The sequence below is a fragment of the Megascapheus bottae genome, chromosome 16, assembly GCF_031878675.1.
Source record: "Megascapheus bottae isolate mThoBot1 chromosome 16, mThoBot2.hap1, whole genome shotgun sequence".
In the NCBI taxonomy this organism is placed as follows: domain Eukaryota; kingdom Metazoa; phylum Chordata; class Mammalia; order Rodentia; family Geomyidae; genus Megascapheus; species Megascapheus bottae.
Genome location: NC_143524.1, coordinates 43438435 through 43578120, shown reverse-complemented (window position 1 = coordinate 43578120; position 139686 = coordinate 43438435). Strand labels below are relative to the sequence as shown.

Genomic DNA, 139686 nt, shown 5'->3' with positions numbered 1-139686 from the left:
AAACAGACAGACAGAGAGAGACCTAACTTTTCTACTTAACAATGAGTCTTTATTTTAGTTTATAATAACTCTAGAGCCTGTCAGTCTTTTTAATTAAATAATTTATTAACACTGATTTTTATATCACATTTCAACTGTCATGTTTAACAAACAAGTATTCAAGAAGGGAATCTCTATATACAATCACTGGCATATAGATTTTAGAACAACTAACATTAAGCTGAGGCTGTTTGTATGTCATAGATACATATTAATATATGTAATAAAACATTATGTCTGTAGAGTATATAGAGCCTGTCAGTCTTAAACCAATTCCAATCATTGGTTTCAATTGGGAAATGACGTTAGAATTTTAGTTCTTTTGTGGAAGAGCTGATAGTTTATAGTGTTGAGGACTACCACATGCAGATCTTTGAATGTGTTTTTATTTCTATTTTTCCTTTGGCTCCCTCCAGTAACTCTGTTGTTGTTATTATTTTTAATTTGCATAGTTTAAAATTTGATAGTGGAAAAACAAAGTGAACATCATTCTCTCTCCCTGCCAGGGGCGGATTTCTTGGGAAACTGGAAATTACTCAATATGCTTGAGTTCCTTTAGGGTCCAAAGAGGGGCTCTAGCAATGTGCATGTGCTCATGTGGTTTTTGTTTTGTTTTATTTTTGTCATGTGTTTTTTGAATTTTTCAAAAGTAATAGTCTTGTGATCTGGTTTACCAAAAATGGCATGTAAATTGTTTAAGCTTCAGGTCCCATGAACTTAGTGGTTAAGAGCAAGACAGTTGGTGTGGCCTGACCTCCCGTCCCTTTTCAGATGTGCATACCAATCTGAATTCTCTTGCCCCTCTTCAGATGTACTGTTTATATTTTACATTGCATACTGGTCTGTACTCTTAGTTGTTTTTTTCCTACACAAAAGACAGACTGTGAGAATATTGTTCTGTATTTTTCCTTATTACCAGTATGTCATTCCAAACTAGTATGTCCAAACTAGCTTCTTCCTTTTTTTTACGACTACCTGGTAATTTAGTTAAACATACTTCAGTGGACAGACATTTCGGTTATTTCCAATTCTTTATTATTCTTGGCAGTACAGTAGCTGATAACTTCCTATATTTGTTACTTCAGGTACAGGCCAATAAAACTGCAAGATAATTGCCCACAATCAACCCAGAGGGGCTGGGCCAAAAAGTAGCAGCTTGTGAGGCTCACCTTGTTTCTGGGTATTGTATTCCCTGGAGCTGTCCTGACTCCTAGTTAGGGAGGGGGACAGCCCGCTTGCTGACCAGTGCTATGTATTTTCAGACTTTTTGAAGTGTGACAGTCTGATAAGTGGAAAGAAGTGTTTTGTCTTTGTGTTTCATTAATTTCCTTGTCATATGTTTAAAGACCATCTGTAGCTGAACACTGGCGGCTCACACCTGTAATCCCATCTACTTAGGAGGCTGAGATCTAAGGATCATGTTCAAAGGTAGCCAGGGCAGGAAAGTCCATAAGAAGATTTTTTTTTTTTGCAGGGGGGGAGGGGGAAGAGGGGGGCAGTCATGGGAATTGAACTCAGGGCTTGGGTACAGACCTAAGCTCTTTTGCTCAAGGCTAGTACTCTACCACTCTGAGCTACAGTACTACTTTCAATTTTCCAGTGGTTAATTGGAGATAAGAATCTCACAGACTCTCCTACCTAGGTTGGCTTTGAATCTCAGTCCTCAGACCTCATCTTCCTGAGTAGCTAGGATTGCAGGCATGAGCCACCAGTGTTCTGGCTCATGAAACTCTTATCTCCAATTAACCAAAGGAAAACCAGAAGTATATCCAAGTGGTGGAGCACTAGCCTTGAGCAAAAGAGCTCAGAGACATTGCCCAGGCCCTGAATTCAAGCCCCATGACCACCATCACCACCAACAAAAACAGACTATCAGTATTTTCCTTCCTGTGAATTTCACTGCTCATACTCTTTGCTCATTTTTCTGTTCGATTATTATTTAAATCTAATTTCTAGGTGCTTTCTAGCTTTTAGGATTTCCCCCGGCTATTCTTTACCCTTTGCTTGGCCTGTGGTATTTCCAGCCACATAGGATGCTTGAATTTTATGGACATGTGTGTTTCATGATGGGGACACAGTCTGAGAAATGTGTCATTTGGGCATTTTGTCATGTGTGAATCTCAGATGCCCACTTACACATACATGATAAGTCATTCCACGGGGCTTATTTGTGTGTGTGTGTTTGGGCTTGAACTTAGGGCCTTGCATTCTCACTTCTTTATCACTTGAGCCACGCCTCCAGTTCTAGCTTTTTAATTGATGATAAGGGTCCCACAGATTTGTCTTTTGAGAATGGCTTCACATCTCAATTTTCAGATCTCTGCCTCCTGCATAGGCAGGATTATAGGCCCTTTTGATACACCATCAAGAGGTTGGGTAAAACATGGGATGTATGTAGCTCCTGTGATCTGGCTTTTTGTTTTACAATAAACTTCTTTATAAGTAGAAGATCATTCTAAAATAAGAATAAAAGTGTCTTATGAAAATGCATGAAGTGGCCAGGTGCTGGTGGCTCCTGTCTGAAATCCTAGCTACTCAGGAGACTGAGATCTCAGGATCATGATTCGAAGCCAGAGGCAGAAAAGTCTATGAGACTCTTATCTTCAGTTTAACACCAGAAAACCAGGCGTGGAGCTGTAGCTCAAAGTAGAACACTAATCTTGAGTATAAAAGCCCAGGGACAGGCGGCCAGGAGTTTGGCCTAGTGGTTAAAGTGCTTGCCTAGCATGCACGAAGACCTGGGTTCAATTCCTTGGTACCACATCCATAGAAAAAAAAAGAAAAAGCCGGAAGTGGTGCGGAGGCTCAAGTGATAGAGCTCTAGCCTTGAGAAAGTCCACGGACAGTGCTCAGGCCCTGAGCTCAAGCCCAGGACTGGGGGGAAAAAAAAAAAAGTCCAGGGACAGCATCCAGGCCCTGAATTCAAGCCCCAGGACTGACAAAAATAAAATTAAAAATAAATATATAAAGCATAGCAGACATGTATTATCATGATTAAGTATCATTTCATAAAATAGGTAATGAGTACATTTTTTGACAGTCATTCATTCCTTCTAGTGAATAAATTTTGAACCCAATTATCTTGTTAAATTCTTCTATTATTTCTAATACTTTTTCAATTGAGCCACTTGGATATCCAACTCATATTGATAGTTAATGAATATTTTATCTCTCTTTATTTTTAAAATTTATTTTTTTTCTATGGTGCTGGGTTTCAGTTCAGGATTTTGCATTGTTAGGCAGGTGTTTGTTCTACTACTTGATTCTGCTATTAGGATCACACTTCCTCACCTTCTGGAGCATTCTGCTTCCTCCAAGGCCTTGGAAGGGGGAGGTGGGGTGAATTGAAGCTCTTTCTCCAGACTGAGTACACAGAAGGGCAATATATCATTCGATTCCACACATGCTTGCTGAACCCTAGACTGGGAACTGCCCCTGGAGAGTTGGCTCCTGTGTCTGCTGAGGGCAATGGGGAGAGTGGGCTTGATGCCTTCAGCCACACCACTCACTAATCTTAGAGCAGTGGCCAAGGCTGTGGGGTTTGGGGTAAGGCCCATCCTGGAGGTCATGTAAAATTCCCTAGCGTAGGAGCCATGCAGAGGGAGATGACTGTGCAGAACTTGGCCTTGCTTGGCACATGAATGACAGGGTGGTGGCTCAGGAACAGAACTGTGAACCTACGGCATGAGAGGGATTCAGGATTTCAACATTTGGAGTTCAGATCTTTTAGGGTTGTCATTTTTGGGATTGTAGTCAGGGATTTTGGTTGTTTGGGATTTGATCATGCAGGGTTATGGTTGACATGGCCAGGAAGGGCTGCAGAGGGATGCTGATCAGGGGAACTTGTTCTGGGCGGCCTGCCTCTGACCGCTACTCCTCTCTCCTAGGTCTGGACTGACGTTGCTAGCTGGGCTTCCACTGGTGAGTAGTATGGCGGAGGGTGGCGATGCTGCCCTGTCCGTGGCGGAGTGGCTGCGAGCGCTGCATCTGGAGCAGTATACTGGACTTTTCGAGCAGCATGGACTGGTGTGGGCCACTGAGTGCCAAGGTCTCAGTGATGCCCGCTTGGTGGATATGGGTTTACTTCTCCCTGGCCACCGCCGCCGCATCCTGGCTGGTCTGCTACGGGGCCATGCGCCTCCAACTCCTGTACCTCGTCCTGCCCCACGGCCCGTGCCCATGAAACGCCACATCTTCCGCTCAGTGCCCACCCCAACCATGCCACCTGAGCCATGGCCCACTGCTGGAGAGGATGAGGGGCTCCCTGCTGCCCCACCCATCCCACCCCGCAGGAGCTGCCTTCCGCCTACCTGCTTTGCCACCCCACCCACAGCTGCCCCAGAGCCTGTACTGCCGCCATTGCCAGCTAAGCGACATCCGGTGGAGCCAAGTGTTCCACCTGTGCCTCCTCGCACTGGACCTTCGCACCTGCTGGTGAGGTGAGCAGTGCCACCTGTGGCAGGGCAGAAACCCTTAGAGAGTCGAGGGGGAGTTTGCAGCCTTGGCACAGGGTAAGAAGGGCACTCAGTGAAAGCACACTCATGTGCAAGACTCAGAGGAGTGAGCATTTTGGGGTCCCACAGTACCAATGTGGCTGAGACTCGGAGAGGGCTCTGGTCATGCTCTGCAGGCCAGGCTGCGGTGCCAGGCAGGATTCCAGTGGAGACAAGGGGTGAAACCTGGCAGTGGATAGAATGACTTTGGCTGCTGGTAAGGGCGGTGGAAGCAGGCTCAAGTAGAGCCAGGTGGGGATCTTCCTGTCTGTGCCAATGTTCCTAGGGGCAAGTGGGCAGACTGAGGCTGGATGTATCCTCTAGAATGTCCATGATTTCAGTGAGGCTGTGTAGACATGGACAGAGAGGCTAGAGGGACCCACAGCAACCTACAGGTTTGTCTTGGGTGGGTGGCTGAGTGGGTAATCGTGCCATCACAAATCTAGGACCCAGTGACAGAAATGACTAGAAAGTGTGTGGCACTGTGAGGACCTGGGATGATGGCATGTTGGAGGTTATACTCTGTCACACTGCCTAACAAGTGTTACACTATCTCCCGAAGCTTCACTCAGCATGCCCTCCCTCCTCTTCTGAAGTGCCTTCTCTGTTCCTATCCATCTGTGTTCTTTACCTCCTCCCTGCCATTTGCTCCAGTTCCCAGCCAGGAAGGAGTGCCTGCAGACAGGGCTGGATGTGGGCTTGTCACAATAGGGATTTATTGGTTTCTTGGAAGAGGAAGTAGTGTTCAGAGAGACGACTCTTGGTCTCTGATTATTTAGGGCCTCAACAATCCCTGTAATTTTTGTTGTTGTTGTTGGTCATGAGACTTGAACTCTGGTCTAGGTGCCGCCCCTAGGTTCTTCAGCTCAAGGCTATTGCTGTACACTTTGAGCCACAGCACCTCCTCCTCCTCCTCCTCCTTCTCTTCTTCTTCTTCTTTTTTTTTTTTGCTTGTTTGTTTGGTACTGGTCCTGGGGCTTGAACTCATGGCCTGGGCACTGTCCCTGAACTTTTGTTCTAGAGGTTAACGTTCTACCACGTAAGCCACAGTTTCACTTCTGGCATTTTTTTTTCTTTTTCTTTCTGGTGGTTAATTGCAGATGCAAGTCTCACAGACTTTCCTGCCCAGTCTGGTTTTGAACTGTAATCTTTAGATCAGCCTCCTGAATGGCTAGGATTACAGATATGAGCCACCAGTCCCCTGATTGGTCCTTATTTTTGTTGGGCACAATACAGGACACTTGATTCATGATTTCATGGACCTCTGCAGAAAGCCTTCTGAGGATTGCTGTCCCGTGTCCTTGTTTCAAACGAGGTGGGGGCGGGGAGTAACGCAAAACTAAGGCACAGAAGAGGGAGGGGAGTGGAACAGTAAGAGAGGAACAGTAAGCCTGGAAGGCCAAGCCAACTGTGTTGGCGTGAGATTTGATTGATGAAAACACAAAAATTATTCTTCTTTTTCTGTGTCTGTACAACTTGGGGACAGGTACTAGGGTTCCTCAGGAGCCTGGTCACAGCCTAGATTGGAGTTTCCTAGTGCTATTCCGCCCTCTGGTGTCCATTCTCCTGCATAAAAGAATAATTTCTATTTCTTTCAACTGCATCACCCAGGCCAGGGAGTCGGGAAAGGAAAGGGAAACGAGAGGAAAGAACTGCCAGTTAGAGTTGAGAGTTTCCTGAGCTCTCTATTCCCAATCTTTTTCCTCAGCTAGCATCACTATAGATGTTTTGGCAAGGGGAGGCCCTCAGAGGAGGCTGGCAGGAACGATGAGGCTGAGATAGAATCTTATACACATCAGAGATGAGGTTCCCTCTTTTCATTCCTCTGGGGCCACTTTCCCCCATCAGGTGTCCTCCACAGTCTTTCTCACACTGACATTGTTTTCAGGAATCTTGTAAGTTAGGACAAGAGTCTTTTCCACACCCCTAGCCCTCAGAGCCTCAGTGTAAACAGTGCCACTTGGCCAATAGGCTATAGACTCCTGTAGTCAAAAGCCTGACCCTATGAAGATAGAAGACTCCATATCCATTGTTTGCTGAGGCAATTTGTAGAAAATTATAGCAGTTTCTCTGTATTCAAGATTGGTTCCTGGGGCTGGGAGTTTGGCCTAGTGGTTAAAGTGCTTGCCTAGCATGCATGAAGACCCGGGTTCGATTCCTTGGTACCACATACATAGAAAAAAGCCAGAAGTGGTGCTGAGGCTCAAGTGGTACAGTTCTAGCCTTGAGAAAGTCCAAGGACAGTGCTCAGACCCTGAGCTCAAGCCCAGGACTGGCAAAAAAAAAAAAGATTGATTCCTTCATGCCCTCCAATGTACTTTAAATGACTTCTATATTGTTTATAACACCAAATACCGAGTAAATGCTAGGTGATTAGCTGCAATATTATATTGTTTAGGAAGTAGTGACAAGAAAGAAAATCTGTGTAGGTTCAGTAAAGATACAATTTTTTTTCCTCTGGTATTTTCAGTTTTCAGTTCATTGAATCAATGGAAGTGGAAACCCTGAGATTCTGAGGGCCAACTATGTCTCCCCTGCAAGTTGAGAGCATTCTTGGGGAAAGAGTGGGTAGAGAAGCTGCCAGGCCTGGCTTCCTATGTCATGGGGTATTTGGCGTCATAGACATTTCTAGTCCTCACTAAAGTGAGATGTGACTCAAATGGTAGAGTGCCAGCATTGAGCAGAAACTCAAGTGAAAGCATGAGGTCCAAAAAAAAAAAAAGATAAAAGTTAGAGGCATGGCTCAGTTGATGGATCACTAGCCAATGAGTAAAAAAGTGTAGGTACCAAATTCAAGTCCTAAACTGGACAAAAAAGAAAAGAAAAACAATCATAGTAGATAGAGCCTCACAGGTTTGATCAGACTGAGATGGAGCCTCCCATCTGGTGGCTTTCTCCCCTTCTTCAACTTCCTGGGTTTCCCAGGCTTTTGATACATGGTGGAAGACTGCTTGTGCCTGCTTTGCATGCCTCTGTATCCCTATCTCTTCACATGACCTTTCTGCCCCTGCTTACATTGCAATTTTTTCGTGTGGCCTCTCACACAGATCAGGTGGTAACTGTTGAACCTTTCTGTATGGCTCAGATCTATCACCAGGCTTCCTGTACAATCTGGGGATCATCCTGTGTGCACCCATGTTTTCTGCGTGTTGACTCAATGGGAGGCATGCACCCCTAGGCTAGTTTGGGTGCTTGTATAGGATGTGAATGTGTGTTTGTGCAAGCTGATGAGGTGGTATCATGTCTGTGTCCTTGCACATTTGTACAGGTTCTGAGGGTAGCCATGTGTGATCCTCCTAGGTACAGGTGTAGCAGAGTCTGTGCTGTTTCAGCGGTGACAGAAAGTGTGTGCAGACATACTGCTGCTGTGGGGACCCTAATAGCATATGGGTGCATTTGTGAGCAGTGTACATATGCCGAGCAGTGCCAGCTGCCTGACACGCCCTCAGTATGTATCATGGGAAGAAATGGGGGCTGCTGCGAGCATTTACCCTGCAGCTGCTGAACTTGGTACACATAGTGTGTACACAGATGACATAGCACCCAAAGAGGCATTTAAGCACACATTGGCCGTAGGGTTCAATGGCCCTGAGTCCATCCAAAGTCCCTCCTGATCCCTTTTCCCAACCCATACATCCAGGTGTCTGGGAAGGGAGAAGCCCTCACAGGAGGCAGGCAGGAAGCACAAGGCTAGGCTACAATCCCTCACCTCAGACCAAGTTGTAAGGCAAACCAGAAAACATGCAGGGATGGAGTTCCCTCCCTCTCAGAGTCAGGCCTCCATTCTCCCTGACCTGGAGTGACCTCCCTTTCTGTCATTATTAAATTTAGGACTTCAGAAATACCAAGAAGGCTTACCCACAGTCATTGAACCCCTCCAGGAGAAGCTAGTGTTCAGAACTTACCTCCTGACCATAGCTTTGTCTACTCAACTTTGCTATACACATGAACCCTCTTATTTCCTTGTGTCAAAGAGGGTCATATCTGATCCAGGCTTTCAGAGGCACTCCATGTAGCCCCTCCCTTCTTGTTCTGGGCCTCAGTTTCTTCCTCTGATGTTGGGACACCTGAAGTATTTGCTTGGAGTAGGCTGTTGCCAGCAGGAGTGGCACTGCAAGGCCTCGTTCCTGTGCCCTGACTGCAGCCCAGCCAATCCCCAGTCCTTCTGAAGGCTGATCACTTGTTGCTGGGGTAGAGCCTGCTCCCTTCAGAGAGTCTATTTTCCAGTCACTGTGTTTCCTCAAGGGTTACAGAAGGGAGAGGCCACTGTCAGGGCTTCCTGGGCATCTACCCGGCAAGGCCTCATGAGACCAGCATCTGCTGGCTGTGTCCCAGTTTGGCTTTGGTGGGTAGGAGGGGTGCAGCTCAGGGGCGGGGAGGAAGTGTCTGCCCCAGGGGATTCTGGGTGACTTTTCTTTCTCAGTCAGTGTTTTCAGGAAGTGTGTGTGTTGGCCAGCTTGCAGTGGGTGGAGAAGGCAGAAAGCAGGAAGCAGGAGGGATAAGAGCTGAATACACACATACACACACACACACACACACACACACACACACACATGTCACTATTATACTCAGAAACCCACACACATACACACAGAAATGACTTACAAATACTCTGAGAAAACAATCACAGGCATACAGAGACATACCTGGGCTCCAGCATGTCCCAGGGAGCAAGGACCCAGCACTCGGTGAGATCAGCCCAGGCCAGGCCAACACAGGCTTGCATAGGCAGGCACAGAACTGTCTGCGCCTGCCTGGCAGGAGCCTCAGGAGGCTTTCAGCCCAGGACCCCACCAGCCTGTGAGGGTAAGCGAGGGGAAGACCAGGTTGGGCTGATGAGCAGGCGGGAGGGAAGCTGGGGACCCAGGAGGCTCCTAGAATTTTCTGTCTTCTCTCACTTTCTCTACTTCTGTTTCCCTAGCCTTTTTTCTTTTTTCTCCTCTCCTCTTCTTTTTTTTTCTCCCCTGGGCTTTCTCTGTCTGCCCATAAGCCCCTCTCCTAAGTACCCCCCAAACCTCATAGTGCTTGTTTTCTGAGCCTTTGTTAGACTTTCCCAGAGACAATCCTCCATCAGGGAGGAGGTCTCTGCTCCTTAGGGCCCCAATCTCCATATTCTTGGTTCTGACATTCTAATTCTCTACCTCTCTGACATTTCTCTTGGGGGAGGCTTAGGTTTGGCTTCTATCCACAAGTTCAAGGTGCTATGGCTCTGACTCTCCCCTCCCTTCCCCCCCACCCAGGGTGATAAGGGGCTAGCACTTTGTCAGGGTAGTGTCTTCTTCCTGTCCAGGGCTGGTAGAATGCTGGGTGCCTGTGGAGTGTGGGTAGGTCTCTCTTCTCCCAATAATCCCTAACGAACCCAGTAACCTACACGTCACTAGGGACAGAGTAGCTTCTACTCAGAGTTGGCACCTGAAATTGGAAGGGGGGCTTAACAATCTGAGCTCCTGAGCACTAATCTTTCTCCCCTGCTGTCCTTAGGAGCCAGTGAGAGACATACAGAGATCTACAGAGCTGCCTTGGGAGATGTAGTCCTCCTGCCTCCTGCCTACAACAGCAGGATGGCCTATGGGCAGTTCAAAGAGATTTGGCCTATGGAGGCCTGGGAGCCTGGAGGAGGGAGCAGTTAGGTGGGCTTCATGCAGGAGATGTGTTCTGTGCACACAGATGTTGACAGCCTTAGAGCAATAGGTGTGGAAAAGCCCCCAGCAGAAGCCTGGCCCATAGTAGGTCCTAAACAAGGTAGCACCTGTTGAAGGGAGAAGGGGAGCATGTGTGTAAGGCTCACCTTGAGTAAACCTGCACCTGGTCCAGGTAGAAAAGAGTTTATTAGAAAGCACACTGCTGGCCTGTCTGCAGTGAGGGTCCACGGAGAAGGCTGACCCCTCCAAGTTTAAGAAGGGAAAGGACAGGAGGAGGTGTGACCAGGGTGGTCAGAAAAGGGAAGGTGCCTGCCTCCAGGTGTGCCAGTTACCTAGGTAACACAGCTATTGGGTGGAGACTTAAGAGGAGGGAGTTTCTGCACCAGGGGCTAGAGGGGGGAGGTTATGGGTCTGTATAGGGCCTTCCTGGGTGGACCCTACATCTCAGCCTTCTGATTATGAAAAAGGATGCAGATTATCTTTGGCTACTTCCTGCTGGCTAGAGGTGTCGACCTTAGGAGTAAAAGGTGGAAGAGAAGGCAGCAAGTAGCAACTGCTCCTTGGTGGTGAACAGGTCTGTATACTTGGATAGAATCTGAAAGAAATCTGCAGGGTAGCAGTTGAGCAAAGAGAAACAATATTAGAGAACACACACACGTAGCAGAAAGAAGGGTTCAGGAAAAAAAATTAAAAATTGGTTGATTTGGCATGTTTCTATTTGCATTCTAGGCAGTCCTGGAGTTGGTGGGAAATGTTCCTAGCTACTTCTGACATCTGGCAACTGGGCAGGGGAGAGCATGGTAGATTGGTTAAGAAAAAGCAATGCGAAGCTAGAGCTGGATTGGAGTGGTAAGGGCCCATGGGAGGCCTTGGTAGACGACTTGATTATAGAGTATGTATGAGAGACCCAGGAAGCAGCTAAGGCTAACTGTCCTGAGTCTAGGCCTCACTATAAATACAGACAGCAATTAGAAGGTAGACAGGTATGGATATAAGATGGGCAAGATTACTAACTTATTTCTCTTGATCTCCTTCCCTCTCTCATATCTATGTTACCTAGGTAACTGGCACACTCGGGTCTCAGCACCAGATGTAAGGTTCACCTTGAGTAAACGGCCGCAAGGTCCAGTTAGAAGAGTTTATTAGAGAACAAATTGCCGGTCCATCCACAGTGAGGGTCCATGGAGAAGGGCCAACTCCTGGCAGGGTCCAAGTTTAAGTAGGGAGGGGGCTGGAGGAGGTGTGACCAGGGTGGTCCAGGATGTGACCTCAGAAAAGGGAAGGTGCCTGCCTCCAGGTGTGCCAGTTACCTAGGTAACACAGATATTGGGTGGAGACTTAAACAGGAGGGGGGAGTTTTGGGGGAGGGTCTGCGTAGGGGGCCTTCCTGGATGGACCTTACATCGTGGAATGTGGCCATGGGTCAACAGGCTCTGCTGTAGCTGCTGTCCATCAGGGTGAGGAGCTTGTTACCTTTCCAGACCAGGATGTAGGCATTCACTTCCTGGAGCCCCTCTGTGTTGGATCATGTTGATGCACGGAGGGGACTGGGTTCTATGAGAGACAGGCTACACACATCCATTCTAACAGGAAAGGTTTGTTCTGAGGCTGGAGCAGAAGTGAGCGGGGCAGAGCTGGGGTGTGCTGGAGGGCCTGCCTGCAGCTTCATGGAAGAGGAAGAAAGGCAGCAGCAGGTGAAGGAAGCAGGAGGCATAGGATAAAGGCCTACATGCTGAGAAGGAGCATGAAGGAGGAAGTGGGCAGGTGGGAAATTTTCCTTGTAGAAAGGGACAATTGAGAAAGTGACAGATGATCCCAGATCTCTGGCCTGGCCTCACAAGATTATGCTAGTGAGAGTCTCAGGCCTAGGTCCTTCCAAGGCCTGTGTGACATCTTATGGGGAAGGTCTTGTATCTAGCCTGGGTCCTTGGTCATCTGAGCTCACCACAGAATGCCACACATTGGCGAACCCAGCACTTAGAAGTGTGGGGGAATTCCCAGGCAGCCTGCAGCATGAGGGGAGGCTCATGGGAGACAGGAAAGATGTATGATCTATGCTTTTTGTAGAAAATGGGAGTTTGGCTGGTCAGGGAGGGCATTGCAGGTGGAAGGAATGGTGTATGTGAGGCTCTGGAGTATGCTTTTATAGAGTTTAGCTCAGTTGATCAAAGAGGCTAGAGTATGGGTGGGAGTGGGATTAGACCAAAGCCCACCTAACCTATTCAGATGCCCCTTCCCACTACCTGCCTGCCGTAAAGGTGAGCTCAGATCCTGTTTGTACTTGGTACTTGTTTGTACTTGGTACCAGTTATTAACAGTGCCTGTTACAATCCAGAAATGTTTCTGCTTCTATGATAAATGAAAGAGTCACTCTACTCTTAAGCCATTTTGGCTTGCACTCAAGCCATTTTGGCTTGTGCCTTAGTCCCCATGTATAAGGTTTTCTGTCTATTTTCCCTAATGTGTAAATCAGGTTCTTTAAATTATTATTATTATTATTATTATTATTATTAGCAGTATTCAGGAATTGAACTCAGGACCTTGCTAAACAAGTACTTTGTCACTTGAGTTTGTGTTGATTTTTTTTAAATTACAATTATAGAGGTGATGTACAGATGGGTTACAGTTACATAAGTTAGAGTACATTTCTTTTGGGACAATGTCACTTCTTCCCTTCATATCTCCCACTTTTTCCCTCCCTCCCCCTCAGATTGTGTAGTTCATTTTCAACAGGTGTTGATTATTATTATTCTTTTTTTGCCGGTCCTGGGGCTTGAGCTCAGGGCTGGGGCACTGTCCTTGGACTTTCTCAAGACTAGTGCTCTACCACTTGAGCCTCAGCACCATTTCCAGCTTTTTCTGTGTATGTGGTACTGAGGAATCAAACTCAGAGCTTCATGCATGGTAGGCAAGCACTCTACCATTAGGTCTGCTCCCAGCCCTATGTGTCGATTATCATTATTATTATTTATTTATTATTATTTTTGTGGATCATGGGGCTTGAACTTGGCCTGGGCACTGTCCCTGAGTTCTTCAGCTCAAGGCTACTACTCTGCCTACGGGCCTGGGCATTGTTCTGAGCTCTTCAGCTCAAGACTACCACTGTACCCATGAGCCAAGCTCCACTTCCCATGTTCTAGAGGTTAATTGGAGATAAGAGTCTCAGGTTCTTTTGTGCCAAGGCTGGCTTTGAACCTTGATCCTCACATCTCAGCCTCTTAAGTAGCTAGAATTACAGGCATGAGACACCTGCACTGGCTTGTGTTGATTATTTTTAAGATAGAATTTTGGCTAGGAATTTGGTTTAGTGGTAGAGTGCTTGCCTAGCATGCATGAAGCCTTGGGTTCAATTCCTCAGTATCACATACACAGAAAAAGCTGGAAGTGGTGCTGTGGCTCAAGTGGCAGAGTGCTGGCCTTGAGCACAGAGAGGCTCAGTGACAGTGCACAGGCCCTGAGTTCAAGCCTCAGGACTAGCAAAGAAAAAGAGAAAAAAGCCAGGTGTGGTTCAAGCACCACGACCCACAAAAAAATAAATAAATAAATAAATAAAAAATAAAAGAAGATAGCCTCTCACTATTTCATTTATTTATATTTTTTGCCAGTCCTGGAGCTTGAGCTCAGGGCCTGAGGACTGCCCCTAAGACTCTCTGTGCTCAAGGCCAACACTCTACCACTTGAGCCAAATTGCCACTTGTAGCTTTTCTGTTTATTTGGTACTGAGGAATCGAACCCAAGGCTTCATGCATGCCAAGAAAGCACTCAACCACTAAGCCACATTCCCAGCCTTAGAGTCTCACTTTATGCCTAGGCTAGTATGGACTGTGGTCCTCCTGTTTATTTATGTTTCTCCACATTGCTGGGATGATAGGTAGGTGTCATCTTGCCTAGCCTTTATGATACCCCTGAATACACTATATACCTATCCATTAGTTGAGATGTAGTTTCTCGAACTTTTATGCTTAAGCTGGCTGAGATTTTCAATCCACAAATCTCTGCCTCCCAAGTGGTGAGGATTATAGGTTTGAGCCCTCACACCCAGTCATAAATCAGATGTCTTACTTAGCCTTTGGGTCCAGGATGGGATGGATTGTTCCCTGTGTAGATCCCAGTTTTGCACAGGGAGAGCTAGAGGAGGATAGGCTGATAGAGATCATGGAGGCCAAGATCTACTGAGATGCATTTTGAGGTTCAGGCAGATTTCCCCGGGTACAGTGACAAGCAGCATGAGCAAAGGCTTAGAGGAGGTATCATGCCTGTGCTAGCACATTCTAGCAGGGGACAGATGCCAATGGGAAGCACTGGATTGGGGACAGGGATGCTTCTGAGGCCCTCTTCTCAGAAGGGGCACTGCCCCTTCCCCTGGGGATTTCCCACATTCTGTGCCTTCCTGACCCTACTTCTCCTTCTCTGGGTCCAGTCCTGACTCAGCATGCACTAGCACTGCACTGTGTGGCTACCAGGGTCAGCCAGGAGACTTCCTGGAGGAGATGGCTAGAGTAGAACATTGAGAACCACAATACCCTTGCCCACTTCTGGGAACATGGTTCTCTTCCTATAAAACTCTTCTGGGAAAGTAGTCCTTTGATTGTGTCTTATCAAGGTGACAGTGACTGGCTGTGAGAGCTGTACTTTGTCCTCTAAAGAGAAAGCTACTCCCAAGCTGGCTGTACCCAGAGTTTGAGAGGCTAGCTCTTGGCTGGCCTTCTTTGTAAGCTGTTGTGCTGGATGTTTGTATTCAAATCCCAGCAGTAGGATCAAGAACCAGTGACTTAGCCTCTCAGTCCCTCAGTTACCTCATCTGTAAAGTGGGACCATAAGCCTCATCTTATAGAGCTTTCATAATAAGTTAAACCAACCTGTGTAAAGCACTTAAAAGATAACTGGGAATACACCAACACACACACACGCACATACACTCACGCACGCACACACATGCATACTGCATGCATATATACCCATGGCTAGTGACAATTCATTCAGGTATTTATAACTTCCTTCTTAGTGCTGGAAATACAGAAATGAAAGGATGGAGTGCACAGTTGGGTGGCAGAACTGGTACAGATGCTGAGGACAATGGTAGGGATGTTTCACATGCAGATAAGGGAGGGCTAATGCTGCTTGAGCCCTTATTACTATCCTCTCTATTGCTGGGAGGGCTTTGGGAACCAGGCCCCCTCAGGCCTGCTTCCATTGGAGGAAGCAGCCTGTCCTGCCTCCTCTGGACTACAGTCTGGCTGGCCCTGGCCCTGCTGAATTCTTCCCTCAGCTGATCACAGGCTGGGGCTCCGCAGGCTGCCTCGCCTTGACCTCTGGGAGGCAGCAGTTCAGCATTCACATGCCTGTCAGGAAGTCTCCAAGTATATTAGCTGAGCGGCTCCCCCCCCCAGCTTTCCCAGCTGGTACTCTGGGCATGTGGGTACCCACTCAGTTGTTTGGTTCACCATTCCATTTTTATTCCTAATGACCTGCTGTCCACCTACCCACAAACTGTTATACCTGTCCACCCACCTATCTGTCCACCTACTGGTATGTCCTTACTAGCTACTCAGCCAGGCCCTGAACTGATGTGGGAGTGTCAAGTCAGAGACTTCCCCTGTCCTCGAGGGACTCAGTGTTAAGTGGGACAGACAGCCTGATGCAGAGCCCACTGAGCAATCTTGTTAGGCTCAGTTGAACACTGAAACTCTTAAGAGACTGCCATCAAAGAGGAAGACAAGGGAAGAACAGCTTGCCACCAGGGCAGTGCAACTTTGCCTCTGCTGTGGGAGTTCTCATGGCAATCTGTGCCACCTCTGTGGCTCTCCAGATGACATTTCAGGGGCAAGGGCCTGCCTCTGAAGGATCAGAATAGACAGGTGACTCACAGGGGCCAGCCTGGCTTGAAACCTCTTGCTCCATGGGGCCAGTGTGCCTTTGAGCATGTTCTAGCACCCCTGCCCTTGTGGCCTCAGGTCACTGTCTAGATGTGCCTGGTTGCAAGTCACCACAAGCCCTGGCTTGTTCCCCACGTAAAGTGTCCGCCCACAGTCTCTCCTGTCCCATGCAGGCTGCTGTTGCCAAGGTAGCACCACTTAGGAACTTGGCTGCCCTGCTAGACTCTGGTGGGACTACACAGGAGAAGAGAGGAGCAGATTCCTTCCTATCTTCACCCAGAGAAAGGGCAGCTTTAGTACTGGTGATGCAGAAGAAGTACTGGTGGGTCCTAAGATGCACCCACACACAGTGGTGGAGCTGGATTCAGATCTTGCCTTAGATGCCAGCAGAGCATCTGGCACACAGGGCATTCTTTGAAAACTGTCATTTGGAATAGCAAGTCTGCAGCTCACAGAGGAGGGAAATGGGGCCGGGGGAGCAGAATCAAGGAGAGAAGAAAGATTCAGAGGAGGAATTGGTTCTACAGGCAAGAACAAGGGGGTGCTCTTGAGACTGGAAGCTGGGAAGAGGGATCTGGATCTGGGGCAGCCACAGTGGAGGTGGACATGTCACATCCTTTTGTGGCCATCCTCTGGGAACCTGAGGACAGAGCAGAAATAACCCAAGGGAAGTAGTCATTTCTGCTGTTTGTTGTCAGCCTCTAGGGGATACACATACACAGACAGCTGGCTGGGCCAGGCCTGCAGAGCTCAGACTAGTTCTAGAGGATGGGCCTGGAGCATTCCGAGTTCTGCCATGTGACACACCCTGCCCATTGAAATAGTCTCTACTTGACAGAAGAGAAAACCAAGGCTCAGAGCGGCTGAGCACTTACCCTAGGACACAGGAACTAAGGGACTGAGCTGAGGTTCAAACCCTAGTTGTTAGTGACATACCCATTTAGGAGACAATGGCAAAGAGCAGTGGTGACAGTTGCACTGTGGGAGGAAATCCCAGGGGGCCTGAAGCTGGCCCTGGGGGGGTGACAGCAGAGAGATGAAAATGGTATGGTGAGGGGAGTGAAAAAGGCCCATGGGTAATAGGAGGTAGTAAATATCCAAGTTTGGGCAGGACAGGAGGGGGGCCTGCGTCTACACATCCAGTTTAGGGCCTCAAGAGTTGGCTTCTAAAACCGGTCTGTGCTTCTGTCTCTTCCCATTTCAATCCCTTCTTGCCTCTTTGCCAATGCAGATCATGCCTCACCTCCCCTAGAAGCCTTCCCTAATTTCCCATCTGGTCTTCACCCTCTCCTCCAGCATGGAGATCCTGAGGGTACTTGTGGCTAAAAGCTAGAGCCTGAGGACAGGTGATCTGCTCAGTTAGGCAAAGAGGTGCTTGCCTCCCACAGGCATTGGGGTACCAGGAGGGCTTGGTCAGGAAGGTGAAGCAAGGGGCTGTGTGTGGAGGATTCCTTTCTGCAGAAGTATCTGTAGGAAAGGTGTTTGCTGTAGCCCAAGTGAACATGGGCTCAGTGGTATTGAGCCCTGGCTCTGTTGCTTAGTGACGCCTGACTTTTGTTCTGACCCCAGTCTTCCCTCCAAGGAGGAGGAGTTATTGGTGTCCTCACTGTCCATCGGTCCCCAGCCAGAGCCTGTGGAGCTCCTGTCTACCCTCCCGCCCACCCTTGTCCAGAGGCCTTCCCAGCCTCCATCGCCACCTCTTTGTCCTCCTGAGATACCTCCCAAACCTCCCCGCCTGCCCCCGGAATTCGGTGAGTGCTGCAGCCAGCCAGGGTTCCTTGTGGGCTGGCTTGGACTCTGGGTGTTGGCTCTGGACTGGCCTTGGAGCATGCAGTGGTCACACTTGCTGTCTGTCCAGCAGTCACTAGTTCCATGTGGCCTGGGCTAGCCCTGGGCCCTCTAGAGCATCAGTCTCTAAATTTCTACCTGCCATCCTGACTGGTAGGCTTGACCCTGAAGTGGACTGCTGAAGTGGCGGTGTTAGAGTCTTGAGTTTACTCTCTATGGAGTGATCTGAGTTCTTGCTAGTCTTTAGTGGATAGTCCCTGTCCCTTTCCCCAAGTTTGTTGCCTGGTCAGCACTGCTTTTTGGTGGCTTTGCCTTAGGTATGACTTGCACTTCCTTTCTCCAATGCCTTTCTTTTGAAAACCAGGCTGGGGTGGGGCTGGGGGTGGGACCTTCCTGGCTAGAGCTTGCCTTTTGTGAAGCTAAGAATGGTTCTTAGGAGAGGTGACCAGGCCAGACTCTTTGTTCTGAGTGTCTCTTTCTTTCCAGATGACTCTGACTACGATGAGGCCCCAGAGGAGGGGCTGGGGGCCCCTGCTAGCGTGATGACCAAGAAGGTGCGACAGGGCAGTGGTTGAGGGTAGGCTGTATATCCATGGAATGGAGGGAGGATCCCCAGACACCCTCCTAGACAGTGTGGGCAGACATTTCCCAGGAGGGCTCCTCTCCCTGCTCCATCAATGTGCCTTAGAGGAATTGGGGTCAGGTGCAGAGCCAGAATCTTAAGCCAGGTTTTGGCTGGGTATGTGTGGTCTCCTCTGGTGTTCCTGTCACAGAATAGCTGTCCCTTTCTTTTTTCTTTCTTTTTTTTTTTTTTCCCTTTCTGTGTTCCCACAGTGTCTTCTTTCTGCGTTGTTTCTCTACTTCTGAAACTTTGTGTGTGTGTGTGTGTGTGTGTGTGTGTGTGTGCGTGTGCGTGTGTGCACACACACACACACACACACACCAGTGACAGTACTGAGGCTTGAACTCAGGGCCTAGGTTGTCTTTTAGCTTTTTTTGCTTCAGGTTAGCACTCTGCCACTTGAGCCATAGCTCCACTTTTGGCTTTTTGGTGGTGAATTGGAGAGAAGAGTCTCACAGACTTTCCTGCCTGGTCTGACTTTGAACTGTGATCTTCAGATCTCAGCCTCTTGAGTAGCTAGGATTATAAGCACGAGCCAGCTTTGTCTTTGTGTCTTCTGTAAGTCTGTGTCTCTGGTACTGCTTTTTCTCTCTCTGTGACGTTGGGCCCCTGGGTCTCAGCTGGTGGGGGGTGTGAAGAAACAGAAGTGAAAGTGCTGAGTTGTGAGTTGTGGATCAGGGACAGAGTGGCAGCGGGCATGGCAGTTGGGGGTGAGGGTTGTGTGTGACGTGGGGCTTGAGGGGAAGTTTGACACTGAATGGATCTGTGAGGACAGGAGGAGCCCCCTCTGATCCGAGTCCCGAGGGCTGTGCGCGTAGCCAGTCTGCTGAGTGAGGGGGAGGAACTGTCTGGGGATGAAGAAGATGAGGATGACCACGCCTACGAGGGCATCTCCAAGTGAGTGTCCATCCCACCAAGTTGCCCTCCCTCCCAACCCCAGCACTCCCATCTCCTCACCCCAGCATGAGGGACCCCAGCCTGGCTCTCCTCCTTCCCTACTCTTGTCCTAGCAGTGGATGGCCCACCAGCAGCCTAAACCCATCCTTGCCCAGCCTGATCCAGGAGCTCCTGCCGTACCCCATGGATGAGCTGCCTGGGGGCTCTACCCCCACCACACCAGTCATTAAAGCTGGTTGGCTGGATAAGAACCCACCACAGGGGTGAGTGGGGCTTACTGGCCCCTGCTGATTGTCTGCATGGGGAAGGTATGCCAGAACATAAATGTCATAAAACTAAAATCTAGACACATCTTATAACCATTGACTCTACCTGATTTTTTGGCCTTAACATTGGGAAGACCTATTATGAGTTTGACTTGAATCATTTTGGCTGTCGGTTTGGTCTCTCTTCCTCTGAGAGGCTGATCCTAAAATTTTGGGAAGCTTCTGGGGGGAAGGGGAGCTGGGGGTAATGTGGGAACCCATCTTCTGAGCCCCAGTTCTTTGCTCCTCCGTTCCTCTGCCTGTCCAGATCTTATATCTATCAGAAGCGGTGGGTGAGACTGGATGCTGAGTACCTACGATACTTTGACAGTACTAAGGTGAGGTCACCGCCTGTCCCCGACTTAACCTTTCCCTGCTTCTGCCTAGGCCTTGGCTGATGATCCCTAGCACTTGGTTCTAGCTGAGCCTCACCAGGGCTGTGGGTAGTGGGCTGGGAGAGCCCAAGGCCAGCTTGGCCACAGTCAGGCCTGCAACCTGCATTTTGGCTAAGGCCAGGGGAGTGGAGACTCCTACCCACACTGCCTAAAACGCAGCCCTTGTCCTTTTCCCAGGATGCCTACTCAAAGCGCTTTATCCCAGTAGCCTGCATCTCCCGGGTGGCTGCCATTGGAGACCTGAAGTTTGAAGTGATTACAAACAACCGGACCTTTGCCTTCCGAGCAGAGAGTGATGGTGGGGAATTCTGGGTTGTCTGTGTGTGTGTGTGTGTGTGTGTGTGTGTGTACTGAAAAGACTGGAAGTCTGGCCAAATATGGGGAAGAAGACTATTTGGTCCCCCCCCACACACTGAGGAAGCAATGCCTTTTGTGGGTGGGAAGACACACCTTTATGGCTGGCTGTGATCCACACAGACCCTGACCATATAGGGGAAACAAGCTTCAGCAGGTACAGTGACTGGCCCAGAGTAAGTGGCACAAGCTGAGCTTCTGTAGGTTGGAGATATGGCAGAGTGACAGGCCATCTGGGTGGGCTTTCTAGTAGAGGTGTTGGGGGTGGCTCTGGTCAGGTCGAGCTCAAGTAACCTTTGCCCATCTGCAGTGGAGCGGAAGGAATGGATGCAGGCCCTGCAGCAAGCCGTGGCTGAGCAGCATGCCTGTGTCCAGCTATCTAGTGGTTATCCCATGGGAGCAGGAGGCTCCGAGCAGCCTGACAAAGCTGGCAGCCTGGAGCTTCGAGGCTTTAAGAACAAGCTGTACGTGGCTGTGGTCGGAGACAAAGTGCAGCTCTATAAGAATCTGGAGGTAGGAAGTTTGGCCAGGTCACTGAACCTACCCTGTTCCATATCTGCCTACTGGTTTCTTTCCTTGCCCAATGCCCACCCATCCTGATCTCTGTGCTTGGCCATACCCACCTACCTGGGCCCTCTTTCTACCCCATACCTGCTAGGTTCATGCCCACCCTGTCTGCCTTTCCTGCACTGAGTCCTGCTCTTTGACCCCCTCTGGTTCTTATCTTACCACTGTCCTCGTAGGAGTACTACTCTCCATCCTAGCCTGGAGTTCTGTGACCCCCACAGCTTTTCACCCTACTCCAATTCCTTAGTGCTCCCTAAACTCCTTCCTAGGGTTTTTCTAGTCCCTTGGTGTCATATTTCTCTCCTCCCCACTTCTGAGTCATAAGCCTGTGCTAAAACCCTGCCTTTGATTCCCCCCCCCGCCCCCGACACCTGTCAGGAATACAACCTGGGCATCGGCATCACCTTCATCGACATGAGTGTGGGCAATGTGAAGGAGGTAGACAGGCGCAGCTTTGACCTTACCACACCCTACCGCATCTTCAGGTGAGTTCCTCCTCTGGGCCCCCTGGTATCCTCCCTCTTTACCACACTTTGTTTTTGAATAACAGGGAAAGCCCCTCCTCTTTCTAGATTGGGTCTACCCCCTTTTCAGCCTTGCTTTGTAACACCAGCCTTATTACCACCAACCCCTGAGCCCATCTGGCTGTCTAGCAGGACCTCCAGAGCTCTAGGCCTGCCTATCTGAGGCCTCTGTGGGCATCACCTCTGTGAGCACCTTGCCTGGGAATCCCTGCCTCCCCTCAGCCCTATGTAGTCTGTCACCATCTCTGTCTGCTCCTGTTACTTCTGAATCTCCTGTCTTGCCCCTTGCCCACTTAGCAGAGCCCTGTAGGCCTCCTGACCCCTGGCATGTACCTGTCTGAGCTCTTCACTGCCCACAGTGACCACAGTGCAGAGATCTTTTTTTTTTTTTTTTTAATCATCAGTCCGTTTGAACTCAGGGCCTAGGCATTGTCCCTAAGCTTGTTTTTGTTCAAGGCTAACACTGTACCACTTTGAGCCACAGTGCCACTTCCAGTTTCAGTATAGTTAATTAGAGATACGAATTTCATGGATTCTCTTGCTCAGTCTGGCTTTGAACTAAGATCTTCAGATCTCAGCCTCCTGATACCTCTAGCTAGGATTATAAGCATGAGCCACCAGCACCCGGCTTCTCTTTGTGTGGTTCTGAGGCTGTCTCATTCCCCTGGTTAGTGTCTGAATGAGGCTGATATGGTCAGCACAGAGGGCTTCTTTGCTGTGCTTAGTTGAAGTGGGCTGGTGCTTGTTTTGAGCACGAATAGCTTTGTGGTTTGACAACATTCTGCTTGTGAAGGATGAGATGTCTTCAGCCCCACTCTTAAAGTACTTGGTACCACCACTGTATCTCTAGCCAGGTAGTACATCCTTTCTAGCATCACATGGGCTTAGAGGTAGTGGTGGCCTCAGGGAACTAGCCACAAGGGATCTTTTTTTTCAGGGGAGGGGGGCAGGGGAGATAATCATCTATTCATTGTCCAGTGGGGTCTTCTCACCCTGAAGAGCAGCAGACAGGTGATAGGGCTCCAGGTACCTGTGTGTTGAGTCATTGGAGCTCGGGGTGGTATGGGGTCACAGTTGGGGCTGGGGTAGGAAAGAGGTTGAAGGTAAGGATAGCAGACACTTCTGTGTCTTCCCTTCCTTTCCATTTACACCATCAACAGATTGGTCATTGTTCTCAGGGTGCACTCTGACCTCCTGCCTGTTACAGGTTGTTCCTGTTCATCTTCCAGTCTCTTATTTGCCAACCAGCAGAAGTTCTGAGAGGCCACTGTGCCATCTTGTTCCTTGGCACATGGTGCCACTTCTCCCAGCTCAACCCTTTCTCATCTGTCCAGTCTCTGCCCAGCATCATTTCACCCCATTTCCTGGCATCTACACTGTGTGGAATCACACCCACCCACCCACCCACCATGTTCTCCCTTCTGACTCAGAGCCCCCATACCTCGTCTCCCCACTTTATGCTGTACTTGCCTTATGTTGTCCCCCAACTCCTTCCAAGCCCTTCCCACCATTCTCCCTATTCCTATGTCTCCAGCTTCTCGGCTGACTCAGAGCTAGAGAAGGAGCAGTGGCTGGAGGCTATGCAGGGAGCCATTGCTGAGGCCCTGTCCTCCTCAGAGGTGGCCGAGCGCATCTGGACTGCAGCCCCGAACAGGTTCTGTGCTGACTGCGGGGCTGCTCAGCCTGACTGGGCCTCCATCAACCTCTGTGTCGTCATTTGCAAGCGCTGTGCAGGTGTGTGTGTGTGTGTGTGTGTGTGTGTGTGTGTATGTGTGTGTGATGGGTACCAGGCAGAGGTAGATAGGGTTGGCTGGTGGATGGCAGGTGTCTTGTCTGGCAGGCAGGGTTAGAGTCCTAATTTCTGATGTGGCTTCTGATTGACAAGCCACTCCCGCTAGGATTAACTTTCAGCCTTACATTGCCTGGCAGGGCTCCGTGGGGACATTGCAAGTAAGGACCTTGGAGACACAGAGGGAAAATGGCACTTGGCATGTAAATGGGCTGGACTTACACCTGGGCCTTTTTGGGTATCCTCCATGTGGCATTTGGGCTAAGCTGGGCTCTGTAAACTGAAGATCCAGAAGGGATGGGAGGCAGGGGTCCCAGAGGACATGGTCAGCATTGCAGGCCAGGCTGGCTGGTGGGAAGAAGCTAAGGTTGGAGACCAGTGCCAAGGAAGGAAAGCGGGCTGAGCTCAAGGTATACTCATCTGCTCACTGAGTTATGAAGGTCTAGCGAGTGGCAATCCTATGCTTTGTGCAGGGACCTGCTCTTAAGAGAGCTGACAGTGCCCAGGGGGTAGCTTTGGATGGCCATAGGTAGGATTCCTTCAGGTGTGAATCCAGAAGGACAGATAGGTCTGAAGAAGTGACTGAGCTTGAGGTAGGACCCATGAGGCTGCTGGGATGTATAGGACAGCTGTCGGGGGGCCTGGGCCATGAGGTCTGAGTGCAAGAAAATTGACAACCTTGCTGGAACTAATAATGAAGGCATCAACTTTCATAGGCAGGAGACTGACTGAGGGGACATGAGGTCCCAGGGATGGGTCGTCCAGGTTATAGGTAAGAAATACTAGGCACTTAGTACTCAGAGTTTCCTTTCCTGCCCTTGGAGTCCCTCATGACCTGGAGCCAAGCAGTGCTTCCTTCCCCAAGGCTCCAACCCCTATCCCGCCTTTCATTCCAAGACTTATTAGTCCCGTACTGTGTGCCAGGATCTGTTCTAGGTGCCAAGGGCACCCTAAAGCAGGTGATCAGGGTTCCTGCTCTCAGGCACCTTGGTAGTTCAGTTGGAAAGGCAAAAAAAAAAAAAGATTACAGGAACTAAGTGAAGTATTAGGAACAACAAGTGCTATTCTGTTGGGGAAAACCTCTCTGAAAAGGTGGCATGCCAGCTGAGACCTTGAAGAAGGGAGAGATGCTGCCATGAGGAGATGGGGGAGGATCCAGGCAAGCAGGTTCAGTTGGAGGGAAGGAGGAACTCACATCTAGTTCTAGGGAGCAACCAGACATGTGAAGCAGGATTTTACCATGCTGGGATTTGCACCTCTAAGCGTTTGGCTGCCAGGATAAATGGAAAGTGGCCAGCAGGGGCCCAGTGTAGTGACAAGGAGCCTAGGTGAGGATTGCGGGGCTCAGTACTCTGGTGTGTAGAGCAGGGGTAGGTGGCCAGATTCCAAACTGGGCTAGGGGTAGGACCACGGGTCTTAGCCCCTGAAGCCTGCTTGTAGGCCTTAGATAGACACTGGGGGTAGATGAGGCAGGTCCCAGGTGACCAAATCTGGACTTCATCTACAGGGGAGCACCGTGGCCTAGGTGCTGGAATCTCCAAGGTGCGGAGCCTGAAGATGGACAGGAAGGTGTGGACAGAAACACTCATCGAGGTGGGGATACTTCCCTGTCCTGTCTGCCATGCTTGCCTTGGATGTGTGGGATTCCCCCCTTCTCATTGATCACAGTGCTTTGGAACTGGGATAATCTTAGTGGGTGGGGATTTTGGAAAGGCCAACTTTTGGCAAAGTCAGCAAAGTGGCCAGTGAGCTAAGAATGTTTATACAGTTTTAGAAAGTTTAAAAAAAAGAAAGAAAAAAGAAGATGCAACAGACACTGCGTACATCTGAAAAGCCTAAACTCTTTACTGTTTGACCTTGTAGAGTGTTTGCCAACCCCTGATTTCATACAAAGGTCCTGGACAGATTATCCAGCAAATCCTTATTGACCACCCAGCCCTGCCCCTTCCCATCTCACTTTCTAACTGACCTGGGCCTCAGGGTATGTAGCTTTCAGAATCTCTCTTGTGCACTCTAGGTGCAGGATGCACAGTTTAGGGGTACACGCATGCATGCACACTTACACCTGTGCACTTGAATGTCACTGTGCCCAAATAAGCTGGGAATTCCAGAGCAAGGTAGATATCACAGTCACTTCTATGCCCCTACCTGTTGGGTGTGTTAAGTGCTAAGGACTTGAGATTTGTTCCTTGGTTGACTCCCAAAACAATTCTTTTAAGTTAGGATTAGAATACCCTTTATATGTATACTGATGAGGATATTGAATTCCTGGGATAGAAAATAACTTGTTGAAGCCCTAGAGTGTGTCAGTGGTGTGTCAGGGATGCCCAGTTTTATTCTCTGCTGTCACTCCAGCACCCCACATAGCATGTAACAGAGAGGAGCGGGGAGCCCAGGAAATGGCAGTGGAATGAATAACAAGAACAGAAAGATGGAACTGGATCCCTAGATGCCCCTTCTCTGAATTCTCCTATGTCCCCTCTTGTCCAGAGGAATGTGAGGAACGGGGGTGTTTCCCAAATTCCTGCCTACCCCTTTGGCAGACAGGATAGATATATCCTTTGCCTTGACAGCTTCAGGAATTCAGAGTTCCAGATGTGAGGCTGGGTGGGGCAATAGCAAGGCCTCAAGGGATAAGGCTTCAGGCTGAGGCTTCCACCTGTCAGGCTGTCTCTTGTTCTGTTACTAAACTGAGGAACTAGGCTTCCATCCCATTGCTGGGCGAGGGGGCACAATGGCCACTGGCAGACCATGGAAAAGTGAGCTGGGTCCTGGCTTGGCAAGCCCCTTACCTGATAATGTTAGAACCCTCTGCGGTCAGCTGCTCCTCTGAACTCTTGCCCACACCCACAGCTCTTCTTACAGCTGGGCAATGGTGCTGGAAACCGCTTCTGGGCAGCCAATGTGCCCCCCAGCGAGGCTCTGCAGCCCAGCAGCAGCCCCAGTGCCCGGCGGCACCACCTGGAGGCCAAATACAGGGAGGGCAAGTACCGCCGATACCACCCACTCTTCGGCAACCAGGAGGAGCTAGACAAGGTCAGTACACTATTTCTGGGGGCCTTGAACCCCTTTTCTTATCCTTGCACTGTCAGATTTCTTCCTCTGTCCCAACCCAGCAGTGAGTTGTCATATGGGGAAACTGAGGCCCAGAGGGTGTCAGAGCCTGCCTAAGAGAAATTAGGGCAATGCAAGGAGGAACCAGTAACTGCCTGCCTCCTTCTTTTTTTTTTTTTTTTTTTTTTTGCCAGTCCTGGGCTTGAGCTCAGGGCCTGAGCACTGTCCTTGGACTTTCTCAAGGCTAGAGCTCTACCACTTGAGCCTCAGCACCACTTCCGGCTTTTTTCTATGTATGTGGTACCGAGGAATCGAACCCGGGTCTTCGTGCATGCTAGGCAAGCACTTTAACCACTAGGCCAAACTCCCGGCCCCCCTGCCTCCTTCTTGATTCTTCTGTCTCCCCCACCCCATCCTGTTCCTTCTAAATCCTGCCAAAAGGAGTGAACTTGATGGGGATGCTATTTCCTGTCAGGCTCATGAAAAACAGCTGGAGTGCTCCAAACCACCCCTATCCACACCCCACTCAAGACATGGCCCCATGTGGGCCCCAGGCCCTGACAGGCTGGAAGCCAAGACTTGGGCCTGATCTGACTGGGCCCAAGAGGGAGGCCCCTTGCTGCAAGAGAAGGGGATGCCATTTGTGACCTCTGGTTGGCCCTCAGCCCCTCCTCCTAAACACCCTCTTCTGAGCAGGCTCAGTCCAGCTCTAAAAGCCCAGTGGGAGCCAGGCCTCCACCTCCCAAGGACCCAGGCGTCCTGCTCCTAGCCCAGCCCAGCCCCGTCTGGCCTTTGAGCCAGGAGGGCGGTGGCTCCCATTGGTTGGGAGGGCTGGGCAGGCGGTGAGGAATTCAAATGTGGGAGGAATTAGCTACAAAGCCCCCCTCCTCCCTGCCACAAGGCAGAAGAAGCCAGAGATACTCCAGGGGCTTGCAGGCTGGCCGGCAGCAGTGTCCCCCAGAGCCACCAGGGTGAGGCCTGGGCAGCTGGGACCCCTGCTTGTGCGTTCCCCAAACTCTCCCTTCCTTGGCCTTTCTCCTCTTCTGTCTATATTCCACCGTGTTTCCTTTCACTCTGAGGATGGGCCACCCAGACTTGAGTAACTCCTTTCTCATTCTCTCATATGCCTCTGTTACTGCTGGCCCCCACTGCCTACTTGAGCTGACCATCCCCCCTCCTCCAGGCCCTGTGTGCTGCAGTGACCACCACAGATCTGGCTGAGACCCAGGCACTCCTGGGCTGTGGGGCTGGGGTCAGCTGCTTCTCAGGGGACCCAGAGGCCCCTACACCCCTTGCTCTTGCCGAGCAAGCCAAACAGAGGCTGCAGATGGAATTCCTTAGGAACAACCAGACCACAGGTGAGTGGCCAGTGGGACTGTCTCCCTCAGAGGTGGGGGGTGGGGAGGGGTCTTGCTGATGGGGTTAGGCTTGGGGGGATGGAGCAGAGTGGGATACTGGGGAGGCTGTATATTGCCCTGCCAGGATGGATTCTAAGCCACTCCCCAGCTGCAAGTGCAACAGTTTGCAGTTTGGGACGGGTCTGGTTTTATGTCAGGATCCGCTTATGTTTGTGTGAGTGATGTTCTGTGTCTATGTCCCTGTGACCCGCTATGTATCTGGCTTGCAGTGTTACTGTCTTGGGGTAGTGTCTCTATTTGAGATGTGTGCACCTTGGAACTGCTCTTAGTAGTTTCCTTGTCCTGGAGGAGTGAAGCCTTTGGGATTTGTATATGCATTGGGTCTGTGTTATTGTGTAGGCTAGTGGTGCATTTTTCCATGTGTATGACTACACAGCCCTGTCTGGGTGGAGCCCAACACAGACCTGGGCTGGGACCCAGGGTGAGTGAGGAGAGAGGAGATTGGGGGGGGGGGTGTGACTGGTGCTGGTCAGGGCCCAGGTCTGGCTTTGGAGGCCACATCCTGGGACTGAGGGTGGAGCTCAGTGGCTGGGGCTCTGGGCTTGAGGCCATGGTGAGTGGGGTGGAGTGGGCTGGAGAGAGCCCAGGTGTCCAGGAGACACAAGAGACCACCCAGCTAGATTGGACTCAGGAGGAAGGACACCCCCGTGCTGACCTCTGGGAGCAAGACTGGAGCCGGACTGCTTTGTTGAGCTTTATGCTGTTTCAGACAAATCTCTCTCTAGGGATTATTGTTAAGTTGGCTCAAAGCCCCTCATTCCAATGTGCCTGGCCTTGTGCCTCCAACAGGGAGCTCTGGGTGGGCTGAGCACCAAGAAGGCTGCTGGGAGGGGAAGAAGAGCTGCTCTTGGGAGTAGAGTGGACTTTCCCCAGTTGGGCAAAGACGGAGAAATGGTTTGTGCAAACCCTAGGATGTGGCAGTGGAAGCCTGGATGCTGGTCAGGGCCTGCTGAGCCAGGGCTGCAGCTTGAGAGATAAAGATAGGGACACCCTATCATTATAGCCAGATGATCAGCCATTTTTTCCCCTCTCTGAAGAAGTCCCTCGGCTGGACATGCTGAAGCCTCTGGAAAAGCACTACTCAGTTGTCTTGCCAACTGTAAGCCACAGTGGCTTCCTCTATAAGACTGCGTCTGCCGTTAAGCCTCTCCATGACCGCCGGGCCCGGGAAGGTAGGTGCTACACCCCTCCCCATCTTGGTCCATGGCGTTCTAGCCTGGCTGCAGGACCAGGAAGCTAGAGCTGGTCAGGCTGGGGGACTGGTGCCAACTGGGACTCTGATAGAATCACCTGGAAGGACGTTTGGATAGGGTCGTTGGTGCTTAACAAATGGGCTGATTGGCACAGAGTAGATACTGCAGAGTACTGCAGAATACACTGCAGAGTACTCCATTGCTAGAGGCTTGTGATGACAGAAGAAGCCTGCGCTGAGCCCCTGTTGGTGATGGCATTCGACTGGGCAGGTTTAAGGATTGAATATGAAACTTCAACCCTGCCTGAGCTCTAGCCCTTTACATTCCCTCCTAACTTTGATACAACCTGCTGTCCTTAACCACGAGCCTATAGTCAGCCATGGCCCACTTATCCAAAACACCCTCTCCCTTTGTTCACTGTCGCCAACTCTGGGACCATTTTGTTGGTTCTTGGACATAGCCGATCCCCTCCACCAGGACCCCTGCGTTTGCTATTCCTTCTGCCATAGTCCTTTCCCCAAATGCCCGTATTGTGATCACTTCAGTCAGATCACTCAGATACTCTTCTGAAGAGACACCTTCCCCAAACGCCACATCCAGACAGTGTAACTGTATTCCACACATCTTTCAGTCCTACTTCCTGGCCTCCCTTCCGCCACGCATCTGACTTTCGTCTTGGTTTTTGTTGTTTGGTTTGAGATGAAGTCTCAATGTGATGCCTAGGTTGTCTTTGAACTCCTGGTTCCTCCTGTCTCTTGAGATGGCCGACTGTGTCACCTGGCGCAGCTGCCTCTCAATGTGTATGTCCATATTTGTGGCACTCCTGTAGCCCTAAAGCTTGGGAAGTATCCAGCACTCAAGTATCCAGCACTTGGCATGTGTTTGCAAAGTGAAGAACTGAGGTACAGATGGCACTATTGGAGGGAGCACATCCTTGAGGACAGGCTGAGTGACACCCTGCTCGCAGAGGGTAGATTTCAGTTTCTCTAGTAGGGTGAGCCAGAGCCAGCTGTGGCAGCACCTCAGCCCCTCCTGCTGCATCCCTTCATTTCCCAAAGTATCTTTGCAACTCTGTGCTGCTTACCACCTCACTGCACTGGTCTGCCTCCCTCTGCCCAGCTGTCATTTATGTAACTGCATGAGTCATTCATTTTGCCTTGGTTGCCAGGAAGCTCTGAGCCACTTTGAAGTTGCATGGCCTTGATGTTCAGTTCTTTCTGCTACCTTTTCTGGTCCACATTCCCATTTCTACTTCTTTTATGGGGTCCCTTTGCTTTCTGAAAGCCATTGTGGAAGGTACGGGTACAGAGTAGAGGATGCTTCTGGCAGAGGAGGCTTCAGATGGTATTTATGTAGAGGGGATAGGGAGCAGGGCCTTAAAGACCAGGCTGAAGCCACAGATTCTACTGAGGATAAGAGGCAGCCACGACTGGGTTTGAGCTTAGGAAGGATCCAGACTGTTTTCCACTAGCTCACTCTTGGGTCCTGGAAGCAGCCACCTAGAGGTATGCGACAGAGGACAAGGCGTGAACTAGGCTGGTGGACTGCAGAGAGGTTAAGTGGTACTTGTGAGTTACAGTGGAGAGGAGATGGGTCAGGTGGCAGTAGGGCTCAGGGAGATTGCAGAAGTGGTTTTCAGGGTTGTGTGTGTGCATGGGCCCTCCCTCATGGCTCCCTTGCCCAATTTCTTCCCAGAGTTCAGCCGGCGCTGGTGTGTCCTAAGCGATGGGGTCCTGAGCTATTATGAGAATGAACGGGCTGTGACGCCCAATGGGGAAATTCGGACCAGTGAGATTGTATGCCTGGCAGTGTCTGCTCCTGACACCCATGGGTGAGTAACCCTGGCTAGAATCACAGCCTTCGGGTGCTGTGAGATCCAGGAACACAAGAGAAGTGGAGTCAAGGGAGGGCAAGACCTCCCTGGAGTCACACACTTGTATAGTTTTATACAAGTGCTAACCCAGCTCTCCTGAGGCTCCCCACAAAGCCCTCTGCCATCTCTGCAGGGATTGAGAAGAGGTTCATTGACAGTGGCAAGAATGGTAGTTGGTAATGGGTGGGGTAGGGCTGGGCAAGGTTGATGAGCCCTGGCCTATATATTTGCAGCTTTGAACATACCTTTGAGGTGTACACAGAGGGAGAACGGCTGTACCTGTTTGGGCTGGAGAGTGCGGAGCTGGCTCATGAGTGGGTCAAGTGCCTTGCTAAGGTAGGCCTGGGTTAGCTGGGTGGATGCCTGATCAAGACAGGATAGGACCACCTGGCTGGTCCCATGAACTTTAGTTTCCCCATTTCTGATGGAGCAGGAATTGGCCTCTTAGGTCAAGTGCCTGAAATAGACCAGCTCTCAGGGTGGGCAGGTCAGGAGACCTGTCTCAACCCTAGCACCCATAGGTGTTCAGTCAGTGTTCAATCATGAACGGCAGTGACAGCCACTGCTGTCATAGGGTAGACAGCTGCTCCCACGGGTGGTGAGCTCATCCCTGAAGGGGACAGGCAGGGAGGTTGCAGAGCCCTAGCAAGCAGATCCCAGTGTCTTCTGGGTCTCCTGTGACTCTTTATCTACTGCCGAGTTGTCTAGGCCTCCTGTGCATAGATCCTAGGTTTCAGATGAGCCTGTCTTGCTCCTGGCTGTTCAGTTGAGGGCTCTGAGGTGCTGAGGCCTAGACTGTACTAGTCTAGAGAATGCTCTGGCAGAAGTCCAGAATGCCTTGGCACTACCTGGTGTCTGGGTAGCAGGAGAGGGCACCTCTGAGGGGTGTGAAGGGAAATAGCTGAGTGGACAGAGGGCCGGGTTCCTAGCTGGGGAGCTTAGCTGGATAGGCTGTGTTGTTGGGTAATAGTTCTCCTCTGGCCATCTTTCCTACCAGGCATATGTGCCTCCCCTGGCTGAGGACCTGCTGGCCCTGGATTTTGAGCGGCTTGGGCGTCTACCTTACAAAGCCGGCCTGAGTCTCCAGCGGACTCAGGAGGGCTGGTTTGCTTTGAGTGGTTCTGAGCTCCATGCAGTCTTCCCAGAAGGGCCCTGCGAAGAACCATTGCAGCTCCGGAGATTGCAGGAGCTTTGTATGTGTCCCCAGACTCCAAGGGACCCTATCCAGGCCTTGTCCCCCCACAGCCCCTGCCTAGAAATTTGAATTCTATTCCTGCCTGGCTGAAAGGAGCTATCCTGCCCTCTTATATCCTCTCTGCCCTTGGGTTCGCTCTGATTGGAGGGTGGATCCCCTGGGGAAGTTCAGAGACTTTCAGTAGGGAGCAGGCTGGATATCATGAACAAGACCTGGGCCTCACCTTGACTGACTCCTCCACAGCTGTCCAAGGGGACAACGAGAGCCAGGTGCTGGTGCTGGTAGAGCGAAGGAGGTGAGCTACAGCCTTTCTAACTGTCTCTGAGAAGCCTGGGGCAGCTGACACACGCAAGGAGAGAGGGGACATGGTGAGGGGTGGGGGAGGACAGAGACAGAGGTGGGACAATAACTGTTTTTGGCCCAGGACACTGTATATCCAGGGGGAACGGCGACTGGACTTCATAGGCTGGTTGGGGGCTATCCAGAAAGCAGCAGCCAGCTTGGGGGACACGCTGTCGGAACAGCAGCTGGGGGATTCAGACATTCCCGTGATTGTGTACCGCTGTGTGGACTACATCACTCAATGCGGTGAGCCCCCACCCCTAGGGCTCACACCACGCTTCTCACATAGTCTCGTGCTCAGGATCCTTCTGAAAGTATCTGCCTGGCTCCTCCCCAGGCCTCACCTCTGAGGGCATCTACCGCAAGTGTGGGCAGACATCCAAGACACAGCGGCTGCTGGAGAGCCTGCGACAGGATGCTCGTTCTGTGCACCTCAAGGAGGGCGAGCAGCACGTGGACGATGTCTCCTCTGCGCTCAAACGCTTCCTGCGTGACCTGCCGGACGGACTCTTCACTCGTGCCCAGCGCTTAGCCTGGCTGGAGGCCTCAGGTGGCTCCTGCAGCCCATGGCCAGCCTTGTCTGTGCTACCTCAAGACTGCCACCCAGGCCCCTGTCATGCTTTTGGAGCAGGCATACCCCTGCCACTTCTGCCTCTTCCCCTTGTCCTCTTCTTCCTCCATAATCTTTGCTGAGCACATGGCCTGCTGTGATTTGAAGGGCCCAGTGAATGAGGCTGCCTAGCATGAGAGGCAGAGCTGCTTGGAGTGTGGGGCAAGGAGGCGTGATGGGTTTCTGATCTGGTCTATATCCCCTTCCCCAGAGATTGAGGATGAGGAGGAGAAGGTATCCAGGTACCAAGAGCTCCTGGTACATCTGCCCCCTGTCAACCGCGCCACTGTGAAGGCCCTTATCAGCCACCTGTATTGGTGAGAAGCCATTCCAATGTGAGATCCTCACGGGGATGGGGTGGAGAAGACTTCTCCCATCTTGGCTGACTGCCCTCCCCTGGGGATCAGATAGGTCTTAGGACTGAGCAACGTCTGTGAATGGCCCTATTCATGGCCATCTTTCAACTTCTTGCCAGGGTACTTTGACCTAGCTACTCAGCCTGCTCCTTACCAGGACCAAAGACATAGATAGCCCCTTCTCCCCTTTGCTAGGGGTCCAGTCTGACCAGGACCTTCCTTAGCTTCCCTCTTGTCACTTATCAGACATTGGGAAGATGGCTTGGGGAAGCTCTGGGCTGGATTCCTTACAGCCTCTCCCCTCTCCAGTGTCCAGTGCTTCTCAGAAACGAACCAGATGACCACGCACAACCTGGCCATTGTGTTCGGCCCCACGCTCTTCCAGACAGATGGACAGGACTACAAGGCTGGCCGGGTGGTGGAAGACCTCATTAGTCACTATGTGGTGGTGTTCAGTGTGCGTGCCAGCCAGTAGGCAGGGGAGGGCATGGCTGTGTCTCTCAGATGGCAGTGACCATCTCTGTCCCTGCCCCTAACCCTGTCTCAGGTGGATGAAGAGGAGCTGAGGAAGCAGCGGGAGGAGGTCACTGCCATTGTGAAGATGCGAGTGGCTGGCACTGCCAGCGGGACTCAGGTGGAGGCTGAGGCTCAGGAGGGTCTTGGGCTGGCTGCCTTCACTTGCCTATAGATCTCTAGCTGAGCCCTGTCTCCCTACAGCATGCTGGTGACTTCATCTGCACAGTGTACCTGGAGGAGAAGAAGGCAGAGACTGAGCAGCACGTCAAGGTCAGGGCCAGGGACCCAGAAGCCAAGGGGCTTGTAGAGTCAAGCCGGGTCAGTGGCAGGCCTAGGTAGTCAGAGCAGCCAGGCTTCCATCCCAAGGACAGCTCAATTTGGGACCATATATGGCCATTGCTGGGCCTGTCTTCTCCTGACCATCAGAACCCTCTGCATCACAGAACTCAAGAAGGAACTGGGAGGGGTGGTTCTGGGTCCCAACTCACATAGCAAGTTTGTGGCAGAGCAGGGGCCAGGATGGGGACAGGTTGAACTTCTCTTTGGTCTCCACAGATACCTGCATCCATGACAGCAGAAGAGCTTACCCTGGAGATCCTGGACCGCCGAAATGTGGGCATCAGGGAGAAGGACTACTGGACTTGTTTTGAGGTCAACGAGAAGGAGGAAGCAGGTACATAGCCACCAGGACTGCTGCAGGATGGAGGGCAGCCTGTCTTGCCTAGACTACAGTCCCAGTCTGTCCTTCCCTCCCCTGCATTGCGAGGACCTGGATGGTGAAGAGGCTTAGATAACACCTGTTGCTGCCACACTGATGAAACTGGTCTCTGATGGTGGTGGCAGGGAGCTGGCAGGGGTTGTGGTGCTATGTGATGTGTAGTGTGGTTGTTGGACAGACAGGCAAGGGGATAGGTGGTCCAGTGTGATAGTGCTTTCCCAGGTTTCAGTGAGTGGTGTTACCTGCAGAGATGATGATACTGAATTTGACAATGGGATTGAAGGTAACACTGTTCTTGGTGCTAAAGGGGTTGGTAAGTGATGATTTGCAAGCAGGGTAGCGGTGGTGTCAGGACGCTGGAAGTAGTTCCAGTGTAGAGATCTTGTGGTGGTGAAGGGGGATAATGGGAATGATAAAGGTCTTTTATTGTGAAGAGTAGTCCTGACATCAGTGGAGGTGAAAGGCAATCTTAGGATCTGTGGACATTTTCGTGTACCACTGGCTGAGGAGTCAGACGTACTGTCCTTGTCCTTATGGGATTCAGTCTGGTAAGGGATGGAGATATTAATCATCCTATAATGACACTGAGAAATGGGCAACTATAGCCATATGAGCTAACACCGACCCAGGCCTGCCATGGAGATGAGGAGGCTCCTATAACACTGAGGTCGGTGCGAAGCCACCTGGTAGGCAAGAGAAGGGACAGCCCATCCTGTAGGCCCCGTTGGAGGGTCTAGTTATGAGACTAAGCCAGACAGGGTAGGGCAGTGGAGAAGGAAAGAGGAGTAGAGGGATCAGGGAGTGTTTCTGGCAGGAGCAGCCTGGTCAGGGGCAGCATCCCTGATGGGGGACCCATGGGAAATGCTCGTGGATGTGGCCTAGGCCCCATGTGCCAGTCCAGATGCTTAGTCCTGGGAAAGGTGGTCATGATGGTGATGTGTTGTGGTGCTAGGGGGCATTAGGATGAACAACAAATGTGTAGACAACATGTGCCCATGTACTGACCCGGGGTGGTGTTGGGCCGTACGGGCTCAGTGAGAGTGGGTATGGCTTCTCCCCAGAGCGACCCCTGCATTTTTCGGAGAAGGTGCTGCCCATCCTGCATGGGCTGGGCACAGAAAGCCACTTGGTGGTGAAGAAGCACCAGTCCATGGAGGCTATACTGCTGTACCTAGGTAGGTGACCCCCACAGGGGGCGGGGGTACCATGAGGGGACACCTGAGGTACAGGACTCCAGATGGAGAGGTCTCCAGGGAGACTGGGGTAGGATGGAGCACTTGTTCTCATCTAGAGAACTAGTCTCCAAGCATCTGGGTCCACTGGAGGGGGAATGGTGCAGCCCGTGCCCACTGCAGTCCTCCCCCAGCCAGCCGTGTGGGCGACACCAAGCATGGCATGATGAAGTTCCGTGAGGACCGCAGCCTCCTGGGTCTGGGGCTGCCCTCGGGCGGCTTCCATGATCGCTACTTCATCCTCAACAGTAGCTGCTTGAGGCTCTACAAGGAAGTCCGGGTAAGTGAGGTGGCATGGTGGTGGGGAAGAGGTGTGGACTCCCAGAGATCTTCCTGCTGAGGTACTGGTGGCCATTCCAGTATGCCCTGTCCCCCTTGTAAGTCTTGGAATCAAGATGTCATCGAGTCACACCCCCCACGTTGTTTACCTGTGCCTGTGATTTGTCACATCACTCACAAGAACACGTTCCATGGTGATAGATGTGGCAGCTTGCTTGGCCGCTTCCCAGGACAAAGCCCTCCCAGTCCATCTCCATACCCTCTTTCCACGTGCTGGGTTCTCCCACACAGACTCCTCAGCATCCTCCATCTTCTGCGTATATATGCCCCATGCCCCCCACACCACTGCACGCACCATTCCTGGCTCCAGCCCTGGGCTGATGCCTTCCATAACCCTGATCCTCTATCAAACAGAGCCAGAGGCCGTGGAGCGGGGCCCCTGAGACCGTGAGTAGCTGTGGGTTGACCGCCAGCTGCTTTCCCTTACACCATTTGGGGCTAAGCAAGCTGGGTGGGAGCGTGGGAACATAGCCAGGGCTCCCGGCTTTCTCCAGGCATAGTTCCCTGCCCTCTTGCCAGCAGGTACTGGCCCTTACCCTGAGTGTTACCCTTCTGCCTTAACTCCAACCCAAACTCCTTTCTGCAGTTCCAAATCAGTATGATGCTAGAACTTTCCACTGGACTCAGGGAAGAAGTTAGGAAGCCAGTAACAGAAACCTCAGGGTTTGAGTTGGGCTCTATCATTCATTCCCAGCAGAGCTGCTCTGTTTCTGCCTTAGAATCACAGGGCCCTCCGATTGTTCCTGTCATTGCCTGACCCTAAAGGGCCACGTGAATGAGAGGAGCTGAGGGACATTATCTGAGGTAGGAGTGTCTGCTCAGCCGCCCTGACTCCCCAGTGAGTACTTGTGTCTTGGAGATGGCCCTCATGCAGATTCAACTGTGAATCTGCCTTTCATGATGGCTCTGTGCCTCCAGCCATGCTTGAGGGCTATGAACCACAGATGCTCTGCAGGGACAGGTAGCAGAGGACGTTGTCACAAACCCAGTCCGACCTAAGCTTCCATAGCTGTCCCCTCAGTCTTCAGATGCTTTCTGCCCCTTGTGTCTCCTGCCTGGACAGGCCTGTTCATCATGGAGGAAGCAGTACAGATGGCACAGGACCCTCGCCTTCTTCCCTTGTTATACCTCTTCTCGTGCAGCTTGGGCTCCAGGAAAATACCCCTGCTTCTCTCCCTTCTCTCTGTTCTCTCCCTTTTGCATCTGCCTGCCACTCCATCCAGCCCAGCGTGGCTCTGGGATATTACATTAGCTCCCTGCTTTGCCAGCCCCATGCAGAAGAGGGTTAGGGTGGCTGAGGCTTATGGAAAGGGGAGAAAGTAGAGAGTTAGAAAAAGGGCACAGAGTTGATGTTTAACCAGGCTCTGTGCCTGGCTCTTTATGTACTTAATCCACACGTCTGTGCTGGGGAGAGGATGTTACCCTCTGCATAGATGAGAAAACAGGCTTTGAGCAACTTGCTCAAGGCCAAGTCACTGACTAGAGTGAACCCAGTTTTGTTAGCATCAGAATTTTGTGTTCCTGGAGGTTTAGAAGCTCTCCTCACCCCAGTGGCAGCTGTGCCTCTGGCCTGGCAGAACCTTCAGCATGTGTGGCTTGCCATTAAAGTGTTGGTAATTCTGGCATTTGTTGGTTTATGGGGCCACAGGACAGATTATTTGAAATTAGGGCAACTCCAGGCAAGCCAGGCTATGGTTTTTGGTCTTGATTCTTGGCCCAGCTGGGACTGGCATTCACTGTTTTACCCATAGACCTCTGCCTTCTACCCCGACTCACTTTATTCCTAGTTCCTTTTCCCTCCCACTCAACCTGACTTCTTCCAGCCCCACAGCTGGTTTTCTTCCTCAGCATCATTTCTTCCACACCTGCAGCCTTGCATCACCTACGTCCTTCCACTATCAATTGTTTCCACCGCCTGCTTAATCTCCAGCACAGCAGTTCTTAGCCTCCATCCCCACCCGTGTCTCCCCGCGCTCCAGGCCCTGCCTGTGCTTGAATGTGGGAACGTGGGCGGCTGTCTTCTTCACTGTGTTCTCTACACCTTGCTTCTCCTGTACCCATATTTGCATCTCAGTGCCTTCCTCCCGCCTGCAGCTGTTCATTTCACACCTGCAGCCCTGCAGGTTCCAGTCTTCTTGGGCACATGGTAATTGTTATGCCAGGTACTCCTCCATCAGATCCTCTCATAACTCCCCCACCTAAACCCATTCCCTGTGGTAGCTCACAATTTCCGTCCCCAGGCAGCCTGTCCCTGGCCATCCTGAGTCCTCTCTGCTCCTGTTGGGGAGCTGTGCCTGGGGTTAGCTGGGAGCCATGGGGGGAACAAGGTGGAGGTTAGTTGAGTCTTGGATCCCTAGTTTCAGTGGTAAGGGGATCCTTCTCCCTTGCCACCCACCCTGGTGGCCTGCTGGCTCGAGGAGGGTGCCTGGTAAGGAGAAGGCTCCAAACACATGGCTCCCCGAGCAGGAGGAAGGCTCCTTAGCTTGACCTCCAGCCTTCCTCTTCCTTGGGATCACTGCTCTCATCCCTCCGCCTCCAGCCTGCTCATTCCAAGACCAGACTCATGTGCAGAGGTGGGGGCCAGGCAAGCACAGCAGTGATACGATCCCCCTCCTGTACATGAGTCTCTTGCTTCCTGTCCTAGACCATTGGGAAGTTCTTCCTCTGGTCTACTGAACAGCCATTCGGCTTCAGCTTGAGTCATTAGCCTCTGATGAAACCAAAGAGCTAATGATGACTGATCTCTCTGTTCACACGGTCAACCCTATGGCTTCTATGGGGCTGAGGAGGGGTAAAGAACCAGTGACTGAGACAAACGTGGACACAGCAGCCCATGGAGATACTCAAATGGCACTGGCAGTTCCAGTGGTGCAGGATTATACCCAGCGTTCTCCCTCCAGGCACCATCTGATTTGGACCAATGCTGCCAGTTTGAAGGGCAGCAGGGTTGGGCTGGGGTTTGTCATCCTGGTTGTCCAAGCTGAGACCTCTTTGCAGGGACTAAGGGTTGACTGTGTGATGCTGCTTCAGGGAGAGGTGGGGACAAGGGGCAGGGGGTGGTCACGCTGGACTGTGAGCAGGGAGGGCTTTGTCAGGAATAGGAGTCCCTGCTGGGGAACAGAGGGGCTGGGAGCACAGTGCCTCTGTATTCACCTGACCAACAGAGATGCCCTCATCTCCCCTTCCTCCCCCTAGAGTCACCGGCCAGAGAAGGAATGGCCCGTTAAGAGTCTGAAAGTCTACCTGGGTGTGAAGAAGAAACTTCGACCACCTACCTGGTGAGCCTGGACTTTGGGGATAGGCCACCTCCAAGGACCTCTAGGCCCCACAGCTAAAGGGACAGCAGTCAGGGCCTTGAACTTGTTATGGGGTCAGTGTAATGACTCAGAAGTTGTAGTCCCCCTTAGCAGCAGAAATAGAACTTTGCAGATGTTGCCATATGCTTCCTGAATCTTAGGCTCTGGAAATGAGACCAGACCCAAGCCTTGTTATATAACAAGCTTTCCAAAGAACTCAGATACTCACTTGTGCCTGGGAATTGCTGGTCTTGGTTAGAATTCTGTCAGTTTCTCCAGGGCCTTTCTATGCTTCAGGTCCCTGCCTATAAGCTGGAGGACAATAATAGGCCACCTCTTTCCAAGGATGATCATATACTTTAGAAAGTTGAAAGGTGACCCATGCTGTTCTTGCTGTTAGGGAGTCACTAGACATCTCCTGGCTGTGCCAAGCTAAAGGCAAGCCTAGGTGGGTGGGAGTCAGTAGTTTCTGTCTGTTTTGCTTTATGGTGCCTCTTATGTGTAGGCAAGGACTCTGTCACTGAACACCATCCCTAGAACAGGCCTGGGTGGAGATGGGGAGCTGAGGCAGGAAGAGGCAGTGAGAATGTGTGCTCCACTTGTGAGAAGGCCCTGATTCTGCCCGTCTTAAGCCCGGGCTTTTTCCTGAGAAAAAGCGTGACCCATTCCCTCCACCCCTCCTCTGCAGCTGGGGCTTCACAGTGGTGCATGAGACAGAGAAACATGAGAAGCAGCAGTGGTGAGCACGGGCCCCATTCAAGACTCGGGATGAGGTGGGATGGCAGCCTCCATTGGGGCTCTCCTCACTGCCCAGCTTTGTGCCCTGCTGGCAACTCTGGGTGGGTAGATGGGCAGTGTTCCCCCTTTAGCTCTTTGCCATGTCCAGATCTGTGCCCTCCCTGCAGGTACCTGTGCTGTGACACACAGATGGAGCTCCGGGAGTGGTTTGCCACCTTCTTCTTTGTGCAGGTATCAGGTTCGGCGGGAGAGGGGTGCAGGGGTAGGGAGGGGTGGGGTGGAGTCCCCGAGATTCCACTGTGGAAAATGGGGACCTTTGTTTCTCAGAATTCCGACCAGCCACTGCTTCAAGGAGATTCCAAGTTTCTTTTCGTTCATTTGTGTATTTATAAGACCTTTATAGTCCCATTGTAGTCCAGCCTAGAGCCAGGCATGCTAGGGAGCCAGAGCCCTGCTGTAGGGGCACAGCCACTGGAGAACACTAGGTGCTGTATCCCAACACCATCAGTGCTGGGGTGATGGAGGGAACCCCAGGGGCCTGGTGGGCTTGATGACATGGGAAGGGAGGGGACTACAGTAAGGAGAGAGTGTCACCAGCCTTGGCTTCGGCATGGGGTATGTTCCCTAGAAGCTCCGTGGCTCCCAGGCAGAGGCAACAGTGTCTCCAAAGCCTGGAGATAGTGGAGAGCGAGAAGTGCAGCTTGTCCAGTGAGTATAAAGGGAGGAGGGCTCTGGAAAAGGAATTGGGAACAGAATCTAACAAGAGCCTTGAACGCCATGCTAAGCAGACAGTGGGAGAGTCCCAGAGGAGAGTCCCGGTGGAGAGAGAGTGGTAAGGCAGGATTGAGCCCGGTAAGACTCTGGCAGGAACAGTGTCCAAGAGCAGGGATTGAAGGGCAGGTCCCACGTTGAGAGGCCAGTAAAGCTGGTAGCTGCTAAAGTCTAAGCAGAAGCAAACTGTGGTCAGACCCTAAGCCAGAGCAGAATCAGAGGTTGCTTTGACTTAAAACAGAAGTTAGAACAAAAAATGTTTACATGAAAGCTCAGAATTGTTTAGGAAGACAAAGAAAAGAAGGGGCCCTGAACTGAGTTCTTTCCTGTAGCTCTCTTTTGCTCCCAAGCTTCCCAGTAGTCAAGGTGTAAATGGGAATTCTGTAAAGAGGAATTCTGTACTTCTTGGTTCCTTGCAAGAGGAGATGCAGACCAGTTCGTCTTGAAGAAATGATTTTTCAGAGCTGCATTCCTGGAAAGCTTTGTGATGTGGAGATGGAAGCCTTGAGTAGCTTAATTGGCTGGGTTCTGCGGGGCATGCAGTCACCCTCTGCTAACAGCTGCTTCTCAGATCACTGAAGATCAAAGCTGAGGGTGTCGCCTCAGATCATAGCCCGAGGCTTCTTCTGAGAATGATGGGTGGATCTGGACCTGAGTGTCCCAGTGAAAGAGATGTGGCCCAGGTTCTAGCACCATCTTTTCCCCTGTTCCCCAGCACGATGGCCTGGTGTGGCCCTCAGAGCCCTCACGCGTGTCCCGGGCAGTGCCTGAGGTCCGGCTGGGCAGCGTATCACTGATCCCCCTGCGTGGCAGTGAAAATGAAATGCGCCGGAGTGTGGCAGCCTTCACCTCAGATCCTCTTTCTGTGAGTGGCTCATCTTCCCCAAGGGCAGGGCTGGGACCTGGCTGGACACCGCTTTTATCCCACTACTCATTCTGAGTGCCCTTCTGCCCCTCCTCTCGGAAGGTTCACGGAGCCACCCACTTCCCCCCCCCAGCCCCCTCCACCTTGTCTAGCCCTGGAGACCCTGGCTACTGAGGCTTCCACAGCCACTGCATTGCTGGCTGGCCCTTCTGCCCCTCACCAAGGACTTACGTCATCTGCGCTTCTGTGCTCCTTACAGCTCTTCCGCCATGTCTGAGCACATGAGCCAGCATGGCTCTGGGATGCTGCCGCTGTCATCAGGAAGTTCAGACACACTTGTGTCCTGCACGCCTGGCATAAGCCAGCAGGGGCTACATGAGGAAGCCATACCCCCACATCATGCATCCTGACGGCAGACTGTGGCTTCCTGGTTCGAGGGGTAGGGGGCAGCAGGATCTGCCCTGGGAGGAGCGCCACCTGGCTCTCCAGGTGAGCAAGCCTTGCTCACGCAGGGCTACCTGCCCTGAGTTCGTAAGTTGGGAGATGTCTGAGGAGAAGCCAGAGCTCCAGAGGGCACCATCCAGGAGAGGCTCCAGGGCCCTGCTGGAAGTGAGCCTGGCCCCTTGCCCCAAACTCCCAAGCAGCCCAAAGTGAGTGCTCTGAAGGAGCGAACACTCAGCCAAATGTGGAGGGAGCTCCTGGAAAGCTTCTACAGGGCTGAGAGCTGGACCTTGTGTACTTTAGCTGCCCTTCCAATTTGAACTGGCTAGGAGGGCCCAGGCCACCTGATGCCCCTACCCCACTTTGGGGGCTTTTGATAATATAAATACATCTGTGTATTTTACCCTATGGTGCCGAGGCCTGTGGTTGTTTGTCCTGGGGTCTGTGAGAGCACCAGAGATGAGCACTAGGGCCCTGAAGCTGGATATCTGGATCCTGCTCTCACCAGGCCTGAGCTGTTCTGGTATAATCTCCTTTGCCAAGCAGAGCCCCATCCTGGCTCTGTTTCCTGCACCTGTTGAGCCACTCTTCAGCCCAGCTAACGAATGGATGCCTGATCAGGCTAGGGCAGACTCCAGCTGGTCTGAGTCCCCACAGCCTCTGTTACACTCTGAGCTAGGGCTGAGTGCACACCAACCACACAACTCAATCTGTGCTGGACACACCAGGCCACTGATCACCGGAGCTTCTGTGACTTATGCCTTTCCAGCAGGCGCCCACCTTGCATAGGTTACTCCCTCATTAGGACTTCCTGACTCTTGGTCCTCCAAGCAAACAGGCTTTGACCACGGGGAGGTAACAAGCTGTTCAGAGGCAACCTTCCCTGGGAAAGTCTTAGACATGACATTGCTGCCTCCCCTAGAGTCTCATTATCACCTGCTTCTGGGGGCCCACAAGCAGATGTGCTGATTTTTAGTCCCAGCTTCTGCCAATGGCTGGGCAGGACATTGGGTGGATGGATCACATGACCTCTGACTCCGGTGATCGACTCAGCGGATGAGCCCGAAGTGGGTATCAGTCTTTGAGGACCTGGACTTGGCTCCAGGTTGTGTTGAGAACCAGGACTCCAGCCTGTTTCACAGACAATATCCTGCCCTGGGTGGACTACTCCAAGCCAGACGGATGAATCTAATATCTGTTCTTCCTCCAGGCAGGGAAGGGCTGATGGGCTCTGCTGTTCCAAGGCTCAGGCTGGAATTCTTCCCTGCTTTTGACATTGCATTGGCTACCTGTCCCTGAGACCCAGAGAGTAGGTGAAACTAGAGGTGCCCCCCTGCTAGGCTGCTGCAGGTACCTCATTGTCCCACTAGGGGGCAGCCACGGATCACTCCTTACTGTTTGGAACTGAGTCTGGAGAGCCTCAGTGTGGTAGTCCCAGCTCAAGCTTTGTTCTGCTAAGGGATGGAACTGGACCAGACAGCACAGTGCAGGAATGAATGGGCTTCTAGGCTGTAGGACCTGAAAGAAGAAGGAACATCTCGTCACCATGTGTCTACTGCAAGTCAGTGCCTGTGCTCCATGTCCTGCCTGCTGTTGGCCCAAGAGGGAAGTCAGGCCCAGAGAAGGGAGATGACTTTCCCAAGACCACACAACTCTCCTGGGAGAGTTCCACTTCCATTCCCCAATGCTGGAGGGGTCTCCTTCCCTCCTCACTTCCCCTCCTGATTCCTACACTGTTTCCCTTCTCCCAAGTAGAGTGAGTGGGTGCTCCCTGAGGAAGGGGTAGGCATTGGCAGGAGTCAGCTTTCTCCAGAGTGCTTGCCATGGAGGGGAGTGGCATCCCAGCAGGAACTTTCAGAGCTCAACTGTGAGCTCAATTAGGATTGGGGCAGGAGGCTCTACTGGTCCTTGTCATAGGGTTCTTACAACCTTGAGTGGCTTGAGCATGTATTTGAGGTTGCTGCAGATGATGAGTTCAGAGCTAACAGGAAGAGCTTCCTGGGGAAGTATGTTGTGTGGGGGGGTGGGTGGTGGATGATGTTGGGGAAGGAGGGCAGGACTTTGAGGGCCAACCCAAATCCAGGCCTCTGCCCCCAAAGATCCACAGGGAGCTTGGGAGAGGAGGTTGTGGCAAGGCAAGTGAGAGCCTTGCAGATGGTAGGAGAGAGGCTGGAAAAGCAGGGCGCCACTGGGCTCCCAGGAAGAGGATGTCTTCCTCTTTCTTCTGGCTCAGAATTCTTTCTCTGTAGTCTCTCAGTGAAGCCTGATGTTTTACCTTAGGGATATGACATTATCTCCTTTGTCAAGCAGAGCCCCATCCTGGCCCTGCTCCCTCCACCTGTTGTGCTACCTGCACCTCCTGGATGCAAGGGAAATTCCCCTCAGGGGGAAGAGGAAGGGAAGATGGAGGCTATTTCCCATTCTCCTTTCCCTTGAGCCCAGGGATTGGAAGGGGCCTGGAGCTGAGTTGTTCTTCCTTGGCCTGTGACTCTGGTGGCTCCAAAGTTCTCTCCCCATAGGCACGCAGTCTTGGAAAACAAACAAACAAAAAACCCATGAGTATGGACACATTCCCATTTTTAAGCCGTGTGGCATTGGAAGAGTTACTTAGGTCTCTGATCCTTGGTGTTCACATGTGTGCTTTAGGTTTATTAATGGTACAGCCTGTGTGAATTCTGAGAAGGATTAAATGAGCTGATATGAAGCATCCAGAACTGTCTTTGCTAAATATGTCTGGAGAGACACCATGGCATCAGAGACATTGGTAGGCCCAATCTGTTTCATTCGAGAAGGCCTTGCTGAATACTCCTGTGTGCAGAGGTTCCAGGGAGGGACACCTGGAAAAGGGATGACAGGAACATGGTCAGGGCCCTGTAGCATGCAGTATAGTGGCTGGAGTATAGTACCTGTGGATGCCCCAGGGCCTCCCTTCTGCACCTCTACTGTCAGGTTTTCACTCTTTCCCTGCTTCCTGGGAGGCAGAACTGCATCTCAGTCAAATGGGTCCCTCAGATCTTCCCCTACCAAAAAAGGACATAGATCCCGTTCCCATCTCTTAGGCACTCAGTGATCTCAGTGACCCAGGGCCTTCTCTGGAACCATCAGTCTGCTTCTTCACACATACACAGCTAGTCTGACCTTACCACTCCTCCAATGTATACCTCCTCCAGAAAGCTCTTCTGGATTGCACTGTATGATGTGCACATTAAAGCATGTGTGTGCAAATGTGGAACCATGTCTGCATTTGAACACAGCTAGCTAGCTAGGTAGGGACTGCCATAAGAAACAGCATCTCTGGTCAGCCAAGGCTGGCCTGACCCTGTCATGTCCCCTCTCCCACGCCACTGAGCCTGTGGAAATTTCCGCACTTTCCTCTCTCTGCCTCTGCCCTGGTTACAGCTCATTGCTGTATTTATCACCCTGGAGACACAGTGACACAGGCACGCACACATGCCACACGTATACACTCATGCTCATCACACACGTGCCTGCACACCTTAGCCTCACTTCCAGATCTGCAAGTGCATCTCACACACACATACACACACATACACAGCACATGGAGCAACACCCACACACAAAGAACTCTAGGAAAATTGTTCCCCCTCCCTCCTGCTGCTCCTCCCTTCCCCCTCCCTCCCTACCACCTCCTCCACACTGTCCACCCACCTAACCCACCTCCAACACTGAGACCAGAAGAGAAGGGCTGGCCTGTACCTCCCACGTCTTGTCAGCTGGGAGGCACTTCCCTTGGTGACTGCGGTGTGCCCTCCCCATCCCTTCCCTCTGCCTCTTCTCTATTTGGATCTGTCATCCACATATTCACTCTGAGTCCCCTCTGTCACTCCGACTCTGAAGTGGAGACTATCCTTTCTCCCTGCCCTCTCCTGAGGCCTGGGCTGGGGAGGCCCAGAGGCCTGAGTCTGCTCAGCTCCTGTCACCTTCCATCCCCCATCCTGGGTGAGAAGAGGGCTGTGTGCCTGGCACCATGGAGACCAGTGTCATAGCAACCCAGTTTGGGGTGGGTACAACCTTGTTCCTCCTCTGGAGTTGGGGGACCCACAGGAGGAAATGCCAGGATGCCTGGGGTTAGGGCCCAGTGGTGGCTGCCACATCCCTCTCCGGCCCCTTGCCACCCCCAGGCTGCCCCACCTTTGTCAACTGACTGTGGCAACAGACTCAGAAACAGCTCTGTAGCTCCAGAGAGGGCAGAGACTTCTTCAGCATCTCACAGCAAGTCTGGCCAAGCTCTTGACTCAGACCTCATTTCTCTTCTGGTTTCACACCCAGGCCATCAGTCAGACACTGGGGCAGACAGGTGAGTCTCACTGGGTTCCAGACACCTGCAGAGTCGCAGCCAGTCCTTGGTATTGGCAGGAATGATATAAATGCCAATGCAATGCTGACAAACGTGACAGGGTATCCACTAGTGTGCTAAGGCTCTGTAGATGTATCTTACTGAATTTTTAGGAACACGGTGACCAGCAGTGCCCTAGCTAGGCCATTCCTAGACCTGGTGCACCCAGCCTGTGCCCACCCTAGCAGGTGTTTCTGTTAATGAGGGGTGAGCTACCTTCAGTTTTGCCTTTTGGGGTGGAGGGCGTTCAAGGGAGGATCTGGGATTTTTAAAGAAGATAAGAGTGGGAACAGAGCCTTCTTTGGGTGGTTAGGTTTAGGGAAGATTCTTGCAGCTCAGCAATGGCAGACTGGCTTCTGATCCCCAGATCATTTTGGAAGTGTGTTTACTGCTCAGTCTGGAGACTGATCAGAGGAGAGGAGACCCCAGACTCCTGGCCTAGCCTCAGCTTGTCTCCTGACCTTGTCAGAATCACGTTGCTGCTGCCTCCCTCCAGACTTACGTAATCATTCAAATATAGCAGCTGCCTTTATCCCACTGAGTCACACCCCCTCCATCCCCCCTCAGGTGCATGGAGTTAGTAGATGAGGTAAATTGGTGCTGAGTAGGAAGCTCAGGGTTTCCTGGCAAGGACAATTGGTATGCTAAATGGATCCCTGGCGGGGAAGCGGGGAATCCTTCCCTCAGAGGTCACTTCTGTCCTGACTCATCCCTGTGGAACTCCACCCTTGGAGACCGAGAGCCCTCTGCAGTCTCAGGTCATATCCACAGCCTTCTTTCCTGAGCCTCTGTCCCAACTGGGAAGGTGAAAGAGGAAGAGGAGGAAGTTGTATGGGGCACAGCGGCTAGGAGTCCCTGGTCTAGCTCTGCCAATGATGTGCTTTGTGTGCTGGGTGCCCGCCTTGATCTAATCTTTCCATCCACATCCATGGTGACGGATTGCACTCTGTAGGCTCTAGCTCCTTTTACTTCCTGATTCGTGCCTTAGGCAGAAGGCACCCATGTGTCATGTCTAACTCCATTCCGGGCTGACTTCCCTCTCCTTCCTTTCTCTACCCATCCCAGGTCTCCCCATTCTCCCTGGGTCACATCAGTGCACACTTACATGAGGCAGAGTAGGGAGGAGGGTAGTCTTGGATTCTTCAGCTGCCTCTGTCCTAACTTGCTATTTGCCCATTGCCTCACGCCCCAGCCCAGCAGTTATGGAGGAAAGGTTTATGCTGCCCCTCACAGGGCAGCTCTGACTCATCTTGAAGCCTGAAGATGACCCAAAACTTACCAACCCGATTTCTGGATCTCCAGTGCCACTTTCACAAGGTGCCAGAGAAGCTGCTCCAGCTTAAAGCTGTTCCAGCAGCCAGGGTGGCCTCTCATTTCTGTGTCACCAAAGGCGATGTCACCCGTGGTGTGATGTAATCTATGCTTAATGCCCTTCTCCAGGGCATTGCTTCCCATCATCAGAGCTTCCTTGTTGGGAGGGCTGCTGCCACCCCTTTCCTCCCCTTTCCAGTCTCCTGTGGCCAACACCCAGGTGTAGGCCCATTGTGCACTCCCCCCACCCCTCCACCCTCGCTAGAGGAAGTCATCCAGGAGGTCCTGACCAGTTTTCCATGAAATCCATGGCATGCCAATTAACAGCCCTTCCCCAGGGAGCTGAGGATGTTCCACAGCCGAAGCCTGCCCTGAACAGCAGAGGGCCAGTCCCTACCACCTGCGGCCCCCACATACACCTGCAGCCCCTGGTTGGGGCGGGGCTGAGCCCTGGTGTGCACCATCCCGTCTGTCCCCTTTCCTTTCTTCCGGCTCCCTGTACTTGGCTACTCAAAGGCTGTGGGCAGGGCCTGGCTATAAAGGCCTTTGGCCAGTTCTTGAGGAAAGCAGGATGCAATAGACAAAAATGAGATGAGCCTGAACACACAGGGTGAGGTGGTGGGACAGGTGGCAAGTTAGAGGCAGGAGAGGCTGTCAAAGACTGCTCAGTTCTCAGTTCAGAATCCTATGGATAGTGAGGAAGGTGTAGGCTGAGCTGGCCTGGCAGGAGAATTGCAAGCCCTGCGGGGAGGAGAGACCCACCATGTAAAGTCAAGGGCTGGAGTATGCTTAGGGAGCAGAGCCTGCAGGGAGCAGGGAATGGAGAGGCAGCCAGTGCCAGAGAAGAGCGATCTTAGATGCCAACTGAGGAGCTTGGCTTTGGCCCTGAGGATACTGGGAGCCACAGAAGGTTATGGGGGAGTTGCATGACCTCATAGTTGTCTTGGGAAAGTGTCACAAGATCAGGATGGGTGTGGTAAGGGGGGGGGACTTCCCTGGAGGTAGGAACTGGGCAGTGCCAAGTGGAGGAAGAAGGAAGCTGGGGCCTAGGGCCTAGAAAAGGTGGATGGGTGTGAGAGAATCCACAGGCTTCTGGATATAGACAACACAGACAGTAGAGGAGAGAGGAGTCCACAGGACTGGGCAGTTTCATTTCCTGGTAACTGATTACACAAAAGTGGAGTTGGATGTTGAATACTTGTGTCAGAGGCTGACCAGGGTGTCGCAGACAAGATGTCTACGAGGCAAACTACCAGACACTAGTGCTCTAGAGAGAGGGTGGAGGGCAGGAAACACTTAGAGGTGTTGATATATTGGGGTTGGCTCCTCACCCAGGGGGGAATGGGGTGGGGGGAGAATGGGGAAAGGTACCGCCCCCCCCACCCCACACCTGTGTGCAGCTGTGTACTGAGAGCCAGAGAGAGGCAGAGGAGGGGCCGGCTGGAAGGTGGGAGGGAAAGAGCAGTAGGAAGGGGAGGAGGCGGGTGCTGAGAAGTCTGTGGAGTCTGCAATGGGGACAGCGCGGGGTCGGTTCCAGAACTGCATCCTCCCATCACTTTGGACAACCTGGGTGCTTCCCACGAATGTCCTGCTTGCCTTCAAGACGAATCTGCTGATCTGCCAGGGCTTGAGAAGGCACCGGCTCAGCACCCTGGAGAGCGACTGGGGCGGGGCCTGCGGCCTGGGCGGGGCTAACGGCAGCAAGAGTTGGGGTGGAGTGTCTTGGACTGTGTGCAGTTCTGTATCTCTGCACCTCTGCCACCCTTCCTGCCCTGCAGGAGTTCCTACCCAGCACTTGGGGCTGTTTTTCAATTCCATCACTTAAGTGGAGGGGAGATGTTCGCTGTTTACAGGAAACTTTAGACATAGTCCCCAAATCCCAAAGCCCTTTGAGCTCAGAATTTGTGAACTGTAAAAAAACAAAATTGCAGTTCAGAGAAGTGAAAGTGGGCGGGGAGTTTGGCCTAGTGGTAGAGTGCTTGCTTAGCATGCATAAAGACCTGGGTTCGATTCCTTGTTACCACATATATAGAAAAAAAAAAAGGCTGGAAGTGGTGCTGAGGCTCAAGTAGTAGAGTTCTAGCCTTGAGAAAGTGGAAGGGCAGTGCTCAGGCCCTGAGCTTTAAGCTCAGGACTGGGAAAAAAAAAAGTGAAAGCGAATGTAAACGTGTGGCTGAGCTGGTATTTGAATCCCACCTGCCTGGCTCTGAGTCCTGGAGTACCCCTTAGGCCTTGACCTTCCTGTAAACCCTACTTTTAGGCTGCCATGAGGCATTGGGGCATTGAGAGGGGGAGATCTTTTCTTCCACCACATCCTTAGGAACTTTCTGCAGAAAAAGCCTACCATAGTTTTCAGAGTAGGAGTGCAGAAAAGGAACTAAGGGCTGGGTGGGGCCAGCCATACCAAGAGACACCCAGCTTTGAACTCTTCTGATGCATCTTCTTACTGCCAAGACCCTCAGGCCAATGAACAGGTTCTTGAACCTTAGCGGAGCTATGAAAGACCAAGTCTGGCCATGGTCCACAGTCTCAGAGAACACCTTCTTTGCTAGTAGGAATGGAGCAGTGAGGTCCAAGAGATGCATCTGGCTGAGGAGGAAGACAGGAGTTCTGATATGGCTTTGATGGTTTAGGACCTGCCTAACCCTTGCCCTCTGTGAGTGAGAAAGTAATTTGCCTGGAACTTTCAGAAATCTACAGCCGTACCTTTGAGGCTCCGGAAGGAAGTAGGCTGCCTCATGCTTCCCCTGACACTTCCTAGGCTTGGAGACTATTGCTTTCTCTGCCTGTCCACCCCTGCTCCCGCAGTTAAGGTCAGGTTCTCAGTCAGTTTTAGGGGTGTTTGCTTAGGGCCTCTCAGGGGTGGCATTTCCCCTACAACTTAGAAGGTTCATTGGTAAGAGTATTCCCCTCTCCCCCCCACCCCCAGGCACACACGCGCTGTAAAGACCAGATTATTTCTTCCACAAATGTTGCCAACCCCTGGCAGTTATGGGTCCCCTTTGCACTCCACACACAGACTTTTTGTGTGACTCTCCTATCATCTACAAATTTCCCCTCCCCTGCCCAGCCTGGGTTCTTCTCCAAGACAAGAGACAGTCTGAACCATATCTGATGGGATTGGTTAGTGGAGTTTGGAAATGAATGACTATCTTCATGGCAGAGCCAGGAGTCCATGTCTACTTCCTGGCTCAAAATACTTCCCCATATATATATATATATATATATATATATATATATATATATATATATATATATATGTGTGTGTGTGTGTGTGTGTGTGTGTATTATATAGGTGTATGTATATGTGTGCATTATTTATGTATATGTGTATATGTATATAATAGGATGTCTGCTGAGACAACTTTCTACCTAGCCCATTACCTAATATGCTTCTATTCCACTGAGTTGAAACTTTGTCCTGATGAGCCTTCCCTGGGCACAGCAGGCCTTCCTCATTTCTATAGCCTATGGTAGTGAAGGCTGTGGGAGGGGGCTGTCTGTGTATTGGGCATCCACCACTCCTTGTAGAAATTCATAGTCAAATATCAGCTCCCATCAGTGTCCCAAGAGGGGAACATTGTAACAAGGTTCTGAATAAAAAAAAAATCAGCCAAAGCCTCTCAAGTGTGCTGAATGTTGGAAAGCACCGTAGGACATAGCCCTTGCCAGTGAGAGCACCCAGGGGCATGGAAGCTAGTTTGCACGAGCCTTGAGCCTTGACCCTCTTAGAGTGGAGGAGGGCATGTGTCTGCCCCTCACCCTAATGGTACAACAGAGGGCATGAGTTATAGCCAATTGTCCCTTGAGTTGCCGGCCCATCCCTGCCCAAGAGAATTATAAATCCTCATAAATCCTTATGACTAACCCCTCCTGTTCTCCTCCTGCTCTCTCTCTCTCTCTCTCTCTCTCTCTCTCTCTCTCTCTCTCTCTCTCTCTCTCTCTCTCTCTCTCTCTCCAGTTCTGCCTCTGATGTTTTTCTTTTTTTCTTTTCTAGCTTTGTTTCTAGCTGTGTGTATTTCCCCCTGTCCCTCTCTGATCTCTGTTTTTCTGTCTTGCTCTGGTCTTTCTTTCCTCTCCTTTGGGTGTTTCTCGCCCTGCCAGTCTCTGGCTGTTTATCTCTCAGGCTCCCCCTCTGTGTGTGCCTTTTTTTCCCTCCTTCCTCATCAGAGTCACTCTCTACCCCTCCCTCCCTCCCTCCCTCTCTGTCTGGGCCTCTCTCTATTCCTCCTCCCTCCTCCCTCCCCCTTCTGCATTATCAGACCTGCTCCAACCTCCTCCCAGAGCCAGCCGAGCAGCAGAGGCAGTGGCAGCGGGAGAGGCGGGCAACAGCGGGAGGGCAACAGCGCTGGGTTGGGGAGTTGAGTCCTGGATAAGCAGGGGACAGGTCCTTGTGCCTGCTGGGGGTACCCTACCTAGAAGTCAGGGCAGGGGGAGGGGACAGGGCAAGGTGCCACCTTAGTCTGGCTGGGGAGGCAGACGATGAGGAGTGATGGGGCAGGCATGCGGCCACTCCATCCTCTGCAGGAGCCAGCAGTACCCGGCAGCGCGACCGGCTGAGCCGTGAGTACTAGCAAGGGTCTGGGGTCTGGGAGGTGGCACAAGGGGTGCCACAGACAGGGAGTCCCTTCCAGGAACGGGGGTTGACATGGAGCTGAGCCACGTGGGAGGATCGATCCTGCTCTGGGGACCTGGCTTCGGGACTGCAGCCTAGTGGGGGCCGGAGAGGCAGAGTGGGAATGTCTGGCACCTCTCTAGAAAGCGATAAAGCTGGGGTCCCAGGGAAGAGCTGCTGGCTGGGGGAGGGGGCCGTGATGAACAATTCCCTTGGGGGTGGGGGTGGGGGAGTTTGACTGAGGAGTTCCCGAGGAACTCTGGGGGCTGGGATAGAATGGTTCAGGACCCTGGAGAGGGGCAGAATCTCTACTCATGAGTGTGAATGTGTGAATGTGGAGTGTGGTTGTGTGTGTATATTTGTGGGGAGGGGGGAGAGGACTGAATGAATATGAATAGAAATAGAAATATAAAGAGTGGTCTGTTTTGGAGCAAGAGAAGGTCCAGCTAATCACCCTCCATGGTAATGGAAATTAGGGTCAGGCCCATCACTTAATGCAACTTTGCCCCAAAGCATCTGTCCCTGGATAGAGTGATGTGGAGCAGGTTGACACAAGACCCCTGTGTTTGTCCACAAACATGAGGAGATGGGGGCAGAGGGGTCACATGCAAGTGAAGGGGATGTGGGATGTTCAGTGGAGATGCCCATTTAATGTCTGTGGGAAGGCAGGCAGGTGATGGTGGTGGTAGTAGTGGTGGGGGGGGGCGGTGGGGTGTGTGTGTTTGTATGTTTGTGTGTGTGTGTGTGCGCGCGTGTGTGTGCATGCACCCAAGTCAGAGAGGTACAAGCTATGTAAGTGTGTGTATGCATGAATGCATGAGAAGGTGAGGGGAAACTTGGGTGGACAGGGGCTGTTAGGAGTTGGCATCCTTGGTGGCCTGTTGTGAAACACTGGGTTTATGAGTATCTGTGTGACTATAGGAGTTTTTCTGCACGTGTCTGAATGTGGGTGTAGGTTGTGTGTGTGTGTGTGTGTGTGTGTACATAAATTAGGCTATATAGTAGATTTTTTGCACATTGGGGGATATGCTAATACAGGTGTGGTATCTGTAAAACAGTGACCCGCTCTGTATGTTGTTTGATTCCATGTGCTGTGCTATTTGTTAGTGTGTGAATGACAGCATTGCTGCATTTGTGTGGATGTGTGGAGGTGGATGTGTCTGTTAGCATAATTGTTCTGGCGTGGGTGTATGAGTGTGTGCTGGGGTGCATGGGTATGTGTGCATCGTGCTTGCTCTGGATGTGCCTATGTGTATGTGTTCATCTAAGCATGTATGTAGAGTGTTTCCCTTAATGGTTGAGGACACAGCTAGGACCCTAAGAGGCAGGGAGAGGGTGGCTCAGTGACCACCTCCATTGCCCAGGATAATTTACTCTGTACCCCGTGGAGACACGCAGAAAAAAAATAGACAATAATGGCTGTGCTCTCTGGGGCCTCCTAAGCTTTATAGACACAAAATAGCTGGAGGATAATTAAGCAGTTAAGATCACCATCAAGCTAACAGGTAGGGTGGGTGTGGAACAGAATAAGCAAAGGCCCTGGGTTGGGTTGGGCATGTGTTAGGAGAAGTGGGGAGAAGGTGTAGAAGACAGCACTAAGAAGTGGCTGCAGGAGCAGGTGGGTGCCCACATCTTGTAGCACTTTGGACTCCAGGTCTTTTGAGCTTTGTTCAGAGGGCCCCAGGGGAGCTGGGAAGGTTTTATGCGGGAAAGGGTCATGATCCAATTTGAGGTTTAGAAACCTGGCCCGGTGGCACTGTTGAGGTTGAAATGGAATAGAGCGTGGAGGCCAGGAGACCAGCGTGAGGCCAAGCCAATGCAGAGAACTGTGAGGCCTGGTGCCAAGTGGGTCAAAGGGCAGATGAAACCAAGATTATTTTGTTTTTGCCTGTCCTAGGGCTTGAACTCAGGGCATGGGAACTGTCCCGGAGCTTTTTTGCTCATGGCTGGAGCTCTGCCACTTCCGGATTTTTTTGGTAGTTTGTTTGGAGATAAGAGTCGCATGGGCTTTTCAGCCTGGGTTGGCTTTGCAACTGGGTTCTCAGATCTCAGCCACTCGAGTAGCTAGGATTATAAGAGTGAGCTACCAGTGCCCAACTTGAGACCAGAATTTTTGTGTGTGTGCTTCTGTGCACACACTCAGCATGTGTATGCTGGTGATAGTGGGGCTTGAGCTCAAAGCCTGATAACTCTTCTTAGTTTATTCTGCTGGAGGCTAGTGCTCTATCCCTTGAGCCACATCTCCAATCCCAGCTTATTGGTAGTTTTGGATATAATAGTCTCATGGATTTTCTTTTCTGGACTGGCTTTGAATTGTGATCCTCAGATCACCCAACTTGAGATTGAGATTTTCTGTAGGAAGACCTTTTAGAACTCAGGGAAAGCTGAATAGGAAGGATGGGAAAGAATAGAAAGCAGTGGCAGAAACTCTAAGAAGCAGTGTCGGGGAGAGAGAGCTCTTGGCAAGCTCAGGCAAGCTAGGTGTGTGGATTGTTAGTGAATGGGGTCAAACCCTGACCGAGTTCCTAGCTAGGATGCCCAGGGTCAGAGATCACAGAAAAGAAAACAATGGCTTTGCCAACCACTCCTGCCTGGAGGCTGGGGCTGGATCTCTTCCTCCCAATTGATCCTCAGTATCTTCCTTTGGGCCCTGCAGAGAAGCCCTCAGTTGGCTGAGCTGGGGCGGCTCACTGAGGGTTAATTGCCTTCATACTCTTTGCATGCCCCAGCTCTCCCTGCGCACCAAGCAACTCCTGCCATTCTTCCTGCTTCCCACTCCAGCCTCCTGTCCCCAGGGACTTCTGATGGCTTGGCTGGGATCTAGCCAAATGGTGTTGGGGGGGCGGGCAGTGCTCTCGGCACTAACCCCTCCAGTCTTAATGGACTATGAGGCTCACCCCCAGCCTGACTGCTGTCAGGCCAGGCCGGCACTCTGCAGAGATTCTGCTGCTTGGGCCTTTCAAATCTACCCACTCAGCATGGCTTCATTTCTGCATTTGCTCACTTGCACCCTCCTTGGGCCTTCATTCAACAGGGTCTCCCCAGGGTCTGCTTGATGCCCCCCTGGGCTGGTCCCTGAGGACACAGAGGACACTGACCTAGTCCTTGCTCTTAGTAAGAGGGAGCCAGAGGTGCCACCTCAAGGCCTACAGCAAGCTGGGGCTTGCACTAGTCCCTGAAGGATGGGTAGCAATTGCCCAGGCAAGGAAGACTGCAGGGCTATGTGAAGCTGGGCTGGTATGAAAGTCCATAGGATATGCAAGGGACAGGAGCCAGAAGGGACCCGCAGAACAGGAGAAGGCTTAACGCTTTCCTTAGGAAAGGTTCTAGGAAAAGTCTATTGACTAGGATGCCTCCCTCAGGAAGCCCTCCATTGTTGCCCCCTCCCTTTGACTCAAGATCCGTTCTGAAGTGTCTGTCCCTGATGGTCTAAGATCAAAAGCATGCATCAAACCCACCCTTCTCTCATCACCTTACACAGCCAGCCAAGGAATTCTTCAAAGACAGTGGCTTCCTGGGCTTACTTCCTCTGCCACTCCCAACACAGGGTCTCAGAGTGGGAGGCGACATTAAAGGGAGCTGGGCTATCTTCTAGCAGTTGCTTTCCTTCTGTCTACATTGTGCCTGTGGCTCCGCCTGGCCCCCTACTTGCATGGCTGGGGAAAGGATGTTCATCCCCTTTTCCTGGGAGGAATATCTTTGCCTTTCCTGCGGGGCCTGGCTCTCCAGGCTACATGGACTGGCCTTGCATCCTCTGTCCATCCTAGGTCATCATCTTCTGAAGCAGGCCAGGCCCAGGCGTCACGACCCAGGAGTGATATGAACACATCTTAGGCAGAGAGCGGAGACATGAGCAGCCTTTACTGCAGCTACACATAGTGAAGCTGAGTGTGGGGGCAGACTTGACTCCTCTCCAAGAATCAGGCATGGCCTGGAAAGGGAGTAAAGATAGACGACAGGAGGAACTGCCTACCAGTGCAGAAGGACTGTGAAATTTCCTGACTACATGCATGAGAGTGGGCTGTGAGGACGAAGGAGAAAGTATCCCAGGACAGAAGGGGAGTTGGATTCTTCTGCAGGTGAATGAAGTCAGGGAGAGGGGGGACTGAGTGGGGGCGCTGGAGCACTCATGCATTTACCAGTGATTCGCTGGATTGATGCCCATCTGAACAGGGCAGCTGAGAAGAGACAGACAGAGCCAGTGACCATGACACTGTGCCCATGCTGGGGGAAGTTGATTTCTTTTGAGAGAGAAAAGACAGAGAGAGAGACAGAGACAGACAGAGACAGAGACAGACAGAGAGACAGAGAGAGACACAGAGACAGAGATACAGAGAGAGACAGAGAGACATAGAGAGTGCTCCAGTTCTGGGGCTTAAACTCAGGCCTGGGAGCTATCCTTGAGTTACTGTGCTCAAGGATAGCACTCTACCACTCGAGCCACAGCTCCACTTCCAGCTTTGGTAGTTAATTAGAGACGAGTCTCACAGGCCTTCCTTCCTGGGCGGCCTTTAAGCTGCGATCCTCAGATCTTAGCCTCCTGAGTAGGATGACAGAAATGAGCCACCAGCGCCTAGCATGGGGGAAGTGATTTAGGACTGACTTTAGGAGAGTTACTTGAGGCCAAAGGAAGGGTTGCTCCAGGAAAGAGGGAGGGCGACGCGTGCAGGCCAGGGCAGAGCTGGCATGGCATGGTCTTGCTTATGTCAGGACAAGGAGAGTCCATAGTGATCCAAGCATGAGGTACAAGGATGGAGAGAAGTGCTGAGATGGAATGGGAGCGGAGCAGGGGATCAAGGTTAGACTACAGGAAGCATTTTCTGTCATGAAAGTGTTTCCAGCAGCCCTGACATGTATACACCTTTGTAAATTTGCGACATCTTTGTCCCAGGGCCCCTAACCGTGGCTTGCCAAGAGGCTCTGCCCTGCTTGGGAATAAGCAGTCCATTGAAGAAGCAGAAACCCTGGAAAAGAGGGAGAGGCAGTGTTAGAATGTGAGTTCTTTCCAGAAACTGACATGCAAATGAATGCAAAGTAATATGCAAATCAGCCAGCTTGGGCTTGGCAGCTATGACTGGGAAAATGAGACATCATCATCCTTCCATGCTGTCCTCCGCCCTGATCTGCCCAGAATGGCCTTGTCTGCTGCTGCTAGTGCTCAGCTTGTCTGAGCCACGCACAGTGGCCTCCAGGGCAGAGGCCCCAGGGCTCTGTCCTCCAGGGACATTGAGATTTAGTAACAGGGGTCTGTTTGCACCTTTACCTCCATTGTTCATCTGCCTGCTCCCTGGGAAAGGCCAGGTCCCCAGTGATGTGACCTACTTCTTAAAGTCACCCTACCCCTGCTCTTCTTCCAAAACAGGAGACAACTGTGGCTTGGTATGGTGAAGGGATTTGAGTTAGCTATCTAGCAGGCCTTCCTCACAATGCACATGCAGAGATGTATGGACCCTGGGATTTCTGGACGATTAGTCTTTGAACAGTTACTCAGTTTTCAGAGCAGGCTTTGAAGACATAGGTTATGCCACGGCTGTGCAGTCTTGGGAAAGTTTGCCAACTTCCTCCTGAACCTCTACAAACAGTGCTGTGGAGATGATCATACTTTCCTCGTGGGTTGGTTGTGCAGACTCTGGAAGTGAGAACAGCACCAGGCATGCAGCAGGTGCTCATAAAGTTTAATGGCTGCCATTATGAACCACCCACAGTTACCTACAGTTTAGAAAGAATTGATGAGAGCCTGGAGGAAAAGAGACCGTAGCTCGAAGCCCAGAGACTGTCATCATGTGGGAGAGAGGTCTGAAATAGAGCCGTGGGAAGATGGGGTGAGAGGCGCAAATAGTTTATGGGAGATGTCTCAGGAACAGGCCCCTGTGAAGACCAATCCTTAGGAAGAAAGGACGTGATGAGGAAAGGGTTAAACTGTGGCCACACCCATGGCAGCTCATGAGTCATTCTGGGAGTTGTAGTCAGAAGAGAATTGCAGACAGTATACTGGGTACAGCTTCCTTCCACCCAAACTCAGGCCTGCTGCTGAGGTGGGCTGCTGGCAGGCTCTGCTGGGTGCTGGGGGTTGGGAGGCCCGAAGATGAAGCAGTCGGCTCCTTCTCTCCTCCCCACCAGCTTGCTGGTGTGTTGGGGGAATGTAGGTGGGAACAGAGATAAAAGGATTAAGCCATAATTATAACTCCATGCACATTCACACAGAAGTTTACAGATGCCCGAGCCCTATTTTCACATCTATGATTTTGTTTAATCCTCACCACAAACCTAACAGGCTGTTGTTTTCTGGATGAAGAAGCAGAGAATCCAAGAAGGGACCGAGATGCCCAAAGGTGTTCATTCTGGGATTAGTGGGACCCAGCTGGAAGCACAGGTCCTTTGCCTGCAAAGCTTTTACTCATTCCATTTATTGTTGTTCCATATGGCAAAAGCCAGGCCCTTCAGAACAGGCGAAACATGGGTAATAAAAGTTGGGGGTGAGGCATTGCAGCAGTGGAATGGTAGAGCAAGAACTGTCCAGTGCTAGAAGGCAGAGGCTGAGCTCTAGAGGACATGAGACTGAGGTGGATGAGCCAGGCTGAGACTTGATTCCACATGGAGAGTCTGGACTTGGTTCTGTGACCCACCAGGATCCATTCAAAGGTTTTGATCAAGGACTGGACCTGGTCATTGTTGGCCTTTGTAAGAAATGATCTTGTAGCCCGGGTTGAATGTTTGAAGTGAAGAAACTGAAGGCAGCCTGGCCTTCTAAACTCCATGCTTAGAGCACCCAGCACTTGGCTATTCCTTTTCCTCTTCCCTTCATATTCTTCCTCTCCTTGCTTGTCCACCACAGGTTAGGAGCCACAACACAGAGCTGCATGTCTCCAGCATGGCGTTCATTCCAGCTTGAACCTTTATGTTTGAAGGGCCAGTAAGAGGGGATGCAGGGGGAGGTGAGAGGAAGGCTGACAGAAGGCAGCCCGGTGCTCTCCATTCCCCTGCCGCTCAGGGCAAGAGGGCCCCGCTGCAATGGCACTGGGACAATGAAGTCATGACAGGCTGGACCCCACTTATTAGGGATGGACACACTGGAGCGGCTAAGCCAGGCAGCACGCAATGGTCTTCTCATACCTCTGGAACAGACTGCAGCCATGGAATGGATTTCCAGTCACATTCGGGATCTAGGTTTTGAAGGGTCATGTTTTGCTTTTGATTGGCTTAGTAGTGAGATGTGGGGTATGATTGGTTGTGTGATTGGATGTGTGTGTATGGGTGTGTAAGGGAGGAAGTTTCCAATTATGCATATGTGTATGTTGATCTAAGAGGATAAGAGTGGGGAGGTCTGCGTTTGTATAGAATTGTGAATGTAATGTAAGTATGACCTAGCAATAGAGTACATGCTTAGTGTGAGGTCCTAGGCTCAAACTCTGGTACAACAACAACAAAACAACACACGGGTGCTTATGCGTGGGAGTATGTGTATCTGTTTTTATTCTGGATTATGATAAATAGTATGGGTGTGGTTGTGTTTGTGTACACCGGGGCTGCCCACATAAGTGTGTCTCTGTGACATAGTCCTGTGTTTAGCAGGACATGGGTGACTCAGTACTTTGCTGACCAGTCTGTGACTACTCATAATTTTCTCTCCTGAGTCCCACCTGCCTAATGGTAGAGCTGGGTGGATGTGAGCTTGGGCTGAAGAGGCTGTGATGGCTTCATCCGCAGGTGAGACTGGACTTCCCTCAGGGAAAGGCCTGAGCATCCTGAAGGAACAATGTGTCTTTGTGTTCAGACTCAACTAGAACCCAGAGGGATAAGGAACTGGATGGGGCTGAGAAATACAAATTCCATTCTCCCCAGAACTCTTCATATCACACCTGCACCCCATTAATAGAGTTTCAGGGACTCCTAGCCCATTTTTGTACAGAAGGAAAAAATGCTGTCTAGAGAGGGACATAACCTAAGGTTATCCTGCGGGAGCCAGGTGGAAGGCAGGGCTTGTGCAGAAAGGAGTATGGCTGATCTAGGAGCCTCTGGAGCAGCTGGGGCCTTGAACCTGGGCATTATCATGTCCCCAGGCCCCATGTGGTGCCTTTGAAGTTTCTAAGAGTTTCTGACTGCAGAGTCCTCCTGGGAGCTTGTGAAGTTCAAGGCACTTGGTGGGAGGAGCCTCGTTGTGGGCAGGGCAGGGGAGGATTACAATCTTTCTTTGGACTCCTGTCACTGACTCAGGTCCAGGGTTGGAGAATCCTGGAGGTCATCTGGGTTCAGGGTAAGGAGGCAGAGCAGTCTGAAGGGCAGAGGAGCATCTTGAGAAGAAGGGCTGAGCTTTATGTGGTGGTGGTCGTGTGTATCAACAGGGGTGCACTACCTGCCTAGTGAGGCTGTGAAACTCTGGCCTGCAGGGAAGCTGGCTGCAAAGTCTCTGGAGTGACATTTAAGCTATAGCTAACGTGGAGGGACCAGAGCAAGACATGCTACAGTCCCTGGTTGAGGAAATCTTGGCTTCTGAGGGCTTGCTCTGGCAGCCAGTGGTAATGTTAGATCGTTGAGCTGGAAGCAGATATCCCTTTCCTGGGAACTGGAGGAATCTTGGTTTGTTTGCAGGTCTGGGAATTGGAGGCTGAGATGTGAGGACACTCTCTAGATTTGGGGAGCTCTGGTGGGGTGAGGAGTACAAAGTCACTGGGCGGTGGCATTGCCATTGCCCCCTGGCAAGGAAGGAGCAGATAGGCTTGTCCTGGGTCATGGGGTGGGAGAGTGTCAGGCCCAGGGTTAGTGTGGCAGGAGCTCTGCTGTTGGGACAGGGAAGGAACTGGGATAGAAGCAGGTGGTTGGAACTCCATCCTTTCTCTGCTAAATAATTCAGGATGATCTTACAGCTCCAAGTGGGGTAGATCAGGAGCCAGATGGAGAGAAGTAACATTTACCAATTGCCCTTTATGGCTTCTTTTTTAATTACCTTGTTTAATCACTTCAATAAACCTTCAAGAAGCTAACCACATTTGTAGAGGGGAAATGAAACAAATGTCACACAGGTGGTTTAACTGAGGACAGTTTGATGAAGAAACTGTTACAAAGGCAGGGGAAGATTGAGAAACCCATAGCGGATATCTGAGAGGCCTGAGGGCCATGGATGGAAAACCAGAGCCCTGCTTAAGGGGCTACCTGCCAGAGCTGCTGCTGGTCAGTGAGCGGTAAAAATCAAAGCCCTCTTCCTTCATGTCCTCTGCTCTCCTGGAAGCTGGGGATAAGGGAGACTAGCGGAAGCAGCCTTTAGAGTCCAGAACCCAGCCGAAAAGGTTATAGGCTGGGTCAGGAGACACAAATGCTTGAAGGGAAAATGAAGCTTAGAGAGGGCGAAGGCTTGCCTAAGATTACACAGCTGATTGGTCCCAGAGTTTGTGCCAAAGCCAGGGCCTATCTTCAAATATCTACTTTGTCCCATTTGCTGACAAAAGGGCTGGCCAGACACCTCTGGAGCTTCGTGAGGGCCCCCATATGCACATAGTTGTCCATGGACAGGATGATTAGGGACTTATTTTTGCTGTGACTACTTTGCTCTATGTGTACACAGCACTGAACCATTCTCAGGATTCAGTGTTTTGCAACCCTCTGGCTCATTCATCTCACTCATCTTTAAAATGCCTTGAGGTCCTCTGTCCTTTGCTCAGTGTCTTGGCCATGGAGATGCACCAGACAGTCCTTCTCTCCTCTGTGTGTGTGTGTGTGTGTGTGTGTGTGTGTGTGTGTGTGTGTGTGTGTGCGTGCCTGTCCTGGGCACTGTGTCTGAGCTTTTATGCTGCTGGCTAGTGCTCTACCACTTGAGCCACTGCTCCCCTTCAGTGCATTTGGTAGTTAGTTAATTGGACATAAGTCTCGTGGGTTTTTCTGCACAGATTGGCTTCAGACTGTGATCCTGAGATCTCAGCCTCCTGAGTAGCTAGGATTATAGGTGTGAGCCACCAGTGCCTGGCTCCTTCTCTCCTCTTTGTGAGCCATAGGCACATCCAGATACAAGCAGTCACCCTTGTGGGGTGAGCTCTGGGCAACTCACAAGGGTGTTTCCTGAGGAGGTGACACAGGAGTTTAGCCCCTCAAGTGCTTTAGATGGAAGAGAAGAGGAAGAAATGTTCTAGGCAGAGGATCAGCAAGAACCCAGGGGTGGAGAATCATGAGAAGTGAGGAGGTGGTAGGATCAGGGCCCCAGGCTGAAGGTCAGTGGAGGCTCAGCTCCTATAGGAAAACCAGAGGAGAGGTCAGGCCATGGTTAGCATTGGGTTTAGTTGAAGTAGGGAACTACTGAGGAGGTTGTACGGAACCTCACATGAGTCACATAGGGTGGCTGAGGATGTGAGAAGCTTCACAGGTGAGAGAGGCAGGGGGCACTGCCTGGCTTCACATCTGGGGGAGAACCATTCCCCCGAGTCCTCCTACCAATGCACAGATGTGTAGCAGCTTCAGACCCTCCTCTGGAGAAAACCCCTCTGCCACATGCTTACTGCATTTCTCACTCTGAGAAGCACCAATGCATGGTACCCTTCCCCATGACTCTGACAGCAAAGATGGGCTACAACTTCCTTGTCTGGGAATTGAACTCAGGGCCTCACACTTTTACCACTTGAGCCACATCCCCAAGTCTTTTGCTTTTCATTTGTTTTACGGATAGGATCTCAAGCTGACTTTCTCTGAGCTGGCCTCGAACCATGATCCTCCTGCCTCTACCTCCTGGGTAGCTGGGATTGCAGCCATGAGCCACCATGCCCCACCTCTGCCTCCTCTCTTAATCTTGATATGGTCTGTGTCAAGTCCAGTCCTCCCTGGAGGACTGCCTTCCTCCTCTGGGCCTTTTATCCTTCTTGTCAAGAACCTCACTTTTGGTCTCCCTGGGAGATGAGTCAGTGCGATGTCCCCTCTAGGATACTGAGGGAGTTAGGGATTTTGGCCAAGTCAGCTCATCCATGTGCTATGTGTCAGTGGGGGCACTTCCATTCTCCACTGGGCCTTGAGCCCTGACTCATGGTTAGTGATAATTAGCATCTCCAAGCACTTTTCCGCCCCACTAAGTGTTTGCTGATCATTAGGTACTATTGTGGGCAACTAGGTCCCAGCTCCAGCATCTTCTGCCCAAGCTGTTCCACTGGCCCCAGCTGTCTGAGCTTCTAGCCACAAACATACACTACCCCGAGTCTCAGACCCAACCCAAGCACAGGGGCATGAATGCTGGTTCAGGTGTTCATAGAGAAGCAAGCTCAATGGAGGCCAACATAGAAAACTCACCACAGTTGTCAGACATGGTGTATCCCAGGCTCAGTCATGTCAGTATCAAGTAAGCAACAGTGAACAACAGATGCAGGATGCATCTAAACACTGACCTGAAGCTCAGATAAATAGAACAAACTGAAACCAGGCACACAACCACCTGTGCACTACCCCTGACCTCCGCGATGTTGCATATGTTGTTCCCTCTGTCTGGCAGGCCCTTCCTCAATATCCCCTTCCCCCTTTAGACCCAGCTAACTCCAACTACTCTTCTGGTCATGGTGTCCCCTCTCACAGAGCCTCTTCCCCTGAACTTGGACAGGGATCTTCCATCTTCTCTCATCTTGGAGCACTTCCCTGCACTGTGGTCTCATTGGTTGTTCTCCATGCAGCCCATCAGGTTTGAAATATTGGGCATTTTTTGCCAGAGTTCAATGAGATAGTGACTGAGGTGTGAGAGGGTCACTAAAGTGATGAAACTGCATAGAGACCATTTTCTAGGAAGTGAATCAAGAAGAGCAGCAGAACGCCCTGGATACTCAGGGTATGAGAAAGCTTTTAAGCCACCCCAGGCACAGCCCGCCATCCTCAGCCTTGTTGTCTCAGACTCTGCTGAGTTCTTTTATGCTTCTTCCAGGTTTGCTGCCTGACCCAGTTCCCTTCTTCCCTTGTCCTGTCTCACGCCACATTTCTGATCTTACACACTCACTTCCCATCTCCTCCACTTGGGTGTGCTCTGCTCCTATCTCTCTCACCTCTCTCTTCTTCCCTCTTTTTCTCCTTCCTCTCCTTCCTTCTCTCCTCTTCCTTCTCTTCTTCCTCCTCTTCTTTTTTTCCTTCTTCGTCTTTCTTTCACCCCTTACTATGTAACCTAGGCCAGCCTTGAACTCTGGAGTTTCCTGCCCAAGTGAGCAAGATTACCTATGTATACCACAATGTCCACTTCTACTCATACTTCAAAGCCTAGTAAGGTCCTGCAATCAGAGGCTACATCCTCTGAATCCTAACCCATGCCATTTCTTGTCACAAAGGAAGATGGTGAGAGTGATTACAAACACAAGCCTTGGTTCCAGTCCTGTCTTCGCTGCTTGTGTGAGTTCTGTTACTTTTGTTCCTTCTTCCATACAGGACTCCTCATTACACTGCTGCAAGGATTAAATGAGACACAGAGGGTAACGTGTGACACATTTACTTGGGCTCCATCTCCAGGCTGCAGAATAGCAGGGAGTTCTAATGAGATCAAGGAAGCTCAGGTACACCCACGAGGCACCAAGGATTGCCTTGCTAATTGGCACTGAGTCAAACTAACATGTGTACATGGGCACCTACTATGTGTGCTGCCTTTCCTCTCTTTCTATGTGGTATTAATCTGCTAACAGTTCCTAATGTGAGGATTGAGAAGGTGGAGATGTGGTATCTCTTCTGATTTTTGTGCCTGTCCTGGGGCTTGAACTCAGGGCCTGGGCACTGTCCTTAAGCTTTTTTTTTTTTCCTTTCTTTTTTTTTTAGCTCAAGGCTAGTATTCTACCACTCGAGTCACAGCTCCACTTCCAGCTATTTCTGTACTTAATTGGAGATAAGAATCTCATGAAGGGGCCAGGAGTTTGGCCTAGTGGTAGAGTGCTTGCCTAGCATGCACTTAGACTTGGGTTCGATTCCTTGGTGCCACATACATAGAAAAAAAGCCAGAAGTGGTGCTGAAGCTCAAGTGGTAGAGCTCTAGCCTTGAGAAAGCTCAAGGACAGTGCTCAGGCCCTGAGCTCAAGGCTCAGGACTGGCAAAAAAAGACTCTCACGGAGTGGGGTGATCTCAGCCTCCTGAGTAGCTAGGATTACAGGCATGACCCACCAAGCCTGGCTGCCTGGCTTATTTCTTAAATAATTGTTTTATTGATGTATAACTTACATATAATAAAATTAGTAAAAGAGAATGAGTCTGTCCGTCTCTCTGTCTCTCCGTCTCTGTCTCTGTCTTTCTCTGACTCTCTCTCTCTCTCTCTCTCTCTCTCTCTCTCTCTCTCTCTCTCCAGTCCATCCTGGGACTTGAACTCAGGGCCTAGGCCCTGTTCCTGAACTTCTTTTTCTCAAGGCTAGCACTCTACCACTTGAGCCACAGTGTCACTTCTGACTTTTTTCTATTTATGTGGCACTGAAGAATTGAACCCAGGGCTTCATGCATGTTAGGCAAGCACTCTACCACGAAGCCACATTCCCAGCCCCCCTGCTGATGACTTTCTGTAGGATGGTGAGAGGCTCTGGCCTGCGAATTGAAGAGTAGTGCAGCATCTGATATGCCAGGAACTGCTCCCCTTTTGCAGTCCTGGTTCCTGCAAGCTAGCCTGAGTAATGAGGCCAGGCAGGGAATGGAAGCTCAGGTAGTGGCTCTTGATGACAACACCTGAAAGCAAGGGCTGCATTGGCTGCAAGTGATGGTTTCAGAGGCCCAGAATGAGTGGCAGGGAGTAGAGAGAGCTGATGCTTTCACAAACCTGCCCCTCCTTGGACCACGTGTGGATCATAAGTTGACCCAGACTAGAGCAGAGGGCTAGTAGAAATGACTACTTCTCCCTCCATCTTCTCCCCACCCAGGGGTCATAAGCCCCTCTCTAAGGGTTAACAATTTCTTCAAAAGAAGACGGACACTTTTGTTCCCCAGATCCAGAACTAAATATTAAAGCAATTATGTAACTAGCAATAAATTACTTAAAGTAGTGACTCACTCTGCTTAATTAGAGCACAAGCTTAAGGTATTTTTAGAGTACACACCTCACTCTCTCTTTAGGGGGGTGCTCGGTGCTCAGTGGGGGTGGAGAAAGGGCTGAGAGCTCAGGGGAGTGCTCCAGGTGTCTGCACAGAGGTGGAAAGTGATCCTCCATCCCACTGAGGCCTTAACAAAGAACGACCAAGTCAGAGCAGCAGCAGGGGATGCAGATTAAACTCAAGGATCACCTTTCAGCCAGGCTTATTGAAAAATGGCAGTGACACTGGATTACACTCTCAGAGAACAAAGGCTTGGCTGGTGACTCCTCTTTACACCCAGGAACTGAGCAAGAATGAGACTTAGGAGCTAGACATATCTAGGTTTGAGTCTTACCTTTGTTGGTCAATATCTGGATATCTTAAGCCTGTCCCCCCCTTTTAAATCACCCTAGGGCTTCAATATATTTTTTTTAAAGGACTGGACTTTTCATGTTGCCCTGGCAATGCCTCACAGTTGCTGCATGCACAAGCAGGTTCCTGTGACGATGGCTAGACCCAACACCTTGCAAGGCACAAAACCTGTTCCACTACTACTGCATCCTTGGCTTCATTCAGAGGACTGCACATACTAGATACTCAATAAATTCTTTATTGCGTACTAGTTTTGTTCCTATGCTTCTGCTCAAAAAAGTTCTTTTGTTTCCTAAGGTTTTGTGGTGAAGGAAATAGGCAGTGCACGCATGTGTGTGTGATGTGTGTGCATGTGTGCATACATGCATGCATATACGTGTGTGTGTGTGTGTGTGTGTGTGTGTGTGTGTGTGTGTGTGTGTGTATTAGGTGAATTGGCTCAATTTACAGGTGCTGGACTGGCTAGGTAGGGTTCAGAACCACGGACAGCTCTTTTCCTTATTGATTTGGGGGTAGTTTTTTAGTGGCTATAAAAGTAGGTAGGATGTGAAGATTTGCTGGTTTCCATTTCTACAATCCAGGGTAAAAGAAAGAGGAATCACCAGACCTGTGTCAGGGGCGGTCTGGACTCTCACCCGCCATTGCTGTGCATGCAGAGGACATTAGAATAAGAGTAGGCAGAGCACCTAGAGAAGGGCAAAGGGAACTCCCAGGCATATGTAAAATATGGTCATGATGGTTTTCTGTCCATTCTTAGGATTAAATGAGCGCGTTTTTAGAGATACTCGGAGTATGCCTGCATGAAGGAGCAGAACACTGGGCATGTTGCCTTCCCCTTCTCTCCATCTTTCTTCTTCTGGGTTAAGAACAGGGACATCTCTTGACCTATTAATGAGCTATGGGTTTAGACGCCTATTCACAGAGGCTGGGCAGACAACTTCCCATATCCTCACTAACTGATCTCTCTATTTGGATGGAGCTGGACAAAGAATAGGTGTCCATTTTCATTTACATTTGTCAGGAAGTGGGTACATTACTTATTGAACATTGATATACAATTATATATATGTATATATATATGAATAGGTGTTCATGACAGGAGAAAGATCTGGGTTTCTCCTTATGAAGATATGGGGGGGGGGGTACACAACGCAATTAGAGTGATGATGTTTAATCTCTGCCAGTCCCCAAGGCCCCAACATTTCTGTCCCCAGCAGCCATTCTGATGAGCTCTGACCATCTCTCTTCACACCTCGCTGAAGTGCAGGGCTCAGGCGATGAATTAGTAATGACAGAACCCGGCATGCTGTGATGACTGCCTGATATGCTTAGCCTGGATTGGTGGGCATACGAAATCCAGAGACCTCTTTGGCTCTGGGCCTTTTGAACTGCTGCGTGTGAAGGGGCTGGGACCAGTGGGCCCTAGGAAGATAAGTGCGGGAGTGGAATAGAGCTGGTGCACACTGTCAAACCCCAAACCACTTTGGGGGCAGTTGTTGCTCTCCTTCCCTTCTCTTTCTTCTCCTTTCCATTCTGCTTTCCTGTACTTCTCCCCTTCTCACACATTCGCTGAACCCTATCCCTGGGCCTCACACTGGCATGGCCTAAGGGAATATCGTACCCTCAGGAGGCTCCTGACTGGGCTCACCCAGAAGCTTATTAGCAGCTTTCTAGAGGAGGAAGTTTTCTATGGGAAAGGTAAAGTCTGGGTGTGAGACAGTGTGGTATAGGGAAGAGGCCTGAGGGTAGGATGGGGAAATTGAGGAGTGTGCAGTTTGTCTCACAGGCAAAGAGGAGTTCTGAAGACTCTTGTTTGATTTTTTAAACAGGGGTTTATATAGAGATGGGAAAATCAAGACTCTGAAAGGGAAAATGACTCACTTAATTTAGCTTTGGTTATTAGAATCAGAATCCACAAGTTTTGCTGGGGTTCTGGTAGACCCCAGTGAGGACCTCTGCCACAGACTGCTGGCTAGGTAACTCTGTGGGTGACTGTGCTGTCTATTTGAATGAAATTTGCATCATCCAGGGTTGTGTTGAGGGCCCTTGCACACTGGCCTGAGAGTAAAGATGTCATCTGGGGAAGGATCTGGAAGTCAAGGTCTTGGTTAAGGTCAGGAAGAGGGGCTGGGAGTGTGGCTTAGTGGTAGAGCATTTGCCTAGCATGCATGAAGCCCTGGGTTCAATTTCTCAGTATCACATAAACAGAAAAAGCTGAAAGTGGTGCTGTGGCTCAAGTGGTAGAGTTCTAGCTTTGAGCACAGAGAGGCTCAGGGACCGTGCCCAGGCCCTGAGTTCAGGCCCCAGGATTGGAAAAAAAAAAAAAAAAAAGATCAGGAAGAATTAGCTGGGTGCTTGTGGCTCATGCCTATAATCCTAGCTACTCAGGAACCCAGGGAGGAAAATGTGAGACTCTTATCTCTAACTAGTGAAAACCAGACATGGAGTTGTGGCTCAAAGTGATAGAGCACTAGCCTTGAGCCAAAAAGCTCAGGGACAATGCCCAGGTCCTGAGTTCAAGCACCACTACTGACAAAACAAGATTAAGAAGAATTCATATCAGAAATTTATTCATATTAGGTTTTGTGGCACAGTCCAGGCCCTATGTTCTATTCCCTTCTTTGCTACCCTCCAGAGACCTCTAGCTGAGTTGATCACCTCTAGGCAATGATGGTGTCCTTGGGTCTCTGATGCTCCCTTTACTCTCGTCCAGGCCCTTCCTGGTCCCAGTGCCTGTTCCAGGGCCTGCTATATTGATATCTATCAACACAGAGAGAGTCCTTTAACCCCATTGTGCTGATGAGGAAACTGAGGTCCCAAGATCACAGTAACTCCTTCAGGGTTACACCAGGTCAGTGGTGCTGCTGGGTCTGGCTGCCTGGACCTTGGCATGTCTATACTTCCCCATCTCACATCTCTCTCCTTGTCTCTCCCCCATCCTGCTATGCAGCATTGCTGGGCCTGCCAGCCTTGATGGATGGCCCTGCAGCTCAGCCTCCCTCCCATTCCTCTCCGGATGCTGGGCTGTTAGCCTCCTAATCACCAGTCCTGCCTGGTGGCTGCCAAACCATTCATCTCCCCCCCCACACACACACCCCTGCAGCCTTGCTTAGCACAGGTTGGAGGGTGGGGGGAAGAAAGGGGACACAGCAAGTCCCCTGAATTGAACTGGAGAGTTGAGCTACATGTAGCCCCCACTTTAAGGGGCCCTGTGGTTAGGGAACATCCTGAACCTACTTGCTAGAGTGCAAAAAAAAATCCCTCCTGGACCTCCCAAGGGACCTTCCCGGGCACACACCTACACAAGCTCACATAAAAGCTTTTGTGTAGTGGAAAATTGTTGTTTGCCAAGCACTGTACCAGAGCTCTGTCTAAGCACAGTCATTTTATTCTAGGGGTACTATTGTGAACCCCACTGCACAGATAAGAACACCCAGGTTCAGAGAGGTCAAGAGATTTGCACAACACATATATTCAGAACAGGAAGTGCAAGAGCTGGGGTTTGAAGCCATGGCTGGCTCACACCTTGTGCTTGCTCACTGACTTGTGTGTGCTCTCACACCCATCGGCACATCTCACACCCATGTATATGTGAACAGAGCTGCTCATCAGCCATCGTGTCATCCACACACCTGCTCCAAGTTCCTGAGGAGTGAGTAAGGAGGAGGTAAGGTTGTGGAGGGGACAAAAATCTCTGTTCATTGTCCCCAGGCCATCCCTGGATTTGCGTCCTCCTTGCTGTGACACTGGCTGGCAGGGGGGCAGGGGTGCTACATGGAAGAGGTAGCCTCCAGGCAGTGGGAAGGAAAGGCCGAGAGGCAGATCAATCAATCCCTTCAGTATTACCTTCCAGGAACTGGGGCCCCGGGGGAATGTGGCGCCGTGGGTCGATTTTCTGGGCTGTGGTCCAGTGTACAGTGGGTGGGGTGAAACAAGTAAGCAGTAGCCTGCTGTTCTCTGTCTCCCCCACCTCCTCCAGCCCCTTCTCCTACATTCTACTGCTAGCCCCATATCTTCCACTTGCTCCCCTGCTTCCTCCTCCTCATACACTAGAGATTCAGACATTATTGACACTCCCCAGCGTGGACTGCCCCAGGACAGATCTCAGGAGCATGCCACGGGAGTTGCCTTATGGGGGGGACAGGAAGATTGGGGTGAGGCGATGAGGCCAGAATCAGCAGCTTCAGGGGAGTGGACTCCGTGCATGGCCTTCAGAGACCTTCATGGACAACTTAATGAGATAATGAATATATTGCTCTCATGCTCCGCGCTGTGGGGCACGTAGTAGGCACTTAATTAGTCTTCATCTTGTTCCTCCCTGAGGAGTCTAGTGAGACGGGCTGCTGGGGATGCGTGGAGCTCCACTGAGCTCTGAGCCCTGCATATCCTTCATGGAAGGATCCTGAGCAGTCCTGGGTTACCCTTTTTCTGACACTCCTTTGCCTTGGTTTCTATAATTTTGGGGCCTCAAGGGATCCTGAGGGTTTAAGTCTTGGTCCGGCACTTGCGGGCTGCCAGTGGTGGCTAAGGCAAATTGCTTCCCTCTGGGGCCTCAGTCTTCTCATCCATACCCTATGTAGACTGAGGATTAAATGAGACATCGTCTGCCAAGGGCCTCTTATTTCCCTGACCTCCAAAAGCCCGGTTAAATCCCCCAGAGCCAGACTTCCTGTGTCATAGCCTTTCCATGGAGAGCTGTGGTCATCTCTCCATGGGCAAGCCTACTCCATCTTTGGTCCCCAGTGCTGAGACAGGCTCTGCTGCAGAGGAAGGAAGTAAATACTCCAGGCTGGAGGACCCTGGTGGCCTTTGTGTCTTTATTTTCCTATTTCTGTCCCCCTTACCCCCGCCCCCCATCTGCTTGCATCTGGGGCTGCATTGGCCTTTCTGCCCTCTGCCCTTCTTCCTTTCCAGTTCTCTCCTTTTACTATTGCAGCCCTATTACATCCCGCCTCAGGCTTATCTCCTCTTGTCTTATCTCACTTGTCTATCTCTGTCATTTCCCTGTGGCTGTCTCACCCCCCGGCTATGTCTGTCTTCACCTTTCTGCACCTTTCTCCTGGATGGTTTTTGCCTTTTATAATAGTCTTTAGACTCCCTTTGTCTGTCACTGCACATTTCTCTCTGGCCCTCTCTCTGGGTCTCCCCTCTCAGTCCTGCTTGGTCTTCACCTCTCTCTATCCTCTGTATCCCTCCCACCCTTACAAGCCCTGCCAGTGCAGCAGGTCCAGCTCTCCAGCCCGCGAGCAGTGTAGTCCATCCTCCTTCTATATTGCTGGCTGACTCCAAGGCCCCTGACAATGTCTTCCACCCCATACCACGCTTTGTTGCTAGGCCTTGGGCTAGCAGCACCTGGCTTCCATAGCGACGGGTGCTTAGAAACGAAATGCTATATCTCCCAGTCCCACTAAGGAAGCCTTTACTGATTGAGTGCCTTTGGATCAATCAGGAAGCATGGCTGGGCTCCAGGCTGCCTCCAGCTTGGAAAGACAAGAGAAGAACAGACAGTGACAGATATCTTTTGGAGCTTGAGGGCTTGCTCCCTGGGGTAGAAGAAGCCACTCAGGTGTGGCCCTTAATCTAAGAAGAGAGCCGGGAAGAAGGCCCCCAGATCCTCTAGGACTCAACCTGTTATAAGAGGCAAGAGCTGAGGAGTGAGGAAGGGACCAGACTCAGATTGCTATCTTACCATTTCTAGTCATGTGAGTTTAAATAAATCGTCTCAGTTTGAGTGCCTCAGTTTCCTCAACTGTAAAATGGGACACCTTGTGCCTGCTATTAGAGGAGCTTCCCCTTCCCCTGTATTGTCTGAGAGGGAGGGGCAGGTTCCCAGTTGTGAGGAGTGTTGTAAACAAAGGGGGAGGGAGGCCAGAGGGCACTTTTAGCATGCAGGGCGTTTAGGTGAGCACCAGGGCCATAGAAATGGTTCTGTCAGCAGCCTAGGGAGTTAACTTCCTGAGGAGGAGCGGGGTTTTGCCAGGTGCAAAGAAATGGGGTTGATCAAATTCTCCTCCATCACTTGCAGCTCATGGGTAGGGGGCCACACTGGCATCTCTTAGCCTGTTTTCATGCTATTCTCAGCCTCTACCTGTCACTGGAATCAAGAGTATGGCTTTTATTGGTTCTTCCTTCCTGCCAGACCTTCTCATGGAGATCACCCATGGCCACTCAGCCTGACTCCGGGGCCATAGACTGTTCCCTGAGGGCCCAAGATGAGGCTCAATAATAGGACAGGCCCCTGTGATCCTGGCCCTACTCTTGCCTCTTGTCAATCCTGTGACCTAAACTAAGGACAGTGAATACAATGGGTAAAGGGAAGAGAGGAGCTGGATGGCCTTGAGGGAAACATAGACACTAGTATGCCCATATCACTTGTCCATCCAGAAAGGGGTTAAACATTTCCAGTGCCCACACTATGAGCACCAGCCTTTCAGGGACTCAGATACCTGCTGGGGAGGGACACTAGCAAGTGGCATCATTTTCTGAGCGGTCACACGCCTAACTCTGTGATTATCCTCAAAGCATCTCATGTATTTGTCACAACCACTTTCCAAAGAAGGCCAGTTCCGAAGTGAGGCACTGGGCTGGGACGTGATGGTGTTGCCTGTGGTTACACAGGTGCAGAGTTCTGGGGTTCAACTGACTCCCCCACGCTGGCCCTGCCAGTATGCCAGGGCTTCTTACAGCATTTAGGAGGGGTTGTTCATTTTCTTGGGCTTCTTCCACCTCTGAGCTCAGAAGCTCCTATTGCAGGCATGGCAGAAGGTTACAAGAACCTGCCCCTTCTCTAGTGTTCACAGACACTCAAGGCCACAGAACATCAGGTTTCGAGAGGCACAGAGACCTGGATGTTTGAGTTCTGGAGTCATGCATCCCAGGTGGCGAGGAGGATAGCATGCTAGGATCTTGGGTTTCTGAATTCTGGGCTCTGAAGATTCACAGAATATAAGAAGCACAGACTCTTTGAATAATCGTATGTTATTACAGAAGCTCTGACTTTCTTTCTTTCTGGGAGTTCTTGAAACCTTGAAGCCACCAACCTCCCTAGACAATGGTTCTGAGTTGGCAGGTTTTCAGTGCATAGGTCTTTGCTGTTTTGATTTCTTGCCTCAGTATTTCCGATGGGTTCAGCTCTAAATAGTCCTGGAATGTGTAATATCTTGGAGTCAGAGACTAGTTGCAGCTCCCAAGGAGCTGTTGGAATAAAGCCAGGCCAGAAATAGCTGGTAGTTGGGTGCTGGGTGCCCTGGTGGGCTGCATCTATGGGCTGGGTTCTGGACAGCTGCTTCTGGCAGAGGACCAGCCTGCCTCGTTCACCCAGAAACCTGCTGGCCAGATCTCAAGAAGAAACCTTCTCCATGTTCCACATCTGGGGCAAGAGTCCGAGCTGCCCCTTCTGGTCCTGAGCCTACAAGGCAGTGGCTACCCAGGGTGGAGGAGTTGCAATGGGGCGGGAGGGGACCTTTATCTCAGCTGGACTGGGACATAGGGAATGAGAGTGTTGGGTGAGGGGTAGGTTGGGGGGGGGACTCAGTAGGGGTGTGGATAGGGGAGGGGAAGCTGTGACTTCATGGGGACCTCCTTGAGGGATGGGCTCTGTGAGGAGCTGTGACTCAGTGGGAGCCAATCAAGGTGTTCTCTAGGCTATCTCTGCACTGACATTGCTATTGAAGTTGGGGGCACGTGAGCCCCTAGGATCTGCTTCTCCTCCCCTTTTCCTCCCAGCTTTCCTTAGGAATCCCAGGCATGACAAGCATGCTGTGGGAAGAGTCAAGGTCAGGCAGGGTCATCCACTGGCAAGGGGTTGGCTTGGAAGAAGGTGAGCTCCCTGTCTCTGGCAGGGGGCAGGCAGGAGCCAGATGGCCAATCATGGCGACTTCAGAAAGGCTTCAGAGTGAGGAGGAAAGACTGCCTAGAGGCCTCTTCTCTGGGGAAGTTATGTTCTGTGTCTTTGGCTCAGGGTGGTTCCACCTTCTAGACACCCCTGGGTCCATAGAGGGGTTATGATAACCTAGGCTTTGTGATGCCCTAGGTTCTGCTCTCTGTGCTCCATCCCAACTGGGCCTGAGCCATGGAGACGCCTCAAATCCAGTCTTTGCCTTGAGGAGCCCAGTCTGATGGGAGAGGCAACAGAGAAATAAATATAGCTGGGTAAGTCCCACAAAGGGAGGCTGACTGGACTAAGAAGAAAGTTCTACGGTTGATTCTTGGGTGTGTTTTGAAGTAATTCTAGTCCAAGCCCTGCTCTAGAGGCTGGCGACATGTTAGTGATCAAAATACAAAGTCTTGTCACTGGGGGCTGCCAGAATAGTCAGGTGACAAGAACCTCCAGTCCTCCGTGAAGCTCTGTCTGCATGGAGAGCTAACCCGAAGGCAGCATTGGCACTGTGGACGTCCTGGTAGGCTTCCAGGCCAGGAGCAGGAACTTATGATATCCTATGGGCAGTGGGAGGCCACATGGGTGAGAGGGAGGCAGAGGTAAAGCTGGGTGTGGGACAGCAGTGGGCATTGGGGAGAAGTGTGGTCACCTGTGCCTGTGTAGGTGTGTGTGTGTGTGTGTGTGTGTGTGTGTGTGTGTGTGTGTGTCCCAAGGCACCCTTGTGTAAAGAAACAATTTTGGAATTTCTGGGTGATGGGGGGCAGGCATGAATGCCTACAGCATCTCCTGGATCTCAGTTCCCTTGTGAGCCAGCAGACCCAGCACTAGAATCTCATGGCTTCTCTTCTTCCCAATGGGTCATGGAGGCTGCTGCCTCTAAGACAGAAAGACAAAAGACAAATAATGAGTGAGAAAAACCCATGGTTGGCACACGCCACACGGGCTCCTTCCCAAAAGCTCTCAGCACATGTCCTATGTAGAGCCCTTAAAGAGGATGCTAGGACTTCTGTAGTCTATAGACCATGGAGAGAAAAATCAACTTTTCCTGAAGTACCCAGCACCAAGTAGGCACACAGGAAGAGGGGGCCAGAGGGGCTGGGCCAGATGTGACTGGGCTGGTTGGGGATATAGCAGGGGCTGGACTTCCTGATACCAGAGATAGACAGAGGGTGCGCAAAAAGAGTTTAGAAAGTCCAAGTCTTATCTGCCTTTGATCAAGTAGCAGGCCATGTATTTAAGTCAGACAGATGGGGTTTGAATTTTGGCTCCAATGTTTATTGGCTGTTTGACAATGGGAAAGTTGCTTAGTTTCTGTGCCTTTCTCCTCCTCATCTATAAAATGTGGCCAATTATAGATTCTACCCTGTATCATTGTTGAAAAGTAAACAAGTTGGGCTCTGATGGCTCAAGTATGTATTCTTAACTACTCAAGAGGATGAGATTTGAGGATCATGGTTTATAGCCAGTCCAAGCAGAAAAGTCTGTGAGACTCTTATATCTAATTAACCAGCAAAAAGCCAGAAGTAGAGCTATGACTCAGATAGGGAATTCCAGGTTTTCTAATAAAAATAATTATTATCATAAAGGTGATGGATGTACAGAGGGGTTACAGTTATATAAGTCAGGTAAAGTCTACATTTTTTTTGAGACAATATCACCCAGACCAATGAAAGCATGATGTCTTGAGTTCAAACCTCAGGACCAGCACAAAAATAAAAAAAGAAAGAAAAAATACCCATGAAACTGTATGTTTCATGAATATTATATGTATTCAACAAGTGTTCTGTTTTTTTGTTGTTTGGTTTTTTTTTGTTTTGTTTTGTTTTTACTCAGTCATGGGGCTTGAACTCAAGGTCTGAGCACTATCCCAGAGCTCTTTTTGCATATAGCTAGTATTCTATCACTTTGAGCCACAGTGCCACTTATGATTTTTCTGGTGGTTAATTGGACAAAAGTCTCATGGGCTTTTCTACTTAGGCTGGCTTTAGACCTCGATCCTCAGATCTCAGCCTCTGAGTAACTAAGATTATGGGTGTGAGCCACCAGTGCCTGGAAATAATTTTTATTTTGTTTGGGGTTTTGTTTTTAAAATGGATTTTTCTTTGTCTTTTCTTTTTTGGCACTGGGGATCTAATCCAAGGCATGGCACTTGCTAGACAAGCACTTTGCCACTGAACTACATCCCAGCCCAATTCAACACAAGTTCTTAAGTGTTGAATAATCCTCCCAGCCTCAGTGTCCACAGCCAGCCATCAGGAGCCACCCTTCACCCTTGTTTCCATGGGATGAAGGTCAAACAGGGATGAGATATGTCGAGCTCAGGAGGCTGTAATCAGATCTCAGGAGGCTGAGATCTGAGGATCGAGGTTCAAAGCCAGCCCAGGCACTAAAGTCCATGAGACTCTTATCTCCAATTAATCATTAGAAAATGGAAAGTAGGGCGGTGGCTCAAGGGGTAGGGTGGTAGCTTTGAGCTGAAGAGCGGAGGGACAGTGCCCAGGCCTGGAGTTCAAGCCCCATAACCATAAAAACAAAAACAAAAACAAACCCTGGGATGAAGGTTTTGGGCCTCTATAATCTTAAATGCTTCCAATGATTCAAACATGAGTCAGGGAGAAACAGGATAGGATCATGGAATGTGGATCTGAAGCAAACACAGGCATTTCCCAAGTGGAGAAGTCCCAGTCTTGGAAAGAGTTTTTTCCTAGATGTGAGAGCTTAGCAAAGCCTGTGACTTTCCACCTGGAGGAGACTTTCTTGTCCCTACTTGGGGGAGGGTTCAAGAATGCCATGAGGCACATGTGGTTCAGGAGCAGGGGATTGCCTCCTACCAAGCACTAAAAGCAAGGCATTTACTGTTTATTAAATCTAGAGTACTAACCTTTAACAACAGATGAGACAGAGAGGTATACTGGCTTGCTCAAAATCACACAGCAAATCTATGACACAGTTAGGATTCAAACTCTCTGAGGAACGCTTGAATCTGAAAACATGACCCAGAAAGAATGTCTCTTGTTGAGGTTGACATAAAGCACGCACCTGGGAATCTAGCCACTGAACTGCAGTATCAGAGACTCTGGGTAAATTTAAGAAAGAACTTCTGAAAAGACAGTGCAAAAGAGGCCCTATAGAGTTGGGAACCCAGGAGCTGGTAGTTATGCCAGGCCAGGGTTGGCTCTTGAGTTCAGGGCTAAGAGGTCCTCTTCTAAAGAACAGGAGGGCATCTGTGTCTCCCGTAGGCTAGTCAAAGCCCAGGACCAAGCCAACGACACATGCTCTGGCCTTGCAAAGAGATTGGTGCATCTGGTGGGGCTCAGCCTTCATTTGCCTTACCACCTCAAGCAATAGCCTTGGCATTGACCAGATCTTTTTCAAGAGAATGACACTGAGAGCCAAAAAATGGAATGGACACCTGCTTTAGGAGGAGCAGAATCTTGCACATTGTAGCTCATAGAGCATTTTCTTTTTCAGTGTAAATAACTAGGACAAATTGCCCTATTTTGAAGATGCAGTGAAATACCTTCACTTGACCCAGATCCCTTCTATCTCATCTCTCCCCAGATCTTCAGGCCTGACTCCCAAGGACAGAAAAGTACTATCCCAATGACTAACATAGTATTTAGGGAAGGCTTCCTGGAGGAGGTAGCCTCCAGTTGGCCCCTGAAAGATAAGCATACTGAAAGGATGACAGAAGGATTGGGGATTGAGTTGCACTCACAAAGACCTAGAAGTGAAAATGAGGCAGCCACTGAGATGAGTAGAGAGGAAACCATAAATGTAAAGACTGATGAGGGGTGGATGAACAGGGCAGCTTTGAGTTGCAGGTCTCACGTGTCAAGCTGAATTGGAGTTTTGGCTTCATGTGCTAACACTGAAGGTGTGTGAGCAGAGGAAAAGGCATGCCTCAGAAAGTGGACATGGAAGGTCATTCCATGAGCTAGTGGGACAGCCCTAACTGCCAAGGCTGTGCCAGGTGCTTGGACTTTGTCCAGGACTGGGCTCAGTGACTCAACAATGAGGAAATTGCTCTCCAGGGGGAAAAGACCCAGATGAATCACCCCAGTGAGATGGAGTGGCTGGGGGCTCACTGAGTCACCCTCCAAGGGCTGTGGGGGGGGGCAGGGGAGAGGGTGGACATTGCATAGTGGGGAAGCAGGGAAGAGGGCAGAATCAGGTCAAACTGTAGGAAGGGAGATCAGGGTTCCCTGTCTGTTTCTCCATCATCTTGAGTTTGAGCCTCTTTGACAATCCTGTGAGTTGAAATGAATGTGAAGACCCTGATAGGTCTAGGGGGAATCTAACCAAGGTCATGCAGCCAGTCCCTGGCCAAAGCCAGGCTAGATTCGAGCTCCCGCTGTGCTTTAGTCACGGCCTGTGGCCTTCGTCGCTCTCATGCCAGGAGGAAGCTAGGAACCCAATGGGTCCAGGCACAGAGATCGCCAGGGTTACACGCAGCCTTCTCTCCCCTTGACCCCCACCAGTCGGCCTTTGGGGCCGAGCTGCGCTGCGGCGATGCGACAGCAGGGGGCGCAGGAGCGTCACGGCTGCCGCCGGCGTCCAAGCACCGCGGCCGCGCTGCGGAGAACTGCGCTCCCGGCGCGTGGGTCCCACCGCGGACCTGCGGACCGGGAGACCCGGGCTCGCGTCCTCTCCAGCCTCCTGGGACGCCGATGCAGCCCAGCCTGCAAGTTCTAGGGACCCAGTGTCTGCACCCCACACTGAGGAATCGCGCGTGTTGAGCGCACGTGTCTGCCGAAGCAGATTCGCTAACCGCCCCAGGGCTTGTCCCTCTTGGCGCGACCTCTAAAATTCTCCCTACCTCCTGGGCCTGGGGGTGGGGTGGGGGGGAGAGGTGCGGGCAACTCGGGGTCCTGAGACCCCTGTCCCCGGCTCCCTTCACCCCTTCCCGTCCTCACCCTCCATCCCCGCACTGCGGAGTCCCTGGGCTCTGGCTGGGCCCCAGGTCCCGAGGTTGTGAGTGGGAAGAGGATGTGGTCAGACAGGGACAGGGCTCGGGGGAGCGACCCCCGTGAGACAGCGAGAGGAGGGACGACGGGGCAGGGGACGGGCAGCGGAGCCTGGGGGACAGCTCCCGGGCGGGGGACCCTAACAGCAGACAGGCTGGAAGGAAGGGTCCTGGGAGGGGAGAGCGGGCGGGAGGTCTGGTGGGGTCGGAAGACACGACAGCTGCGAGGTGCTGACCCTGGCGGGTAGGGGTGGGCGGGGCCTGGGCGGCCGGGGGCGGGGCGAGCGGGCCGAGCGGGGCGGGGCCTGGCGGCCGGGGGCGGGGCCAGGGCGGACTCTTCCCGCGGATCCGCCGAAGCTGTCGCGGACGCGCTGACCGAACGCAGCGGCCGGGCCGGCGGGCAGGCGGGCGGGCGGGCGGCTGCGAGCATGGTCTTGGTCCTGCACCACATCCTCATCGCTGTTGTCCAATTCCTCAGGCGGGGCCAGCAGGTCTTCCTCAAGCCCGACGAGCCGCCGCCGCCGCAGCCATGCACCGACAACCTGCAGGTAGGAGACCCCCCCCCCCTCCCCGCCTTCAGGGCACCGGGAGAACCGGGCATCCGGAGAGGGCGTCTAGCTAGGGCCAAGTCCTCTGCGCAGCATGCAGTCGCTGGTCTTCACGACCCACCCTCCCCTGAGCCCCTTGAATCGTCCTCAGGGATGGACCCCCCTCTCCCCTAGTTGTAGACCCTACGCTTGTACCGGGACCGCAGCCCAGACGCGGAAGCAGCTCTTGAACGTCCCGATCACAGCCCAAATGCCACCCTGGACTCCGAATCCGGTTTGCATCTGGAGATCCACCCAAGCTCTAAACTAATCCACAGTGGGACCCCCTTCCGCACGGAGAGCTCTGTTCAAGCCCGGGACCCCTTCCTCCCCGACCCGTGCCTCGGAGTCGCCATCTCCACGGACCGTGTCCCGACCCCAGGCACTCCCAGACCTTACTGCACCACTTGGGCTTCATCCCAAGACCCGGAACCTTCATTCACAGCTTGCTCTGTGCCCTCATCCACCTTCCCACGCAACTACCTAGACTTCGCTCAGTTCCCACCCTACCCAAAGATCCGAACCCCATTCCCTGCCCAAGTTCCTCCCTCCTCTACAGGACCCCTGTCCAGCGTCCTTCCTTCTCTCCTGCAAAGGAGACACCCCTTCCCCCCGCCCTCAGTCTTTTTCTCCTGGCCTCTCACTCCTATTTTTTTTGGGTGTGGCAGTCCCACTTAATTCCCTGGGTTTCTCTTCAGGTTTTTCTCCAACTCTTGGGGCTTACTTTTTGTCCCTCCCCCATTTCTCTTCTTTTTGTGGTCTCTTTTGTGTGTGGTCTCTTTTGTGTGGCCCTGTGTGGCTCGCCTCTGTCTGTTCATGGCACCAGTTTCTCCAGCTCTCTAGCTCTTTTCTATGGTCTCTCCATGTGGTCATCCTTACCTTTACATCTGCCTCTGCTTTGGGATGAGGAAGGGACAGGCTCCAAGGCCATGGCTAGTGTTCTCCATGTTTTTAGTAGGCATGGCATGGTATGGGTTCAATTCCAAGACCCTAAACATGGAGTGGGCTACCTTGGCTGGTTTCCAGGGTCTGAGGTGGGTGGTCATCATGTGATATGAAACTGCATCTATAACTTGAACTCCTTCATCCCTGCTTTCCCAGTCGTGATTGAGGCAGTTGGAATTTGGGATGGAGGGGACAAACAAGTGTCTGTCACCTCTGTTGGGTGCTGTCTAGGGCCAGTGAGTCTGGAGGATATGTGTTTGTATCAGTATGTGCTTATTTGCATGTATTGATATGCTGTGTGTCATGTGTACATGTACCATATAGGACCATATCATCATGAATGGGGGATTATTCATAGAGGGTTATGGTAGGTATGGAGATTGTGAATCTATATCGCATGTTGTGTGTGGCTAGGAGCTAAGTATGTGATTGTAGTGTGTGAGAGGGGGGGGGAGATTTCATATCTGTCGTTATAGGATAGAGTTGTTATAAAGTCTGCATGGGCAGAATTATATGTGTGGATTCTATGTTATTGGTTGCTGTGTGTAGCCAGGAAGAGAACCCTGGTAGGATCTACAACAGGTTTTATTAGCTGTTTTGTCAGAGAAAAAGTGGGGGTTTGTGTATGTCCAGTGTACTTGCAGCCTACTGGATGGCTTGTAGCCACCGGGGTATGTTTTGGGTTGGCTTGGGGAATATTTTAGGATCTCTCTGTTGGTGTTCATCATGTGTCTGCGTAGTGACTTTGGACAGGAAAGGGTGTAGGCGGGGATGAGGGGTACAGTTGAGCAGGTGTTAGGAAGGGTAAGGGGAGAGTGTGAAGACAGGGTCATCTGTACTAAAGGGTCCTGTGTGCTCACCAACATGTTCTATCAGGTGTGTACATTATTCATGCAAGGTGTCTTCATGTCTGGGTGGTGTGTGTGTGTTGAATTTAATTGGATGCATGTGTCTCTGGTTTGGCGAGGCGAGGATGAGGTCGAGTGTGAATGTGAAGTGTGGGTGTGTAAGGTGGGAGGGGTAGATTCTGCGAACTTTTCTCCCTGTGAGCTGCCAGGGTGTGTGATAAGGAATGTGTGAGGCATGTCCAGTGAGCTGGGGGGTGTGCAGGGGTGGGAATGTAGAATGTGCTATAGTAGGTAAGAGAGTATGTGCCTAAGGTATGTTACGTTTGCCTGTCTGAGGAATACACAGCAGGTGCCTCATAAATGTTTGTAGAGTGACGTGTCCTTGCTTCCCACCCAATCAGGTCCCTAGTGATGCCTTTGGCTGTCCCCCCCCCAGCCCCGGCTGCCTTACCCTTTGCCCTTCATCCCCTTCACTTTGACCAAAGCCTTTGTATTGAGTTTCCGGCTGAACAGACGCTGGACAGGCGGGCGGCAGGCAATGGTGTGGTCCAAGAACCTTTGTTCTTTTCCTCTTAACTTGTCCCATATTTGGGCCTAGGGCTTGGAGGGGGTGGGGAGAGGATGCACGTGTCAGCAAGGTCACTGTGTTTACTATCCCCTCCCTGTGCTCCACACAAGGGCTGGGCTGGGTGTGGGTCATAAGGCCCCATGGCCAGTGGTGTCTTGGGAGGCACCCGTGCCAGAGCTGTGCTGTGATTTGAGTTGAGTAAGTCTGCCAACCATGTGCTTTTAGTCCCATGGGGGTCTCACTGTCCTTTCTGGCTCAAATTACTTTTAGGGTGCTCAGCAACCAAGTATCTCCTTCTCCATGCTCCCCTCTCGTCTTCTCTGTAGTTCCTTTGGGCCGAGGAAGCACCAGGAAGATCTCATTCTAGAGCTACGGTTGTTGACCCTACATAAAAAAGAGGAGAGCCCAGAGCTGGTGGCTCATGCCTGTAATCCTCAGGAGACTGAGATCTGAGAATCATGCTTTGAAGCTAGCTGGGGCAGGATAGCTCATGAGACTCTTATCTCCAATTAATTACCACCACCACCACCACCAACAACAGCAACAATAACAACAACTGGAAGTAAAGTTGTGGCTCAAGTGATAAAGCATCTAACTTGTGCAGACAAATTCAGAGATAGGGCTCAGGTCCTAAGTTGAAGCCCCAGGATGGGCACCAAAAAAAATGAAAGTAACAGAGAAGAAATAGTCCCTGTCTCAGCCAAGACCCTTATATGAAAGAGGAGACCTGTCACTTTTGGGGATCCTGTAGTCTAGTAGGTGGAGACATCAGGTTCCCTATGTCATAGTGTCCAGAGAAAGCTGTGGGGGAACCCTATCTGCCTTTGAACAATTGTTTGAGAGCGTAAAAGCCCAGAATTCAACATGCTGATATGGTCTGAGTCAGTCAGTGAGGGCTTCAGTACTACTTTCCAGAAGGTTATTGGAACTGAGCATGTTTGAGCTGGGCCTTGGAAGGAAGTCAAATGTAGCCTAGGATAGAGACAGATGTCTGAGCGACTAAAAGAGGGATCTTGGAGCCGTTAGCACTGTCTGGCTTTGGGTGACCATCCCTGGCCTCCAAACTTCTCAAACTGTCAAGTCACTTTTTATTTTTCTCATCCCATGGTCTTTGGGCTGAGTCGCTGTCACCATTGTTACCCTCTTTCCAATGTCCAAGGTTCTTCCAAGGTCTAAGATCATCTATGGAGCCCCTGCTCCAGGCATGGTTTTAAGTCTTGGGGGTCATTGTGGTGACCAAGTTGACTTCCTATGCTCCCACCTGGGAAGCCTGGGCCTGGCCACTCCCTTAGTGTTTCCCCTAGCCCAAACTGCACACAGTTCTATTGGGTTTCATGTCTGCACTCCATTGGTATCATCTGGCTCTTACCAGAATAGGGGCTCTACAGAGATGGGATCTGGGCCTCCCTATCCCCAGCCTTGTATTCTGAGGTTGGCTTGGCCTGGTCATCCGATGTTTATAACTGCTTTGGAGGGTTGGCAGCACAAATGCCATCTAGAGAAATTGAGGCTCAGAGCAAAGAGGGGACTGAAGGCATATTTTCATCAGAGCCTCCTCTTACCGATATTCCCAGAGGCCAAGAGAGGTTAGGTGGATGGTTCAGGTCACACAGTAAGGTAGCAGAGCCAGTACTATTGTCCAGATCTCCTGGCTGCCAGGCTGAACTCTGGCTCCAGTACCATGCTGCTCTCTGGCTGGCCTCCGTGATGCCTGTGGCGGGTAAATGATTATTAATGACCCCCCTGGCAAAGAGACAGGAAACGCTTCCCAGCCACAGCTGGGGAGCTGCTCCCTGCCAGTCTGACAAGCAAACCCGCCCTGGCCGGGGTGTTGGCATTGATGTAGTTTCCATTCCTCCTCACCTACTTTGCTTTTCTTAACTTATCTCCCCCAGCCTATCTGACCTAGACCTCTCATAGGTAAAGGACAAGAAGAGACAGAGACAGAGCTTCCCCCCCCCCACATTCTTGTTCCTCATCACTTTCTCCAGTCCCACTCATTTCTACTTTCTTACTCCTAAGAAGTAGATCTTCCTCTAGGAAGCCCTTCCTTGATACATGGCCAGTCCCACCAGTGGTTGCTTCAGTGAGATCAGAAGATACTGACTCTCCCCCACTGTGGAGTCTGTTCTTATCTGGATGGCTTTTTCTGGTGGCCCCAGGGCTGGCCTAGGTACTTTCTGAAGCCTGGATCTAATTATTGTCTTAGGACTGATCTATAGAAGATGCTACTCACAAGTGGTGGTGTGGCTCAAATGATAGAGTGCCAGACTTGAGGAGAAAAAGCCAAGTAAGAACACAAGGCTCTGAGTTCAAGCCCAGGACTAGCATTAAAAAAAGAAGAAAAAGATATCCCCATTACCTCTTCCAAAAGGTCTTCAGTCAAGTCCAGGGGTCTTTATCACCTCTGAGCATTCTTGCCTCATCTATCCAAGCCGTATACTATGGACCTCCATAGATATCCTTCATAGATGGACATAGTGAGCAACTACTGTGTGCCAACAGGAAGAATGGGTAGAGAAGAGTGAGATGTAGCCCTTAAAGCTCCCCACATCTTCCTGAGCAACACTACATCAGAGTGGTGGTAACTCAGAACTAGGTGCCAGGCTGAGAGTGGGGAGGGTATATAGATGGAGGCTGCGCTGGTAGTGTGGGCAATAACGAAGAGATAAACTCATGCCAAGGTGGGGTAGAACCAGGGTCCCTCATTTAGCACAGAGTGGGAAGAAGACAAGTTGGGAACTCAGGAACAGTGAATCTGAGAGCTAAAGGATGGATCAGGAGCAAGTTCTGGAAGAGTGAACGGCAGATGGTAGCTGAAGGAGCTTGGTGCAGATAGAATGGGGAATACTTGTGTCCATTGGTCACACAATTTCATGCATGGATCTGGGTTCTGGACCACTGGGTGACTGAGTGGATGGGGTTGAGGAGGTGGGACATGAAGCTTCAAGAGATCAGATATGGGCCAAGTTGTGCCAGACTTACAAGCTATGTTCAGATCTGTGGATGTTTTCCAGTGGGAAATACCCCAAGGGGAGGAGTCAAAAGGAGTTTGTGAGGGAGATTCCTGGACCACAGGTGGAAGTGAGGGTTCGAGGCCTAAGCAGGGAATAATCAAAGGATGGGTGGTGAGGGGCATCTGGGACGTGGAGAAGGGATTTGATCAGCTTCAGAGGTGGAGGTAAGGGAGCAGAATGTGCTGCTTGAGTATCTTCTGGATACCACAAACCCTGTATGAGGTCAGGAGGGAAGACAGTGAGTCCTGCTCCTGGGGAGATTGAAAGGTCCTGGTAAGGCGCCCCCACCCCCTCCCCAGGAACTCGCCAGCTTTGAAGTTAGCCAGAGACTAGGTTATCAGGACTGCTCAGGGCTATGAAGTCCTCAACCTGAACTGTGGGAATCTCAGGGTCTGCTCTGGGCGAAGAATATTCAGAACTCTAAAGTTTAAAACAGGCTCTGAAATGTAATGCTTAATAAAAATTCAAGTCCAAAAATGTGCGGGTGCCTTCCAGAATGAGTAGATTTATGAAAATTTATGAAAATGCTAAACGTTCATGATCCTGCTCATGTAAATGGCAAGCCTCAGCTGCTTTTCTGGACTTTGGATCAGGCTACCTTGAAGTGCTCTCTGATGGAGAGAGGGGCAGGCAGTCCTCCCAGGGCTAGGCCCTTCTTGGTCCAGGATCCTCCCCTCCCCTCCCTGTGCGTGGCTGAGAAAGGGTGATCATTTTTCTCCTTTTTTTTTTTGTCTCTCATCCTGAAGAAATCGAGAATTGGTCATATGTACCCCTCTTCATGGTTGCTTAAATCTGAAGGAACCAAGCATAGACATGGTGGTAGGGGAAGAAGCCAGTAAGCCCGGAGAGAATTGAAACACAGCATCACTCAGCATAAACATGGGCATCTCAGAATGTGAAAGTTGCGCATTTTCCAGAATACCAGCATGCTAAGGTCTGACTTTGCAATCTTGGGGTTGGACAATGCTTGGCCCCTAAACTGCATTTTTTGGTTACCTGTCAAAGGAGGAAGTTGAGCTCTAAGGCCTGTGTGAGCTATTGCTCTAGGGGAGTGTGATTTGAGACTCTGTGATTGTCAGCTAGGGGCTTGTACACCAGGATGATGCTAGCTTTCTATGACTCTTAGCAACCAGCCAGGGTGAGGTGGGTGTGGGATTGTGGGATGCTGACATTCTGTGACTTTAAGATGCTGAGACTCCTGGAGCTAAAGATGCGGACATTCTGTGCATCCAGGATTCTAGGATTTGATGATTCAATGATGCTAAATGGGGCTGCTGGGAAGAGCTGCAGCCACCTGCCTTGTTAATGTCAATGTTCAGTTATTAAAGACATAACAAGAAGCAATGGAGACAGATAGTATGGGGTGTCAGGCACTCTCTCCCACCCTCAGTGAAGGAGAGAAGTAGGAGCCCATGCACCAGCTTTAGAGGAGATGGGAGACCCTTTCAGCCTGGTTGTACAGGCTTTGACCTGCCACAATAGACTCGTGTGCACACGAGAGATTTGCTAGTTCCTAAGTTGGACAGGCTCAGGATCGCTTCCCTTCCTCCTGTCTCCATTCTCCAGCCATTTAAGACCATGGCGGGGAGGTATACCCTAACTCCCTGCCCCCAAAGTCTCTAGGCAGAACATTAGAGAGCAGAGGAAGGAGAGGCCTGCTCACCCACTTCCCTGACAGCAGGCTGAGGGGAAAACAGGACATGAGCACTTCCTGGACACAGGAACCCTGTATGAAGGCCTGGGACCCAGAGCTCAGATACAGGTGGAGGCCAAGCTAGCCAGACAGTCTTTTCAGCCTTCTAGAACCCATTTCTAGAAGGGTGAACTTATAGAAACCGAGCATGACTGCACATGTCCAAAGCCTTTTTTTTCTTTTCTTTCTTTCTTTCTTTCTTTCTTTTTTTAGTCTAGGGGCTCATAGATCAAAGCTAGACTGCAATAAGTCTTTCTGGGTCCACAGGTGCTCCTCTTTGCTCCCAGCCTTCACCTTCCCCTTTCCCTGGGACACCTGGGCCATAGATGTGGAGGCAGAATCCAGGTCAGAGGGCAGCAGGCCTGTCTGTCATCCCTTCCGTCTTTCTCCTTTCACAGCCCAGATGGGGCTGGGACAGCTGCTCCCTGTGTTACACAAGGCTCCATTGTCTGCCTCCTGTCTTGACCCTAAGAACAGGGAACCCTCCCCAGCTGCCCAACCCAAGTGTGCTTTCCCAGGGACACTCTCCTTCCTCCTCTGTCACCCCTCATCCTCCTACCATCCCTTCCCACCTGCCTGTCCCCAGCTCTCTCCTAATTCCTGTTAAGTCTCCATCTTCAGCTCTCTTGGTGTGCAAACCTCTTCAACCGACAAACTGGGAAGGGCTAGAGCAGACTATCGAGTCCCACCGTTTCTTTTAGATGGCTTAAAGAGGGGACAGTCCTGTCTAAAGTTGCACAGGAGGCTATCAGAGCTCCATGACAGACCCTTCCTCCTGAGCCACGGATGTTCTTTGTCTTTGGCCTCAGGTAGTCAAGCTTTACCGACTGACCATGTGAGGTCTGCCTTGGAGCTGAGCCCACAAGCACCTCCTGGAATGCGGTGTGCTTCTCTCCCAGCCCTTCCCCATAGCCTTGAGTAGTTTTTCCTTTTCCTTTTCTCCTAGACCTCCCTCTTCTCCACTGTTGACCTTTACCTTCCATAGACCCTGCCCTTGGAACCCAGCCTGGAGTTCAAGCTTCCATGAGCCTATGCACATCATGGGTACATACAGTTCCCAGGCTGACCTATAGCTAGAAGGCCACCCTGGACCAGTGTGTTTCTCTGAAGCTCCACACGCCACCTCCAGGAAGCCCCTCCAGAACACAGCAGAGCAGCTCCATCTCTGTAACTCCTTGGGTAACAGCTGATTTTTGTGAGCCTCAGTTCCTCTCTGGAGCCTCCGCTCTGTGTAGGGCCCCTCCCTCAGTGGATTCAGGAGAGACTCTGTTTCATGTGGCTGGGTGGGAAGAGGCCGTAGGTCTCCAGAGGATGGACATGGGACAATGGGCAGGCAGTGATAGATATTGCCTCTTCTCCATAGCAGGCCCTGCCCAACCCTGACCTCCCTGACTGGTGTCTGGGGCACAGCCTTGGGCCTCTCAGCATTAGGTTCCTGTGTGATCCTCAGAACAAGACCAGAAGTTCTGATGTCCCAATGGCAATTCTCTGACTGGACACTATGGGGTGTGGCCTCATTGGCAGTTGGTGCAGACTCCCAGGCTTGTGGGGGTGGGTGTGAGCTAGGTTTCTCTGGTTGTGCCAGGAAGCAGGCAGAAGCCAGAGTGGGGCCAGGAACTCCCACCTCCAACCGCAGACCACGTCCCCACACATCCCGTCAGAAAGTGGAGGGAAGGAGGCAGGATCAAATTGTGCCCAGGTCTAGGGGGGGTGGTTGGCCCGAGAGGCAGCTGGAGAGGAGGCGGTCTGGGTGACACAGTGGGGACCATAGGGACAAGGAGGCTCACAGTCTGTGGACAAAAGGGCTGGCCCTGGGGTCAGGCACTTATCTGGGCCTTCGTCATTTCCTCCACCGGACACTGCTGGGTGAGTGGGGTCATCGCACAGAGGGAAGGAATAGTCCCGAGCCAGCGCATGCCAGGCCCTTTAGTAGTGAGCCACCAGAGTAACCTTGACACACCCTGGGCTGCACTCACCCTCCTCTATAGGTCCAGCCATACTGCCTTAGTCATTCTGACTGTGACCATTGTCAGTCCCACGCCACATGTCACACTCAGACCCAGCTGCCAATGCACCCACACATGGAGACTCCCCCCACAGGACATGAGAGACAACCAGACACCCTGACAGCCACTGCTCAAATGTCCACACACCAGGTGCAGCTACTGTCACCCCTGTGGTCACCCAAGAAGAGCCAGACATTCCAGCATCTGTGGGCAGGTATCCAGTGCTGGGTGAGAATAAGTGATGCCCCATAAAGGGCGGTCAGAAGCCCTCTTCCCTCAGGCTGGACCATGCTCTCCCCAGGCTTGCTGAGTGCCCAAGGCTGTTTATTTCCTAGCAGGGATGGGTGTCTTATCTCCCCCCTGCCCCTCCCCTTCCCCCTCCCTGTCCCTACCACAGGCTTCCCAAGCTGCCAAATCAAATCAGCCCCTGCACTCGCGCCAGGCTGGCATGGCGGCCAGCAGCTGACGGGAACCGAGCCAGGCTCAGAATATCCCACCGCCTGTCCGATGCCTGGGCAGGCTTGAGGCTGGGGGCAGGGAGGGGCAGGAGCTTGCAGCTGCCCCTGGGCAGTGCCTGTCAAAGAAGCTCGGGTTCTCGAAGCTGCCAGGGTGGTAGTTTCTGAGCCAATGAGTGGGCGTGTCTGCCGAGCCCTAGGTTGCATTCACTGCCAGCACTTGGAGAAGCTGTGGAAATGTGGGTAGGGGGTCCAACTGGTGCCCAGAGGACTTGGTGCCAGGCTGGGGTGGTGGCTCACACAGGAGCCCATGTTCATTTGGAATTGGCTGCATCGCTGGGCTGGGGGCCCTCTGGAGGCTCATTGAGTATGAGAGGTGGACCTTACCAGATCCCATTACTGAACTCTGCGGGAGTTCCCAGGGGAGAGGAAGAAGTTCCGAGGGCCTCAAAGGGATAAAGATGTAATTGTTTTGACTTCTTGGGAGTGCTAGGCAGAAAGAAAGAACTTACCTCAGCTGTCAGAGTCAAGTATATGGCACAGCCAGAGATGCCTCTGCAAAACAGAGAGCAAGGTGTCTGGAGAGACAGAAGGGGGTAACCAGGCAAGACTTGCTGGGAGCTGCGGGGAGGGCAGGCTGGGGAGAAGGGGAGAAGGCGTGGCAGGCCTCAGTCCTTGGCCTTCTTGTCTCTGCAGCCAGCCAGGACCCTCTTGCACAGGAGCCAGAGCCCCCAGGGAGTAGAGACGACCGACTGGAGGTGAGAGCTCAGTGGAGGGAAAGAGCGGGTGGGCTTGGGGGGTGGTGGGCGCAGGATGAGGGTAAGCCGGACTGCTGCCCTCACCCCGGGGGAGGACTGGGAGGCTGGAGCCGCATCCCAGCCCCAACCCCTCCAGCCTAGGTTTACCCTACAAAAGAGACCTCTTCTTGCTATACCCCGCTGGAGTTCCCATCCCCTCAGCATCCACCTCCCCCAATCACCTGGGGACCATTTCAGACTCCTTTCTCATCCTCCACACCCAAACCCACAATCCCCCCACCGTGTCAGTCCCCTGCACAAAGCACGCCCTGATCTCATTTCCTCCCCATTCCTGCTGCTCACAAGTGCTGCCTCCAACAGCTTCCCTGGACACTCACTGCCTGCCTGCTTTCCCTTGTCCCCATCCTCCATGTGGCTGCCAGGGATCCTTCAAATACACAAACATGAACTGGTTATCCTCCTGCTCAAAAATTCACCATGCTCCCATCAACGCGCCCTCCTGCTGCCCCTCTGAATCTCTGGTCATAGTCCCCTTCATCCATTCCTGCCTCCCCAAACCCCTGCCCTCCATCTTAGCCTCCTAAACCCTTCTGGGCTCCGCTCTAGCCTCCCTCCTCCGGGCGTCCTCCCTGCCTCTCCATCACTCCAGACCCAGCTGGCTCACGCTCCCTCCTCTGAGCTCTCCTGCCTGGCAGTCAGATGCGGTGGCATTCTGCTATCTGTTGCCCACTGTGTGTGCCACAAGTGCCCCGTTTTCTCCATCCTGTACTTCTTATGTATGTCTGACTCACCGTCTATGAACTGTGCACTCCCTGAGCTTGAGGGACCATGCTTTTATTATTCCCAAGGTTCCACTGATGAGATTATGTCTTTGGAGGCTCAAAGGAATCTTCCCTGTTCAATGAGGAAGAAAAACGAGGTGGGCTGTGGATGTTGGAGATTGCCACGGGGGGGGGGGGGGAGAGAGCGAGCGTGCTCGTGCATGCATGCATGTGCACATGTATACAACTCATGAGTCTGCCTCTGAGCCGCAGGCCAGCTGCGAGGAGGCAGAAGCTCCTCTTGTGCCATCCCCCATCAGGGCCAGGCGCTTTGGACAAGCTCTCCCTAACTCTCACCACAAGCGAGGAGGCAGGGCTGCTATCACTTTTCATCCGGGGAAGCATAGGCCCAGAGAAGGTCCTAGAAGGGGGATCAGGGAGGAGTTGGCAGTAAAGTCCAGCTGCCTCCCTTCACAACCCCTGCCACAGCTGGTGGGTGAGACAAGAAGGAGATGCTCCCTGAGCCTTACGGGGGCTTAGCATGGGCTCCAACATGGGGCCAAGGCTGAGAATGTCACCCCTAGGGGGACGCAGCTCTGTTGCTGAGCACTGGCCAGAAGAGAGGGAGGGGAGGGCCTGGTGAGTCATTATTAATTTATTTATTGCCATGGCATTCCCCAGGGGGTGGGAGCTCCCCCCCAGAGCCAGGACAGATGGTGTTCCTGGGAGCCGGTGGTGTCTCAGCAGTCTCGGCCATTCGCCAAGAAAGACTGCATTTGTCACCCACCCAGGAAGCCAGGAAGGGAGAGTATTTGGAAGAGTTGAGATTCTCCTAGGTAGTGGGGCTGGGTCCCAAGGGAAAGAGCCCAGCTCCTGGCTCTTTGTTTATGCCACTGTTGGGTCCATTGGCCCTGCTCTCAGCAAGTTCAAGTTCTAGCCCTTTCCCACTCCACCAACCTCATCTTCATCACCAGGCCTCCTGGGATCTGTTCCCATCCCTGGTATCTCAATCTGACTTTCCTTTGTCTGGATCCTGCTGCCTTGTCCCTCTGAGGATCTTATGCCAATAAGCACCACAGCTCTGTCTTTCCTCCCTCTTCCCCTCTCCTCCTGCCAACCAGCTCCAAAAATGGTCAATGCTTGGCCTCCCGGCAGAGCCTGCTTTGTATCTGGTATGTCAGTAGCCCCACCCTGAGTGGCCAGGCCCATGCTCAGTCCTTCTGAGAAGAAGGGCTACTTTAGGGCCTTCTTCAGAACATGGCGGATGGGATCAGAGGGAGCGAGCCTAAGGGTATTGCTCACAGTAAGAATAGCTGGAGGGAAGGAGGAAAGGAACTGGGGAGCTTGCTGATGACCCTCTTGTCACTTAGATCCTGAGGAAAGTGCATCTTAGAGTGTGCAGACCATGAGTCAGGTAGGTATGGCTTCAAGTTCTAGCTTTTCACTTCCCCATGGGTGATTGGGCCATTGGATTAACCAGCCTCAGCCTTAGTCTCCTCTCCTGCAAGGAGGAATGAGAACCTCCGTGGTGACTGAGCAGGATCACTACTGTTGGGTGTTGGTATAGAGCACTGTAGGGAGAAGGCAAAGAGTTTGAGCCATAGCAGGCCCTTCAGAGAGCTGTCCCCTCCATGTTCCTTTACAACATGCAATACCTGGAGCCAGAAATAGGGTGTACCCTCAGGAGACAGGGTGTGTGACAGGGCTGGACCGGAGCTAGTAGAGGTTCTCCAGGCATGGCACGTTCTCCTGGCACTGGTTGGGTGGCAGCCAGGGAAGCAGCACCCTCCTCACTCAACAAGCATGGATTCAGTACACTCTCTTGGAAAGGCTCCCTGACCCCTGGCCAGCTCAAGGGGGGTAGAGCTCTTCTGGCTAAAATCAGGACCCTGGTCTCTGCTTCATCCCCTCACCCCCCGACTCTCTTTCTAGAAGTCAAGGCCAAGACAATTCAAGTTGACAAGTTGGCAGAGACAATCCACATCGAGTGGATGCCATCTCTGTGTTGGCTCTCAGGGACCGGATAGGGTTCTGGTATCTCCCTCTGGGCAGGCATACATATCCACACCAAGGCAGCCCCAACCCTGGCTCCTCCATGGCTGCCCTTCTGATAAAGACCATACCCTCTTAGCATGGCAAAGCAAGATCCCTTCATACCCATTCTTTGCTTCTAAATAGCTTCAGTCATGTGGCCATGTGTTCACTCTTTTACTCTTCCGGCCTCCCTGACCCACACTGACTTTTCTGTCTTTCTTTTCTGTCTTTTCTGAGTTTCCCTTTACTCTCCACCTGCTCTTTAAATGTCACCTCCTCTGTGGAGTACTCTCAGATGTCTCCTTTCACCTCAAGTTGGGTCACCAGTGCCAAGTTTCCAAATGCACCTTTAGGCAACTTGTTACATATCTCCTTTCTCCAGTGGTTGTAAACACCTTCATCTCTTGGGCATAGGCCTGGGATATAGTAAGTGCATACTGAAGAATGAATGTGAGCAGCTTTGAGCAGGGCTGGAGTTCTAAGGCAGGATCTCTACTGTTGCATGGAGGCAGTCATGGAGATTTCTTGGCTTGGGGCTGTGAAGGATGAAGGGAGTCAGGGACATCAACAGGTGAGGCCAGAGACTGGCTGGGTAGTCAGGAGGGTTCATGTGATTGGCTCCTGTCAAATCAACGGAGATACCACAAACCAGCACAGGGAACGAGAAGACAGAAGAGCCTGGAACAAGGATTCCAGTGGGAGCTGCAGGAGGCTGGCTCTGGGTGAAAAGTCTGGCATCCAATAGTGTTCAAGTTATAGGCTGAAGAAGGCTAGGTCTGAGAGCCAGATGGAGGCTGTCAAAAGTGGCATGTGGTCCACTGCAGGGGGAAGGGATAGGGAGAGGCCTGGGCCTGAGGGCTTGTGGAAGGTGTGGGCAGTAGGGATGGCTCCATGTGTTGGTGGGTATAAATTCCCAGGCAGGGAGCCCTGTGGTGGGGGTGGACAGGCCTCTTCAGGGGACATTTCTCAGTTTGTCATTCTTGGACAAAAGCTCCTCACTGCCAGCTGTGCCTGCTTCCTCCTGGATTCTGCACATCAGCAGCAAGTGGCCTCAGTGATGCCCCGTAGACCCTGAGGGAGCTGCTGCCAACAAGTTAGCCACAGCATCTGGCATCCCTAGGGATCCTGAAGCCCTGCCATCTGTCTGTGCCCACCTGTCGGGCTGCACAGGTCGAGGGCATACAGGGATGTGGAGCCAGAGAGATTGTCTTAGCTGTCACTCCAATCTAGCTGTCTGTCTGCCCACTCATCTGTCCTCACTTTGAACTGACTGAGAACAAGGCAGAGATGGCCTCCCTGATCCTGCGGTCGGAGAAGTCTGGTCTGAAGTAGGACTTAAACTCAGAGAAGTCACAAGTTGAGTCTGTGCAAGGCTGTGGCCAGGCCTACGATGATCCAGTGTTCTCCAGAACCCAGAGGGCTACTCAGAGAGAGGCAGGGATTGGCTCAGAGGCCCCAGCAGGTTTGAGACTGGCTCCTATCCCCTCCCCCTACCGCTCTACTCACTCCCCCCTCCCGTCCTGCCTGGCCCTTGGCTGTAAACACAGAGAGAACAAGTTCCGTTTCCCGGGAAATATTTATCTCAGGCCGTGTGGGGAGCGTGTGCTCTGGCCTCCTTGTGTCCTTCCTGCAGACTGACCTGGGCAGGAGGTGAGGGGCCTTGGCAGTCATTGGGGGACAATCTGTAGGACCACAAGCAGGGCCAGGAAGGAGAGGCATGTCCTGAGTTCCCTGACTGGAGCCTGAATATGAAAGAAATCTGTTTTCTTCCATTTCCCCAAGATGACCTCCTGCTCTCTCTTGTTCCTATCTTCATGGCAGCCCTGACTCCTCCAGGTTCTGGACTCTAGGACTTTACTTCTCTTTGTCCACCCCCCCCCCCCCCGCCTTGCCCCTTTCTTCCTCTTCCATCATATTTCCCATACCTCAGAGGCTTCCTCTGGGATATCTCTAACCCTCTAAGCTGTTGTCATGCTCTGTCCCACACTCATCCCCCAGGCTTCCTTCCAGCAGCTTCAAGCTTCAGCTTTGCTGGTGTTGCCCAAAGTTGGTCAGACAACTCCTTGGATGTCTTGACCCTTCTGGAAAACACAGACCTGAGTGCTCTAAGGGTGAGACAAGGCCCAGAAGTCATCCCTTTTGCCTGCTCTGTGGCATTAGCACCAGTCTGGGAAATTAGGGGTGATTGAACAATCCCTGAGCTCAGCCAGAATTGTAGGAGAGGCTGGGGGGCTCAAGGCTCCTGCTGGCCAGCTCCTGGGCTTTGAGCTGTGTCTCAAACTGAGCCAGACCCGATTGGACCCTGACAACAGGAAATCCTTGAAGGAACAAGCGGTGCCTGAGTACTTTGAGCACAACAGGAAACAGCCTTGACATGGGACAGCAGTTCTATGGCTGTGCCCCAAAGGGGTGTATTGTGGGACACTGGGTGATGCCAAGGGTAACACCGAGACAATGATTATAGGACAGTAGATGTTCTACCAGGTGTGACCCTGAGCTTATGAGGTGTGTTACCAGTATGTAACTGTGACCACAGGCCAGTGTGGAGAGTAGGTGAGTCATGGAATATGTGATCCGGATATGTGGTAGTCTGTGATACTAACTATGTGACAGTGAGGGCATGAATTTGTGGCTTATGCATCCAAACATTGAATTGTTTGACTGTGTGTGTCCCAAGGATATGACATAAGTGGGGATGAGTGTGCAAACAATAGCATGACACCGAGTGACCTCAAGTATGTGAAAACAAATGTGTGCTACACACAACCCTGAGCTGACATTGTGTGATGTTGCATAGAGGTTGCGATGATGTGACAGGTGAGCACACAATGCTGTATGTGACACTGTTGTAGGAAGACGTGGAGGGCTTCAGTCTGGTGGGTGGTCCATAACATGGCTCTGGCTTCCCTGTGTTAAGGGGTTGAGTTGGCCGTGTGGGGGGAGATACACAGCTCCATTGGAGAATCCCAAGATGTGGACAAGCCTTGGAAATGTTTGGGAAAAAGGAGAACTTGATGATGACTGAGGTGAGCAAGAAGAAAAAAAAATCAAGGTTTGGTTTGAAAAACCATCCTGGTGATGGATGGCAGAGATGTTTCTGAAATGAGTTAAGGTTGATGGAAAGTCAAGTAGGCTGGAGGACATGGAGACAGAAATTGAGAGGCTTATTTGGGAGCTGTCAAGTGAAACGGACCAGGAAGCTATCCTTCTGGTGTGAGGACCGGGTGGGGCAACAAGCCTGGCTAGTTTGTTAAGCAGCAGACTTGACCAGAATGATCTGGAGAGAGAGGAAGGGGACAGAAGAAACAGAGACTGAGGATGTAGCTCCCATTTCTACATACTCTAGATGTTGCCATTACAGAGATGGAGGAGGTGAAGGTGGAAACCCAGGCTGAAGGGAAGAGCAGCTCATGGGGAGGGAAGCCAAGATGCAGACACTGTTGGGGTCTGCTGAGGTGGGAGATGGAGGCTCTGTGGGCCCTGTGGGGGTTCCAGACCATGTCAGAGACATGGTAGAAACCAAACTGTCCTAGCAGACAATAACAGTGAAGACACGCTTGCAGATAGACGACCCTGGAAATATTGAGCTCAGAGCCACGTGAAGGGGTGGGGCTTCTGGAAAGAGGGCAAGGTCAGGGAGATGGAAATTTATTATTGTTGTATGTTTAAAACAATGCCAGACAATACAGATCTCACTGCCATATACCCCACACTATTTTCAACAGTTGGCAACATTTGGTCACATTTAATTCAACTATTCCTTCATTTTTTCATTTTTCTTTGCTTAGTTTAAAAATTATTTTTGAATTATGATAAAATGTATGTGACATAAAGTTTACTATCCTAAACAACCCCATCTAAGTGTTCAGGTCAGTAATGCTTAGTGCATTCACATTGTTTTACATTGAAGCTCCAGAACTCTCTTCATCTCCCAAACAACCTCTGTGTCACGGCCTCTGCTACCCGCCGGTAAGCCGGTAACCCACCCTCTACTTTCTGTCCCTAGAGCCTGGCCACTCTAAGTATCTCATATTATTGGAATCATGAAGTATTTGTCTTTTGGTGATTGGCTTTTATGTTCACTGAGCATAATGTCCTCAAGGTTCATCTGTGTTGTAGCATGTGATGGGATTTTCTCTTTTATGGCCATATAATATTCCATTGTCTGTACCTACAACTTTTGGTCACCGATTCGCCCATCAGTGGGTACTTGGGTTGCTCCCATGATGAGCTGTTGTGAATAATGCTCTTGTACAAAACTCTCAAGCCCCTACTTTTCATTAGATACTTTTAATTATATACCTACACATAGATTTGAAGGGTCATTGTGCTTGTTTTGAGACAAAGTCTTGCCTTGTAGTCCAGGCCGTCCTGTGATTCAGGATCCTCCTGCTTCAGTCTTCTTTTTGCTGGGGTTGGTTAAAGCTGAATGACACCATGCCAAGATTATTTTACATTGTCTTGTGAAATGGTCATATGTGACATCCACCATGCTAGGCACAGTTACCACATGTTATGATGACATGTTATCACATCGTATGAGGGTTTCTCCACATGTTTGGCAACACTTGTTATTTTTAGGCTTCTTAGACAGTAGCCATTATGTCAGTTGTGATATGTGATCATGGTGTCTTGCTGTAGTTTTGATTTATATTACCAAATAATTAGATAAATGAACATCTTTTCACATGCTTATCAGCTATTTGCATATTTTCTTTGAACAGATGTCCTCTATTCCAGTCCTTTGTTCATGTTTTAAATTGAATGGTTTGCTTTTTGTTGTTGAATTGTAAGAATTCTTTATATATTCTGGACACCAACCCCTTGTTAGATACATGATTTGTAAATATTTTCTCTTATTCTGTAGGTTGCTTTTTTTGGTCAGTTGAGGGACTTGAACTCTTAGCCTGAGCGTTGTCCCTGAGCCCTTAAGCTCAAGGCTACCTAGTCCTTGAGTCACAGCACCACTTCTGGTTTCCTGGTGGTTAATTAGAGATAGTACCCAGCTAAATGCTTGATATAGACAGAATTCTGTCCCCCCCCCCCTCAGTCCTGGGGCTTGAGATAAGGGCGTGAGCTTTTTCCTCAAGGCTAGAGCTCTACCACTTGAGACATAACACCACTTTCAGCTTTTCTATGTATGTGGTACCGAGGAATCAAACCTGGGTCTTTGTGCATTCTAGGTGAGCACTCTACCAATAGGCTAAACTCCAGGCCCTGCTTTGCTATTTATTTATTTACTTACTTATTTTGGTGCCGGTTCTGGAACTTGAACTAAGGATGTATATGCTATCCTTGAGCTTTTTCACTCCAGGCTAGTGTTATACCAGTTAAGTCACAGCTTCCCTTATAGCTTTTTGGTTATTAATTGGGGATAAGAGTCTCATAGACTTCCCTGTCTGAACTGGCTTCAAACTGTAATCCTCAAATCTCAGCCTCCCAAGTAATTAGGATTGTAGGTGTGAGCCAGCAGAACTTAGTTTTTGAATCACTTTTTAAAGCAAATCCAAGACATGATGTCATTTCATCAAAACTAGGCTTATTTTTTCCCCCTGGTCTTGTGACAGGAGGTCCTGGATAACACTGACATGTGACACAGAGCCAGCATGCGGCCTACATCTGCTGCTGTGAGAGAATGACATGGAGACCTAGGAGGCGTGATGTGCCATAGCATGGGTGCAAGCTGGGCTGAGTGAGGGTGATGGTGAGGAATTGGTGTGTGGCCCTATGGCACTTGAAGTGAGACACTGTGGGCACTGTGGAATGAGCCAGTGTCACTTAGTGAGAATTGCTGTGTGAAGGCAACAGCAATTGTGTTGTCTTGGGTTGCTGAGGGTAGAACAGAGCAGAATATTCCATGGTGGGATGGGAGGGGTCAAGAGTATTCTGTGGGAAGTGGGTTGCATGTGGTACAGGTGGGGTCAGTCCCAGCAGCAGTTACTGACTGTCAGAGGCAGGAGGGCCACTGTAGGGTAGATAAGAGAAATGCCCAGTAGGTGTAGAAATGGTGTCTGGGCCCAGCTGTGAGTTGGCGTGCAGTGCCCTCCCTTTCTGGATATCTAGGAAGGCTTCCTAGAGCAGGATAAATACACTCCAGGGAGATGGTACCAGCGCTGATGAGGAGAAGGGCTGATTGGTGTCAGTCAGTCATGTCTGGGCACATCGTTCTTCCTCTCTCGAGCCTTCGTTTCCTCAAGTACCAAATGGGGCTGTTGGTAGTATTACAGGATGCAATGCTTGTGATGAGTGCACGCTCTGGTACTTGCATGGCCTACGTGCTTTTCCCATGGAGATGCCCCTTTAAGCCCTGGCACTCTTGGCATCTAAATGAGAGGAACCGTCCTGGGAACACTGTGGGGAGTGAGCTGCCTGGAGATATTCTCCTTTCATACCTTCAGCCTCTCTCTCTCACCCTGTCCTCCCTCTTCTGTCCCTTACTCAGTATTATCTATGACATGTTCGCCGTGCGTGCCCCCCCCCCCCCGCCATGTGTCCTCCCAGGCCCTGCCATTCTCACCTTCTGCCAGCTTTCAGTTCAGGCTCCTGTGGCCTAATTAAATTAGGCCAATGTAATTTGCTCAGAAAAAGCCCTATGATTTGGCTAATCAAACCAGTAAGGAATCTGGGATGTGGGGAGAGTTAGGACAGTTAGGAAGTCCATACCAACAGCTGAGGACCGAGGTCTTCCTGAGCCTACCTCAGAACCTCTGCTCACTCCCTTAGGCTCTTCTTAGGAGCCCACAGCTCTGTAGCCCAAAGCTACAGAGGCTTTGAAACATGAGCCTGGTCTTTCTTGGTTCCCTTGGGTAGGTCTCTGCCCTATTCTAGACCTCTTTCCCACTCCAACAGTGAGCCAAGGACAGACCATCTGCTCACTACAACCTGGCTCTGGTCAATTCCCCTTTTTTCTTCTGTGGGCCTTTGTGTGGACCTCAGGATGAGAGGAGAGTTGAAGGTGGGTCAAGGGACTAGAATCCTACAGGAAGTCAAGCGAAAGTGGGTATCCTTGGCCCCTGGTCTGGAATACAGCTGCTTTCCGGAAGTCTCACCTGAGGTGAGGCTGGAGGAAAGGGAGTTGCCATTTCTTGGTTGTTTGTAAGGACGCTTCCCTTAACCATACATCAGGGAGGGTGATGCTAAAACTGAGCCTAGTCCTCTTACTTCCATTTGCCCCTTGCGCTGCATCTATCCAGAGGGTTGGGGTTGCTTCTTTCTAGCTTGTTAGAAAGGTGACCCAAGTCCCTGCTGGCAACCAGCTTAGGAAGACTTTAATGAATCCACTTTAATGTCATCGGTTTTTCTGGGATAGGGGGTCATTTTGCAGATAAAGGAACTCAGTCCAGGATAAAAGTATGTGGTGTAGGCCTGGTAGGGAGGTGGGTCTAAATCTGAGAAAGGTGATGGAAAAGTGACAGCTGTATGGGGAGGAGGATTTGATCCCCCTCTAGATACCGACAGGTTCCGTTCCAAACTCATTCATGCATTTAGAGTCAAGTCTAGCCATTTTGCACCCACAGTCCCCCAGACAGCCACACACATGAGACACATCACACCTTGAGCCAAATCACACATATTTGCTACAGAGAGTGAAGGCAGATGATCACATTCAAACATGGCTTCAGGGCAGTCATGGTCTTCCACAGAGGCCCTGTCTATATACTTACTCACAGATGTTTCACTAGTGACCCAAGGGACATATTTTGCCATGGTCACATGCTAGGACATAAGGACATGCCATAATGGATGACATGTGCTGAAGTCACCAGCAAAGTAGGCGCTCCCTACAGAGTGACAGAAAAATATCAATTTTGATGAATGCACCCAGAGTTTTGCAATGAGAAAAACCACAGGAAAGCTATTTTGTTTTTCATTTCTGAAGTAAAAGTTATTTTGAACCGCACACAGGGGCTGAGGGTCTAGTGGGAGGACATCATCTTTCAGGGCTCTTGCCTTGAAGGAGTCTGCGCCGACTCACAGGCACAGTGAGCCTACCAGGCTCATGCACCTCTGCTCTGAGCATTCACATGTTTGTGTGCACGGACGTGTGTGGATCCCCGATGCCCTAGAGACGTGAGAGAGTAACAGGACTTCCAGAGAATCCGGATGTTTGTTTTCTGGCTTCTGGGCCCTCCAAAGATGAATAACTTTGGATGCCAGCCTTTGGATGCCTGCCGGAGCCAGGCGGGGTGAGTGCGTGAGGATGTAGCTTCTACCCCTGGAGCACCATGGATGCAGTGACTGAGGCTCATAGCCAGCTTTCCATGAGCTCATAGGCCTGTTACCATGCTTCTCTGGGATGTGTTTCTCTTGTTTAAAAAATGGAGATGGGGAGGAGTAAGACTAGAGGGGCTTTCCTCATGCGACTGAAATAGATATTCAAGTTCACCTACATAGGAGGCTGAGACCTGAAGATCATGGTTCAAAGTCAGCTCAGGCAGAAAAGTCCATGAAATTCTGATCTCCAATTATCCAGCAAAAACTCTGGAAGTAGAGGTGTGGCAAGAGCCCCTGAGGTGTTGAGTCCAAGCCTCTGAAAAGACTGAGAAAGGAGCAGGGATGGGACCATGTGTCTCTTCACAAGTCCTTCCTTCACTGGAGGAAGGCTTTGAACTTCAGTGCCCAGTCTGCTCTGGATCTCGAGGCCTAGCCTCTGGATTGCTGAAAGGGAAACAGGAAGGGAAGACGTGGGGTAGAAAAGAGAGCTCCAGGCCACAGAAATGGGGGAGCAGATACCCCAGTGGAAGGGCAACGAAGACAGAGGAGGGAGTAAGGTGCAGAAGCTTGAGTGCACAGGGTCTGGGGTGGCCACTGCACCCCTCTGGAGATGTGCACCAGGGCTCTACAAACAGCTCCGAGCAGACTGGGAGTGCAGAGCCAGGGCAATCTTAGGGAAGGCAGGGATGCAGTCACGAGTGTTTACAGCACTGGCTCTCGCTGGAAGGGACACAGGCTGAATGGGAGCCTACAGGCATGGGTATGCCTGGGATAAACCCTGCCCAGAAAATGCTTCAACCCAACCCTCAAGCAAAAAGGGGCTGTTTTTAAGGACAATAAAAGTGCTCACACATTCTGGCAGAGAACCCTTCCAGGGTTTCCCCTCAGGAGGCTTCCCTGACCTGCCTGGCCTTTCCAGTCCTGTCCCCAGGGTCTCCTCCTGACTCTTGCTATCTTGTCCCTATTTCTGAATCACTTTCTACCCTTATCTCTTTCTCACACTTTCAAGGTTTTTTTTTTTCTCCCTCCTCTGGGATTTGGGGAAACAGCTGGAATGGGCCAAGCTCTGAGAATGGAGCCAAATACAGTCACAGGACAAAGTAGTGTGACCGTGGGAGAGACATATACACCAGAGAAAAACACTAGAAAAGGAGGCTCACACACTGACACCCAGAGCTCAGCAAGGCACACACACACACACACACACACACACACACACACACACACACAGCACCAGAGGTCATCCCCAGACAGTTGTCATGGACAGCAGTCATTCCTACACCTGCTCTGCATACTCTCAACCAGGTAGATGAGCATTAGGCCATACCTTCCTCACCACCTCCACCTTCCTTAGGCCAGCCTTTTCCCTCTGCCTTCTGCAGGCCATACCACCCCAGTGTCCAGTGCCACATCAAACCTGCTTCAGTTTGAGATGACAGACCTAGATCCTGGCTTGGAGGAAGAAACCCAGCCCTGTATCGAAGAGGGGCACAGCTAAGGCAGGATTATTCATGGGACACAAACAGTGCGCATTAGGCAGGTGACCTAGTATGGACCAGAGTCTGAGCTAGAGCATGGGCTTTCTGCCTCCAGAAGAGAACTGCACAGTCCTTCCCAGCCTCCTTCAGCTTTGGAATCCCCCATCCAGCTGGGCATGGGACACCACACCTGAGACCTATAGACTCCCTGGTCCTGAGGGAATTCTCTAATGCCCAGGGAGAATGGAAAAGTGACCACCGGGGTGAGAAGGCCTCCTAGAGGAGATGATGCTACTAGCTCCTTCCTGACCTGCTGCCTCTGGCCCCTTCTGCAATGGGAAAGATGGTCCTGAGAGACTGTTAGCAGTCTCTCCTGGCTGGTAGAGACACCTTGGAGAGATTGCCAATAGCTCCACCACAAGGCACCCTCATTCCTTAGCACTTTTTATCTCTAAGATTATCACCATAGCAGACTTTGCAGGCTTTGAGGAATCTTAGCTGTCTCTTCTGTCTGGGGTTGTAGGGTTTATCTCTTTTTCTACTCGTGATGATATGTACCCAGTCACATCCATTCATCCATCCATCCATCCATCCATCCATCCATCCATCCATGTATCTATTAATTTCTTTGACTGTAGAGAGATGTATCACTCTTTTCATATACTGGTCCAGCTGGTCACTCAGCTAGTTGGGCCACCATGTCTGCCATTCAGAATCTCTAGACTTTCTCTGTCCAGCTCATGACCTAACACTGATGTATTGTGGGAGGTTAGGGTGGAAGATGCTTCAAAGACATTTAGGGTTCTGGAACCCAGGGCCAGAGGCCAGCCAACTCATCTTTCTCAGGGCATAGACTCTCTTCAGGACGGCACCTGCTTGTGTACCCTTGGGGACAGGATGCTCACCCTCCTTGCTGCCTGAGGTTTCTCTCCTTGTAATCATCTGGATACACCCAGTTCCATTCTCAAGAGCCCAGGCTAGGAGACAGGGAAGTTAAGAGGGGGCAGTAGGTTAAGATAACTGGGATGGTAGTGCTTAAGGGGCTGTTGGTGATGTGCTTGGTAGACAGGCTGTGGTGAGGAGAATGTGGGCCATAGGGATAAAATGGAGTCACTGACATGTGGATGGAGTGAGGCAGCTGAGAGTGAAGGTAGGGTGGGAGAACTGAATCAGTCTTGGTACTTTGTCTGATATCCTCATATATTTCCCATTTGGTTCTTGCTTTCCTTCTCTTCCCATGCTGGCTGTTCCCTTATCCCTTCCTTACCTGACTTTGGACCCCAGGCTGGGACTGAGGCTCTCATAAAACTAGCAACCCCGCCTTCCCTCCCTCCCTCCCTCCCTCCCTCTTTCCCCTTCTCCTCTTCCATCCTCACAACCTAGTCGTGAATGGATCCAAGGATGCCTGGGAGCCAGAGTTGAAGCTGGCACTGACTTGGACATGGTGGGAAGGTCTGATGGGCTGGCTGTGGGCTCAGGAAGGGAGGTGCCAATCATAAGGTCAAGTTCACAAGGATGTGAGGCCATGCACGGGAGGCGCCAGGACAGGCGCAGGTGTATTCTACAGTGCACGTGTCTCCAGTGTGGCTCGGAGGCTGGAGACGCGGCCCTGTTGGAGTAACAACTGAAGCCAGAGTCTGCAAAGAGTGGGCAGGAGGAAGAAGGGGGAATGGGGGGAGATTCGGGGAGGGGAAGAGGAGAGAAAGAGGCAAGGCCTCTGGCAGGTCCTTCCTTTAGGGTTAGGCTCTTAAGCTGCATGTGACCCGTCCCATGTGCCCTGTCACATGACCCACAGCCCCATCTCATTCTCCCTTCCTCACCCCAACACTCGCCCTCTTTAGGATCTTCTTAGTTTTCTCCCTCAGGTGGGGGACATGGCATCAATTTGCCCTCAGAGGATGGGTTATTCTTCTCCTCCCTCCCCATCCTTAACCCTACACTTGTAAAAGCAAGATGGTCAAAGAGGCACCTCCCAGAGACAGTGTGTGTCAGAGGGTCTCATGGCATCTTTTTCTGACTACTATCTAGGACTCTTGGGCCTCACCCCAGACTGACTGGGTCAGAAATTGGGGAAGGAGAAGGGGTAGGGCAAAACCCAACATTATTTTAACAAGCCCTCTAGGCGATTCTGGAGAATGCTAATTTGAGAACCACTGGGAGACATTGGTAGCCTCGGCAAGTGCATAAGAAAGGCATCTTCATTTCCCCAAAGCCAGATTCAAACAAGGTACTGACATTGGAACTCTTCAATGTGACCCGAATCTCTGCCCCACCTCCTTCCTCCGACTAGGTCTTCCAAGAGTTTGCAAGCTTCTTTCCTTTTCCTCCAGCTCCTGATCCAGCTTAGCCTTATACGGGAGGCCTGGGAGTTTAAGATGTTAGCATGCACAGGCAGCTTTTCTCTGAATATGTAGGCACCAGTGTGTGCTACAGGCAGCTCCCTGGGCAGGTGGCAGGCGTGGGCAGGGAGGGAGGGAGAAAAGGGAGGGAGGGAAGGAAGCCTTATCCTGCTTCCTCATCATCTGCCTCCATCGCTGGGTGTGGTATGAGGGCTATGAGGAACCACAAAGGAAACCCAGGATGCTGGGATCAGGCTACCATCCTAGCCCAGGCAAATGAGGCTACCCTGTATTGAACCCCTAGAAAGCCTCCTCTGGAGGTGTTATATCAAGCCTCCCTAATCAAGTAGTGGATGACATGTGTTAGGCATAGAGATGGCTAAGTTCTCCTTTGTGCTTGAGGGCCTTATTCTGGGGGGTGAGCTACAGAGACTATATTGTTCACGAGAAAGCTGAAAGTAAAAGAGGCAGAGGTAGCATCTGCCTTGGTACCTCTGGTATCTTGCATTCTGGACATCCTAGCACCTTCCCCCCCACACACACATCTGGTGGTATCCATCTTGGGTGAGGTGCATTCTTCCCAAGTTCTCAATATGACTTCTCGGAGGGATGGAGGAGGAGTGGGTGGGAGAGACAGAAGAGGGTGGGGGCAGGGACTAAGCAAATGAGCTGGAGAGTGGGCCGAGGAAGAGTGAGGATGTGGAGGTGGAGAAGATGCCCTGACTTTAGAGGCAAAACAGAACAGTATGTGAGTGGCTGAGAAAGATACTAGTGAATCATGGAGAGAGGCAGAGTCCACTCAGGGAGGTTAGAGAGCCTGGACCAGAGAGAAGGAAAGAGGAACGAATGAATCCCAACATTCTGGTGGGGAGATGGTTTGAAGGATCTCTCCTGGGTTTAGGGAAGAAAATACTAAGCTCCAGACTGAGAAGAGAAACTCCACCTCTGTAGGCTACACACTGGACCCACACTAGTGAAACTGGTGTCATGTGTCAGTGCTGGGAGCAGTTATTGCACTCAGGGCCTGGCTACTATCCCTGAGATTTTTTTTTTGCTCAATGCTAGTACTCTACCACTTGAGCCATAGTTCTACTTCCTGCTTTTTTTTTTTGATAGTTAATTGGAGATAAGTGTTTCATAGGCTTTTCTGCTTGGGCTAGCTTTGAACCACAGTCCTCAGAAGTGGGCTTCCTGAGTAACTAGGATTATAGATGTGAGCCATTGGTGCCAACTATGTTACTAATACTTGAGTGTGATACTGTTATCCTCTTGTAGGCCAATGAGCGAGCACTGTGGGCCTTCACTCCAGAGCAGGAGGCAGAAACGGGTCTAGGAGCCTGGTGGTAGGGAGAATAATAAAAGGGTTAGCAGAGGTTGGTGAAGACAAAGTCATGGAGGTGACACTGTAGAGCACTATATGACAATGACTGCAGCCTTCAAGAATGCCTATCAGTCCCTGCACAGGTGGCTGTAAAGGGGATCCGCCAAAGTTTTTGGCTTCATGTGATTTTAGATTGTAAGGAGGAGTTAAAAGTAATTCAATCCAGACCCTTTCTTCCTCCCACCCCCATCAGTGCAGAACTGCTTATCTTGGGTAGGCTGAGCCTCAGTCCTAGCTTCAGTGGAGACTTGACCAAGCTCTTCTTTCTTGGTACCCAGGGAGAGTTTAATGTGTGGGAATGGTGCTATCTGTGGTACTGAGGGTCCTGCCTCAGACCACAGAGCAACAGAGTTGGGAAGAACAGGAGGGCTCCATCCATCCATTTACCTACCACCTACCACTATTTTCCCACTCACTCATGCCTTTATCCATCCATCTACCCACTTGCCCCGATTCACAACCCATCATCTACCCATGTTTCCATTCATCCATCCACCTACCATCCACCCAACATCCACCCATTCTTCTAATCACCCACCCATTTTCTCACTTACCTAGCTATCAATCCATCCATACACTTACCAATCTACCATCCACTATCTACTTATCACTCACTAGACACCCATCTACCTGCCATCTACCCATTACCCACCATCTACCCATCCATCCATGCAGCATCCACCCATCCATCCATCCATCCACTTACCCACCATTCACATCGACCATCTGCCCACTTTCCCACTCACCTACCCATTTACCCATCTACCCACTTACTTATACACCATCTACTACCCACTATTCACTCACCATCTGCTTATCGACACACTATCCGCCACCCACTATTTATTTAATCACCTATCTATCCAGTATCCACCCATTTACCCATCTACTCACCTTCTACCAGCAAACACCACCCATCATCCATCTCATCTACCACCATCCAACCATTCACCCATCCTTTACCATGTACACATCTGTTTATCTACCAGCCAGCCACTCCTTCACCTATCCACCAGCCATCCACTCAGCTACCCATTTGCCCACCTACCACCTATCATTCATACACTTACCCACCCACCTACCTATCCATCCATCTACCCACCCACACACCCATCATCATTAAACTACAAAAACCAATGAAATATATTCAGATCTACTTTTCTAACGAGGAAATCAAAATTCAGAAAAGGAAACGGGTGTGTTTAAGGCCACAAAGGTCTTCTGTCGTCAATCTGGGACAAGGCTAGTGGTTTTCTATACACCACAGATTCTCCCCTGGGGTCTGAGAAATTGCTTGGTTATTATGCTGATATTTACACTGGTGTTTGTTCAGAAAAGCTGTGAGGACAGGAAATGTGACCTCTTCCAACCCACCCTGAGTACAGACTCTTTCTGCACACATTCCAATGTGCTTACTTGTGCGTGCACAGGATATATAGTTGTATTTCTATTGGTGTATGCATGTTTGTGGGAGGTTGTACGAACACAGGTATGGAAAGAAAGATGTGTGCCTGGCCATAAGCATATATGAGCAGGAGTGCCTACTGGATTTGTCCTCTTTTCCTTTTACTGTTCCTGGGCTCTAAACAGGAATGGAGGCTGGCTCCTCCTCCCATCTTGTGCCTCCAGTTCAGGAATTGCCCCACTTCCCAGTTGAAGAAGCTCTCTATTAATTCTCTCCTCCTACCCCTCTGTTTTCTAAACTCATACTTCATGTGCTAGACTTTGAGTTCCTTCTCCCCTCCCCCCCCCCCCGAGTTGATGGATGAAGATGTCTGTTTTGAAATCTGGGTAAGGTCCTTGTTGCAGGTGGCATTTGAGTAAGCTATAAAGGCTTTTTTAAGTGTCTAGTTTGCTTTTCCTAGCAGTGGTTCCTACACTCAACACCCCCCCCAGGCACACACACATACACACACACACACACACACACACACACACACACACACACACACACTCTCTCCTAGGGTCAACTGGGCAAGCTTGGAAGAGGAAGGAGAGAAGGATATCTACATCGAGTCCACATTAGCTGAGAATGTGAAGCCCTTCCTTGCTGCTACCCCAAGTCTTCCCAAGTTTCTTTTTCCATTCCTACCTCCCTGCACTGCCATATCTTGCCATTGGCCTTAAAAGTCACAGAAAATGGATCAGTCAGAGCAAAGGCAAGACAAACAACCACCAATTCCAGTAAAGGACAGTTCAGGACATCCTCCAGTCAAGGCAAAGGTCAAGTTGAAGAGTTTACCAATCAGAATAAAGGACACACTGTTTCTGTCAGGCCCTCGGTGTGGGAGATGGGGATCAAGTGTTGAGCAGGAGCCAGATTGGAGCTGGGGATCTAGAGATTTGAGTTCTGGATCTGGCTCTGTCTTGAGCAACTGGGTTAACCATACATATGGTTGAAACTAGATTTTCTTATCTGTCAAATGGGAGATAGATGTCTGAAGTCTGTGGCATTAAAAGCTTTCTCTCAGGGCCAGGAGTTTGGCCTAATGGTAGAGTGTTTGCTTAGCATACATGAAGACCCGGTTTCGACTCCTCAGTACCACATACACAGAAAAAGCTGGAAGTGGTGCTGTGGCTCCAGTGATAGAGATCTAGCCTTAAGAAAGCCCAAGGACAGTGCTCAGCTCTGAGTTCAAGGCCCAAGACTGGCAAAACAACAACAACAATGTTCTCCTCCTGTATTAGGCACATTCCATTGCCTTGCCCTTTCCCGCCAGTCCCAGTGCGCATGTCAGATGTCAATGAGGGCAAAATCTCTCGGGTCAGTTTAATGACTCCCTTTCTCCACACAGCAGTAGGTCTTCACTCAGAGCCAGCAGCCTGCCTTTGAAGCTCCAGTGTGGGAAATCAAACCCTAGAAACTTTATTTTGAGATTCTGTACAGGCATTAACTCTTCCTCCCTCTCGAGTCTTTATTATTATTGACCTTGAACAGCCATTGTAGGCTGTGTGTAAACTCTGCAAACATGTTCTTGGAATGCTTGCCTGTGATCCATGAGGAGATAGCTGTATCTGTGTGTGCATGCATGTGTGCATGAGTGCCTGCAGGAGTCTGCAACATGCTGGGTGTCTGTGAGGACTTGGAACTCTCAGCAAGAGTGGCACTAATGGTTCAGGAGCTGTGATGAGAAATAGATATCTAAGAGTCGAAGCACAAGCGATCCAACTTAAGGATTGTGTTGTTTTGGAACCAGTAGCTTCCGGTATCCAATGACAGTTTTCTGTCCATGAACAAGAAACATCTCATCACTGAGAAGTGGGAGAATCTTGAGCTGGGACCAGGGAAAGCAATACCCATAGGCATTGGAGGACACTTCTGCCCCTTTCTCCTGGGAAAACAGGATGCTGGGGCAGGGGTTGGAGCCAAGAAGACTTATGAGTGAAATTTGGAGCTAAGCCTGGACCCTAACACCTCCTACCCCCTCACCCCACCCCATGCAGGATTCTCCTCTGTAGCCTTTGGAATATGTGGGCTTCTGTCTCACCCTTGAGCACCTTCAGGGCTGAGAGTTTGCTTCCTCCCTCTTTCTCTTAATGGCCTTTGGAGCTTGGCTCTGCTGGGAAGAAGGTCACTTAGGTCATGGGACCCAGCCTCCTGTGAGATTCTGTGCACCCCAGGCTAGCCACTGGGCCATGGAGTTCAGGACTCCTAAGTCCTGAGAATTTGAAGTTAGAGATTGAGGTGCTTGACTGTGCTCTGCTTTAGCCCCTAGGTAATCCAGTCTTTGTCCCATTCAGGACTTGGTTTCCAACTCCCTCTTCAACATAAGCCATGTCCTTTTGATGAGCCTTGGACTCAAAGAACAAGAATGAGTTTTTGTTTTATTTTGTTTTTGGTTCTGGGGCTTGAACTCAGGGTCTGGGTGCTGTCCCTGAGTTTTTATGCTCAAGGCTGGTGTGTACTGCTTAGAGTTGCAGTGCTACTTCTGGTGCTTGATTGGAGATGAGTCTCACAGATTTTCCTGTCCAGGCTGGCTTCAAACTGCAATTCTCAGATCTCAGCCTCCTGGGTAGCTAGAATTACAAGTGTGAGCCACCAGCGCCTGATTGATAATGGGTTTTTTAAACCGGACTATAAAAATGGAGGAACTGTTATCGTCATTATTTGGATTAACAGATCTCTAATGAATATGACCTGTAATGTCAACCTTTTAATTTTTCCAACTTGTGGTCCCCCAACTTTATATTATTGCCACCTGAATGTGGTCCAAGCCATGCCTCATTTATCCTCTACATAATCACTTTGCTTTTTGACCCAAGACCCAGCTATTCACAGGGAAGATAGCAGAAAGAACTTTCAAGGGCTGGGGAGAGGGCACAGCTGAGTGGATAAAGTGTGAGTCACAATCCTGCCTTGGCCCTGGATCCTCTGTTCCATTACCTTTTCCTTTGATCCCCATGGTGCAGGCCAGAGTTAATAGAACAAGAAGCTGTGACCTTTGTTGTTTCTGTTCCGGCTTTCCAAGGACGAGGTCTGTTTCAGGGATTGGGAAGCAGAGGCAACGAGGTCTGTTTCAGGGATTGGGAAGCAGAGGCAACGAAGGCTGACTTCCTTGCCTCCCGATGATGATGGTGGTGATGATGATGATGATGATAATGATGATTCTTTTTGGTATTATTGGAATTCTTGAACTTTGGGCTTTGCCTTTGCCAGGCAGGTGCTTTACTGTGTAACACATACATCCAACCCTGATTATTTTTGAGATAGGGTCTTGCCTTTTGTCTAGAGCAGCCTGGACCCGTGATCTTCCTATGTATACTTCCTGTCATAACTGGGAAGACAGGTATGCACCACTGTGCTCAACAACTGGCTGACATGGGAGTTCTGAGTTGGCTTCAAACACTACCTTCTCAATCTTTGTCTTCCAAGTTACTAGAGTTATATGTTGTATTTCTGCTACTTTTGATCTAGTCCTAATTCAGTTGTGAGGTGAAACTGAGCCAGCCACTGCCCTCCTGTGAAAGCAGTGAATCCAGCTGCACTCAGCCTTCTGCCACATCTGCCCTGGGCTGGACCTTCCTGACACACCTTTAACACTCGGTTTTATTTTTATTTCTAGGTTTTACTGCTCAGTTTCACTTTGTCTTCATGGCAGCCTGTAGGGGGCGAGAGCCATAGTTGCTTCAATTTAGATTAAGGCTCAGTGACTCTAAGACACACACGCAAGCCAAGTCCTTGGCTCTTCTTCAGTTTCCCCAAGTGTAATATGGGGGGACTTGGGGATTCTTTGCTTTCATTGTGTTTGATTCTGAGACACAAGATCTGGAGGGGATTCAAGCTTCGGAGCCTTAGACATTATGTCCAAGGCCCCTGGATACAGGAGCCACTCCAGCCTGCCTGGCAGGCTCCTAATACCCTCTCCTCTCTTGCAGGATGCTCTGCTGAGCCTGGGCGCTGTCATCGATGTCGTGGGCCTGCGGCAGGCTGCCAAGAAAGCCCTTTCAGCTGTGCTCCCCAAAGTGGTAGGTGCCTGTCCTGCTCTGTGTGTCTCACCCATGCTACCTTTGTCCAGCTCTGTGCTGTGTGTACTGCATGCAGGCCTGCGGAGGGGGGCGGCCCTTGTGGGTAAGTGGAAGGTTCGGGGTTGTTCCAGAGGAACAAGAGTGAAAGGCTAAGTACCAAAGAATGAACTCACTTAGGAATCTTGGACTCCCTGATTCAGAGGGGCTATAGAGGTTAATTGGAAAAATGGTCTCAGATAACAGAATAGATTCAGCCTGGGATAATGGGACAAGATGAACTCAGATGGGTTTGGGAATGCATGCTGCCAGAGGGGGTGAGGGTAGACAAGAAGAACTTCCTGAGTACCAGGGCTTGGAGTTGCTAGAGGACTTAGCCTTGATGAACAGATCTGCTTTGTTCAAGTGTCCTTCCCAGATATGGGAAGCTGGATGAAATGACCTTTAGGAAGCTTTAAGCTTCTCTCTCCTCCATCTCAACGCTATGGCTGGGGTTGTAAAGGGCGGTAACCATGGTTACCTGGGCTCTGAGTGCCTTACTAGGGGTAGGGAAGACTGAGCCCCACTTCAGCTGCCCCAGGCCACTCCCCAACCTGGCTGCAACCAGCTTAGGAGGCTCAAAGTAGCAGGATGGCCCAATGGTGGTAAATGAGGAGAGGCTCTTGGACAGGATCTACTCCAGTGGAAGGGTCATAGAAGACTCCCTGGAGGAGGAGATGCCCAAACTGAGTTCATAGACCTTGAATCTTCTCTCCCTAACTCTCACCACCAGCCAAGGGCAGCCTCGGCTTCAGAAAACACAGCCAACTCAGGATACAGCCTTCCTGTCCCACCAGAGCCCATTGTCCCTGAAGCTGCATGATGAATGAACCACCCACCGGAGGTCCAGAGAGGGTGGCACTGCCCCCAAGGTCACACGGCAGGATAGGGACGAATGGGACTTGGCATCTAAGCATCCCTATCCCCTTTCCTCAGCCCTGCCTTCCCCAAATCTCCTAGATCAGTGCCCAGGAGGAGGGCTAATGATGGAGCTTTATTGAGCGTGAAATTGATAGGAAGTGGGTGGTGTGTTGGCGCCCAAAAATAAATCCTCCAGCAGAGGGATGCGACTGAGGCAACATCTGGCCTGGGGTGGAGGCACATCTGGAAACGGAGGGTAGGGGAAGCTGGCAAGTCCCTTCCTCAGGCTGGCCCTGCATGCCTCAAGGCTACCCGGGGAAGTGAGGAGAGAAAACAACTGGCTCAGTGGCCGGCTGGCTGTGCTATCATAGATACCCTGCACCAGGTCAAGGGATGAATCTGTGGTCCAGGCCCCCAGGTTCCTGGGCTGCTGCCCTGGAGTGCCCAGGAGGCCTGCTGTGAGCTGGGGTAGCCCTGACTTGGGAGAGCCCGTGCTTGACTGCAGCCTGGGAGGTGAGGGAGATGAGTGCTTGGAAGGAGGGTTCCCCTCCTCCCCTGCCAGGGAGGCGCACTGTTGGCACCTGGCTTCCTCATCAGCACCCATTGTGGCTGGCAGCCCCAAATGCAGATGGTGCTGATGTGTCTGAAATGCTTCCCTCCTTCTCCAATAAACTCAGCTAATTTTAACCCAAAGGGCTGCGAGGGAGAGAGTGGGAGGCGCGGACATCCGGAAGTGAAGTGAGGATCTGCCCCTCTCCACCCCCCCCTTTTCTCTGTGGGAGAGGTCCCACCCTCTAGCCTGGATAGAGCCGAGGAGTGGCAGTCCTCTCCCCCAGGATCCTTGATCCTGAACACCCCTGTCTCTGCAGGACAAGGGACACCAGGCCTTGTCAGGGCCTGGATCTCCTTGGGCTCCGTCACCCCTACCTGGCATGGCTCTGTTTCTCCAGAGGTAGCAATGGGGGCATTTGGATGTGAGGTATGGAGGCTTGGAAGAGCCAAGGAGCTCATGCAGTCTACAGAGGATTCCACTGAGGCAGACTGCCCAGCCCCCAGGGAGGAGGGACCCTGTGGTGCTCAGGGCTTGATCAGCTTTGACTGAGAGCTTCGATCTCTCTGGGGAGTGATCAGTCCATACTGCTGCACATCTGCCTGTGTATGGTTCCCTGCCTGCCCTGCTCCCCGCTCTATGTTTCTAAGGCCCTTCTAGCTGAGCCTGAGCCGGCTAACCCTGCATCCCTTCCCTATAGTCAGTTACAAAATGCTCTGTGCTCTGAGTTCCTCAAGACCCACCTGAAAATGTCCTCCTTGGTTCAAGATCCAGTCCTAGTCCCCATTCACTCAAATGTGTCCTGTTACAGTTTATAGTCTTTTCCTCCAAGAAGCCCTCCATTGAGGCCTCCCCTGACATGGTTACAAGTGTGGAAGTGTCCCTGCAGGTAGGAGGGAAGCTTGCTAAGGGGCTGGGAGTTTGACCTAGTGGTAGAGTGCTTGCCTAGCATGCACGAAGACCTGGGTTCGATTCCTCGGTACCACATACATAGGAAAAAGCCAGAAGTGGTGCTGTGGCTCACGTGGTAGAGCTCTAGCCTTGAGAAAACCCAAAGGGCAGTGCTCAGGCCCTGAGCCCAAGCCCAGGACTGGCAAAAAAAGAAAAAGTCCCAGGAGGGAAGCTTCCTGGTAGTCTATGCCTGGCCTCTGGTGTGGGAACCATTCTGACCTTAGGTGGCTAGATGTTTACTGAATGTCTGTCTTGAATGTGGCAGGGACATATCCCCATAGTGGTGGTGACAGGAAAGCAGACAGATTTGTGTGCCAGCTGCCTACCTAGAACCCCTTCCCCAAATGCCACAGCTCTGCCCCCATGGGGCCTGTGACCTTGCCATTCATACAGATCTGGCATACAGACGGAGACTGGGGCTCAGAGGTGGGCAGGACACGGTCTCACAAGGACCTTCTATCCTAGGAGACTGTCTACACCTACCTGCTGGATGGGGAATCCCAGCTGGTGTGTGAAGACCCCCCACATGAGCTGCCACAGGAAGGGAAAGTCTGGTAAGTTGTCCTCTGCATGCTCTTCTTCCCCTTGCAGAGCTGAGAATTCCCAGTGCTGAGGCAGTTGATCTTTCCTGTCCCATCTGGTCCCCATCCTCTCTGTTACAGTGAACCCTTGACCCAGTTGCTGACTCCAGCATAGAAGGGGAGAAGCAATTGCTGCTCTTGGGTTGATGAAGTGGCAAGGGAAAGCTCCCTTCACAGAGTCCTAGACTGCTGTGGCATCTCAAGACCAGGGCTGTGCTGTTCAAATTTGAATACACGCTACCTGTGAGGCTGGGCTTGGGATCCCAGTGTGATTGGATGAGCAGGTAACAGCCTGCTCCATGATAAGTGAGTTCATTGTGGTAGTTCCAATAGTATTAGACCCTGGGACTTGAGGATCAGGGGCTCCATATTCTATGGTCTCCTCATCTTCTAGATGGACAAACATCAGGAGGCATATCATAGGTCACATGCTATGAAGGAGGAAGGGTTAGCCTTGGCTCTTGTCTGTTTAGGAACCTGTCCCATGAGGACAGAGGGCAGTGGGGAGCACACAGACTCTGAAGGATCCACAGGTGTTTTCTAAGAACCAGAGTTCCCCAGAGAGTGCTGGGTTAAGGACTGGAGGCCACTGGATCCACTCCCAGGAGGCAGCTGTCTGCCCATTGTGGGGAGGGCTTTCTGACAGCCCAGTGCTCCAGAATGGGGCTTTTTTGGGGTATTATCTGAGGCCACTAAGTCATTAACCCATCATAGATGTATTCTGTCAGGAGACTCTGGACTCATGGGGTCTCTCCTGGCATCTGGAACCCTGGATCTTGGATAGTGGCCTCTCCCTGGTTCTTCTCCATGGAAACGGCTGGCACCTCTCTTGTAGCCCTGAGCCTTCCCCACCTCTTTCCCTGACACTTAAGTTTCCCACAGGGGAGTGTGGGTGACACTTTTGGCGTCTCCTGGCAACTTCACTTAAGGACTGTGTGAACAAAGTCAACGACTGTATTCCCTGGACCACCAGATAGGGCTGGAAGATCCTGGGGAGACTGGGAGAAAATAATACTCTCCATTAGAGCCTACTCCGTATCCTGAGCACAACCCCTACAGACCCTGAAAAGCCTTCAGAAAAGGTGTCTTTATAAGGCAATTTAGAAGTGAATTAGCCTAGAGCACAGTGGAGATGGGGAAGCCAGGGCCTGTTGGGAGATAGGGAACAGAAGTGCCAAGAGGCCAGGGTGGGCCAGGAAAGCAGAAGCATCCTCACATCCCAGGGACACGGACATGAGTGTTAATTCTCCCAGGGAGACTTGGAGGTCCAGAGTCAGGTCCTGTACCCGTTTGGGGAATCTCTGCTTTGTCTTCCTACTCTGGTGCCTGGTATATGGGGTCTGGTGAGCTCTCCTCCAGAGAGTCCTGGGGCTCAATGTCTCAGGGCTGACTGGACCCAGCTCTCAAGTGCTTCCAGCAGGAACTAAGCTTGAACCTAGGAATGTGGAAGAGGGGAAAGCAGGGGACTAAGAGTCAGGCGGGTCTAGACTCCAGCCCAATGCCTTTGTTGCCTTGTTGTGCCTATCCTGAAGGTCTGCTGATTGCTTTCATGAGATTATAGGTGCCATGTACATATGTACATACGTAGGGCAGTGCCCAGCACACAGTAGGAGCTCAGGAATTGCAGGCTGCCCTCCTCTCCCACGTCCACATGATGAACCTTGGGTTAATGATCTTCCTTCTGGCCTTAGTCTCCTTTTCTGTGACCACAGTTGGGTCAGGTCCCATCAGAAGGTAAAGGCACCTGCCTATAGGCTGAATTGTAGGGGAGGTTGGCTCCTCCTAGAAACCCAGGTTGTGGGCAGGGCTGAAAAACGGTAACAGGTGTGAGGTGGAGGCGGAGTCATAAAGTCAGATAAGGCCTGAGGGGACAGGAAGATAGAAAATGGGCTGAGGGTGGGGTGAGGGAGAGGCAAAATAGAGGCCAGGTGGGAGTAAGGGTTCCCCTCAGACTGATGGGGAGGTCTGTCCAGCCCTGTTCCCTGTACAGGCTCCAAACTCAAGAGTGGTTTTCCTGCCTTCTATTGCTTACTTGAACTGTTTCCTCCCGTTTTGTTTTTCTTTTAATCCTTCCTTGTTCTACCTCTATGTGTGCCAGCCTCATTTTACTCATATGTCATGACCCACGGTGACTCTTCCCAAAGTCCACAGCTCCCCAGCACTGAGAAAAATCTGCTTCTCAGAAAAGGTGACTGCCATCATGGCCTTTCAGGGATGAATCTGTCCACAGAAAAACCAGCCTCTGGAGACCCGGGGTCCAGGACAACAAGGCTGCCATCCCAGCCCCATGCCACTTCTCTGGGTCTCCATCTATGTGGAACAATAAGCTTGGTCAGTCTTATGGTGAGGGCTGATTTCCCAGCCCTGAATTCTAAGAGCTACAAGGGGATCTCAGGACTGGAATCTTAGCCTATTTCAGTCCCTAATCTGTCATCTTCCTCTTCTTAGTATGTCTCCTGCCAGTGTAAAGCCTTTGATTCTCTGCTGATTGCTGGAACTCGGGATCTTTCAGCTGTGCTGGGGAACAGTCCCCACTGCCATCAGGGGTCTTGGGACCTACCTTGAGAACTTTCTTCCTCAAGGCAGATCCAGTTTCCTCTCACTGTACAATTTGTTCCTCTTGTTTGGAGGACACAGGGACTATATCATCTCTAGATTTCTTATTCTGTATAGGAAGGAGTGGGAGAAATGTTCATTTGGATCCTATTTGTTTCTGAGAGAGGAGGAGGCTCAGAGAGAGGGCCATGCTTAGTGAGAGTGGGAGGGTCCCTAGTGAAAGGAGACTGAGTGAAGGGTGGAGGCTGGGTGAGGGATGGGAGTTCAGTGAGAGGCGTGGCTTAGTGAGAGATAGAGCTTAGTGAATGCTGGGACTCTCCAGAAGCTGAAGCTTGGTGAGGAGATGAAGCTCAGAGTTGGCATCCTGTGAGGGATGGGACCTAATGCTAGGGAATTGGGGTTCTCTGAAGGATGAGGCTCAGTGAGGGATGGGGGATCTGTCAGGGATCAAGGGCTCTGAGAAGGGTGGGGTTGGTGAGGAGCTAAATCTCCATGGCCTACAGTACTCATTGAGGGTCTCAGGCATTGTGTGTGGACCAGGGCTTAGTAAAGCTTAGTGAGAAATGAGGCACAGAGATGGTTAATGGGGTGGAGACATCTCAACAAGAAGCAAGGAGCCTCAGCTTAACAGAGGACCAGAGAAGTGCACAGGGCACTGGGAGCTGGGGAGGGCCTGTACACTCCACTGTCCCCAGACTGTTGAATAGAGCATTTTCCTCTATTCCCTTTCCATTGAACAAATAGTTGTTAAAGAAACGGAATGGCCATAAAAATCCACACCCATTCCTATCTCTCCACTCTGAACCCATCTGTCTTTATCTTCAATGAGGTGGGCCATGTCCACCTTGGCACCAGGACTGAGTCATTAGCCTCCAACCTGGACATCTGTCCCTGAGGAGGAGGGTATTGCATTCACCTCCACTCCCACCCCCCCCACCTCAGTTCTCAGCATCAGCCTGGAAGGTGGAGCATGGAGAAAGAAAGGAGGAAGAAGAAGCTGGGGAGGGGGCAGGAAGGGGTTCTGAGGAAAAGGCAATCACTGGGGTTTGATCTACCTTCTGCATAGTGGTGAGCCTGAACCTCAGCTTCAGCACCTTCCCATCTTACTCCACGAATGTTTGTTTTTGTTTTTGTGGGTTGGGGCTTGAACTCTGGGCCTGAGTGCTGTCCCTGGGCCATAGCCCCACTTCCCATTTTCTACTGATTAATCCAAGATAAGAGTCTCTCATTCTTTAGTACCTGGGCTGGCTTTGAACCCAGATCCTCAGATCTCAGCCTCCTGAGTAGCTAGGATTATAGGTGTGAGCCACCGCACCCAGTTTCTGTGTTTTGAGAGCCTGCAGGACAGCTGTTCTAAGGAAGATCCCTGCAGCCAAGGGAAGATCCTTATACAGGGGTGGAATGAGGGGACAGAGCCTGGCATGTCTCTGCTCTGCTAGGGGAGGGGGGGTAGCTGCAGCTGAGAAGAGAGAGCCAGCTGCAGAGAAAGATGCCCTCTCAAAAGTTGAGGGTTTGGGGAAGCCCCAGTCAACATTGGTCTATCCTAGCCTGGTCTCCTGTCACTTATCCAGGAACATGGAGACAGTGGGGTCCTCACTGAGTAGATATCCCATGTAAGATTAGCCCTGTCTTGTGAGTTTTAGCCAATGGGATGGGTTTAAATAAAACCTGACCTTTAATCCTTCCCTGCTCAAGGCCTTCTGATCCCAACTGTCCTCAAGATCAAATCTAATCCTTACTGTGCTGACCCCTGTCTAGGGATGTCCTCTGCTGGCCAGCCAGCCCTCCTCCTTGAGGTTGGACCTTCTAGTGACACACATCTTTCTTCTGAGCCCTCTAATATGCAGTTCCATCTGCCTGATTGTCCTCTCCTATTAGTCTAGATGACCTCTACACGTTCTTTGGACTCCACTCTGGTAGCTTTCCTGACCCCATCCTTTCCTACCTGCTCTTCCTCCTTTGTCAGAGTTCAGTCTCCTGACTCAAGCATAGGTTTACACTGTCAGCGTCCCCAGGGGCTGTCGAGTTGGGCCTAGGTCCTATTGCTTTGCTCATCTTAGCCCTTCCTTCCATAGCTGACCCAGAAAGACCCTTTGGATGACAGGCAGATGTGTGGAATGCTTCTGTGAAAGTGTTTTCTTGCTTGTGTGGAGGGTGGTTTGAGAGCTAGGCAGAAAGCCAGAGGCTGGAGGGGAGGCTGCAGCAAGGCTTAGAAAGGGACAGGTGTTCCCAGGAAGTGGCTTGGGAAGAGAGCAGGGGACAATTGTGGTTGAGAGAGGGAAAAGGGAGGCTGTGAGGACAGTCCTCAGAATAGTTGTAAAAAGACCCAGTGACAATTGTACTTTTTTATTTTTTGTTTTTATTGCCAGTCCTGGGCTTGAGCTCAAGGACTGAGCACTGCCCTTGGACTTTCCCAAGGCTAGAGCTCTACCACTCGAGTCTAAATACCACTTTCCAGCATTTGCCTATGTATGTGGTACCTAGGGTCTTCGTGCATGCTAGGCGAGCACTCTACCACTAGACCAAACTCTCAGCTCCCAATTGTACTGTTTCTTGGAGGTGTTTGAGGGAGGGGCGGAGATGATGAGCTCAGGTTGAGGAACATCCAGAGGATACCTCAAAGTGGAGTTCTTGAGCCAGGGCCGGGAGGGTCATGATGCCACAGGCACAGAGAAAAGGGTTTTAGGCAGAAAAGGAGACAGCTAGGGACAAATTATCAGGGCTCTAGGAAAGAGAGGACAAGCCAGAGGTCAGCTCCCACAGACCTCACAGACCTGGAGTCAAGGGCTTACTGACCTGTCGTGTGGGGACCAGCGCCACCTTGTGGCTTCCAGAACACCAATCTGTCAGACGCTAACAAGCGAGGTGGGCTTTTGGTTGAGGGTCTTCCCTGCTTCCAACAAGCCCCAGGATTCCTCAATTTAGTCAGCAGGATAGCTTCTGTGGCCTTCTGCCACCCTTGGTCCCTGTTCATGCCTGGAGTGATTTTAAGTATACAGGACTGCTCATACCTAGAGACCAGCACTTGAGGTTCTGGGGGTGAGAAGGTTAGAAGGTGAGAGGCATTAGTGCCTTGTATCCATTCTGAACTTGTCAAAAGAGCTAGGAGGAAACACTTCATCATGCAATGTGACCTTGAATGGGGTCTTTGATTCTCCAGTAGTTGTGGCCTTCAGATCTGGTGTCTTGTAGGTTACTTCCACATCTGACTTGAATTTCTCTTAGGACCCCGGACGCACACACCAGAGCCCTAGCTTCTCTGTTCAGACCACACAGCACCTATAAACACAATTACTTGGAAGCAGGATGAGAAACAAGGAACTTAGGACAATTAATCATCAGGGAGTGACACTGGATTCAAACAAAATCAGGCACTTAATTAAGCAGGAAGAACCAGAGACTTGGAGGAAGGGTGGTACATGTGAAGAGGGAGAGAAATTCTCTCGTCTCATGATCAATTTCCTTTGCCTCAGTTTCTACAATCACACTTCTCCCCCTCCCCGGACACACACACCCATCATCTCCTGCTAGAGGCTCACACCCTACATATCTTTAGACTAGTTCCGTTCAAACATAGCGGTTCATGCTTCCTCTGATGCCCCTGTGTGGGGTGTAGCCTCCTGTTATGTCTCCCCTCTTCCCCTGGCCTGGGTTCTGCCTCTCTCCTGGACTAAGTGGTGGACTGTGTCCTTTTTCAGGGAGGCGGTGACCTCCCGGAAGCGGCTGAGCTTCAATGGGCTGTGCTCCTCGGACCTGCCAGGGAAGCCCTTGTCCAGGCTGGTGGCTCCTCTGGCTCCAGAGACCCAAGGTAAGGACTAGAAGCTGGGCAGGGATGTGGGGGGGGGGAGAGGGGAGCTGTGGTTCTGCTCCCAGCTCATGTCTGTCTTCTACTCGTCCTCATCCCTGTCTCCTTTCTCTGGCTCTGTGTTTCCAGCAATCAGTCCCTCCATCTAATCCTCTCTCTGATGCTACTAACCTACCTGAGCCTCAATTTCCTGACTGTAAAATGGGTATTTACCTTGAGGGGGCATTTTGAGGGTTCTCACCTTGAGGGAGCATGTGAAGGGTTTCGGCACTTACTAGGGCTCAGTGACCCATGGCTGTGGTTCCCACGTGCTTGTGCCTGCTGCAAGATGGGACTGGAGTTGTTGTCATGCTCTGTCACTATCTCTATTTCCTTTTCTCTTCTTCACCATGCCCCCTGTCCGCCATGTCTCTGTCTCGTGTCTCAGTCTCTCTAGGTTTCTGTCCTCTGTCTCGATGTGGAAAGTGCACAAGACTGGGAGTCAGGAGACCTGACTTGCTGTGTGATCTTGGGCAAGTCACTTCCCCTTTCTGAATCTACAGCATAGGGGTGCTCAGCCTTCCCTGCCTCCCTTCCTCTCAGGGTTGCTGGGAGGACCAGAAGAGTGTTGTGAGGCAAGGGGGTTTCCTTCTATGCGGGGGTCATTGCTGTGGTTGTTTTTGTTGCTGGCTCAGGACCCCTCTGTCTCTCACTGGGCCTCTGGGGCTCTCTGTGTCTCTGTCCCAGCCCTTATGTCTGCGTCTTTGTCTTCCTCCCTGAGCCCCTGCTCAGTATTTCTGCCTCACTGCCCTCTTCCCTTCAGTGCTGGTCATACCACTGGTGGACAAGGAGACAGAGGCAGTGGCAGCGGTCATCTTGGTAAGAGTCTGTACAGGTGGCTGGGTTGTGGGGTAAAACTGGAGAGGAGCATGGGAGGGGAGAGAGTGGTGGATGGAGTCTGCCTGGAGAGAGAGGCAGAGGGGGGGTTGGGGGGGGAGAGTGTTTAGCAATCTGGGATGGAGTGGGTGGGGAATGGGGTGTTCAAGAACATGCTAGGCAGCTCCTACAGTTCAGTCCTGGGCCCTGCCCTGAAGTGGGAGAAGAAAACAGCTGGCCCATTCAGCAACCTGACCCAGGCACAGGTCTCATCTGGACTCACTCAGTTCCATAGAGCTGGGAAAAGCCAGACCCTGGCACTTTCTGTCCTTTCCTCTTTGGGATCCCCTCCCTCCACTCCATGGGTTGGGGTACAGTGTTCAAGAAACAAGGAACATGGTGAGATGGGCTGACTGAAAGACATGAGCCCCTAATGGGGAGGCCTTGAGAGAGAGAAATCAGAGATTGGGGTGACTGCAGCTAGAGAGCACAGAAAGGGGCTGTGTGGGAAGACATGGGCCCTAGCTACATTCAAGCTGGACACAGGCCAGGCAGCTAAGGGTCTCCTTGGGAGGGATCAGGGAAGTGGTGGTAGGCTGCAGGGACCAACTGACTCTGTGCTACCTTTGCTGGACTCTGTGGGGCTCATTCCACCATCGGGTGCTATGGTGGGTGGCAGAATCTTGCCAGCTAGAATCTACCACTCTCCATTCATTCTCCCATATAGAGGTGGGGCTCAAAATCCTTGTCCAGGTAAGGAAGGGGTTAGTGCCCCCAGATCACCATTACTGGGGGTCTGCTTCCACTGAGGTGGTGCCATGCTGACAGATAAATTAGCTGGCCAGGGTGCATGGGGGAGTACCCCCGCCCCAGTCCTGAGCTTATTAAAAGGGAATTAAAGGTTTCTGAGGAGCCTGACCTTTCCTGAGCTGCTGGCGAGGGCGGATGGTGGGCGTAGGGGGTAGCCACCAGGGGAGGAAAGGGGGTGCTTGGCTTGATGCACTGACTTCATGTCCCATCTGCCTGCCTGTTGGAGCTTCTCCCACAAGCTGCTCCCCACCTCCAGGTTGTGCTCCTGCAGGGATTGGATCTGTTGTTGGTAGGGCTCTCTGTGGGCTGCTTCCTCCTCTCCATTGCGCCTGCTGCTCTGTCCCAGAGCTGATGGGCCTAAGGAGGGCTAGGGCTGGGTGGCATGCAGAGGGGTGGGGGCAGAAAGAGAGACCTGTGCACCTCCAAAAGAGTATTGAGACAAGGCACAGTGGTTCACATCTGTAATCCTAGCTTCTTAGGAGGCTGAGATCTAAGGATCTCTGCTCCAAGCCAACCAGGCAGCCCAACCAGTCTCCAGAGTCCATGAGACTCTTACCCCTAATTGACCAGCAGAAAGCCAGACACAGAGATGTGGTTCAAATGGTACAGTACCAGTCTTGAGCATGAGGCCCAGAATTTAAGCACTAGCACTTGTATTAAAAAAAAAAAAGTAATCAGATTACTTTAACTCAGTTAGCTGCCCCAAGCTGGGTGCTGGGAGCTTTCATTTTGGAGGACAGCACTGACATTGCCCAAGCCAAATGAAATAAGTGCTGCAGCCAACAGGTGTTTTGATGAGAGACTAGAGCAGCAAGGGGCACCTCACCATGGAGAGAGCATTTATGTGGGGCTTTGAGGCATAGGTAGGAGGCTGACAGGCAGAGAAAAGGGAAAGGGCATTCTAGGCAGAGGGGACAGCAAAGACAATGGGAGATGATGTTTGGGGTTGGGAAGAGTATGGTTCTGAGTAGAGCACAAGTATGGGGTGTACATTATTGAGAAAGCTGCTATCTGTGGGACTTGGACTCCCTCCTTGGCAGTGCAGGCCTCTTGAAGGCTGGGTGTTTGGGTTATTTACCAACTACTCTCTCCAAGCCTGTCCCTCCCCACTCAGGTAGAAATACACTTTTCCAGATGGCCCTCGGGGCAGAGTGGGCAGAGGGGAGAGGGCGAGATGTTTTGGGAGGGATGAGTCACTAGGTCCTTCTTCAACAAGCTCTGGTCCCCTTGTTTGGTCCCCTTGTTTGGTATCCATCCATCTATCCATCCAGCCATCCAGCCAGCCAGCCAGCCAGCCATCCAATCATCGACGAACTCTTTCTGGATTACCAGGGACCCAGGCAAGATGTTTTGGGAGGGATGAGTCACTAGGTCCTTCTTCAACAAGCTCTGGTCCCCTTGTTTGGACTCCTTGTTTGGTATCCATCCAGCCATCCAGCCATCCAATCATCGACGAACTCTTTCTGGATTACCAGCTAGGTGCTAAGTAAGCACTGCGTGCTAGGTTCTGGAACACAGAAGGGCCCAAGACAGACCAACAGGCTCGGCTTTAGATGGTATAGTTTGGAAGACATGAAACAAGCGAACACAAGGATAGAAATACAATGATGGTAGAAGCTAGCAGGGAAACCAGGGAGCATTACAAGGAATATTAGGGCCTGAAGAACTAGTGGGTGGTGGGATCTCAGAAGGACGTGCCATCCAGGTGCAGGGCCACGTGGTGAGTTCTGGGCCTTGGCAGCTCAGCTCAAGGGACCTTGAGTGCAGATTCATTGCGGGAAAAGTCTCTGGTTCTGTTCTTCCATTCTGGAATAATAAGTCCCATTTGAGGAGAGGGTGGCCCTTGGTCTCTGGCATTTGATGTTGATTGGTGTTAGCTCCTCCTCTCAACTGTGCTTGCCAGCTCCATGCATGGGGATGGGTGTTTATTCCATTACCATGTCAGATTTGGTGAGAGTGAGGACTGGTGACTGGACTAGGCCTCTTGTTCTCTCTAAGCCCCAATGCTCTCTATAAAGTGCCCAGAAACCAACCCTCTTTACAAGAAAGTGTGGCCACGTGTGTCCTGGAGGCTGTGTGTGTGTGTGTGTGTGTGTGTGTGTGTGTGTGTAGGACTGCAAGTATGTCATAGTCCTTGAGTATAAGAACTCAAGTTTCTTAATTAGTAATGTGAACGTGCACACGTGGATGGTATGACACTGTGAGTGTGGGTATGTGGCAATGACTACAGTGTGTGTGTGTGTGTGTGTGTGTGTATGAGTGAGCATGTGTGAGCATGTGGCAGTTCCTGATGTTTCTCATGAGAGTATGTGTGTGTGTGTGTTGTTTATATGCTGGGTGAGTGAACCTTCTGGAAAGTCACCATGCTCCCTTCCTTTCTCTCCACATTGGTTTTTAGTTTGTACCAGGTTTCCCTATAGCTCTAGAGGGTTCTTAGCCTTCCTATTTCCTGAGAGCTGGGCCCATGCCCTCCTTCATGAACCAAAAGTCAACACTTGCCAACACATTTTGGTAAACCATGTGCAAATGAACTCTGGCCCCCATTTCCTTCAACCCCTTATCCAATGGGCGTCTCCAAGGGAACCGCCTCTACAGCTGAAGCTTCCGCAGTATTCCTGGACTCTTCCAGACCTGTCTGTAGGCTTGCTTCTGTGATTCGCCTTCCACATAGACTATGACCCTCCAATGCTGAATCTTCCATTGCTCCCCAGTTCCCTTAGGCTGAAACTTCCAGGCCATTCCCTCAGTGGCATTGATGACTGGCACAGGGAACTGGGAGAGGGACAGAATGATGCAGGTGGCAGAGAAGATGATTCTGGAGAGGAAAAGTAGGGGAGGGAGCAGGTGAGGCTCTCATGTCACTCTCCACTATGTGACTTGGGACAAGTCACGAGCAGGAGTAGGTGGGGCTGTCCTAACTCTGTTGCTCCCTCCTATGTGACTTTGGGTAAGTGCCTTGGCTTTGGCTTATCTGCAGGGTGGAGACCTGCATCCCACAGTGGCGAGAATCACAAGTGAGTTAGAGAACTCCACCTCCCTATCCACCCTACACAGGCAGAGCCTGGGCTCCTTCCTTTATCCAGACTTAGAGGCAACTCAAACCCGACACGAAAACATGAAGCTAGGACCCTGAGGTGAATGCTACTCATTCTATAATCAGAATCTGAAGAGCCCCATTGTGGTTCAGACCCTGGAAGGGAGTCTACACCTTGACTGAGCTGATAGGGAATGGGGACAGAAAGCGCCAGCCTGGATCTGCTGTCCATGGCATTCTGCAGCAGGGGGTTTTCCTGGTGCTATCTGTGTGTTCAGAAGGATGGGTTGATCACGGAGCTGCACCAAATGGAGCATGTCTGTTGCTGGGGCCTGGTAGGTGTTGGACACAGGGAAGACACTGCAGAAGAATAGGCCAATAGGCCACAGCTGGCACCCTTCTCTCTCCCTGCAGGTGCACTGTGGCCAGCTGAGTGACAGTGATGAGTGGAACCTGCAGATGGTGGAGAAGCACGTGAGTGGGGTGGGATGAGCTAGGACGGGTGGTGTGCTGGACAGGCTGGGATTTCAGTTTCAGCTCCATTACATTTGAGCTTTGGAACCCTGAGGAAGTCTCAGAGCCTACTCCACATCTGAAAGTGGAATAATAATTGGGTGCTAGTGGCTCATGCCTGTAATCCTAGTTACTGAGAGCTAAGGGCTGAAGGATTCACAATCAGCCGGGGCAGGAAAGTCCCTGAGACTCTTATGTCCAATTAATCACCCAAAAGCTAAAAGTGAAGGTGCAGCTCAAGAGGTAGAATGCCCACCTGAGTTTAAGCCTCAGTACTGGCATTAAAAAAATAAATAAAAATGGTGATAGTAGTAGGAGTTAAATGCTTTGTGCACACTTAGGAAGGACTACCCGGGCTGGGTGGTAGAATGCTTATCTAGCATGCATGAAACCCTGAATTCGATTCTTCAGTACCACATAAATAGAAAACACCAGAAGTGGCACTGTGGCTCACGTGATAGATTGCTAGCCTTGAGGAAAAGAAGCTCAGGGATGGTGCCCTGGCCCTGAGTTCAAGCCCCAGGACTGGCAACAAAATAAAACAAAACAAAACAGGAAAGACTACCTAATGATATTGATGCTTTATTCTGTCTGAGATATTAAGATTATAATTTTAACAAGGACCGAGGAACTCTCATGTATGTTAGAGACAGAAACATCTCTCCCTGCCCAGCTTCTGAGTGTGAGAGGTGGATACAGACAATATACTTGTCTGTGGACTGAGGGACATGGGACTGAGGGCGGTGGGTGCTCTGTGGATGCAGGAATGTGGGGGTTGAGTTGTTTGGGACAGAGCGACAGGCCCTGTGGGCAGAGGGTACAGCGGGAGTCCTGCAGGCACACTGACCCTTTGGTCGACCCCAGACCCTGGTGGCCCTAAGGAGGGTACGGGCCCTGAAGCATCGACAGCCCAGTGAGACCCTTGGAGAGATCCAGAATTCCCTGGTGGAGGTGTCACAAGAGCAGAAGGACAAGGTGGAATACACGGACCAAGATAGAAAGATCCTGCAACTGTGTGGTGAGCGTCCCCACCGCCTCCCAGCCAAGGCAGATTATGGGGGCGGAGCAAGGTAGACCTGGAAGGGGCGGGGCCTCTGCTGTGGGCGTGGCTTGGGAGATGGGGCTCTCCTGGGGGAGGAGCCAGGAGAGAACTTGGGAGGAGCGTCAGTGCTCTAGGTAGTAAGGCATAGCGGGAGGTGAGCTTTGGGAAAAGTCAGGGTGTGGTGGGAAGGGCACCTTGAGGTGCTCATACTGCCCTCACTGACCAGTGCCCCACCCTTGCAGGGGAACTCTACGACCTGGACGCCACTTCTCTGCAGCTTAAAGTCCTCCAATATGTGAGTCTCTGAGCCCCATCCTCTACTCCTGGCCTGTCTCCCAGCAGGGACCAACTTCCCCTAGAACCTTAGATCTCAGTTCAGATTCAGAAGTAAGGCTCCCTTTCTGCCTCCACAAGCCGGAAGAGTCTCAAAGAGGAAACAGGGTGGGTGTGACCAGAGATCAACTATCAGCCCCTTGTTCTGTCTGTCCTCTCTCAGCTGCAACAGGAGACCCAGGCATCCCGCTGCTGCCTCCTGCTAGTATCAGAGGACAACCTGCAGCTTTCCTGCAAGGTAAGGGTCCAGGTCCACTGGGCACAGGGTGTGGGTCGGACAAGGAGCCAGTGTCTGTCTTTCTAGTAACTGGTCGCTACCTCTCTGTCTCAGGTCATCGGAGATAAAGTGCTAGGAGAAGAGATCAGCTTTCCTGTGAGTCTTATTATGCATTCTTAGGATTTGCTGGAAGGGATGGGGTCCTCTAGCTTATCTTGGAATCAGGTGGGATTTATCTGAACCTTGAGATTTACTTAGACATGCTATAAAGAAATCACAATGTGGCTCCATTAGGAGATATATCTACAGAAAGGCTTACTTGGACCTGGCTTGCTTCTGTAGGAGTGTTTCCAGATAAGAATCTGTTGCAATCAATGAGAAGCTTTGGAGCTTGCTTATAGCTCTCCTATTTCGGGAAGACCCTAGAGTCTTCTGCACATGATTCTGCCAGCCTCTTCTCTCCCAATTCTCTGCTCAATATTGACTTCATCTACTACTTGAACTGCCTGAATGATTTGTAGAAAACTTCCAACCTTGGAGGATGAGATCCTTTGAATAGGTTGTGAGCCTTTTGATATGGGGACAGCTGGGCCCTGATTCTGTCTCTCCTCACTCCTCAGTTGACCATGGGACGCCTGGGCCAGGTGGTTGAAGACAAAAAGTCCATCCAGCTGAAGGACCTCACCTCTGTAAGCCATGGCCTGGCTGGACAGGGAAAGAGGGAGAGGGGAGGCCTCCTGTTCGCCTCCAGTCAGAACTGTGTCCACAGAGAAGACTCAGGGAATGTGTACACCTCGTAGAGGAGCACTGGGGAAGAAGCACACTCCCAACTCCTCCCTGCCCTGATGCACCCCTCCCCACTTTGCAGGAGGACATTCGACAGTTACAGAGCATGTTGGGATGTGAGCTCCAGGCCATGCTTTGTGTCCCTGTTATCAGCCGTGCCACTGACCAGGTGGTGGCGTTGGCCTGCGCCTTCAACAAACTGGGAGGAGACTTGTGAGTTTTGTGGGATGACATAGGTCAGGAGGTGGAGCTGAGGGGTGGGGCTGGGTTCTGCTGGGGTACCAGTGTGGGAAGGGGGGGATTCTCCCAGGAACAGTGGGCTGAACAGTTTGTCAGTGCAAGACTGTGGAGTTAGGAGGGCCTACTAGGCCAGTGCAGCAGCTGCTGGATCCATTACTCATTTTGTTCCTTCAGAGCCATCTGAGTTCCCCTTCTCTGCCACTGTCTCCCCTTTAGGATGGAAGGACAGTGGGAAGAGTCAGAAGACACCCAGCTCTGGCTTGGGCAAATTCCAAGTCTGAGAAAGGAAACCCAGTCCTGGTCTCCCCTAATCAGAGCAAGACACAGCTCTAGCTTTAAGAAATAACCTATGGGTGCAGTTAGGTACCCTTGCAGTCCCAACTTCTGGGGAGCCTTTGATGAGAGGACTCCAAGGAGTTCTAGGCTAGCCTGGGAACTATAGTGAAACTGTTTCAAAAACAAAACAGGGACAAATCAATAGCCTGAAGAAACCCCTTTTGGTCTGAGAAAGAGTAACGTCCTTTTATCAGGGAGCTCCTAGTCTGAGGGAGGGAGGGAGGTGAGTAGCAGAAAGGTCCTAGCGTGGAGGAGAGTTATGATTGGCTGGTGAATAGCCCTATGGCTTCCTGGCAGTGTGGAAGTGGAGGGAAAAGGGAGAGACACATGTCTTCCTTGCCGTCTTGGGTGACGTCCAGCCCCTCCTTCAGGTTCACAGACCTCGACGAGCATGTGATCCAGCACTGCTTCCACTATACAGGCACAGTGCTCACCAGCACCCTAGCCTTCCAGAAGGAGCAGAAGCTCAAGTGTGAGTGCCAGGTATGTAGTCTGCCTTGGGCCACTTCCAGGAACCAGCTCACCTAGCTTTCAGCCCCAGACCCAGATAAGCCACTCGGAAAAGAGATGCTTATGTCTTTTTGGGAAAATGGCAGCTAGATAACCTAGTAACTTGGAACAGGAGGGAAGGTCAGTAGTTCCCTAGGCCCTGAGCAGGGGGCTGCTGACACTGTATGTGATCGCCCTCTTCTGCTCAATATGGGTACTGCAGAAATATCTGGGTAGCAAGTGCAGGGTAATGAACATTCTATCTGCTAGACACAGATGTTTCCTACATAACTTTGCCGGGTTATTTCACTGCTCCTCTGTAAACAAATGTCACTTCCATGCTGTTTCAGGAGCCCTAGTAGAGGAATGAGAAGATTCTCGGACCACTGGAGGCTGAGGGTTGGTTAGGGTGGTCCCTAACTAGAATTCTATATGATCTCCATTTCCCTCTCTTAGGCCCTTCTCCAAGTGGCAAAGAACCTCTTCACTCACCTGGGTGAGTTCACTACCCTTCCTGCCAGCTATTTGGGGAAAACAGGAAGCAGGGCTCTCTGCTTGGCGCTCCGGTCTCACCACTTGCCTGATGGGCATCATCTTTCCCCCAGATGATGTCTCTGTCCTGCTCCAGGAGATCATCACAGAGGCCAGAAACCTCAGCAATGCGGAAATGTAAGCGAATCCACCCAGAGATGGGGCATCATCACCTCCTTCCTCCCCTTCTCCCTCTCCTCACTGCCTTTTTGACGGGCGGCCACTCACAGCAGGGTCAGGGCCAGATCAGTTTGCCACCCATCCTCAGCTCCTAACAGTGCCTGGCACATAGTAGGAACTCAAAAACGAATAACAAAACACACACGCGGATGTCAGCCAACCCTGAAAAGAGTGTCTTCCCTTGGAGCCATTTCTTCAAGGCTTTGGAAATCTGGCCATCACCCTAAGTAAAAAGATCTGGGGACAGTTGGAAAAGGGTTTCAGGACCTTGGAACCAACTCCTTCTCTGCACAGCTGCTCCGTATTCCTGCTGGATCAGAATGAATTGGTGGCGAAGGTGTTCGACGGAGGAGTGGTGGACGATGAGGTATGGGAGTGGCCCTTGGGGATTGCTGGGGAGCTTACCCGATGTACCATGCTCGCCTCTATCTGCAGCCTAATCAGTAACTTCATCCTTTCCACCCCATCCTCATCCCTCAGACCTATGAGATCCGCATCCCAGCCGACCAGGGCATCGCGGGCCACGTGGCAACCACGGGCCAGATCCTGAACATCCCTGACGCATATGCCCACCCGCTTTTCTATCGCGGCGTAGACGACAGCACTGGGTTCCGCACGCGCAACATCCTCTGCTTCCCCATCAAGAACGAGAACCAGGGTGTGGGCTCGAGGCTGCCAGGGGCGGGGCCAGGAGGGACCCTACTGAGAGAGGCGGGGCCAAGGGGGCGTGGCAACCGTGGGGGCGGGGCCAGGAGGGACCGGACTGAGAGGCGGGGCCAAGGGGCGTGGCAACCATGGGGGCGGGGCCACGGAGACGGCCGGATCCTCGAGGGGCGGGGCCAGGAGGGACCGACTGAGAGGCGGGGCCGAGGGGCGTGGCAGCCACGGGGGAGGGGCCAGGGGCCGGGCAAGGCGGGCTGGAAGGTGAGCTGGGTTTCACCGCTGTCCCGAGGGTCCTGGAGCTGAAAGGATTAGGAATTCTCAGGTATAAAATGTTGGAGGGCCGGCCCTGCCAGACCCCTCCGTTCCTAGCTTCGCTCTCTTCCCCAGAGGTAATCGGTGTGGCCGAGCTAGTGAACAAGATCAATGGCCCGTGGTTCAGCAAGTTCGACGAGGACCTGGCCACTGCCTTCTCCATCTACTGCGGCATCAGCATCGCCCACGTAAGGGGGCGGGGCGGGGCCAGCGCGGGACCCAGGTCTCCTAGCTCTGCCCAGATGGGTGGTGTGGGCCGGGTGCTGTGCAATCCTCAGTACACGCTGATCGCCTCCGGGTTCAGTATCCATCTGATAATAGAGGATACTACTTGCCCTATCCAAATCCGTTTCTAAGGACCATTAGAAAACAAAACTCTAGTCGACAGAAATCTCTCTCCCCTTTCTCTGGAAGCAACCTCAATTCAACCCTTTGTCAACTTCTTTTTTGGGGGGGTGGGGGAGGCAAACGTTAGGTTTCACGGTGCAAGCCTATTGGTGGCTCTGGCCTAGAAAGCCAACTGACGTTCCTGATGTGAATCCTTTGCTGCTCTTTCCCTGCCCTGGGGCCATCACTGAAGTCTTAGGATCTAATGCTTCAAATGTTAAGAGGATGGGGGAAACAAGCAAGAAAACCCTACAAACTTAGGGTGGGGTATGGCCTGAACTCTGAGTTGTAGATCAAAGGGTTCAGGCCCAAATGGGAGAGGAAGGGATGTTCTTTCTGAAACATTCACACAAGAAAAGGGTATCTTGATTTCACAGCTGCCTTGTTTGAGACCCCCCACACTCCTTTTCCCTCTCTCCCTCCTCAGTCTCTCCTATACAAAAAAGTGAATGAGGCCCAGTATCGCAGCCACCTGGCCAATGAGATGATGATGTACCACATGAAGGTAAGGTTTATAAAGTATCTGTTCTCCTCCAGGCTGCAGGGCCACCTGCTCCTCTCCATTTCTTCTCCGCCTTTCAGAGTCCTTAGCAGCCTAGGCCCAGGCCAAGATTTCTGACCTCTGAAGCAAAGGCAGACCTGGAGCAATGCCTGCCTCCTGCTCTGCTTTGTTTTTCTCCTTTTGTTTGTCCCTTTACTTCTGTTATCCTCTACCTCCATTTATTTTGAGACACAGTCTTTATGTAGCTGGCCTAAAACTCACTGTATAGCCCATGTTAATCTTGAACCTGTGATTTTACAAGTCTTCCAAAATGCTGGGATTTCAGGCATGGGCCACCATGTGCAGCTCCTGTTCCTTTCTTATAGACCTCTCCTTCGAGCTGGTTCTCAGTTCAGCTAGGCTGGAAGTAGCCCGTAGAAGTCTCTCAAGAACAGACGTAGTTCAGGTCAAGTTCAACATCTAGGAACTAAGCTAGATGGTTGGATATTATTGAAGGCTAGGAAAGCCACTTCTTCCCTGGTCACCCCATCTCCTGCCCAGGAGGAGGGTGATCGTCCATAAAGTGGAGGCCAAACTGTAGTGCTTTTTGAATGGGGGAGGGTCTCCCATCCACCATGGGAATTTGTGGATGAGAACCCTAGACAGGGAGGAAGCCATCTAATGTCCTGGCTTCAATGTTTAGGTCTCTGATGATGAATACACCAAACTTCTTCATGATGGGATCCAGCCTGTGGCTGCGATTGACTCCAACTTTGCCTGTTTCACCTACACTCCTCGCTCTCTGCCTGAGGATGACACATCCATGGTGAGGGGCTAGGGAGAGGACACAAGTGAACCAGAGATTTAAGTTAGATGCACTATGAACTTCCTGTTAAGGCAGTCATCCCGGAAGGCTATGAAGGCTTCCTGAGAGATGTCTGTATGTGGCTGGGCTGGATGATCAACTAAAAGCTGTTCTGGAACCCGGAACATGATGTCCCCTAGTTTTCCCCTAACCTTTTGTGGTTCCAAGCATTCTTAGATCCTTCCAATTTCTGAAAGTTCACAGATCTGAAAAGGTTTGGTTCAACTGTTTTATGGCCTTCTAGTTTATACTGAAAGTCCTAGAACTCCCAAGATTTTGAGTATGGAGGTTTGAGAAAGAGTAGTGGCAGGAGTCCCATCTTGAAGCTGCCAATTGCTGTGGTCCCTCCTTCTGTCCTCTCCAGGCCATCCTGAGCATGCTGCAGGACATGAATTTCATCAATAACTACAAAATTGACTGCCCAACACTGGCCCGGTGTGTGAAAGAACCCTTCTATTTCTCCTGCTGTCGTCTACCTTTCCATCCATTGCTTTCCCACAGCATTCTGGGGAGGGAGTCATTCTAAGGATGACTCAGGGAGGTGGGGAGGATCAGTGAAAGAGAGGCAACCTGCAGGCACTGGGATCCTATTCAATAGACAAATGCAAGACATGAGTCAAGGTAGAGCCTGGACAGCTTCCTGAAGGAAAGCCAGTGACTCCCCTTTCTTTCCCCAGGTTCTGCTTGATGGTGAAGAAGGGCTACCGGGATCCACCCTACCATAACTGGATGCACGCCTTTTCTGTCTCCCACTTCTGCTACCTGCTCTATAAGAACCTGGAGCTCACCAACTACCTCGAGTGAGTAACAACAGCTCAGGGCCCTCTCAGAGACAGAAAAGCATTGTCTGTGTGACACCATTGGGCCGGTCCTCTCAGCCCAGGGGATAGAGTTACACAGCCGCACAGTCACTGAATATGACTGAGACCAAGGAGACCAGACACTCTATCTGCCTGTCTGGGCATCTCATCAGCTGTCTCTCCTCTGGGGGCCCAGGGAGGCAACTGTGGGTGACGTCTTTCTCTTTTCTGTGTTTCCACCAGGGACATCGAGATCTTTGCCTTGTTTATTTCCTGCATGTGTCACGACTTGGATCACAGAGGCACAAACAACTCCTTCCAGGTGGCCTCGGTGAGAGGCCCGCCCCTCTCCGCATGTCTGAGAGTCTCATCTCTCACAGCCTGAGGAGTGGTGGTGTGTGTGTGGTGGGGGGAGGAGGGTAGACCCAAGAGAAGCTGGGGTGCAAGGAGCAGGGCCAGAACCCCACCAACAATGGGCTTTTAGATCTAGATGTGGGGAATGATGGACGTTTTCCTGGACTTTTCCAGAAATCTGTGCTGGCTGCACTCTACAGCTCCGAGGGCTCCGTCATGGAGGTATTGCTATCTCCACACACTAAACTCACCCCCATTCTACAAGTTAGAATAGCACCCTACCCCATATCCCAGTTCTCCAGAAAGACAGGACAGACATCAAGAGGTGCAGTGTGAGTGGAGTCTGCCCAAGCCATCTTCACAAAGAGAAGACCGGGACCACCCATGCAGTCCTCTTCCCCTGCCCCCACTCAAGCCTGGCTGGTCTCCACTCCCATTGTCTCCTGGAGCTGGGAGCTGGAGGCACCAATGGAGAGAGAGCTGGGATAGGAGAGGGGTCTTCCAAGGGGATGGATGGGGTTGTCCAATAGGAGGCCAAGATGCCCCTCCCTGGCCTGCCCCAAGACTCTCAACCTTAGATTGTAGGGGTTCCATCCCTCCAACCTACAGGGGGCTCCTAAGGACAGAAAGTTTGAGACATCCCTGAGTATCCTGTACATGGCACTGAGTGGTCTTGGCCTAGAGCGGAAGCCACATTTCCAAAGTCACCTTGCTGCTGGCTGCCTCTCTTGAGAACCCCTCCAGAAGCCACCCCTGCTTGCACACACTCCCCCAGCCCCCAGGGATTTGCTTGCTGTTTCCTGGGAGGCCTAATGCAGTCTGGGTTTTGGCCTCTGCCCCTGGGAGGTGCCTGTTCCTCCTCCAAGTGACAGCCCCTCACTGCTAGGAGACAGGGCCTTGCCCTTGCTTCATTACCGCCATTCCTGTTGGCAAACCAATGTTTTCTGCATGAATTAGTGTCTAGGATCATTTCAAAATTCTCTCTAGCCTGCAAAAGCCCTGGGAGCTTACTTTATCAGATCCTTCCAGGTGACAGCTGAGGGGTCGGGAGCATCATAGAGCTGGCCCAGGACACGCCCCAAGTCACAGAGCTCAGAAAACCAGAGCCCCTGCTTCTCCTTTTTGCCTGCTCTTGGGAGCCAGGGCCCTGCTAGGCCTTACTGTCTCCTTTGGGGTCAGTGGCAAGCAGAGCCTCTTCCCCAGTAAAGGCCCCCCTCCTCCTGTCCCTTCAGAGGCACCACTTTGCTCAGGCCATCGCCATCCTCAACACCCACGGCTGCAACATCTTTGATCACTTCTCCCGGAAGGTGATGAGCTGGGAGCAGGGGTGAAGAGTGGCTGATACAGGAACAGAAGCAGCCTGGAGGTGGAGGGGTGGGGCGGCATCTGGGTGGGGCATGTCCACCAGGAGGCCACGACAGCCCTCCCCTGGCTCACCGCAGGACTATCAGCGCATGCTGGACCTGATGCGAGACATCATCCTGGCTACAGACCTGGCGCACCACCTCCGCATCTTCAAAGACCTCCAGAAGATGGCTGAAGGTGCTTGCTGTCAGCCCTGGTGGGAAATGGGCGGTCAGGCTGGGGAGCTGCCTGGAGACCTTCCCTAGGGATTCGGACCCATCCCCTTTCTTCGGCCCCTTGGCTCCTATCGGGAGTGCCTAGTTTCCTGAGCCACTCTGGTGCCAGCCTTAGGCGACTTGTCCTCAGAGGGGACACAGAGGCCAGACCCTGCTCCTTAATCTTATTCTTTTACAGTGGGCTATGACCGAACCAACAAACAACACCACCGGCTCCTCCTCTGCCTCCTCATGACCTCTTGTGACCTCTCTGACCAAACCAAGGGCTGGAAGACCACCCGGAAGATCGCCGTGAGTGCTTCCCTCCTCAGGAAGGCACAGGCTACACTCCCTGCCCAGCCTTGGGGCTCCCCTGTACCCTAAACACTCTGTGGGCTAAGCTTGACCATTTTTGGAGGGGTGGGGAGGGCTGATGAAAACTCACAGTGGGGCATAAGCTTAACAGGACCAAATCAGCCACTGGTGGAAGGTGGGCTGGAAACCAGCAACTCCACCCCATTGTCAGGTCCTCGGTGGAGCTAAGTCACTGGGCCCTAGTTTGCTGGCCAGGGAAGGGGCCTGGATGGATGGACTCCATCCATTGGAAGTAATGAGTGTTTCCTTCCAGGAGCTGATCTACAAAGAGTTCTTCTCCCAGGGAGACTTGGTATGTATGGCATGACCTCAGGATGCGCAGGTTGAGGTTGGGCCCCTGCTTTGCACCTGGGAGGGCTTCAGTTAACCTGACCTGCATGGAAGCTGAGGGAGGAATAAGAGAGCAGGCCTGATGACCTGGTACCCATAGGAGAAGGCCATGGGCAACAGGCCGATGGAGATGATGGACCGGGAGAAGGCCTACATCCCTGAGCTGCAGATCAGCTTCATGGAGCACATCGCAATGCCCATCTACAAGTGAGTGAGCCGTAGGCCCAGCTGGGGGCCTCGCACAGAGAGGGTGGGGCAGGGAGGCACCAGCTGTGGACTCTTACTGACTGAGTTTGGCCTGGCCCAGGTCCAACTGATCCACAGCTTGTCCTGCCATGTTGCTAAGTAGGTCCTTCACGTCATCCTTGGTCCCCAGTAGAGACCATCAAGCTTCCTGTGCCAGCCCTGTGGCTTCCCTGGGCCAGTCCTACCTGTAGTGCAGCCCTGGGACACTGCGTCTTAGCTTTTTCACTCGAAGACTAGCACTCCACCACTTGAGCCACAGCCTCACTTCCCATTTTCTGGTGATTAATTAGAGATGTGAGTCTCACAGACTTACTTGCCCAGGCTGGCCCTGAACCTCCATCCTCAGATCTCAGCCTCCCGAGTAGCTAGGATTATAGGTGTGAGCCACCAGCACCCCAGCCGTGCACTGATGGTTGACTTCTGACCCTGGCTCCTGTGTATCCCCAGGCTGTTACAAGACCTGTTCCCCAAGGCCGCAGAGCTCTATGAGCGTGTGGCCTCCAACCGTGAGCACTGGACCAAGGTGTCCCACAAGTTCACCATCCGGGGACTTCCAAGCAACAACTCCCTGGACTTCCTGGATGAGGAGTACGAGGTGCCTGATTTGGGTGGCACGAGGGCCCCGGTCAATGGCTGCTGCAGCCTCAATACTGAGTGATGCCCTCCCCAGGACCCTCCCTGCCCAGCTCTCCTTCACAGACCTTCACCAGTCTGGCCTGAGGCACTGGGAACCAGAGCCATGGGTCCTGGCTATTAGACCAGGACTTCCTGTGTGAGCTGGGCACTGAGCGTTGCTCTTCCTGGGCCTCAGCTTTCTTGTTTATAGAATGGAAGCAAAACTTCTAGCCTAGAGGGACTTTGCCATTGAACAGAGAGCACAGTGGTGACCCACGGACAGGGGTCCCTGTGCTGTACCTCTGACTACACCCTGACACTTTCTCCCCAAGTCACTCTTTGAGCAGTCCTAGTGGTTCCTTCTGTGCCCTGTTCCTAACACCACCAGATCTGTGGCTGTTGCTCCTGCAGACCACTACCCTTTGGGGGTCTCTAGAATTCCTCGTGGGAGGAGAAGGGGGACACCTGTATGAACATAGGGTGGAGAACAGTCTCCAGCTCTGCTGGAGGACTAGAAACAGCCACACAGAGAAGGCAGCCCTGAGGACCCCTCTGTGGAATGGTGGCATTGGGACCTGGGAGTTCTCAAGGAGAAAGCCACCAGCCTGGCAGCTCAGTGCTCCCGGGAGAGGGAAGGCACTGGGAGACAGGCCCATGTGTTCCAGCTGTGTCTGCTAGCTGTGTGAGCTGGGGCAGCTTCCCACGCTCTCTGGGCAAAACAGGAGAGAGACAGACCATTGGTTCTCTAAGCCTTGCCTGAATTTCACGTTCTTATGGCACCGTGGAGTCCCAGCAGAGGCAGTGGAACATCTCTGCCAGCCTAGGGCAAAGAATGCCCAACCTGGAATCCCTCAGTGTCCCCCTCCCTGAGTGTACCCCTTTGGCCCTGGCCCCTCTCCCATTTCTGCCAACCAAGAAAGGCCTGGCCTCACCCTGGCCAGGCTTCTCTCCTCTTCAAGGCCATATCCATCTGTGCCCCTGGGCTTGGGAGACCCCTCCGAGAGCCAGGCCTTTTGGGTGAGCCAGCTGCTGGCTTTTCTCTTCTGTTTCGTTCTGTGTGTGTTGTGGGCGGGGGAGGGGCCACCTGCCTTACCTACTCGGAGTTGCCTTTAGAGAGATGCGTTTTTCTAGGACTCTGTGCACCTGTTGTATGTGGTCCCGTGGGCTGACTGCTTTGTACATGAGAATAAATCTATTTCTTTCTACCAACCCTTCCTCAGGAGACTGTCTGTGGACTTTGTGCATAGGGTGGAGGGGAAGCAGAAGTGGGGAAAGCAAATACTTTAGGGAGCTCCCCACTCCTGGGCTTAGTTCCTCTTCTGGAAGGTGGCACAGAACTGTTGGGGAAACTCCCTGAGCCAGATGATGAGAGATGAGGGGTGGGTGGAAGGTGAGAAAGCTCAGGCCTGGAGCAATGAGGAGGAGGATTGGTGGCTTATTCTGCAAAGGGAGACCCAAGAGGTTGAAACGTTCAGGGCGGGCTTCCTGGAGGAGATGGCCTAGGTTTCCTTCTAGGGCTTCTTTTCCCCCTTATGTGTTAGCCTGCCTGGGTGATGAGTGCCCCTATGACACTCATAGGTTCCAATCTTGGTCCTTACCCAGGCCTACTGTGTGCTCCTTGAGGTTTTCTCTGCCTTCTCATAGCACAAGACCAGGCTTGATCCCAGGCAGAGATAAGGATCATTTTTTCCCAGTCCTGGGGCTTGAACTCAG

The 139686-nt window shown here is 51.4% G+C and overlaps 2 protein-coding genes across 3 annotated transcripts in view; both read left to right on the top strand.

The window, feature by feature from the left end:
- Arap1 (ArfGAP with RhoGAP domain, ankyrin repeat and PH domain 1) overlaps positions 1–42656 on the top strand; it is a 43869-nt gene extending 1213 nt beyond the window's left edge. Inside the window, exons 2-34 of the mRNA XM_090348375.1 lie at positions 3927–4478; positions 17620–17801; positions 18325–18392; positions 19236–19357; positions 19471–19620; positions 19931–20000; positions 20235–20355; positions 20722–20924; positions 21357–21463; positions 23037–23236; positions 24799–24884; positions 26145–26327; positions 27529–27703; positions 28801–28935; positions 30652–30787; positions 31063–31165; positions 31827–32022; positions 32268–32319; positions 32449–32612; positions 32704–32916; positions 33188–33293; positions 33642–33789; positions 33880–33966; positions 34050–34118; positions 34404–34521; positions 35628–35741; positions 35933–36078; positions 36492–36524; positions 39333–39415; positions 40122–40172; positions 40339–40402; positions 41658–41807; positions 42067–42656. Of these exons, the coding sequence (XP_090204501.1) occupies positions 3970–4478; positions 17620–17801; positions 18325–18392; positions 19236–19357; positions 19471–19620; positions 19931–20000; positions 20235–20355; positions 20722–20924; positions 21357–21463; positions 23037–23236; positions 24799–24884; positions 26145–26327; positions 27529–27703; positions 28801–28935; positions 30652–30787; positions 31063–31165; positions 31827–32022; positions 32268–32319; positions 32449–32612; positions 32704–32916; positions 33188–33293; positions 33642–33789; positions 33880–33966; positions 34050–34118; positions 34404–34521; positions 35628–35741; positions 35933–36078; positions 36492–36524; positions 39333–39415; positions 40122–40172; positions 40339–40402; positions 41658–41807; positions 42067–42084 (4362 nt within the window). The 5' untranslated portion in view covers positions 3927–3969 and the 3' untranslated portion in view covers positions 42085–42656. The remainder of the gene's footprint in view (positions 1–3926; positions 4479–17619; positions 17802–18324; positions 18393–19235; positions 19358–19470; positions 19621–19930; positions 20001–20234; positions 20356–20721; positions 20925–21356; positions 21464–23036; positions 23237–24798; positions 24885–26144; positions 26328–27528; positions 27704–28800; positions 28936–30651; positions 30788–31062; positions 31166–31826; positions 32023–32267; positions 32320–32448; positions 32613–32703; positions 32917–33187; positions 33294–33641; positions 33790–33879; positions 33967–34049; positions 34119–34403; positions 34522–35627; positions 35742–35932; positions 36079–36491; positions 36525–39332; positions 39416–40121; positions 40173–40338; positions 40403–41657; positions 41808–42066) is intronic.
- A 9654-nt stretch (positions 42657–52310) lies between these two features.
- Pde2a (phosphodiesterase 2A) lies at positions 52311–139182 on the top strand. Of its 2 annotated transcripts, XM_090348374.1 has the most exons (32): positions 52397–52479; positions 80209–80278; positions 90546–90607; positions 112191–112280; positions 115144–115232; positions 121514–121623; positions 122423–122478; positions 126734–126793; positions 127697–127850; positions 128117–128169; positions 128371–128445; positions 128539–128580; positions 129045–129113; positions 129293–129423; positions 130158–130269; positions 130732–130771; positions 130881–130944; positions 131281–131353; positions 131467–131644; positions 132037–132149; positions 132776–132853; positions 133533–133655; positions 134059–134129; positions 134372–134494; positions 134738–134825; positions 135023–135070; positions 136081–136155; positions 136291–136390; positions 136607–136719; positions 137036–137074; positions 137213–137319; positions 137806–139182. In XM_090348374.1, the coding sequence occupies exons 2-32, from the start codon at positions 80260–80262 to the stop codon at positions 138014–138016; spliced, it is 2766 nt and encodes a 921-aa protein (XP_090204500.1). In that variant the 5' UTR covers positions 52397–52479; positions 80209–80259; the 3' UTR covers positions 138017–139182. The 2 variants fall into 2 exon arrangements, with proteins under 2 accessions (XP_090204499.1, XP_090204500.1); XM_090348373.1 differs by lacking the exon at positions 90546–90607 and having other exon boundaries at positions 52311–52479.
- Positions 139183–139686: the final 504 nt, after the last annotated feature.

Excerpts from the sequence above, each read along its gene's own strand:
- Pde2a (XM_090348373.1), top strand. The coding sequence starts at position 52,409 with ATGGGGCAGGCATGCGGCCACTCCATCCTCTGCAGGAGCCAGCAGTAC. Across the intron at positions 112,281-115,143 it reads CAGCTGTGCTCCCCAAAGTG|GAGACTGTCTACACCTACCT; the intron begins GTAGGTGCCTGT and ends CTTCTATCCTAG. Across the intron at positions 137,320-137,805 it reads ATCGCAATGCCCATCTACAA|GCTGTTACAAGACCTGTTCC; the intron begins GTGAGTGAGCCG and ends GTGTATCCCCAG.